Consider the following 144,179-nt stretch of genomic DNA (forward strand, 5'->3'; position numbering starts at 1 on the left):
TGTTTGCATTAGAGACTGTAGTGATTTATTCTAGTGATATTATAAAGGTGTAGTTTTGACTGGGTGTCTCACAACAGCGCACACAAATATATATATTTTTTGCTTTTGTTTTTGAACTCTCAAATTTAACTCGATTGGTATGAAATTGTACATACTGACATTACAGATTACAGAAAATCCAGTTTAATTTTTTATTTACTTCAGTGTGTCAAACTTCAGTTGTGTATTATGTATGTCCTCTGTGTCCACATACAGGTCTGAAATCAAGGAGGAAGATATGTGTGTACAATGAGTGTAGGCTATATGAGGAGAGAGAAGAGGAGAACCGGACCTGTAAAATGAGTGTGTCTGAGGAGAGAGAGGAGGAGGTGTCTGTTCACACTCAGAGAGCAGCATCTCCAGTATCCAGCTGTGTGTCCATGAGGAGTAACAACTCCATGCTTGATCCCCCAATGTTCAGTAATGGACCATCTTCAGGATTCAGCTGTGTGTCCATGAAGAGTAACAACTCCATGCTTGATCCCCCAATGTTCAGTAATGGCGGACTCTGTGCTTCTCACTCAGGGCTGTGTCTATGCTAATGGGTCAGCGACAGTCGTCACCGGCTGTTTGTTCTCACTCACTGCAGACACACATCAGTGTTCAAACACCTTATTAAAGTGATTTTTGCATAATAGGTCCCCTTTAAGGTATAAGAACATGTTAATGGGACTACTGAGGTCATGATAGCTTTTGTAAAGGTTTGTTTCAAAGTAGCTTCACAGTGATAAACAGGAAAATAATGATTCAGTAAACAGAGTTCAATTGACCCTTCACCAGGAGTTTGATTGACAAGCGATCTAACCAATCATAATGCCAAATCCGCCATTTTGTCTGACAAAGGAGTCAGGAGTTAGATGATTAACTCCATGCTTGATCCCCCAATGTTCAGTAATGGACCATCTTCAGGATTCAGCTGTGTGTCCATGAAGAGTAACAACTCCATGCATGATCCCCCAATGTTCAGTGTTGGACCTGCTGTAACCTCTGACCCTGTGTAAGTATCATGTAGTTGCTGAACTATTGCTGTGTTAATGCCACCTTGTATTTACCAGAATCTTGAGATGACAACACGTGACGTTATATTCGGATTTGTTCACGTCCTTTGACTAGGAATTATATGTTTTCATGGTCCCACTATCAACACCTAAATGAATCTACAGTGGTCAGGTGGTACAGCGTCCACGTGGTACATCTGGGAGCTTTCAGAAAACTTATTTAAAGTTAAAGGGATAGTTCACCCAAAAATGAAAATTGTCATCATTCTCACCCTCAAGTTATTCCAAACCTGTATGAGTTTTTTTCTTCTGCTGAAGATATTTGGAAGAAAGTTTATATCTGTAACAATTCGGGACTCAGAGTAAGATCCAAATGCAGCTTTATTAAAAGGTGAGCGTGGTCGTACAGGCAGGGTCAATCAGGAGCAAACAGGAACAGCGAAGGACAGGCAGAGTCGTAGTCAGGAAGCAGGCAAAGATCAGGACAGGCAGATATAACTCACAGGATGGTATACAAAGCACAGGTCAGGACAGTCAGCAATGGGTCAATAACGGGTAACAGGCAGGAACAATAAACAGACAGGATATAAATGCTCAACTGTAACAGGAGTTAGCAAGACCTCGCGGTGAGGTGGTGTGTGTATGAGTCCTTTATAGTCCAGGTCATGTGTGGCAGCTGGGTTTGGTGATTAGTGTGGAGTGATTGTGAAGTGAGTGCAGGTGATAAGCAATGGAGGATCATGGGAAATGTAGTCCGGGATGTGACAGGAACAGACGTGATCGTGACAATAACCAGGCTGCTTTGGGGCACCATTGACTTCCATAGTAGGAAAAAAAATACTATGGATGTCAGTGGTGCCCCAGAACTGTTCAGTTTCCCTTAATCTTCAAAATATCTTCCTTTGTGTTCATCAGAAGAAAGAAATGTATACAGGTTCGGAACAACTTGAGGGTGAGTAAATGATGACAGAATTTTCATTTTTGGGTGAACTGTCCGTTTAACATGGTGAATCACTTATGAAAGTAATGTGGGCACTAGTAAATGAGAAAAAAAAAAAGAATAAAAAGTCAAGAAATATTAGGGTCTGTAAAAATGTGAAAATGTTTGTAAATTAAATGTAGCCAAGTTTATTGGCAGTTTTAATCAGTAGTCAGTATTTGAAAAGATAGACATTGACTGAAAAGACTTCGAGTGACGTTCATAAAGATACTGTATGCAACAACAAAAATTATTAAATGCAAGTATTTAAGAATCTTCTCGATCATAATGACATTGAATGATCTCTCTGTAATTATAATCCAGAAATATTATTTCACTGTCAAGTGGGCTTGTTAGGAACAGATCGGCTCATACTGTTCCCAATAAACCCATTAAGCTAAAAACCCTTTGAACCTCAACCACAGATCTATTTTTACTTCACCTGCTTACATATTATACTATACCGTAAGGGAAAAGGACATCTTACAAGCTCTCAAGGAGTTAATATGCACAGCAGGGCTGGACTGGGGCTAAAATTTGGCCCTGGACAAACCCAGCCCATGCGGCCCACGAGTACCCCAGTGAATGTTTTTTGCTGAAGTTAGGGCCTTAAATTGGAGTAAATAAATGAATAAATAAAACTAGGACAGGGACAAATAATGATGATGATGATTACTGAATTTACTACAAATGCATTTAACAAATATAATATTGCATTTTTGTTACATAGAAATGCACTTTGGCAGTAAAGCACTGATTTTGATGCCATTAAGTTAATTTAATGCTATTAAATTCAGTCATCATTTTCTCACTATTGTTGTTTCAAACTTGTATGACTTTATCTCTTCTGTAAAACACAAAAGAAGATATTCTGAAGAAAGTTGACAACCAAACCATTTTGGTTCGGCTACCCTTGACTTCTGTTGTATAGACAAAAAACAGACTCCAATTATTTTCTTTTTTATGTTACAAAGAAAGAAAGTAATTCATGTTTGTAATGACATGAGTAAATTATGACATTTTGGGTTGAACTACTCCTTTAAAACAATAATATTTTTAAAGAGTCAACATCTAATTTATGTAAGACACAGATATCTATTTTTCATGACGCTCTCATTGAAATAACATTTTACTTCAATTAAAATTCATTAGAACTATTAAAAAGATCATAAAACATATTTAAATAAAAAATTTGCCCTAATGCCTAATTTGCCCTAATGAAATTTACCATGGTTTAACTGTATGGATATTTGGTTTCTAAAATAAATAATAAACTATAGATTGTTAACAAAAATATTATAAACGTAGAAAATATGAAAACAGCCTTTATGAAAGAAAGTGATTTATATTCTGCAGTATTTAATATAAGTAGGCCTAATAATAGCAGCATTTTCAATAAATACATTTCTGCCAAAACACCATATTTCTTCACTGTTAGTAGCTGCAAGGTAAATTACTATAATGGTGCTGGTGTTGGATTGACAAGCTGTAGTTGTGTGTAGGCTATTGGCGTTTTACAATTTACCTTGTCATGTCTTAACATGGTCGTGGCTGTTTTCAGCTAGATTCACCACCGAACCTGTAATGTTCCCATATCACACGACTGTATTAAACAATATTCGGAGACAAATCTGAATGGCTCAAGCTATTTGCGCTGTTTATCACTTCATAGGGCAGCAGAAACGAAGTGCATGTTCGTCAGCGGCAAGCGGGTATTTGCCTTTTGCAATTTCCCAATGCGCTCCAATTAAAAACAAAAAACAGTGTGGGAGGGGAGGTCTCTCACACTTTGGCCTGTCAATATCAGAAGACAAACCAATGAGCCACTGTCGTGATGGCCAGTCCATGGCAACAAATAAATAAATAACCTTGTATCGGCCCCAAAATGCATCGTCCCATCATTTTCTCACTCCAGATTACCAGTCCAGCCCTGATGTCCCCAGTGTGTGTGTGTGTGTGTGTGTGTGTGTGTGAAGTTTTAGCTCAAAATACCCTACAGAACATTTTTATAGCATGTTAAATCTGCCACTTTTTGGTGGTGAGCAAAAATGCGCCGTTTTTGTGTGTCCCTTTAAATGCAAATGAGCTGCTGTTCCCAACCCTCTTTCAAGAAGAGGGCGGCATACCGGCAACAACAAAACATCACATGCACTGAAGCAGTGTTAAGATTTATCTGTTCAGTCATCTGACTGTACTGTGCATAATAAATGTGCGTAATTGAATTACGCAGACGTGAGCATGGTGAGATAAAAATAACGGCATAGCTCTGGTCTCCTAGTGCCTTCACGTGCTATCAGAAATTTCATAATTCTCGCTTCTGAAGTCATGATTACAAGCTTGTTGCATTCAAGTGAGTTGAAATTTTTAACTAGGAAACTCATTTTTACGATAATTCTGATAGCACATGAGGGCAGCATCAGTGAAAACAGACGGAGACAATGGTAGGTCTATCAGCATTATTCGTACAGAGTGCCAACAAGCTCTTTCAGAAAGGCAGTTTGGAAGGACTCACAACATATGATATGTGATATTTACTTTGTCTGGATCTGAAGTTTGTGCAAGAAGTCTGGTACGAAATGATTGGCACAAACATATAAGACAAGACTAGTGATTTTCTTCAGAACATTTCCTTTGAAAATTAAATTTAACCACAACGTCCTCAGTGACTCAGATGACGGGAGTCTATAGAGACTCTTATGTGCATCCCTTAATGCCTTTTTGACACGGACGTTTTACAATTCCAGCTGCTACAGTGAGGATACAGAAATGGCGGACACTATGCTTCTCACTCAGGGCTGTGTCTATGCTAATGGGTCAGCGACAGTCGTCACCGGCTGTTTGTTCTCACTCACTGCAGACACACATCAGTGTTCAAACACCTTATTAAAGTGATTTTTGCATAATAGGTCCCCTTTAAGGTATAAGAACATGTTAATGGGACTACTGAGGTCATGATAGCTTTTGTAAAGGTTTGTTTCAAAGTAGCTTCACAGTGACAAACAGGAAAATAATGATTCAGTAAACAGAGTTCAATTGACCCTTCACCAGGAGTTTGATTGACAAGCGATCTAACCAATCATAATGCCAAATCCGCCATTTTGTCTGACAAAGGAGTCAGGAGTTAGATGATTAACCTCGGTGACCTTGAACTTGAAAAATTATGTGTTCTGATGTCTTTCCGCATTTGAAACAACATTCCTTCTCATGTTCATTCATGTTTATTTGATATTATAAATTAACTAGTATGAAGAGATGATCGGTTTACGAGCTACTTAAGCTGAGGTGCTACAACAATCTGTCACGACACAATAAAGAGCCACAAAACAGTTTTTATTCAAATTTCTTAAAAAAAAAATTACATAATTTGAAAGCTGGCACTTTGTTTAATATCATAAGTAACCTGCTCTGGCTTGTCTTTCAACGTGTTGTCAGTGTCCAGTTTGCTCCGCAATGTACTTTTCACTCTGTGTGTCATGACAGTGTCATGGCTTGTCGGACAAAGCAACAGTAGCTAAAGGCCGCCCCCTTAGTTACTGTTGCTTTGTCCAACAATCCATGGCACTGTCATGACACACCGAGTGAAAAGTACATCCCGGAGCAAAGAGGGTCAATTCTGGGGTCAAGAATTGCGAAGGGTCAATTCTGCTGTAAAGCAACTCTAAGAAAATAGAGTCATTATTCATTATTTATATAATCAGCAAACTAAATGAACTGTTAGTTTTACAGTAAAGACAGATAATTTGCATCCATCTGAAATATGTCTGTCTTTTTCCAGTATCATCAACAGGAACAGGAAGAGAGCAGCTTCTCCAGTATTTAACTGTGTGTCCATGAAGAGTAACAGATCCATGCCTGTGTTCAGTGATGGAGCAGTGACCTTTGACCCTGTGTGAGTATGATCATGTAACTAATAATATCAGCTTATGTGTGAAAGGGTATGGAAACGAACAACAATCCAATCAAGTGATCATAATCCATGTGTTAGGTGAGTGTGTGAGCGAGCAGGCAATGTTTCACTGCTAACCGAGGAACATTCAGGATGTTCGGGAAATTTTGCACGTGAAGATGCTGCAGGTTGTGGATCATTTATAACCTCTACTCACAGCAGTTGCAATAATTAAACTTTTGATGTCGGATTGTATGGTATGACAAATTAACGTTAGAGATGAGACTGTACAGAAATTGAAATCTACAGGTAATGCTAATACACAATAATTACAGGTAGTCAGGCAATGCTGATGTTTGTTTATAAGGAATAACAATAATAATAATTTGCAAGGTTTGATGTGATATGAGCCAAGTGATCGATTGGTAGTACTATTTATTGTAATGCTTTTTTCCCTCAGTTGGTCGGAACAAAAGTGGCATAAGATTTATTACTTACTTGTTCAGATGACATTTTCCAGTGAAAATTCTTATTTCGGTCATTCTTCCAAGATTGCAATCTGTGATTCTGAAAAAAACAGAATGCAATGCTAATTGATATAGCCTTTATCACCGTATACAATACTATGAAATAATAGATATAATACATTCTGCCTCATTCTGTGATATGAAGCAACATCAGACCACAAAATGAAGTTACTTCGAAAACTCAATTAAATGTTCTCTTTTGTTCGACAAAAGTTTTGTAGATGCTTCTCATTACAAATTTAGAAAGATGTTGCTTTTTCAAATCCACATTAAAAGTGACTCAAATTCACAGCGCTTGTGGAGATGGAGCAGCATCTGTGAACCGATCGATTCTCTCTGATCACACAGTGTGATTCACCATGAAACATGCTGCCCATGTACTTCTTTAATTAAAACTTTGTGATTCCATAATCGCACTAAGCCAAATCCCGATTTTGGTTTAATTTCATGCTGCCCTAGATTAACCTCACACACAAACAATCACACAAGAAATATTCACCCAATTACTATCCACAGGTGACATCTGTTGAGATAAACACCAGTTATTTGATATTCAGTACTGGTTATCATGACATCCCTAATCATGATGTGGATCTTGTGGAGGCATTTTGTCATATTAGATCCTATCTGTTCCTGGATTATTCCAGCTGCCCCATGCACCGTTTTCCTTGTCTTCATCATGGCGGTGTGTATGTTTGCAATCTCCGCTTGCTGTGTCGGACCACACAGCCAGCGGACTTTTAGCCAGTTCATTTGTTTCTTTTCTTTTCTACACAAGATTGTTAACCAACTAAAGCCTTCTTGGTCTTTTTGTGATGTCATTCCTCCCCGTCTTTTTAAAGAAGAATTTGATGTGGTTGCCCCTGTTCTTCTAGTTTTTATTAATAAATGTCTGGAATCAGGAATTGTACCTGATTGTTTAATGCATGCTATTGTTAGACCCATTTTAGTCCTAATCTGGATCCAACAATTTTATCTAATTTTAGGCCCATTTCTAATATTTCTTTTTTTATCTAAAATTTTGTAGAAAGTGGTTCTTTACCAGCAGCAGAGCTTTTTGAATGACAATAAGGGTTTTGATGTTTTCCAATCAGGTTTTAGAAAATTGATTTTTGCAATAAGTTGATTTCAGTAATAACTTAAAAATAGAAGGATAAATAGGAGGATGCCATTCGGGTTTTATTCAAGGCTCTATTTTGGCCTCTTTATTGTTTTCTCTGTATATGCTTCCTTTAGGCTCTATTTTTGAAAAGCAGGGTTTTTACTATCATTGCTATGCAGACAATTCTCAACTTTATTTGCCCCTGAAGCACAAAAATGGCTTAGACTCCCTCTGTGCCTGTCAAAGCCTGGACGTCGTTACATTTTTTTAAATCTAAATGAGAGTAAAACAGAGATCATCCTGTTTGGCTGTTCTGGAGTCCCAAACATTTCTCATTTAAATTCTGGTGTTTTATCTTCTTCAGTTAAATCATGTGTAAAAAAAAAATTTTATTTGATAGTGTACTTAAATTTGATAGGCAAATAAATGTATTTGTCAAATCAAGTTTTTACCAATTAAGAACACTGACTAAAGTGAAGACTTCCTTTCTTTTAAGCACTTTGAAACTGCGATTCATGCTTTTATTTCTTCTAGAATTGACTATTGTAACTCCCTTTATCTGGGAATAAACAATTCTTCATTATCTAGATTACAAATGGTCCAAAATGCAGCTGCAAGACTCGTAAATGGTATTCACAAACAGGAACATATTACTTCTGTTTTAATGTCTTTACATTGGCCAGTCTGCTTTAGAATCGATTTTTAAAGTGCCCTTTGTTTGTTTTTAAATGTTTAAATGGCCTCACTGCCTCTTACCTTTCTGACTTGGTGTGAACACCATCCAGTGACAAATCCTAGATCTTGTTAAATGAGTTTGTTAAATGTTCCAAAGTCAAAATTAAAATCCAGGGATGATTGAGCTTTTGCCATAGGCACACCTAAACTTTGGAGCAGTTGCACCAACATTACATATGTTTAAATCAAAGTTAAAAATGTATCTCTTCACTATAGCCTCTGACTTGTGATGTCCTTTGTTGTCTGTTATTGTTTGTTTTGTTTTTTATATATAGATTTTTGTTGTTGTTTGGTTCTGTTGTTTTAAAGTCTTTTTAGAACATTGTACAGCACATTGGTCATTTGTGGTTGTTTTTAATTGTGCTTTATAAATAAATTGAAATGAAATGAGATCTGTTACATGTCTATTTACACAGAAATTATTTAATCCACCTGGGTTAGATATATCAAGATCATGTTGACACAATCCTTTAATATGCTGGTCATTATCTACTACAAATGGGGGCAGTATTATTTTTTTGTATAAGGAAACAATATTGGAACTAAAAATAAGCTTGAGGAACTCAGGACATCATTTGGCTACAATAGATAGAAATCATGTTATTTCAAAGGAGTTTATTTAATAAATGCTTCTTTATAGATGTGGTATGATTTCAAATCAGATCATTTCATATTAGATATTAACATATTTCCTCTATTCTTTTCTATTTGTTTTTGTCTCTCTGTTCATCTTAATGTCTTGTCAGTAGTGGGAGAGCTGACCAGATCAGAGATGTGTCCTGTCAGACCAGCACATCCTCCTCCTGTCAGAAACACATCAGTCATCATGACACAGAAGCAGCACAGCAGCTCGATTCTCACCAACCAGTGCATGAAGATCTTCAGAGAGTCAAAGACCAGCACAAAACCAGCATGAAGAACAGATATGAGAGTGTATTTGAGGGAATCAAACTACAAGAGCATCAGACCCTCCTGAACAGGATTTACACACAGCTGTACATCATAGAAGGAGAGAGTGAAGGAGTGAATGAAGAACATGAAGTGCTACAGATGGAGAAAAGCTACAAGCCACTCCAAGACACTCCAATCAACTGCAATGACATCTTTGATCCTTCACCTGAAACAGGATATAAGGAGAAGAGAAGAGAGAAGAAAGACAACATCAAGACTGTTCTTACTAAAGGCATCGCTGGAATTGGAAAAACCGTCTCTGTTCAGAAGTTCATTCTGGACTGGGCCGAGGGAAAAGCCAATCAGGATGTAGATTTCATGTTTGTGCTTCCATTTAGAGAGCTGAACTTGATTAAAGATCATCAATACAGTCTTCACAGACTTCTGCTGGCCTTACATCCTGAACTTCAAGATCTGGACTCAAAGATGTATGATGAATGTACAGTTGTGTTCATCTTTGATGGTCTGGATGAAAGCAGAATTACACTGAACTTTTCAGAAGGTGAGAAAGTTTCTGATGTGACTGAGACTTCATCAGTGGGTGTGTTGATGTCAAACCTCATGAAAGGAGATCTGCTTCCCTCTGCTCTCATCTGGATCACCACCAGACCAGCAGCAGCCAATCAGATCCCCTCAAAATACATCAACCGTGTGACAGAAATTCAGGGATTCAATGACCCTCAGAAGGAGGAATATTTCAGGAAGAGAATCAGTGAAGAGCATCAAGCCAGCAGAATCATCTCACACATCAGAAGAGCAAGAAGCCTCCACATCATGTGCCACATACCCGTCTTCTGCTGGATCTCAGCCACTGTGCTTCAAAACATCCTGAAACAAGATCTGAGTGTAGATATCCCTCAAACTCTGACTGAAATGTACATACACTTCCTCCTCATTCAAATAAATATGAGGAACCAGAAGTATGAAGAGAGAGATCCAGAGAAACTCCTGCAGTCCAACAGAGACGTGATTGTGAAACTTGCCGAACTGGCTTTCAATCAGCTGATGAAGGGCAATGTGATGTTCTATGAGGAGGACCTGAGAGAGAGCGGCATAGAGGTCACTGACGCCTCAGTGTATTCTGGGATTTGCACTGAGATCTTTAGGGAAGAATCTGTGATTTATCACAGGAAGGTTTACAGCTTTGTACATCTGAGCTTTCAGGAGTTTTTTGCAGCACTTTATGTGTTTTTCTGCTATTTACACAAGAACAGTGGAGTTCTGAAAACGTTCCTGACAGGAAAGTCCAGGACTCAGTGTGGGAATGTTTCTCTGGATGTGTTTCTGAAGGAAGCAATGAATAAAGCCTTGAGGAGTAAAACTGGACATCTGGATCTTTTCCTTCGATTCCTTCATGGCATCTCACTGGAGTCCAATCAGAGAGTCTTACAGGATCTGCTGATTCACACAGAGAACAACCCAGAGACCATCAAGAAAATAATCCAAAACCTCAAACGAACAATGTCAGTCCTGAAAGATGGATGAATCTGTCACACTGCTTGATTGAGATGAAGGATAATTCTGTTGTTGAGGAAGTGCAGGTGTTTTTAAAATCTAAAGCAAAAAGTAAAAGTCTTTCACTTGCACAATGTTCAACATTAGCAAACATGATCCTGATGTCAGAGGAGGTGATGGATGAGTTTGACCTTAAAAAGTACAACATCAAATCAAAAGAGGGTCGAATGAGACTGTTACCTGCTCTGAGGAACTGCAGAAAAGCTCTGTGAGTGTGAAGATCTAGTAATATTACAATATGAACCTAATGTAAAAGATTTTTTTAAGAAAGTTTGATGAGTAATTTCTGGGTTTGTGTTCACAAGCATAATGTGCCGCAAACTTTTGCAGCTAAATGTTTTTTCAGAAAACACATGAATTTCCCATGTTTTCCACTTGTGATTGCATAGATTTCACATGGGAACTGTTCAAAAACCATGTTTCCAATGTGCAAAGTAAGTGATCCACATGTGTTTTTGCACATGTAAAATCCATGTGTTTTTTTTGCAAGTGCAAGCTACCATTACAACTAGTCCTAATTCTAAAGTAGTTCATGTTGATCTAGTCAGTAGGACTGGTTTATGTAAAAATCACTTCCATTACAAAAACATTATGTTAAAAAAAAAATGTAATGACACTCAGCTAATAAGACTGTCCATAATGAAGTTCTGTATACAAAAAAATTGACAGAATTTTTGACACATTATACCAGGGGTGTGCTATATAGACAAAAAATATATCTCAATATTTTCTGGGATTTTTGTCGACAACGATGATCAGATGATATTTTGCTGAATGAGTTATTGTGCTGGTACATTGGCTGATTTAGGACTGCCATGGACAGCAGAATCCTAAAGTTATTGTTATTCATATTTTGTGTGAGTTTAGTTGCAGCAGTGACAGAAATTACATTATCCAATAAGTTTAATTTGTTTTTTTACTTAATTACTGTATTTTTTTCTTACCTAATTAAATGTTAGCTTATGCATAATTTATTGTCAAATTATTACATCAATAAATATATTTGTCAATAATTGCATCAATAAATTCATGAATCAATAAATTAATTAATTTAGAATAATAGACTGTTCAGACTGTTCGTACTACTGCTGACCCAAAAAGAGCAGTTGGTATGAAACAGCTTCACAAACAGTCTGTTCAGCCACACAGTATCATTACTTCTGTTACAATTATTCAACTTTTTCCAGAAGTACTGGGATAAAAGTTTACAGTTCAGATGAAAACACTTATATCTAAGGTAGCAATCAAAAATAGAGTAAATCACATTTTGAAAATAACTTGAAGCTTCAAATAATGACTGTAGTGATTACATTGGTAATGCATTTGTCAATGAATTATTAATTCTAGAAATTTGTTCAGAAACACTGACTCATCCAGTAATGAAAGAATTTGTGAGTCACTGAATCATTCATTAAAACTGATTTAAAAAAAAAGAAAGAATCAATTCAAATGAAATATTTTTAAATAGACTGCAGCAATTAACATTTTGTCAGAGCTTCTAATAAATTGCATGTTATTTTGTGTAGTTGTCTATTCAGAATCGTGGGAGAATTGTGATCTCTATTTTAAACAACAACAATAACAAAAAATCATGATTCTCAATTTATCCAGAATTGTGCAGCTCTACTTTCTGTAAGTGCTTAACTGTATCATATGATATAAATATAGCCTACCTGTAAATTCCAAATGCTCATACAGGGGCATTTTTATTGTATTTAATAAAGTAAATCACACAGTGAGAGCTTGCACTCCAAATGTAGATTTGTAGTAGTCTAACCTAAACCAGAAAGGCTACAGTTTTATGTTCTCTCTAGTTGTGTTTTTGTTAGGTTTTAAAGTTTGTTTGTAAAATGAGGGACAATAATGTAATGAGGGATAATGTCAGATTGCACATGGTTAAAACAACAATTTCTATATTATTGTAGACTACATATATCGCACACCCCTACGTCACATAATATGGCTTTTAATTAAGTCACATCTTTATTTTATTTGCTTGACTTTCCTGCTGTAAAGACCAGAAAGTGAATCAATCATCTTTTCTGGTGAAGTTGGTTTGAAACCTTAGGGAGACACCAGCATGCATTTCAAGCAGAACTCTTCTTTTTTTTCCAGATTGGCAAACTGTAAACTCACTGAGCAGCACTGTGAAATTGTAGCTTCAGTTCTACAATCATCAAACTCCCCCCTGAGAGAGCTGGACCTGAGTAACAATGACCTGCAGGATTCAGGAGTGAAGCTACTTTGTGCTGGACTGAAGAGTCCAAACTGTCAACTCAACATACTGAGGTTTGGCTTTCACACGGATTCAGTCATGTTGATGTTTAAGTACAGTTCCCATTCTAGAATGTTTAAGGAGAAAAATGGCATTTGGAGCCATTTGGATTTTTTTGAGGTCTGGTTAAGTTAATAAAAAAAAGTCATATTTGCAAAAAAGAAAAAAAATATTTATATTTTTTTAAACCCTCTGTCTAAAAACACAGACTTAGTATCATGGCTCCTTTAAGGCGTCAAATGCCCACTGTTATAATTAGCTAATGTAATCGCATAGAAAACAAGTACCAATTCCCTCCGCTTTGCATGTAAGTGTTTTGAAAGCAAGTTCCATGTAAAACAGTTATTTACAGAAAAATCATTATGAAACTGTTTACTCACATTTTGCAGTACAGTAACCACATATGTTAGATATTTTATTATTCAGTTCATAAATTCATAAAAAGAATCACATTTGCCATGTCCACTGAGGAATGCAGAATATTTGTAGTAGTATGTCAGTTGTGCGATATGGGTCTCAGATGATTTCTGTTGGGTTGGTGAAATTGAGAGGGTGAAGGGGTTGGGGAACAAATAACAATGAGAAGATATTGAGCCTGACAAAACGAAGTGAGCATATTTAGGAACTTTTTTTTAAAATTTATACAGATTTCCATATTTTCTGAACTGAGAAGTATGACTTGTGAATTCACTCTGAGGGGAAAAAATAGGTGCGTTTTCAAATACATTTAAAATACATTTATTTTATGCATGGATATTGTAGCTTCCGACAGCATTGCACAAGCTAATTAAATGTTAGCTTATGCATAATTTATTGTCAAATTATTACATCAATAAATATATTTGTCAATAATTGCATCAATAAATTCATGAGTCAATAAATTAATTAATTTAGAATAATAGACTGTTCAGACTGTTCGTACTACTGCTGACCCAAAAAGAGCAGTTGGTATGAAACAGCTTCACAAACAGTCTGTTCAGCCACACAGTATCATTATTTCTGTTACAATAATTCAACTTTTTCCAGAAGTACTGGGATAAAAGTTTACAGTTCAGATGAAAACACTTATATCTAAGGTAGCAATCAAAATAGAGTAAATCACATTTTGAAAATAACTTGAAGCTTCAAATAATGACTGTAGTGATTACATTGGTAATGCATTTGTCAATGAATTATTAATTCTAGAAATTTGTTCAGAAACACTGACTCATCCAGTAATGAAAGAATTTGTGAGTCATTGAATCATTCATTAAAACTGATTTAAAAAAAAAAGAATCAATTCAAATGAAATATTTTTAAATAGACTGCAGCAATTAACATTTTGTCAGAGCTTCTAATAAATTGCATGTTATTTTGTGTAGTTGTCTATTCAGAATCGTGGGAGAATTGTGATCTCTATTTTAAACAACAACAACAATAACAAAAAATCATGATTCTCAATTTATCCAGAATTGTGCAGCTCTACTTTCTGTAAGTGCTTAACTGTATCATATGATATAAATATAGCCTACCTGTAAATTCCAAATGCTCATTCAGGGGCATTTTTATTGTATTTAATAAAGTAAATCACACAGTGAGAGCTTGCACTCCAAATGTAGATTTGTAGTAGTCTAACCTAAACCAGAAAGGCTACAGTTTTATGTTCTCTCTAGTTGTGTTTTTGTTAGGTTTTAAAGTTTGTTTGTAAAATGAGGGACAATAATGTAATGAGGGATAATGTCAGATTGCACATGGTTAAAACAACAATTTCTATATTATTGTAGACTACATATATCGCACACCCCTACGTCACATAATATGGCTTTTAATTAAGTCACATCTTTATTTTATTTGCTTGACTTTCCTGCTGTAAAGACCAGAAAGTGAATCAATCATCTTTTCTGGTGAAGTTGGTTTGAAACCTTAGGGAGACACCAGCATGCATTTCAAGAAGAACTCTTCTTTTTTTCAGATTGGCAAACTGTAAACTCACTGAGCAGCACTGTGAAATTGTAGCTTCAGTTCTACAATCATCAAACTACCTCCTGAGAGAGCTGGACCTGAGTAACAATGACCTGCAGGATTCAGGAGTGAAGCTACTTTGTGCTGGACTGAAGAGTCCAAACTGTCAACTCAACTTACTGAGGTTTGGCTTTCACATGGATTCATTCATGTTGATGTTTAAGTACAGTTCCCATTCTAGAATGTTTAAGAAGAAAAATGGCATTTGGAGCCATTTGGATTTTTTTGAGGTCTGGTTAAGTTAATAAAAAAAAGTCATATTTGCAAAAAAGAAAAAAATATTTATAGTTTTTTAAACCCTCTGTCTAAAAACACAGACTTAGTATCATGGCTCCTTTAAGGCGTCAAATGGCCACTGTTATAATTAGCTAATGTAATCGCATAGAAACAAGTACCAATTCCCTCCGCTTTGCATGTAAGTGTTTTGAAAGCAAGTTCCATGTAAAACAGTTATTTACAGAAAAATCATTATGAAACTGTTTACTCACATTTTGCAGTACAGTAACCACATATGTTAGATATTTTATTATTCAGTTCATAAATTCATAAAAAGAATCACATTTGCCATGTCCACTGAGGAATGCAGAATATTTGTAGTAGTATGTCAGTTGTGCGATATGGGTCTCAGATGATTTCTGTTGGGTTGGTGAAATTGAGAGGGTGAAGGGGTTGGGGAACAAATAACAATGAGAAGATATCGAGCCTGACAAAACGAAGTGAGCATATTTAGGAACTTTTTTTTAAAATTTATACAGATTTCCATATTTTCTGAACTGAGAAGTATGACTTGTGAATTCACTCTGAGGGGAAAAAATAGGTGCGTTTTCAAATACATTTAAAATACATTTATTTTATGCATGGATATTGTAGCTTCCGACAGCATTGCACTAAGCTAATTAAATGTTAGCTTATGCATAATTTATTGTCAAATTATTACATCAATAAATATATTTGTCAATAATTGCATCAATAAATTCATGAATCAATAAATTAATTAATTTAGAATAGACTGTTCAGACTGTTCGTACTACTGCTGACCCAAAAAGAGCAGTTGGTATGAAACAGCTTCACAAACAGTCTGTTCAGCCACACAGTATCATTATTTCTGTTACAATAATTCAACTTTTTCCAGAAGTACTGGGATAAAAGTTTACAGCTCAGATGAAAACACTTATATCTAAGGTAGCAATCAAAATAGAGTAAATCACATTTTGAAAATAACTTGAAGCTTCAAATAATGACTGTAGTGATTTCATTGGTAATGCATTTGTCAATGAATTATTAATTCTAGAAATTTGTTCAGAAATAGAATTTGTTTTTAAATTTATACAGATTTCCATATTTTCTGAACTGAGAAGTATGACTTGTGAATTCAGTCTGAGGGGAAAAAATAGGTGCGTTTTCAAATACATTTAAAATACATTTATTTTATGCATGGATATTGTAGCTTCCGACAGCATTGCACAAGCTAGACATCTAGCGGCTGTGTGTGGAACACCATTAGCACCTTTAGCATGGTATTAGTTGCCAGCTGTTTGTTAAATTTTCAATGAATTCTAACAATATATGGTTGTGAGAATGTGATATGCCTTAGTGTGATTATCAAATTGTAAAGGATACAATATATATTATGATAGATAAATATAAAATCTCTCTAACATCTTGTTTCAGAGTGAAGCTTGACACTGTATTCTTGTACATGCATTTTCAGTGTCCTGGAGGGGCTCGGATCAAAGTAAATGCTGCTCCACTAAAGTACATCTCTGCAAACAATTTGAGTTTGGCACCATTATAAAGTACAGAAGAATCAGTAAAAAAAAAATCTGTTGTCAACAACAGAGAAACTTTGAGTTCTCTCTCCTCAAAATAAAAGCTCTATGATTTTACATTTGAAATCAAAGAAACTACTATTAGCAGTAGTATAATTGATAAATGATAATAAGAATTTTTTCAATGCAATAGTATTAGTATTTAGTATTTACAACCCTACTATTTCCAAGTAGGGATGTAATGGTATGGTGACTGTCTCAGAAAGTTGAACGGTATATTTTATTAATCAATTAGTAGTATTATTGTCATGAACAGTTACAATGACAGTTGAATGACAACAGGATTTTTGGTTCAACAAATGTTTTATTATAACAATCTTGAAATAATTGTTTAATTTAGCTGGATTCTGTTTTATGATTTAATTCAAATATATGATCAAAAACATTGATAATCAAATGAATGCATAAAACTAATTAATGCTTTAAAATGTAAACAAATGAAAACAATGTATATCGTTTTATGTTTTGGAAAAGTGCTGCACAACAGAGGTTTACTATGATAAAACATCAACAAAAAATATATATTCCTTAAATAATGTTTAAATAGATTGTATTTTTATTATTATTACATTCTGTTGTACAATAGTGATATGTTTCTGTCATAATTTCAAGTTAAACCAAACTTTTATTTTGACAGGTTCTAGTGAAGACCTTCAGAAGAACTAGAGTTTCATAGTGTATTTGAGTTTTTTCTCAAATAAAATGATGAAATGCTCATTAACTCGGTGTTCTCCAAGGGATGGGCAGTGTTTATGATACATTTACTTCAAATACGTATTTCAAATATAAATTAGGATTTTGTCATTTGTCTTTGATAGGGTTGATGAAAATGGCTTCATTTTTTGTATCAAAATGTTCATGTTTTGTATCAGTGTTTTTTATTTTTGTAGTTCTAAAATACTGTAAAATACTTTGTAAGAAGTCTACATGATGACATCATAAAAATGTGGCCCTTTGATTGTTGTCTACTCAGTAGTTTGCACAGACTTGTTGAGATCAGAACAGAAAATTGATCCAAATGGAAGAAGGTGGTCAAAGTAAGAAACATGCAGGCTGCAAGCTTTCCATATTTTGCTTTTCAGCTTTTCCTTCTGTCAATTTAACAGGAACTGTTAAATTGCTATAATTTTTAACAGTTACTGTTAAGTTTTGGTGTTCGTTTTAGTAGTCTAGGCTAAATAATTCAGCCTGTGTTAAGTTTGTCAGTTGTGCACAAAAAAAAAAAAAAAAAAAAAAAAAAAAGTTTGTGTTGTACAACCAGGGCTTGACATTAACTTTTTTGCTCACCAGCCACTGTGGCTAGTCACTCAGCATTTTCACTGGCCACAATTTTGCTGTTGGGAGATTACATTTTATATGATTAAAGTTGACTTTGACATGCTAAAATTACTTGATTTTGAGTCATTTTACTTGATTAGCTAGATTTAAAACCCTTTCAAACATTCAAATGCAGATTGAGCACCAAAATCAAGTCCAGGCCTAAATGGTATATCGGCTGGTATGTGTGGGTGGGTAATATGACCATAATATGACAAATTTTATAATTGTATAAGTTATTTTTGTTAGGCTATATAAGAAGCAAATTAGAAAATTACAAATAGAGTAGTAAATTAAATAAAAACTCTTTTTTTTCATATACAGTAGGTTTATTTACCATGTATACATTTATTTAACTGTTTGATTAACATTAATGACAGACAGGTATTTAATTGGGCTGCTTAACGCATGTATGTAATTAGTGACACATATCCAGTTTTTACCAACCCTTTTACGTACACTTAAGCCATAACCGACTGTATTCACTCGAGATACACCACACGATATTTTGACATCTGTGTGCGCAAGGAGATCTGATCGTGCGCGAGACAGCTAGCACTTCTGGTGTGTATCATTCAACGTGATTCCGCCGATCCCACCTTCACTAACTTCAAGTTAATCGATGACGAATTGTGAGTTGATTGTAATTTTATGCTAGGATGTGCTTGGCTACCTTTGATTAGGCTGTAGGCTGAAATTATATTCAACCCGCCAAAGTGGCTAGTGGGAGTGGCTGTCTTACCCGCCACAGCTGGGTGGAATGGTGAGCCACTCTGAAACGGATACAACCTCTTGTGAAAGAGCATAGCAGAGCTGCACACGGCTGCGCATGTGTATTGTGAAGCCTGTTTCACACCACACTGCACGTTCGCATGCATGTTAATGAATAAAGGCCGGAACACACCAAGCCGACGCCGACGAACTAGTGGTGACGAAAGCAGACTGCGGGGTTGGTTCACTTTGGCAGCATCTGTGTCCAAAGTTGCCCTGACACACCAAACTGACGCTCCACACCTGACGGCCAAGTAGCACGTCATTCTGCGCCTGCGCAAAATGAAATGCCTGTCCGAACCAGCAGGTGGCAGTAGCTGAACGGCCAATCAGAATGATCAAATGGCCCGACGGACCGACGAGCTCCGACGCCGATTCGAAATGTTTCGAATCGGCCGAAAAAAAGCAGACGAGGACCAACTTCAGCCGACGGTGCGGAACACACTGAGAAAACAGTCGGCCGACGAAAAAAAAACTGCCCGACCGTCGACTTGGTGTGTTCCGGCCTTTAGTGCTTTTACACCAGACGCTGATCTTAGCAGCTCAAGCTTAATTAAAGCGCTAGTACAAGGTTAAAGGACAATTTAAAGGACATGTGAAACACTGGTAGTGTGACAGCACACAGTTTCACTTGCAACCTCAAATTGCGTTCTTCTGCTCTGCTCCTGTGTGATCTGGGCTTAAGAATGATTGTCAGAGATTTGGCCAACCGTTTGCCAGTTTAGGAGCGCTGTTGGTTATTACATTGTATATCTTTCATCACATTAAAGGATTAGTCCACTTTTAAATAAACTTTTCCTGATAATTTACTCACCCCCATGTCATCCAAGATGTTCATGTCTTTCTTCAGTCGAAAAGAAATTAAAGTTTTGATGAAAACATTCCAGGATTATTCTCCTTATAGTAGACTTCAATGGGCACCAAACAGTTGAAGGTCATAATTAGTTTCACTGCAGCTTCAAATCGTTCTACACAATCCCAGATGAGAAATAAGGGTCTTATCTAGTGAAAACCATTGCTCATTTTCTGAAAAAAAATTGTAAAATTATATAAGTTTTAACCTTAAATGCTCATCTTGAACTAGATCTCTTCTTCTTCTCCTCTATTAGAATTCCAGTAGTGTAGACACTGCTAAGCGTAATACTGCCCTCCACAGGCCAAAGTTTGAACTAATTGTTAAATACCATTGAACTAGCATATTGCTTATAAAAATTAGTTCAAACTTTGACCTGTGGAGGGCAGTAATACGCTGAACAGTGTCTACACTGCTGGTGGAATTTTAATAGAGGAGAAGAAGAAGAGAGCTAGTTCAAGATGAGCATTTAAGGTTAAAACTTTTCAATTTTTTTCAGAAAATGATAAGACCCTTATTTCTCATCTGGGATCGTTTTGAACAGTTTGAAGCTGCAGTGAAACTAATTTTGACCTTCAATTGTTTGGTGCCCATTGAAGTCTGAAGGAGAAAAATCCTGGAAAGTTTTCATCAAAAACTTTAATTTCTTTTATACTGAAGAAAGAAAGACATGGACATCTTGGATGACATGGGGGTGAGTAAATTATCAGGAAAAGTTTATATAAAAGTGGACTAATCCTTTAACACTTGCTGTTGTTGTAGATTATCTGGCTGTATGGTGACAGAAGAAGGTTGTGCTGCTCTGGCATCAGCTCTGAGTTCAAACCCTTCACACCTGAGAGAGCTGGATCTGAGCTAGAATCACCCAGGAGAGTCAGCACTGAAGCTGCTTTCTGAAGCACTCAACCATCTGGACAAACTCAAGTATGTTGAACAGTAACAATTGTCATGTCTGCTGTGTATACGAGAATGGTTGCATGTAATTGTTTTTGTGGTTTTCAAGTGACATTTCTTTGGTTCTCACAAAAAAAAAAAAAAAAAAAAAAAAAGAATAAACTACATAAAAAGCCCAACTTGCCTAAAATATATAAAAAATATGGCAAGTTGTTTATGTTATGCTTGGATACTGTCTATGAGTGCATTATGAGTGCTATTTGAAATGGAAAAAACATTGAATGTTGGACATTGAGTTTAAATAAGTTTTTGTCCCAGATGGAAGTTCAGCTTCTCAATGATGATTTGAAGAGATCTCAAATTGAAGGGAATTTATAACAAACAATAGTTTGTTACAAACAAAAAGCGAATGACATGGTTGACAGGGCTCTAATTTACAAAAAATAATAAAAATAAAAAATAAAAAACTTAGCTGGATGTGGAGAGAGGGACACAGTTTTTTAACAGTACTTTGCATATTGCCATTTATAAATACATAAGAGATAATCCACAACTAGGTGGCTTAGTATTATCCATGTTCATTAAAGGTGGGGTAAGGCATTTTTCAAAAACGCTGTTGGACATTGTTGATATTCGAAATCAACCCAAACACACCCACCCCTCTCTTCATTTCTCCACCTCTAAAACTCACCCTCCAATCCTAACCATCCTGCTCTCGAACCCCAGCCCGATTGCTGCTGGCAGGTGAGCCGAGCGCACTAACAATATTGCTAAACACCGCATTCTCTAGCGGGCGTCAGTGTTGAGTGGTTTACCTGCACAACTCTCACTATCTGGCCACTGTTACACACGCAGTGCGAGAGTGGATGTCTGTTTATCACAGCTAATGTGCAATTAAATAATGCTTCATGAAAAATAAAGCGCAGATGATGAACGAACGACAAGGAAGCACTTAAGCGCTAAAGAGTTTGTTGTTAGTTGACAACAGCACATCAGCTCCAGACAATCAATGACACTCAAACCAGTGTTACTGACGTGTGAAGCGGAATCAAAGCAGCCTCTGCGTCTGTTTTCAGGCCTTCCAGCGCTGGAAAGCTTTTCTAATACTACCACAGGTCCTAAAGCTCTTGCTCTGTCATAAACCTTCATTCCATTGATATTCTTTTGAGCTCTTTTATATTGTGTCTCATCTCTCTTTCTGTATCTCTCTTTCTGTTTTTTTTTTCTTTTCAAATCTCCCTCTTTCTCATTCTCTCTCCTCGACCGTCATACACCCCCTAATGCCGCTTGGTTACACGTTTGTTGTTGGTGTCAGCTCGACTAACTTCCAAACAGTGTTTTTGAAAAATGACTACAAGAAAAAAGATTTCTTGTATTTATTTACGGCATGTTTTGGATTGTGCAACAACTACACAAGTGTGACAATTTCTTAATTGAATGCTACACTTAAGTAGTCTGTCCCTGATTTTTTTTTTTTTTTTTTTTTTTTTTTTATCTTATCAAAGTCAAAATTATAGTATTGTGACAACACTATCATGATTACATTCCAGCATTGACAAGTTAAAGCTGTCAGTGGTGTTTGCATTTTAATTTTTGTTAGTTATTTTGGTTTTGAGTTGTTAGATCTAGCATTCTGCATTCTTTAAATCAGACTACAGAAAGATTACATTTATTCAATATTTAACAAATTTGCATGAGAGAGAGAGAGTGAGAGAGAGAGAGAGAGAGAGAGAGAGATTTTGTGTGTGTGAATTACTTACATCTGTGCACCATCTCACTACTAATAGTAAAGCTGTGAGTGTAATTTCTTCATAAATGGTGATGCTATTATGAAATTAAATTCCCACTGAAAGTATTGCGGTCATGGATCAAAAAATAATAAGCGTGAATCAAAAATTTAAAAACACATGAAAAAATATATTGCACAAATTAAAAAAAAAATACAAAATGATCAGAATAGCAAAGAATGTGGTCACAGATCAAAATATAATGAGCGTGAATCAAAAAATTAAAAGATAATTTAGAGAAATAACAAGCATGCTCATTTGCATTTAAAGGGCCCACACTGAAACAGCGCATTTTTGCTCAACCCCAAAAGGTGGCAATTTTAACATGCTATAAAAAATGATCTGTCAGGGTATTTTGTGCTTAAACTTCACATACACACTCTGGGGATATTGGAGACTTATTTTACCTCTTGTAAAAGGGGGCATAATAGGCCCCATTCAAACTTATGTTTATGTGTTAAATGTTGTTTTCCTTGCTTTTATTCCTCTGTACTTTGTGCTTTCTTACATTTTCTGCTCATGTTTTACTCTTTTGTATGCTTGTGCTGTTCTTTTCTGCGCATTTCCAAATGTTGCAGTTCAAGTTTCATGTAAATTAGGGCGGGCTTAAGCGTCACCATTGGTCTACTAGTTCTATATTGACAGCTCCTCTTCTAGCCAATCAATCGAAGAGAGAGAGATGACGTCACTTCAGTGCGACTCATGGCTACTGATGCTCACACTCACAGTAAAAGAAATGGACACAGCGATCCCATTGGAACTTAATTGAGACAAGTGAAGCCCATTTTTAGCGATTTTTAGCACTTCCGTTTCTGACGCGCAGACTCACACTAAGCTTGATGACGTCCGCAACCTGTCTGACAGATGTAAATCTTCTAGTAGCTGTGCGTGCAAACTGCCATCGTTAATCTTGCAGAGACGGCGAGCTTGAGCGGGGAGTTCTTTGGCGTGAGTGAGCAGGAGTAAGTATTCTGATTAATTAGTTTGTATAGTATTTTAAAATGTAAAGCCAGTACGCCATATTAAGTTAATGCATACTATTGCCTGCGAGCTTCTCCTCCTGTCTGTACGGTTATTTCTCTACTGTGCGGCAGAGAGTCGAGTGGTTATGACGCAATCGTTAGCTTATTTTTACAAAAACTGTTTCTACGGGGCCATAATGTAACATAGAAGGTAATGGAGCCCTTTATACATTGTCGTGTATCTTTAGAAATAAATAATGGACAAATGGAGTCTTTAAACGCCTCAGATGTAAAGTTATTCGCTGTCAAAGTGACGCCAAAATGAATGGGAGTCAATGGGATGCTAACGCAAGTGAAGTTCTGCTACAAGATGGCGGCACGCAGCTGACTTCAACTTCCGGTCGACTTCCTTGGGCACTGGTTTCTCAATGGGTGCTTCTCAATATCCCTCCTCGTTTCCTCGCTCCTCCGTCCTCCATCCTATGACCCGGAAAACAATCGAGCTCAGCCATCTTGAATGACATCTCAATTCTCTAATTGCACCGCGAGGATCGAGGAGTGAGGAGGCTTTCTGAGGAGTTATGAGCGAGGATACACAGGTGCATCTTTTGCGGAAGTCTTTCTCATCGAGTAATCTGACGCACACATAAATTCTCCTCCCCCTTCTTATCTGTCACAATAATTTAAATGTATGCTTTACTTTTACAGATTAAATGAACTTTATATCTCATATATTTCAACTAGGCATCTTGCTTTATTAATATTTATTATATTTTTTTAAATAACCAAACTTTAAAAACATGTGGGTAGATCCCTCGAGTGTAGCTGACAGCGCTTTGAAGTGACGCTAAAGGGAGCGAGGATTTAGATTCAGAAGACGCTGCGGCGGTCGACGTACGGAAGCCTGTAAGCTTTAAAGTTATTGTGAGATTCCAGGTACAAGCTTGCAAATATGTGACGGCTCGTGAAAGTAAACCGTTTGTTTTGCCTAATTTAAAAAAAATGATAACCTGAAGAAAGCCTGCAGTATTTTTATTGGCATATAAAAAATAATCTTAACATTGACAAAGCAAAACAGCCAAAGGCTACTCATTTTCATAAATATAAAAAGATATAAAATCATATGAAAACAAGGTCTATAATAATATGAAAGAATTTTTTTAACAGGTTATGACAATTGTTTGTGATGTTATGTTGTATTTATTGTGCATTAACCACTTATAATACGCTGGGACGGTCAGTTGAGCAACAAGATCGCAGCACATTTCAATTCTCAAATGATGCGTTCTCTGTCCTTGCGTCCTTCCGAGATCGTTCTTTCAAGGTCGCCTGGCACGACCGGAATCCACGAGAACGCAAGTCCATTCCCTGCGTTTTTGGAATTGAGAAACAGCCTCATACAGGGGAAGATCACAGCTGGCAATTTCTGATCTGGGGTAAAATCTCTGTGGCAGCCAGAACACCATCATATTGTATGCATGTCTGCTACTCGACCTGTCACCAGTAAATACTTACCTGGCAATATTTTATTGTTAAATTCACCATCCTAATGACATCCTGTCACAGTTTTTTGTCCTGTCTGACAATCCATCACTGTTATATTTGCCTACCACTGGACCTGGCATCGCGAGACAAAACTGCCACTATGCAACGGCCTCACAACGTCAAGCTTATGTGTGCCTGGCTCTGTACCTGTTATATTACAGTTAGATATATTTTTTTTATATGCTTGTTACCCCTTCAATTCCTGTCTTTTGCACAAGAGAACATAAAATGTGAAGCCTACCTTACTAATATATTTGCTCGTGAATTACAGTTAAAGTAAGATATCGCAATTGTTTCATAGATGCAAACTCCTCACCTTTAGGTGAGAATTCACCTTTTTGAGATCAAAATAGGTCACCTATGAGATTTTGTAAATCCGATGAGAAACTGTTCTGGGGGTTGGGAGGGTTCTGAGGGGACAGTCTTTGTACAGGATGCTGAATGAAATCATGAGAATCATGCCTTCTTAGTTGTCAAAAAAAAAAAACCTCCTTCCTCCTGGGAAGAGTACACGAAGGATGAGAGTCATCTTCGCTAGGTCAGCCTGCATGCCTTAACATAAGAATCTCATAGTGTTGTGATAACCTTCATTTAATTGTCATAAGTATCGATATGTAAAGCTTGGGACTGTTAATAAGCCTGACTATTTTGTTATTTCCACTGAATCGAACATACTTTTTATTATTTCAAATACAATTTGTATTACACTACTAACATTGCCATTTTGCCAACTAATACAACTTTAGTTGAACTCTACTATACTATATTGTCATAACGTAATCAAACAGTTTGCCTTTACACACACAAGATGTTCTGTGCAGTTCCATAATGACAGGGTTTGAAATGAAGTACTGTAAAATGCGTAAAATCAACTGTGGAGGGTAACAATGTCAAATCAATACACTAGGCAATTTTGGCAGGTTGTGTCTCAAAAATTATGTTCACTCAATTTGCTGGCGAAGTTTATGTATTGTGTGCAGCTTTAGCGCACGTACTCAACTCATAAGACATTATGAGCATTAAATATAGCTGAGTTGAGTAGCACCTGCGCATTTCTGGCTTTCTTCAACACAACTGTCACTAAACAACCAATAAAGGTGCACTGTTTTGTTTGCTTTGAAGGGAATAGCGCAGACCCAAGAAACGCAATTATGTGGGGTAACTAACCCCAGTGTACAAAGGAAAGAACCACATTGCGCATATATATATATATATATATATATATATATATATATATATATATATATATATATATATATATATATATAATTTTTTATAACATTTTAGACATTTATAAATAGATTTATAACATTAAATAGAACATTTTGTCTGAACCTCAAGTAAATTACATGTTATTACGTTTAGTTGTAAACAACGTTTTTGCAATATTTTAATGAAAAGATTATTAAACAAAGCCAAAGCAGAATAGCGTCGCTTTTCTCTGAGCAACACAGCAGTGTTTCGTTAATGCATTCCCGATTTGAATGAGACATTTGAATGAATGACTCACTTGTAACTTGCCGCCACCTACTGCCCTGTAACTTCATATTTATACAACTTGGGCCCTGGTGTGCAGAGTTTACCTTCAACCCTAATCAAACACACTTGACTACAGACAAGTTGGTGCTAAACTCTTTAGGACAGCAGCGCTCCAGAACTGATTTTGCCTATCCCTGATCTATAATTTTGTTTTTAAAAAAGTTTCATGTTGCTGTATTCAAAATTAAAGCTATATTTAAAACATTTATCTTATAGTATTATTCAATTATGTAGCTATCTAAATAAACACAATAAGTATGTAAATAAATCACTGCATATCAAATCCACCTGGTTTCTGTAACCATCTCCTCTGTAACTCTATCATTTTCATTAATCTGTTGTGAAATCTGGCGTAGTCAATGCAGAAATTATACATTCAGTCTTAGAATTAATTTACCAGGTTACCTATGATTTTTTAACAACAATTATCAATAAGTACATTAGCTACAGTAGCCTTAGCATATTAGCATCATGAGCCAAGTAATAATGTAATACCAAATACCATATATTATGAACATAAAGATTAACAATTAAACATTAACAAAAATTGAAAATAAAAGAGTGCAAATTGCAAATTAAAAGAGTGCAAATTAAAAAAGTATCTCATGTATCTCAAAAAGAGGAATTTAATTATTTGTATATGTCCATAGTTCGGATAACTTTACAGCTTGAAAGTCCTTTAAGTTTCAAATCAAACTGTTATCTTCCCCTGCATGAGTGTGAGCATTATGAGTCGCATTGAAGTGATGTCATTTCCCTCTCTTCAATTGATTGGCTGTCAATCTAGAACTAGTGGACCAATAGTGATGCTTAAGCCTGCCCTAATTTACATGAAACTCAAACTGCAACATTTGGAAAAGCAAGAGCAGAATGTGGGAAGAGGAGCAAAGAGAAAAACAGCACAAGCAGACAAAAGAGTAAAATATGAGCAGAAAATGTAAGAGAGCACAAAGTAGAGTAATAAAAGCAAGGAAAATAACATTTAAGAACACAAACATAAGTTTAAGATTTCTGCAATATTTTGTATGTATATCATTTTTAATTTGTTTAAGTTTTAATTCATGCTTGTTATTTTTTAAATGCACTTTAAATTTTTCGATTCACACTTATATTTTGATCCATATATTTTTTTATTTGTGCAGTATATGTTTACATTTTTACAGTAATAGCTGTTTCACAATGAACATGTTTTTTGTGGTGCACTGCTTCTTCATTATTTTTCTATGTAATCGTGCTAGTCGTTGTGCCACATCTAACTGCTTTTTCAGAATTATGTGCATGAGCTTCGACTCTGCAGTTAAATAATAATGTCTTGCATTCTTAAAAGTAAACTTTATATTAATCTGGACAATGTGTGACTGACAAACAAAACACATCAAATTATGTCTGGAACGCTGTAAAAAATGCCTGGAATTTACAGGATTAAAGAGTATTATTTACAATAAATGACTGTAGTCAAAACTGTACTGTGAAATCAATGCATTGTCTTACCAATGACTAAATCAACAGCAGAATGATGACTTATTGGTAAAAATGATTTTATTAATTATTAGGCTTAAATGAAAATATTCTCACATTGAGGGCGTGACTTGCGACAACACTCATGGAAAGAATGTGCTTAGGTGGAATTTGCGGCTGGGGCATGTCCCCACCACTTTTTTGAAACATTTTGCTGCACAGACAGCTTATAATGCAAATGAAACACCCAGTTGACGTTAATTTGTGTTAAATAAGCGATCTGGTGCTGGAATGTGTTGTTTTTTTTAAAATCATGCCGCTGTTTTCAGTGGTGGGACGTTCTCTTGTGGCTCGTGCTCAGTCTTCACACAGATGAGCGTGTTAATCTATCGCCAATGGTGTTGCGGCAACTCTATTCTTTGCAGTGAAATCATTAACAAAATGCAAACGTGTCCCTGCTCTTGAATCTTTATATACAATCATTAATGTACATATTTGGTCTTATTGAGAAAAAACTAAAAAAACTAATCAAGGGCAGATTAGAACCACTGATGATTAGAACTCGGAACGTCTGACTCGCATAGAAATAGTTCTGCCACTAGACCACATGGTAATATAAATGTTTGGCACAGGTCCGTGTATATATGCACTGGGCACCCACCGGAAGAAACATAAATCGGCGCCTATGTCCTCAGTGGCTCTGATGCTGGGAGTCTACGAAGACTCGTATGTTCACTGGCACATCCAACAACAGAAAGTTTGTAATGTTTTTTTGGTGGAGACATTGTAATCCTCAGGCTAGCGGATACAGTGAGTAAACAGAAATGGCGGACTCTGTGCTTCTCACTCAGGGTGTGTCTATGCTAACAGGGCAGATCATCACCAGTCATGGGTTGGGTTTCCCCACTCTTACGCAGGAGTAGGGGGAAATTAAAACAGTGCGTTCTGAGAGATTAAAAATGATAAATGGGATTATTAAGAAAGGAGTGGGTGGGTTTTTACCATTATAGGCTGGTTGTTTACACACACTGTGGACACATATCTGTGTTCAAACACCTTATAAAAGTGAATTTTGCATAATATGTCCTCTTTAAGATATGTCATAATAGAAAAAAATGTGAAATCAAATTGAATGATTTTAGACTATTTGCCTATAGGTTTTAATAAAAGTGAAGATAATACCATAGACAAACTTTTCAGTCCACTTTTATATGCATATTTTGTTAAAGTTACATTTGGCAGTATGGCTCTGTTCTAAATTCCCTGTCCTTTTCCTGATAAGCTTAGACTAAGACAGGGAACAGCAGCAACTTCTTTTCCATCAGAATCAGCTTTAACTTCTAGATCAATTTGAGCTACAGTAGTTCGTCTGTTGGATCGGACCACACGGGCCAGCCTTCGCTCCCCACGTGCATCATTGAGCCTTGCCATAACCCTGTCTCCGGTTCACCACTGTTCCTTCCTTGGACCACTTTTGATAGATACTGACCACTGCAGACCAGGAACACCCCACAAGATCTGCAGTTTTGGAGATGTTCTGACCCAGCCATTTTTTCTGCTTCTAACACATCAACTTTGAGGACAAAATGTTCACTTGCTGCCTAATATATCCCACCCACTAACAGGTGCTGTGATGAAGAGATAATCAGTGTTATTCACTTCACCTGTCAGTGCTTATAATGTTATGCCTGATCGGTGTATACTGTATACTAAAAAACAAAACAAAAAAAACAAAAACAGAAGACAGTTGGCACGGATACCGAAGATTGCACAGCCAGTAGAATATGAACAGTTTGTCTACAGTTCAAGTCAGGCTTTCAACATCAAGGGGAAAGGCAAAAGAATCATTCTTTGCCACAGTTACGTACTGGATATGTCATGTCCTGGAGAACCGACTGAAACCTGAGCTGACCTCAGAGACACTTTCATGCCCTTCACACTGGTACCAGCCAGAAATGAAACAATGGAAAGCGTCAGAAAATCTTATTAAAGCTAACACAGTAACAAAGCATTCAGACATGAACTCCAGCAAGTGTGAGAGAGCAGAGTTCACAGCATTCACCGCCGGTGACTCTTTTTCCAGATGTCATGTGTGGAAGAAGATGAATGAGCATCTTCAACAAATGTAACTCAGCTCATCTTGACAGAGTTAAGATGCAAGTCAGATGCAAAAGATCAATTTTAAAACAAAATTTTACTTGAAATTATTACTTTTTATATCATGAATTTAATATTAAACTTTACATGTAATTTCTCATGTAAGCCACATTTAGAAATGTGTGCTCCTGCCACAGACCCAGAGGCAGAAAATAGTACCATCATCAATAGTACCATCTTCTCCAAGAATGCTTTTTCCTTGAGTTTTGGAATAAAGGTCCCCTCCGGTTTCCCGATGAACAAATCTTCTTCCAAATCTGCAAGTTTGGAAAATTCGATATCCACCTTCAGTACATAAAACAGAAAAAAAATAAATATTAACAAATTATGAAATACAAGTTTGTGTAAAGTTCTGTGCAGCTTAGTGCATTTCCGAGGCTGGCATGTTGGCATGACAGAAATCAGGGATGTTCCTTGAAGATTTCACCAGTGGTTTGAGATTTTGTCTTTTTCAGTTACTGAAGCTTTGGTCAATTGCAGTCATTATTGATCCTGAATTCTCTGATGAGGGTCACATCCTCTTTATCAGGGTCAACCACTCACTTGACACGATTTCACTTGGAATTGGCAAAGAGGGATGCTGTGAACAATGATGGTGTTTCAAGACGCAGATCCACTGGCTCTGTTGAAGCTTCTGCCTGATGTTCTGTAGTATCATTTTTATAAATCCACAGTGTGATCAAACAAAACATGCTCCTGACATGATTAATGGGAAAATAAGTTGTACACATTTTGTATACATATCACAGAGCAAGTAATTGCATACTTCTAAATGAATAATGTCTTTATATGTCCTTCATTTTCACCAAATGGGACTTCACGAGGGGAACAGCAACACAATCTCCTTTGCTAGTGCCAGCTTTGCAGAAATGGTTATACTGTAACACAAACATTGACTAAAAAAAAAAAAAAAAAATCTACTTTGATTAATACTGTGGTACTCTGTGTTACTGGATGTTAATTATAACTTATGAGTGCAAAAATACAGTTTATACTCACAATCCATGTTTCTGGGTCACTTACAGCCACTTTAACAGGTAAATTTCAGTGTCTAAATAGACAGTGTCTTTGAGTCTTCCTTAAAATTGTAGGGACCAGGGATGTGCACAGACATTTTGGGAGACAGGGGCTCAAGTGGAAAAAAAGGCACTTCTCATAATTATGTAGCCTATATAAAAAATTATAAAATGGTTAATATATTAACACAATTCTGACTTCCTTACCAATTTATTTTAATTCCCTCACACTCACGCAATTGTTTCATACTCCACAGATTTCTACAAAATAATCAGTTCACACAGAGACCATGGTCTTCTCTGGTATTCACTAGGTTTATCACGAGAGAAGGCAACAGCAAAGGACACTATGCCACAGTATGCATGTATTCTACACTAATATTTTCAAGTAGCTATATTTAGAATAAATGACTGCACCAAGGAGAGGGACATAGTTTCACTAATAATTTATTCATTTTGCACAAATCAATAAATTGTTTTAATTATTTTTGTTTTATTGGAATACTTCTAGTTCTTTCATGTAGTGGACAATTTTAAGATTTTGGTCTATTTTTGCTTCCATGTCTTCTTTTACTCTACTGAAAAACTTCCTAAATACACATTTAGATGGTTTGTTTTAAGCCTACTACCGTCCATCTGTTTGCATCTGTAGATTTCTTCTAAATTAACCAAAACAAGCTAATCTGCATATTTAAACACATCAAGAGTGTTTTCCCCTGAAATGTTACAAGTAGGCCTGCATAATATATATTATAACAAATGCCTGCAGAGGGCGCCAAAAGCCTGGTGATTGTTGTTGTTACACAGCACGATCAAATCCTTGTTTTTGGCCAACCAGCATAATTAAAAATATAATATTAGTAAAATAATACAGTAATAATAATATTCATCCATTTCTTTGTGATAGAAATGCTACAGCCACTGTAATTTCTTCAACAAGAATATCTGGACATCAAACTTTACGTTTAAAACGTTTAAACTTTTATTGATGTATTCTTCTGTGTAAGCGTAGATTTAAGAATTATAGCATTATGTAATGCTGTATTATGATTTTTAAATGGTTTTAATAAATTGTGCATCCTTAGAAAACTGTCTAATAATGTGCTTCATGGATCCGCGTCCATGGAATGCATCACTTCCGGTATTGACAGACCTATATCTATACTATGGTTCAAAACGCAATGCATAGCACATTCAAATAATTGAAATTATAATATGACACCTATCAAATCAAGCAAATGCGTTGCTGGTGGTCAAATTATTAACGCGCCGTTAAACGAATATAATTTCACTCTTATAAGCAAAAATGTTTACGTTTGTGAACATACATAGGCTACCTGAAAGAAATGCATGGGATTTATCTAGGGTTTTTTTTATTTTTCGCTTCTCATTGCCAGACAGCAGTTGTATTTTCCCAGAAATAGTTGTCAAAAGTTGTCAGCCAACTGCAAACATGAGGTGGGGCGGGGCACGCGTACGTGCGAGAATGAGTAGCCTGTCGTGGAGGGAGGGCATCTGAACTCAACAAAGCCCACCTGATATACAGTATTTATTTATTTTATTCAGTAAATATATTTATTTGACAGGGAAGCTGTGCACAAACAGAAATATATATTCATTCTTAATAATAATAATAATAATAAAAAAGACACTCCAGAAAAAAGGGCACTTTCTCTCATGAAGAAAAAGGGCACGTACACGTGCCTGGTAGGGACCGTTTTCTTGATCAGTGTCAGCAGGCCGGTTGTGGTGACAGTCCAGGTGCATTTGTTGAATGACACTAAGAAAAAAAAAAAAACATTTTAAGTTGAAATGTTCACTTTGACAATTATGAATATGAAAAGTGAAAAACATTAATGGTTTACCGATAATGACTGAATACTTCTTTCTAATGGATCTTGGGTGATACTTGCAATATACTATTTGTGGATTTTGTCAAGCTCCCGCACTTCTGAATTCACATCATTCACAAAGAATTCTTGAAATACTGAAGTAAATATTTTGAATTCCCTAAGATTGGCTCCGATCCAAATCTGACCTCTGAATCATAATCATAAACTGTTCGTTTGTTGGCCAGAGGAGAACTGCTATGTAAAGAGCTGTATAAAAGGTATATAAAGGTGACTTGACTTGAAAATCTGCATCAAATCTCTTTCCTTCTATTCAGATTTTAAGTTATTAGCGGCTGAAATTTGCAACGCTTGCTAGCACCGTCTCTAGTTGCTGTGTGCATCATTAGGTAAAGATCGGGCCAAAGGCCCAGGAGGAGTTTGAAAAAGTTTTTTTTTGTGTCGAAAGGGGGTGTGTCTGTGTGTCTGTGCTGTGTATCGCAATGCACGATTGGGACCATCCTGCCGAGTTTGAGGTCGCTGCAATCTACGGCCTCTTGTGCCAATACACTTTTAGGGCAGAAAAATAAGGAAGAAGAAGAAAATCAGTAGAAACACAATATGATATAATAATAATAACTTGAAAGTAAACTTCATTGTGACAAACATTTATGTTGGCTTGTTGAAGCCTTGTCTGAAAGTTTAAAAGTTTTATTAGCTTTTAGTTAATATTGGTGACGAAAGAAAGAAAACATGGTGATATCATGTTTTATCATGTTGCTAGCATGATCCTAACATGTTTTACCACATCACTAACATGAATTAGCAAGTTGCTAACATGTTTTAGTATGTTGTCCTAGGATAGTTGTTAAATTTGATAGCAGGGGCGTCGGACTGGGGGGGTAAAGGGTACCGAGTACCCAGGGCCCGAGGCAGGGGGGGGGCCTTAGAAGTCAGTTTTCTATACATACATATACATGCACTAACATTTGTATAGCATTTATTTACAAATAAAAAAAAGTTGCTGTGCAAAACTAAACTTGTAGTTAGGCACTGGTTTGGTATAAAAAAAAGTCATTTTCATGCTGTGCAGGGCCCCACCACCCCTCTCGAATCAATGTAAATGGTACGACCCGCAGGTCAGGTGCTTCTGCGGACCTGCGGTGATTCGTGAATCAGTTAATGAGACAGGAGCTGGAGTTAGCCGTGATATGAACTAGGAAGACAGGGGAAGAGTCATGTCTTTCCTAAAGAAAGGAAAATCAGGGGCTCAAAAACGAAAAGAAAAGAAGATTAAAGAGAGAAAGGCAAATGAGGGCAAGCAGTTGCTCACTCAGGTTTTTGAAAAGAAAGGTGAGCTACAAATGCATCATCGAGCATTGACATTGTTTTAACATAAATATCTACTCCAGGTAGAATAGCATACATTTATGTTCGTACTCTATTTGAATAATATACCAATACTTTATAGTATCACACCCTACATAGCGAGCAAACAATATTTCTGAGTAAATAACGGAGTGAGAAGCAGACGGAGGCGGAGCCTGCGCAGCTTGTCTCCTTTTCTGCTGCAGTTCTCCCCAGAGTCAGAACTTTACATGAAAACACTGTATATTACCCTCCATTATCAAAATCTAACACACGCGAAAACACAGATCGTTAGCGCCTATTTTACCGCATTGTTATGCAAATTAGCTTGCGCACGCTCTTACATTAAGTACAGGATTGTTCTCAGTTTAATGCACATCTTAATGATTGAAAATGACTTATTTTAAAACGTAATTCAAAGACTGAATGTCTAGTTTGGCGGTTAGTGTACCCTGTGATTCTATAGTCTGCATTTATTTTAAACAGACAAATAATCAGCAATTAACTTGTACTTAGCCTACACTTTAAAAAGGGTATTGTGACAATAAAGGATATTTTAGCAAGTTAGTAGTACTTTTGACAATGAAACAAAAATATATTAATCAGAGTGTGGCTTATTTTGTTTACATTTTAAGTGTTTTTATGATAAAAATGCAATACCCCACCCATTGGTATCACTATGGTATTTGGTACAGGGGCCCAGCAAGATGGTTTGTACCCAGGGCCCAAAATTTGGTGCTACGCCCCTGTTTGATAGTGATAAACAGCTATGGTGTCTAAGAAGTACTGTTGGATCAAAAGTAAAGTCAGATCAGTTAGAAGAGATGCTGTCAGAACAGTCTGAAGATCTGACCTGAGTTTGGTGGTTGCAGCTTTAAATCCTTTGGAGGAGATACTGTTTACTGTTACTATTCTCAGAAGCTTTTAGTATATTTCAGTATGTTGGCTTTACCAACCGTGGCAAAACTCGGCACTAGGCAGTCACTGCTGTGATGCATGTGACTGTAAGCGAGCCACAAGTCTGTATAATGTACTGGTGCTGAAATATGGCTTATTCATGATGTTATACAGTTGCTAGGGTGCTCTAAATGGTTGCTAGGGTGTGGCTAGGAAGTTGCCAGGTTAAGACCTAAAGCCTGCTGACAGCTGGAGTCAAAAAAGCCCATCCACACATCTCTACAATGTGCTAATGTTGAGAAGTGGTTTAATCATTTCATTACACAGTTGTTAGGGTATTCTGTGTGGTTACTAGGCGGTTGCTAGGGTGTTCTGAGTGTTTGGTAGGGAGTTGCTAGGTGGTTGCTAAGGTGTTCTGAGTCATTGCTAGTCTGTTGCTAGGTGGTTTGCTAGTTTGTTTAAGGTGGTTGCTAGGGCATTACTAGGCAGTTGCTTAGGTGTTCCGGGTGGTTGCTAGAGTGTTGCTTTGCAGTTGCTAAGGTATTCTGGGTGGTTGTTAGGGAGTTGCTAGGGTGTCTTTAATGGTTGTTAGGGTGTGACTAGGCAGATGATTTGGTATTCTGGATGGCTGCTAAGGTATTGATAGGCGGTTGCTAAGGTGTTCTTGCTGGTTGCTAGGGCATTGCTAGGTGATTGTTAAGATGTTCTAAATGGTTGCTATGGCATTGCTAGGCGGTTTCTAGGTTGTTTTGGGTGGTTGCTAAGCAGTTGCTATGGAGTTCTTGGTGATTTCTACGCCGTTGCTAGGTGGTTGCCAAGGTTTTCCAGGTGGCTACTAGGGTGTTGCTTTGTGGTTGGGTGGTTGCTAGGGAAATACTAGGTGTTTGCTAGGGTATCCTGGGTGGTTGCTATGACGTTGCTATGTGTGTCAGGTAGTTGCTATGGATTTTCTATTACATCAGTACAATGCCCAAAATAGATATGATGTTCTGGTGCTGAAATATGACTTTTCATGTTCCTATACAGTTGCTAAGGTGATCTGTATGGTTGCTATGTCAACTGTCAGGTCTTAAAAAGAAAAATTTCTCTGTGTTTGTGAAATACAGACTTTAATAGACTCTCTCTCTCTCTCTGTGTGTGTGTGTGTGTGTGTGTGTGTGTGTGTGTGTGTGTGTGTGTGTGTGTGTGTGTGTGTGTGTGTGTGTGTGTGTGTGTGTGTGTGTGTTTTCTAGTGTGGATCATGGAGGAGAGTTCAGGATGACAGCAGGATTACAAAAATGTAAGTGGTCACTCTCACAGTTTGAGTGTTTGTTGTAAATGTTGTTGTTGTAAATGTTGTTGTTGTGTTCAGACGCCTGTGATCTCACACTGGATCCAAACACAGTGAACCCTTTCCTCGTTCTGTCTGAGGAGAACAGGAAGGTGACGTTTGTGGGACAGAATCAGTCGTATCCTGATCATCCAGAGAGATTTGATGTGTGGAATAATCCTCAGGTTCTGTGTGGAGAGACTCTGACTGGACGCTGTTACTGGGAGGCTGAATGGAGTGGAGATTATACTGGAATATCAGTGGCTTATAAAGGAATCAAGAGGAAAGGATACAGTGGTGACTGTGAGTTTGGACGTAATGAGAAGTCCTGGAGTCTGATCTGCTCTGATCACAGATTCACTGTCCGTCACAATAATAACTCCACTGTCATATCTTCTTCTCCAGTCAGTAAGAGAGCAGGAGTGTTTGTGGACGTGTCGGCCGGCACTCTGTCCTTCTACAGCGTCTCTGACACACACACACTCACACACTTACACACATTCACACACACATTCACTGATCAACCCCTCTGTGCTGGATTTACACTTTATAATACAAACTCTTCAGTGTCTCTGTGTCACATTAAACAACACTGACTGACACACACTGTAAATAAGAAGTTATTTTTACAGAGAAAATGCAGTACCATTTAACAATAATTTCTCATTTTCATCTGAAGTGTGAAATTACATAAAAATGCAAACATTTTTCTAGTTATTTAACTAATTATGTGTGTTACTGGGGGAAAAAAACAGACATAGATTTCCATGTGCAAAAAACGTAATGTTAATTTGAGATGTCCATAAAAATAATAATGATGTTAAAAAAAATCTGTACATTTTTGGGAAATGTATTTTTACAGAGAATATTCAGTAAAATTTAACAGTGATTTCACTTTTTTTCTCTTTATAAAACTGCTAAATTCCTCTACAAATAGAGCTGTTCAGAGCAATGAAAAACAGGCCTTCTTAAATGTTATGAAGGTTAACCTGGTATATATCCATAAATATATAATTAAATGATGATTGAGCTTTATTGAAGACATAACAAGCATCGCAGAAAAAAGAAACACAAGAACTGACTTCAGCCACAGTTGTACACCGTGTCCAATAATAACGCGACAAACTGACCGTTGGAAAGCACGTGGACTACCTCAGAAATAGAACGGGAAATCCGTTTATTGTCGGGAGTGTGTTGTGTCGCGTGACTCGCGTCTCACCGCGCCGCATCCAGTGTAGACAATTTCACAGATTATAATGGGTTTCCTTTGTCTTTTGACGCGTCGCGCCGCTCGCGTCCGGTGGGTTATTATCAATGATGTGAAATTAATAACATATCATTATATCGTCATAGAGATAACTGTAAAATGAACATTAAACAGTCACCTCTGCTGCCAGTATTTCACTGTTAATTCACATGGCATGTTTTTATTACAGTTTAAGCATGTTATTGTAGTTTATGGTCTATAAAACGCTTGTTCCTGTTTCAGTCTAAACATGTTTCTTCAGTTTATGCTCTTTGACTGTTATTTCCATTCATGTTAAACGCTTGTTTTTTTTAATGTCCAGTTTTGACTGCACTGCTTTATGAATATTCATCAAAAGAGAGTTTGGATTGAATCTACTACGGAAGAACTGTTAAACATGAAAGTAAACGAGTCTGTGACTAATAAAGTAAAAAAAAAAAAAAAACTGGGCAAACTATTAATCGCATCCAAAATAAAAGTGTAAATACACACACATAGCCTACATGTATATGTTTAAGAAATATGTTCATGTGTATACTGTGCTGTGCATATATTTATATTATACTGTGTATAATTTTTTTTATATAAATATAACAAATTTATCTTAAATATATTCATGTATGTGTGTGTATTTATATACACGCATATATATATATATATATATATATATATATATATATATATATATATATATATATATATATATATATATATATATCACTCCTGAACAAAATCTTAAGACCGGGGAAACATTTCAAGTATTCGCATTTTGCGCTATTGGATCATAACCAGGTTGTAAGTACTGCTTTAAAATGCTAAAAGAAGAAACAGGAACAAGAGACAAAAAATAGAGAGCATGCAATTTATTGAAAACTGCATATAAACTCAAACAGGCTGTTCAGCAGCTGATCAAAAGTTTAAGACCATAGCCTTAAAAAGTAAAAATCTGCACAAAAATAGGGCTTTTATGTCATTCTCCTTCAGACTTCACACTGTCTTGATCTCCTGATGGCAAAGGCAAAAAGGTCTTCTGTCTTTGAATGTGGCAGGATTGTTGAGCTGCACAAGCAAGGGCTCTTGCAATGCGCCATCACTGATGAGGTTGGACACAGTAAGATGGTCATTTTACATTTCTTATAAGATCCTGAGAGTTACGGGACAAAAAAGTAAAGTGGCAGACCCTAAAAGATTTTACCTGCACTGAGTTGAAGGATCCAACGGGCTGTCTGTGAAGACACAGGCCAATCCTCGCCCCAAATTAAGGCCCTTACTGATGCTGACTGCAGCCCAATAACCATAAGACAGCTTCTGCGAGAGAAGGGCTTAAAGAACAAAAAATGTCTTCAAAGGCCATGTCTCCTCTCATGCCACAAACTTGCCTGTTTTGGAATTTGCAAGGGAGCACCAAACATGGGACATTGAAAGGTGGAAGAAAGTTTTTTCTGACAAGAAAAATATATAACCTGGATGGTCCTGGTGGCTTCCAACACTACCGGCATGACAAGGAGTTCCCACTGGAGGTGTTTTCTATGCGGCACAGTGGAGGAGGCTCCATCATGATCTGGGGTGCTTTTTCCTTCAATGGAAAAATGGAGCTTCAGTTTGCGCTGGGCATCAAACGGTGGCTGGTTATGTGGACATGTTGCAGCGGGCATCCTTCTTGACTGATGGCCCTCGTCTGTGTGGTAATGACTGGGTCTTTCAACAGGACAACGCTGCCGTTCACAATGCCTGCCTGACGAAAGACTCCTCTTAGAGCTCTTTTGGACCATCCTGTGTGTTCCCCTGATCTAAATCCCATTGAGAATGTTTGGGAATGGATGGCAAGGGAAGTTTACAAAATGAACGTCAGTTCCAGACCATGGATGCCCTTCGTGAAGCCATCTTCCCCACATGGAGCAACGTTCCCACCAGCTTCCTGGAAACAGTCACATCAAGCATGCCCAAACAAATGTTTGAAGTGATCAACAAGAACAGTGGGGATACTCAATACTGAGTCCTTTTTTGACACTTTTAGTTCTGTTGTGGGGGTTTTTTGGGCTAAGGTCTTAAACTTTTGATCAGCTGATGAACAGCCTTTTGAGTTTAAATGCAGTTTTCAATAAATTGCCTACTCTCTATTTTTTGTCTCTTGTTCCTGTTTCTTCTTTTGGCATTTTAAAGCAGTACTTACAACCTGTTTATGATCCAAAAGCGCAAATTGCGAATACTTGTAATGTTTCCCCTGGTCTTAAGATTTTGTTCAGGAGTGTATATATATATATATATATATATACACACACAATATACACACACAAACACAGCACACACACACATATTATGTAAGCACAAATTTTTGGGATTTTGGATGATTGGATTAATCAGCCCAGCATTAAACCTGTAAAAAATCTGAACATGTATCAATTTTTTAGAAATGAATGCAGTATTCATGTTTGTTTCATAGGGTTTTAAAAAAACTTTTATACTATTTTTATACTCCACGTCTTATTTTTTTTTTTTTAAATATTACAATTATAATTTTAAATCAGAATAAAAGACTGCTTATTTTAAAAAAACTGTTTATTTTTGGAGATTTGGAGGAGCTCAACAAACTAAACATGAAACAATCTGAGCAGAAAAGACAAACTAAAAGAGAATCAAAATTGTGCCTCTTTCATTATTACATCAGGTTTGGAACGTGAATATATGAATCTTTACTTTCTTTCTGTTTTTTTTTTTTTTTTTTTTTTATGTCCTTTAAAACATTAAGGGACCATTAAAAGTATATTTTTAAATCAAAATGCATTGTAAAGGAGTATATATATTTTGATATAAGAATATAAAATGATCTTGACATCAGACAAATTTTGTGTTAGCTTACACATTATATATACTATCTTTTCTGTTTGTCGTTTCTCTCTTACGCTATAAACTATAACCAAAACAACAACTTGTTTCACACAACTCACATTCATTCCTGATCAAATGAATATTTTAAAGTTGTAGAGTAGCCTATTATTAAAGAGCTTTTATTTTTACAGCAGTTCAATGTGTCCCAGACAGAGCAAGAATGTCCCGGTCCGGTTCTTTCTTTCTGCATGTTCTTTACAGGATAATTGCTAAATTGCCTTTAGGTGACCTTGATACTGTGCTTTTTTTTTTTTTTTTTTTTTTTGTTTTTTTTTATTATTATTAGTATTATTGTTAATTAAAAGCTTTCATTTGCATCTAATCTAAATATGCATTCCACCACCACTGGGGATATTCAACATAGTCTGATATCTGTGGTCCCGTGTGCACACTGTGAGTGACGTCATCTCGTGCAGGGACGTGCACAGACATTTTGGGGGGCAGGGGCTCAAGTGGAAAAAAGGGCACTTCTCATAACTATTTATTTAAAAAATAATGAACCCTTAAATATATTAAGACAACTTTGACTTCCACTCACGCAATTGTTTTATACTCCACAGATTTCTACAAAATAATTAGTTCACACAGAGACCATGGTCTTCTTTAGTATTCACTAGGTTTATCACAAGAGAAGTCAACAGCAACTATATATATTTAGAATAAATGACTGCACCAAGGAGAGGGACATAGTTTCACTAATAATTTGTTTATTTTGCACAAATCAATAAATCGTTTTAATTTTTTTGGTGTTATTGGAATACTTCTTTCATGAAGTGGACAATTTTAAGATTGTGGTCAATTTTTGCTGCCATGTCTTTTACTCTAATGGAAAGAAAACTTATCCCTAACCCTACACATTTAGATGGAGTTTGTTTTAAGCCTACTACCCTCCGTCTGTTTGCATCTGTAGACTTCTTCTAAATTAACCAAAATAAGCTAATCTGCATATTTAAACACATCAAGATTTTTTTTTTCCCTGAACTGTTAATATATTATATATTATAACAAATTCCTGCAGAGGACGCCAAAAGCCTGCTGATTTTTGTTGTTAGACAGCACAGCACGATCAAATCCAACCACCATAATTAAAAATTTATTATTAGTTAAATAATAATATTCGGCCACTTCTTTGTGAAAGAAATGCTACAGCCAGTGTAATTTCTTCAACAAGAATATGTGGACATCAAACATGCAAAGACAGAGCGAGGGTTTAAACTTTTATTGACGTATTATCCTGTGTAAGCGTAGATTTAAGAATACCCACTGAGCAAATTACATCCAGAAGACGTCTTTTTGAGGTCTTGTCTCAGGTTGAAAAGACGTCCACTGAGGGGCCAGAATGAAAGTTTTCATGACGTCTTTTTTTGACGTCTTCTGGACATCCGATATAGACGAACACGCAGAATCACCAAAGGAGAAGAACCACAATTTTTAAGCCACCATCGTGGAGATGAGTGTTTGTTTTAGTTGTGCTCTTGACCCTTGCCTTATTAATATTAGAGTTTGTTTGGGCTGTTAACTGAGTCATAACAGCAAGACAAGTAAAGAGAAATGATCAGGTGTTGGTTATGGTCTCACATAACCATTGTTTGACCTGAATCACTCATTTAGAGCCCAATCTCTGAGTTAAATTTATGTTATTGATTATAGCAGAACTGCGATTCTACAGCAGAAGATCAGCTTTATCAATATAATATAAAGGATAAAAAAAAAAAATTCTCTTAGGCACACACAGACATCAAGAATCAGCCTGTGAATCTCAATGACGGTGACAAGCAACATATTCTGATAAACAGATCAACTCTGAACATTAGAAAACAAGCTACTAAAAAGTCGCATAAACAGAACAAAATAAAATATGAGAATAAAGGAAATTACTAAGACAATTAAGCTCATAATTTATTCATGCAGCAATGCATGATGGGAGCCATGGATGAATTTTGATTGGTGGCTCCCAGAATGCACTGCAACATGCTTTTTGATGGTCACCACTGTTGAGATTCACGGGCTGATTCTTGATGTCTGTGTGTGCCTAAAATGAATACTTTTTTTTTTGTTCAACACACCTTTTCTGAAATCATTTGAATCATATTGTAAAAGCTGATCTTGTGCTGTAGATTCACAGTTTTCCTGTAATCAATAATGTAAATCTAACTCAGAGATTGGGCTCTTCATGAGTTCAGTGATTCAGGTCAAATAATGGTTATGTGAGAATATAATCAACACCTGATCAGTTCTCTTTACTTGTCTGGCTGTTATGACTCAGTTAACAGCCCAAACAAACTCTAATATTAATAAGGCAAGGGTCAAGAGCACAACTAAAACAAACACTCATCTCCACGATGGTGGCTTAAAAATTGTGATTTTTCTCCTTTGGTGATTCTGCGTGTTCGTCTATATCGGATGTCCAGAAGACGTCAAAAAAAGACGTCATAAAAACTTTCATTCTGGCCCCTCAGTGGACGTCTTTTCAACCTGAGACAAGACCTCAAAAAAAGACGTCTTCTGGACGTAATTTGCTCAGTGGGTAGCATTATGTAGCTGATGCTGTATTATGATTTTTAAATAGTTTTAATAAACCATGCATCCTTAGAAAACTGTCTAATAATGTGGTTCATGGATGTGCGTCCATGGAATGCTCCTCTTCTGGTATCGACAGCCCAACCGAAATCTTTACCATGGTTCAAAACGCAATGCATAGCACAATAAAATAATTGAAATTATAATATGACATAAATTTCATTAGTATCAAATCAGGCAGATGTGTTGATTGTGGTAACAACTATTAATGCAGCGTTAAATGTATAAACCTTAAATAGCCAAAACTTGTGAACATAGGCTAGCCTACCTGAAAGAAATGCACGAGATGCATCCATCTAGGGCTTTTTTCTTTTCGCTTCTTATCGCCAGACAGCAGTTGCATTTTCGCGGGAATAGTTGTCACAAGTTTTCAGCCAGCAGCAAACTCGACGTGAGGTGGGGCGTGGCGCGCGCGCGGGCATGAATGGCGCGTCGCGGAGTGAGGTCATCTGAACTCGACTTGACAAAGCCGACCTGATATAGTATTTTTTTTTAATTCAGTAAATATATTTGTTTGACAGGGAAGTTGCGCAAACAGGAATATATATCCATTTATTTATTTATTAAAAAAAAAAAAAAAAAAAAAAAAAAAAAACACCCCAGAAAAAAGGGCACTTTCTCTCGAGGAAGAAAAAGGGCAGGGGCTCAAGCCCCTTTTTTGTCTATGTGTGCACGTGCCTGATCTCGTGTGTTGAGGAGGAGTCAGGCTGAGGCTGAACAGCAGCGAGAGGGGCGCATCTGGAGACCGCATGGGCCGGACAGAAGAGAGCAGCTGGATTCAACTGTGATCACTGCGTCAGTGTCAGTCAGCTGGGGATGTATGAGGAGAGCTTTTTCTGCCTCAGAATCTCCTTATAATTCCATAAAATCTTTTATTCAGTCATGCACCTCTAAAGATTGACTGATGTATGTTGACTCAGTTGTGTGGCTAATTAATGGTATTATTTAAACAGCAAAACAACTGTAAATCAGAACAATTCATGAAACCCCTTACAAACAAGTGTACTTTTATTAAAGGATTAGTCCACTTTTAAATAAACTTTTCCTAATAATTTACTCACCCCCATGTCATCCAAGATGTCCATGTCTTTAAAGTTTGAACTAATTTTTATATGCAATATGCTAGTATTTAACAATTAGTTCAAACTTTGACCTGTGGAGGGCAGTAATACACTTAGCAGAGTCTACACTGCCGGAATTCTACGAAGAAGAAGAAGAAGAGAGCTAGTTCAAGATCAGCATTTATGGTTAAAACTTATATAATGTCCAATTTTCTTCAGAAAATGAGCAAGGGTTTCACTAGATAAGACACTTATTTCTCATCTGGGATTGTATAGAACAATTTGAAGCTGCAGTGAAACTAATTTTGACCTTCTACTGTTTGGTGCCCATTCAAGTCCACTATATGGAAAAACATCCTGCAATGTTTTCATCAAACACCTTAATTTCTTTTCGACTGACGAAAGAAAGACATGACATCTTGGATGACATGGGGGTGAGTAAATTATCAGGAAAAGTTTGTTTAAAAGTGGACTAATCCTTTAAGTATACTTAAGTTATGTTCAAGAATTTTTAAGTATACTTTATGTATTAAGTATACTATTATCAGTGTACTAGTAGTAAACTTGTAAGTGTACATTCAGTACTGCTTGGGACTAAATTGGCCCACTTGTTAGTATATAAAGTATACATTTAAGTGTACTATAAGTGTAACAGTAGAACACTTTAAGTATACTTGTAAGTTTTCATTAATTCTCTTGAACCTTTTTGTAACTGACAAAAGTACAAAGAAAAGATTTAAATGTTTTCACTGACCAATATCATTGTATTTTAAATTAATTTTGCAACACACTCCAGAAAAGTTAGCACAGAAGCAAAATAAAAGTGAAAAGATTATATAATATCCAAGTTAAACTGCTGTTAAAGGGATAGTTGTTCCAAACTTGTATAAATTTCTTTGTTCTTTTGAGCACAAAGGAAGATAGTTTGAAGAATGTGTTAAACTGAACAGTTTTGGGGCATCATTGACTTCCATAGTAGTTTTTTTCCTTCTATGGAAGTCAATGGTGCCCCAAAGTGGCCTAGTTACAAACTTTCATCAAAATATCTTCCTTTGTGCTCATCATATACAAGTTATACAAGTTTGGAACAACAAGAGGGTGAGTAAATGATGACAGAATTTTAATTTTTGGGTGAACTATCCCTTTAAACAGGCCACAGTTAGCAGGTAAATTGGTAACAGGTGAGGGTATCGTGTTTGGGTGTAAAAGAGTTTCTCAGTCAAGAAAAGATGGTCATGGCTCAAGACTTTGTGCCAAATGTCATGAGAGAATTGTCAAACAATTCAAAAATCACATTTCTCAATCCAAGATTGCAAAGAATTGATGTCTTTCACCATTTACCATACATAATATTGTACAAAGATTCAGGGAATCTAGAGAAATCTCATTCTGTAGGGCAAGGCAGGACACCTCAGTGGAATGTGCGTGACCTTTGACCCCTCAGATGGCACTGCATGTAAAGCACATGAGATCTTGTTCTGACCGGACAACTTCTTCTGACCTGAAATACAGGTCCTGAGAACACAGTTCATCCTATCACGATTCAAGAGCTGGGGATGGAGGAGGGTAATTAGCTCCTGAGAAACATGATAGCTGCTGATAATACTGAGGAGCTTATATATGGATGCTCTGATAGGCGTCGTATTCCTACGTAAGTCACCTGGGAGTCAGCTGATGTGAGCTTGACTGATGTGACCTGCCAGAACTGACGCTAATGCTGGATTTTATTTTAAAGTAGTTTTGTAACTTCTGAACTTTATATTCAGTTTTGTAACTTCTGAATAAACCATTCACTAAAATCATCGACTTGTTTTGATCATGATGAAAGGATAGTGTGCCATTTTACGATGTTCATTAACCCTTAAATGCATGACTGTTTCGCCAATCATTCTTACATATTCGGGTCGTTATCGACCCGGATCTATATCTAACACGGATGGATCTCTACCTGTCGTTATAATATAAAACTCCTCTGATATTAGAGAAACAATTACAGAAGAATAAAATAAATCATATTTTGTTACCTTTTGGAGCTTGAAAGGGCTCCGTTTGTGCAGATGTTTTATGCCATCATCACTGTCCTCGTCAGAGCTCATTTCCCAGTAAATTCAGCAAATAATGGGCTAGTTTTATGTTTGAGGTCATGAATATGATCCCATTCGCGATCTCAAATGTATTCTCAAAACTATATAATTTTCAAAATCTTTAAAATCAATATTTTGATCGCTAACAGCTTCACCAGATCCATCCAGTAACAGTTAACAGTCATATTTGATTGCGTTCAGTACTTGTTTTGCAGTAAATTGCTGAGCCATTTCATGTTATTATTATTTCGTTTTCTGTCTGAATGAGTCGTCACTTCAGCATTGTGTATCAGACATTGCCACCTTGTGGAATAAATTTGAATTGCAAGTATTCCGTCATCTAAGATTAAATTATTGTTGTGAAGAAAAATATACATACACTCATACACACATCGGGTCGTTTGTGACGCTATTCAATTTTTACAAAAAAAGAATACAAAAATAGGCATTATTTTATAATTTTATGATTTTTTTCTTGTTATATTCTTTATAATGAATATAATGAACGAGGAGGAGAGTAGTGAATGACGTCCCGGGTCACTAAAGACCCGAGGTATGCATTTAAGGGTTAAGGTGGTAAGACATTCTCTTCTTCAATTATTCATTGTTCAGTTTGCTGAGAGCAGAATTCATCCCAGAAAAGAAAAGTGTAGCAGGATATGGGATATGGTTACAGGATATGATTCGCTGTAGCCTCTTGAAGGAAAGCACATGAAATACCAACTGAAAAACATTTTTCTCACACTTGCCATATATGAACAATTAATATTCAGTTATTATTTACTCACCGTCACATTGCTGTAAACACATGATGCATCAGGTGAGATCAGACACCCAGATATACACACTTACTGCTTATTTATGAAAATATGAAAGTGAGAACGATTCTATAAGTACAATTTTCCTAAGGCATGTCAGAATGTGAGCTTGTGTACAGAATGTCCAGAAAAAAGACATTTTCCTCATAGCTTCATTGTACCCTGTCTCTGTTCAGCTTGTGAAAAGGGGCTAGGACAAATTTCTAGGGTTTGGTTTTAGGGCTTTCACTAAAATATTATATAAATCAGGGCTCTTCAGTCCTGCTCCAGATACCCACTGTACTGGTAAATTTAGCACTCTGTAATTTACCTGTAATTTTTAAGTGATCCTAAACACCATCCCCCTAAACTCTTCAGAACATTGAGTCTCCAGGATCATGAAGTAATTTAAGTTACTAAAATCAGCATTGGACCAAATGCAGCAAAGGCTTCAGGGTGAAGTTGAGCTGAGGAGATTATCAGAGAAAATTATTTGAAGAAAAAGAAAACATTCAAACAAGTGAATGACTCTCAGCAGTAGTTTTGACACTTGATGGCCTCTGAGGGGCGACATTGTAGCATAATTTAAGTCTCTTCTGTTGCATTTCATCAGCATTTTCAGATTACACAAAAGAAAAATATGAAAAAGGTATTAAATGCATAGATGTTGTGATATAACCGAATGTGAGATGACCCAGGATTGAAAGATGCAATGTGTATTTTTCAGTGTTAATCAGAAGAATATTATCTTTAGCTATAAATACTCAATTATATTACATTTGATATTCTAGTGCAAGAAGTACATCCTTCTTTCTTTACGAAGCTAAAACGCTTCAAGCTGCAAAGCTTTAAAGTTCCCACACTCTTGGCAAACTTGGAAATATCAGAGTATTTTCAAATTATGATTTGCAGGACAATCATGGAAGTGAATAAAATCTTAAAAATTTGTGTATCGAATGACTTAAATTGATACTGGTCTGGGCTTCACTATCTCTGTGCTGTTGCGTGAGTCGCACAGCGTTGCCACACAGATTTTGATGGTCAGCAATAATAAAACATGCTAAGTAAATTGTTATTTCTGAGATAAACTAGTATAATGATAATAATATTTCTGAGCTAAATTTATGCCAAATTTATGGCCACACAGAAAGCCTCTATAGGTTCTGCCTTGATATGGTAGGCCTATGTGTCAAGTCATTCGTTAGTCTGGCTGTGTGATGAGAAAGAGATTAAATGTAGTTGCAATAATAAATTCGATTTCAATATTAAATCAAAAAACAAATGACCAAAAGATACACGGACCGAAAAGCCATAGACATTTCTAGAGTAAATAGTTTTTTTTCTTTCTTTCTTTCTTTCTTTCTTTCTTTCTTTCTTTCTTTCTTTCTTTCTTTCTTTCTTTCTTTCTTTCTTTCTTTCTTTCTTTAAAAAAAAAACTATTAAAAAATGGGCACTCATTGAAAATTAATGGGAAAGGCTATAATTCAGAGTAATTTTTTTATATGTCCAATGCAGATCAAATGAAGGGGTGAGCCTATACAACATTCTCAATGTGGCAAACACACGCACACACACACACATGCACACACACTTCAAAGTCAGATCAAAGTCCTATGGCAAGATGTGTTGATGCTTCCAAACAAAAATGTTGTTCAGTGTTTATTGTTACCCGTTTGTTACCATTTACACTTTTTTAGTTATTGTTAGGTTTATTGTTTATTCTTACCTGTTTGGTACTTTTTGAGTTATTGAAATTTGATGTTTTTTGTTGTTGTTGTTGTTGTTTGAAATAAATGGTTACCCACTTTGTCTTTCCCTTATTGCATGGTCAGATTTGTCCGTAAGCCTATTTTGGCATCTTTGTGTAGTCTCACCTAACACAAACAGTTTTTCAAAATTCTACAATTTTAACTTGTGATAAAGTCTAAAATTTAAGAGGTTAAGTTACAACATTGGTTTATAGATTTCAGCCTATGCTACAGCATGATATTACAGGTGCTGGTCATATAATTAGAATACATACAGACTGATATATTTCAAATGTTTATTTCTTTTAATTTTGATGATTATAACTGACAACTAAGGAAAATCCCAAATTCAGTATTGAAGGTTCAATATTGAAGACACCTGGTGCCACACTCTAATCAGCTAATTAACTTAAAACACCTGCAAAGGCCTTTTAAATGGTCTCTCAGTCTAGTTCTGTAGGCTACACAATCATGGGGAAGACTGCTGACTTGACAGTTGTCCAAAAGACGACCACTGACACCTTGCACAAGGAGGGCAAGAAACAAAAGGTCATTGCAAAAGAGGCTGGCTGTTCACAGAGCTCTGTGTCCAAGCACATTAAAGGGATACTCCACCGTTTTTTCATATTAAACTATGTTATTCCCTTAACTAAGACGAGTTGATACATACCTCTCTCGTCTCAGTGCGTGCACTAAATCCTTCTGTCTCGTGGCGAAACTTTGTTAGCACTTAGCTTAGCCCAGTTCATTCAATAGGGGCCAAGCAGAGAAGCTACCAAACACCTCCACATTTTCCCATTTAAATACAGTTAATCGAGTAGTGTAACTCGACCTAAACGTTGCGCTTTTCTAAGCGTGTAAAATGGATAACTATATTGTATGGCGGAATACCATAGCAAGTGCTCGGGAGCACTTTGACTTGGCGCAGTAATATCTTCACTCGGCCCGGCTCCCTCTCCTGTAAAAGTCACATTGGTTCTATTGACGGAAATGAGAGGGAGGAGGAGAGGGAGCGGGGGCCAGTGAGAGGACTTTTCACGAGTGAAGATATTACTGCGCCAAGTGCTATGGTATTCCGCCATACAATATAGTTATCCATTTTACTTTTACATTTTTCCATTTTACTTAGAAAAGTGCAACGTTTTGTTTTGTGTCACCGTCCTAGGTCGAGTTACACTACTCGAGTAACTGTATTTAAATAGGGAAAACGTGGAGGTGTTTGGTAGCTTCTCTGCTTGGCCCCTATTGAATGAACTGGGCTAAGCTAAGTGCTAACAAAGTTTCGCCGCGAGACAGAGGGATTTAGTGCATGCACTGACACGAGAGAGGTATGTATCAACTCGTCTTAGTTAAGGGAATAACATAGTTTAATATGAAAAATGGTGGAGTATCCCTTTAATAGAGAGATGAAGGGAACCTCTCCACCCTGGAGAGGATTGTGAAACAAAACCCATTCAAAAATGTGGGGGAGATTCACAAAGAGTGTACTGCAGCTGCAGTCAGTGCTTCAAGAACCACTACGCACAGATGTATGCAAGACATGGGTTTCAGCTGACGCATTCCTTGTGTCAAGCCACTCTTGAACAACAGACAGCGTCAGAAGTGTCTTGCCTGGGCTAAAGACAAAAAGGACTGGACTGCTGCTGAGTGGTCCAAAGTTATGTTCTCTGATGAAAGTAAATTTTGCATTTCCTTTGGAAATCAGGGTCCCAGAGTCTGGAGGAAGAGAGGAGAGGCACACAATCCATGTTGCTTGAGGTCCAGTGTAAAGTTTCTACAGTCAGTGATGGTTTGGGGTGCCATGTCATCTCCTGGTGTTGGTCCACTGTGTTTTCTGAGGTCCAAGGTCAACGCAGCCGTATACCAGGAAGTTTTAGAGCACTTCAGTCTTCCTGCTGCTGACCAACTTTATGGAGATGCAGATTTCATTTTCCAACAGGACTTGGCACCTGCACACAGTGCCAAAGCTACCAGTACTTGGTTAAAGGACCATAGTATCCCTGTTCTTAATTGGCCAGCAAACTCGCCTGACCTTAACCCCATAGAAAATCTATGGGGTAATGTGAAGAGGAAGATGCGATATGCCAGATCCAACAATGCAGAAGAGCTGAAGGCCACTATCAGAGCAACCTGGGCTCTCATAACACCTGAGTAGTGCCACAGACTGATCGACTCCATGCCACGCTGCATTGCTGCAGTAATTCAGGCAAAAGGAGCCCCAACTAAGTATTGAGTGCTGTACATGCTCATACTTTTCAGTTGGCCAAGATTTCTAAAAATCCTTTCTTTGTATTGGTCTTAAGTAATATTCTAATTTTCTGAGATACTGACTTTGGGATTTTCCTTAGTTGTCAGTTATAATCATCAAAATTTAAAAGAAATAAACATTTGAAATATATCAGTCCATGTGTAATGAATGAATATAATTTATATTCATTCATTACACACAAATATACAAGTTTCACTTTTTTGAATGGAATTAGTGAAATAAAACAACTTTTTGATGATATTCTAATTATATGACCAGCACCTGTATATCAACCACCTGTCCCTTCACTTCAGTGTCTGGTCTCATCATTGACAAGCTCTTCAGACTCCTTACCTGCATACTCACCTGAGTACCTACTTGCGATTCCTTAGATCCCGTCTTCTGTCATCTGTCTGCTGTCATTCGTTCTCTGTCTTCTGCCCTGCACCATAAAGCTCACAAGCCACCAAAGCCCGTTCTTCACTTGCACACAAAATATTACCCACCAGCTAATTCACACATCTCACTATCTGCTCTCAACAAGACTTACCTGTGCTGCAGTCCCATTCTGCTCCTCTCTCTGCTAAATAAAAGCTGTTGAAACGTACTTATGTGTCTGTCCTCTTCTGTGTGTGACAGAAGACCAGACCAAATATGCAGAATACCACGAATGCTAGTGGAGATCGCCCAGTGGATCCATTCACCGAACTCGTCCAAGCAGTCCGGCAGTCACTTCTTCCTGCTACCCCCACACCCACTCCTTCGACTGCTACTTGTACAAGTTTATTCTACAACGCTCTCTCTGTTTTGAAATGCAACCTCATCTCATCAACCTCATCAAAGTGATCTTTATGATTTCTCTCCTCTCTGGACATGCACTTCAGTGGGCACAATTGTTGTGGAAATCTGACACCCAAGTGACAAATTTGCTATCATCCTTCATCAGAAACTTTAAAGAAGTCTTCAGACAGTCTGCTTCAGTCCTTTCAATTAAATCCTTTCATGATCAGCTGTTAAACCTGCTTCAAGGTGATGATTCAGTCAGTTTATATGCGCTGCAGTTCCGCACTCTAGCAGCATCGAGTGGCTGGAATGAAACTCTCCCTTCTCACAACTTTCTGCCAGGGTTTGAACGCTGAGGTACATCAATATATGGTAATTTATGAAGATGTTATCGGATTGGAAAATTTTATTCAAAAGGCCATCCGAGTCTCTCAGCACCTCTCTGCCTGTTCGCGTCATCAACCCTCTCTGCATTCTCAACCCTCCTTACCATCTATTGCCCTTCCAGCACCAGATGCAAGTCAACTCTTTCGACCTGACTCCATTGGACTCCATTATCCAAAGGAGGATAATGAATCATCTGTGTCTGTGTTGTGAGTAAAAAGGTATCATCACCAAATTTCCCATCCGACCACCACGCCCAGTAGTGAGTACCATTCAACTTCCTCCTAAGATCGCTTCTCTCACCAGAACAACTGTTAGGGTTGTCAAAAAGGATGGAAGCTTGCAGCCGTGTATTTATTACCATGCCCTGAACTCCCAGACGGTGAAGTACAGTTATCTCCTTCCTCTGGTCCCAGCAGCGTTAGAATAGATGCGTGGGGCTCATATTTTCTCCAAGCTGGACCTGGGGAGTGCCTACAATCTCATTTGCATTCGCAAGGGAGATGAATGGAAGACTGGATTCGTGACACCATCAGGTTACTATGAATATCAGGTGATGCCCTATGACCTGTCCAATTCACCCTCCGTCTTCCAGGGGTACATGGATGAGATGTTCAGGGGGTTCCTCCAAATGCTGAGAGAACGCCACACCTATACCTCAAGCTGGAGAAGTGCGAGTTCCACACCACCTCTGTCCAGTTTCTGGGTTACGTCATTGACCAACGAGGCATCCAGATGGACCAGAGGAAGGATGAGACCATTCAGAACTGGCCCCAACCCATCACCATCAAGGATCTACAGCGATTCCTGGGGTAATAATTCCTCAGCTCTCCTCTTACCTCACTCCTCAAGAACCAGCCCAAGTCTCTCTCCTGGAACCCATCTGTCATCCATGCCTTCCAGAGCCTCAAAGAAGCTTTTGTATCTGCTCCGATCCTAGTCCATCCCAATCCTGACCACCCTTCCATTGAGGATGCCTCCACCACTGGAGTCGGAGCTGTACTCTCACAGCAGCAGAGTGATTCTCAACACTTCCTCCATGTGCCTTCTACTCCAAAAAGCTGTCCCTGGTGGAGCAGAATTACAACATTGGCAATTGAGAGCTCCTCTCCATCAAGCTCGCCCTCAAGGAGTAGAGACATTGGCTGGAGGGAGCAAACCATTGCTTCGAGGTCATTACTGACCATCGAAATCTGGAATATCTGCTAGATGGGCTCTCTTTTCTTCACAAGACTCGACTTTTTCGTCGCTTACCAACCTGGCCATAAGATCTGCAGGGTGGATCCCCTCTCTCGACTACACCATCCTGATCCTGAGTCCAGTTGATAACCTCTCTGCTAAATAAAACCTGTTGAAACATACTTGTCTGTCCTCTTCTGTGTGTGACCTATACATTATATATACTATCTTTTCTGTTTGTTGCTTCGCTCTTATGCTATAAACTATAACCAAAACCTTTTAACAGCCAACCAACCTGACAACTTGTTAACACAACATTCATACATGAATGGATATAATGTAAATATATTATTCATGTTTTAAAAGAAACCTAATATTTTAGAGCTCTTTATGTTCACAGCAGCTCAGTGTGTCCCAGACAGTTTCCTCACAGCAAGAAGGTTTCCGGTCTGAGAGCTGAAGATTTTTCTTTTTGCATGTTCTTTTCAGATCAATTGTACATTTTAAACTGCCTTTATGTGAGCGTGTACACATCTCTTTTTTTCTTTTTTTTAAGCTTTGTTTTGCACCTAATTGTGTTTTCTAAATATTTATTCCACCACCACAAGAGATATTCAACATGTATTATAGTCTGATATCTGTGCTCCTGCATGCATGCTGTGAGTGACGTCATCTCATCTGTTGAGGAGGAGTCGGTCTGAGGCTGAACAGCAGCAGAGCTGCGGCAGAGAGAGAGAGAGACAGAGAGAGAGGCCGCATGGGCTGGACAGAAGAGAGCAGCTGGATCCCTCCACATTATTGTTGACACTCCTTCACTGTTCCTGCGTCAGTGTCAGCCAGTTGGAGATGGATGAGGAGAGCTACGGTAGGACACGCACTTCAATATCTGCTTCATCATGCCTGAAGTGATAAAAATAGCATTGCATGTGCAAGGCTGTGAATTACATGGAGGGAATATTGTAGCCTACATGTTGCGTGTTTCTTGAATTGAAGTGCTGTGATGTTGATTCCACATGCGTTGTTTGCATATATGGGATACACAGACATCTTGGGAGGATTCGGATGTTATAAGTTTTGGGCATGCCTCAAACAGGTCCTTTACACTTACAGCACGCATGCAGCCATCAAATCATTCTGCATCAGCTCATTTTCCTTACCATAATAATGTGAAGCGTAATATTCAGTGTGAACAGCAGAACATAGAAAGACGTGCCTCAGTTTTATACTTTAGTAAAGTTTATCAAAGAAAGTCAGTTTCTGTACGTTAAAGTCTTGGTTTTCGTATCCAGATAATTGAATACAGTTGACTGATGAAATATGTTGACCCAGTTGTGCAGCTATTTGATTGGATTATGGGATTATTTAAACAGTAAAACAACTGTAAATCAGAACAATTCATGAAACAGCATTATTACATTATTTTTGCTTAAACTGTGTTTAATTAATAACAACATATAAAACACAATAGAACTTGTCCCAACTAGACAACTACTTCTGACCTGAAATATACCCCTGTCCTGAGAACACAATTCATCCCTTTTTGGACAAAGAAGTATGCTTTTAAATGACTTCTTATGAAAATATATATTTTAAAAGAATATATTGAAGTGCAAACTCATTCTATAATTTTTTCAGTCACTTAATTGCTTGTTATTAACAATTAAATTAAATATCTGTTAGAGGTTAAATTCGTATTAAATGCAATTAGTTGAAGTTAAAAGTGCTTTATTTGCCCACATCCTGGAGAGTCTTCCTGACTTGAGATCAGTGTTAAAGTATTAGTTCACTCTCAAATTAAATTTCCTGATAATTTACTCACCCCCATGTCATCCAAGATGTCCATGTCCTTCTTTCTTCAGTCGAAAAGAAATTAAGGATTTTGATGAAAACATTCCAGGATTATGTCCTACACTTTCCCTAGTCAATTTATGGAAGAAAAAAGAAAAAAAAACTGAAGTGGCGCTGCAATCGTTCCATAATTTGAATATAGGGAAGGTGTAGGACATACAGCGTAAGCTTTTTAAAGAATATAGAAGGCAGTCTGGTGGAAGCACTTGTGAGGCGATCATTTGTGTTTATAAAGCATATACATTTTTTTTTTTTTTTAGAAAATGACCAATCGTTTCGCTAGATAAGACCCTTATTCCTCGTCTGGTATCATTTAAAGCCCTTTGAAGCTGCACTGAAACTGTAAATTTTGACTTTCAACCATCCGGGGTCTATTGAAGTCCACTATAAGGCGAATAATCCTGGAATGTTTTCATCAAAAACCTTAATTTCTTTCTGACTGAAGAAAGAAGGACATGAACATTCTTGGATGACATGGGAGTACATTATCAGGAAAATTTTAATTTGAAAGTGAACTAATCCTTTAAGTACATATTTATATTTAATTTATTTTTTCGTATACTCCCGAATGAACTGACAAGCATTTATGATAAACTAAATATAGGCCTACTTTAATGTCATTTTTGTTGAAACTTGTCTGTCATGTATTTAAATATATACATTACATTTACACATTTGAAATGATGAAATTGCAAGTTTCACGGACAAGGCTTAAAGGGATAGTTCACCCAAAAATGAAAATTTGATGTTTATCTGCTTACCCCCAGTGCATCCAAGATGTAGATGACCTTTTTTCTTCAGTCGAACGCAAATTATGATTTTTAACTGCAACCGCTGCCGTCTGTCAGTCAAATAATAGCAGTTATTGGGAACTTGAACAATAAGAGTCAAAAAAATTTCCATAGACAAATCCAAATTAAAACCTGCGGCTCGTGACGGCACATTGATGTCCTAAGACACGAAACGATCCGGTTAGTGAGGTCAGATCACGCTCTGACAACGGAAGTGATGTCTCGCGCTCATTGAAGTATATGGGCGAGACATCACTTCCGTCATCACAACGCGTTTTTTGACCTCACTAACAGGAAGCTGAACGAAGTTGGACATAGTGGTGTATTAGAGGTAAAAATTATATAAATAATGTTCGGTTTCTCACACAAACCGATCGTTTCGTGTCTTAGGACATTAATGTGTCGTCACGAGCCGCAGGTTTTAATTTTGATTTGTCTAAGCAAGTTTTATTTACTGTTATAGTTGAAGTTCCCATCTACTGCTATTATTTGACTGACAGACGGCAGCGGTTGCAGTTAAAAATCATAATTTGCGTTCGACTGAAGAAAAAAAGTCACCTACATCTTGGATGCACTGGGGGTAAGCAGATAAACCTCAAATTTTCATTTTTGGGTGAACTATCCCTTTAAGCCTAGTTTCTGACTAAAATGCATTTGAGTTGTTTCAAGTGAAAACAACTTGCACTGACATATCCTAAAATATGTCAGTGTCATTGTTTTGTCTCAAGATGCACACCAGTAATGTTTGTTTCTAAGGCAAGTTTATAAAAGCTACTTAACCCCCGGTTTCACAGCCAAAGCTTAATCTATTCCTAGATTAAAATGCATTTTTGAGTTGTTTTAACTGAAAATAACTGGAGTGATGTCCAAAACCATAGTGGACATTATCAAGTACACTCATTCAGTCCTATAATGTACCACAATAGCAAGTGTACAATCGATGTATGCTCAACATCTAGAAAATACCCATAATGCACTGTGAGTCACGTACTGAATGAATTCCCACATCTGACCAGAAGATGGCGCCACAGCTGTATCATTCATCCATCCATTTTCCAATCCACTAGTCCAATGTGGCTACAGCGTAATATCATTCAGGTAAAAATTCCTTTTTAATTGATTATTAGGTTGGTACATGCTAGTTTCCATGAGAGATTTCAAGATATATCTTTTCATTACTAATGGAGCTTCCAGTTTTCGAAGTTTCAAATGGTTATTAAACAGCAATCACACCTTCTGGAGCACTCAGGGTCCGAATTCACCCACTCATTTTCATTCACTCCTTCAAGTGAACTATACTAGTGGAGTTATGTAGGGAATAGGGGCGATTTTGAACATAGCTTTGATTTCTCTTATAAAAAGGTAAAGTTTCAATCCTCAGTCTAGTTCATCTTAGATTGCATCATCTCAGCTCGTGTATCTGGATCAGTTTAGATCTTCACTTCCATTCTTTCAACTTCTGATAAGCTTTTGAATTTCCACCAGAACCTTAGAGTAAACTGAAAGAACTCACAAAATCTTGAATCTTTGTGGAGAAAAACATAAAACCATGCAATTTACTATCATTTACAGTAGTTTTGTAGCTTCTGAGCTTATATTTAGTTTTGTAACTTCAGAATAAACATTCACACAAATGAACGATAAAGACATTGACTTTTTGTGGAATATTTTGATCATGACAAAACTGAACAGCTTCAAAATGCTCTTCTTCAGGATAGTGTGTGCAGTTTTATGATGTTCACTGAGATGGACTTTCTCTTCTCAATTATTCATTGTTCAGTTTGCTGAGAGCAGAAGTCATCCCAGAATAGAAAAGTGTGGCAAGTGGCTGATACACAATATGATTCGCTGTAGCCTCTTAAAGGAAATCACTTGGTTAATTGCAGTCAGCTTGATTGATAGTGAACTGTGAGAATCTTGCTAGTGTGATGAAATGATAGGAAAACTCCCATAGACTTATGTTGAAGGAGACGAGTAAGAAAACCTTAAACAACCTCCCAGAATAATTGGCATCCACATATCAACATCCTGACACCCACACACATACTGCGACAACAACTTTTGCCTGCATGTTCAAATGAAGTTATGAGTCTGAAACTGACTGAGAGACTTATTCTGTTAATAAACAATTGTGTTCAGTTCCTTCAAAAGTATCATGTTACGAGCTGAAGTCAAATAGCTCACTTCATGCCAAATGTTGCATGTTGAGTTTTGAATTTGAGACATTTTTGTGTAACCTGCATGTGAAGAATACGTTTTTCTTTTAATGTTTATTTGCATCTATTCATTTAGGTTTTTTTTTTTTTTGTTTTGGCACACAGTTATTCAGAATTTGTGTAATTTCATAAATACACTGACCACCAAAACCTGGTGTGAACCACAAAACTAATGCTAATGCTAAAGTATATTTGTTGAAATGAACCAGTATAAGGTTTTTGGTGAAAAGTGAGTAAAAATCTAAATCTTATCCAGTATGTTTTTATCTGCTCTGTGTCTCATTGCACAATTGTTTACTCACTGACATTCAGCAGTTCTGTATGCTGTCAGATCAGTGTTGAAACTCAAGATCTCAGATCACACTGACTCTGGATCAGCTCTTCTCTTGAACGCACAGGCTCTAAGACCAGGAAACCCGGCCTGCAGGAAAATGTTTGAGCTTCAGATCCAGATGAAACATCTAAACCAGCATCAGTGAGAGTTTTTGAGCTGCTTCTGAACTGTGGTGGGCCGAAAGCGTGAAGCTCTGACCACTCTTCCTCCCACACGAACAGTTCAACATGACACCTGATAAACTCACAAACACATGCAGAACGAGTCTTTATTTATAGTTTAATCCTGAAACATGAAAGTGAAAGAAACATTTTCATAAAACAAATGAACATTATCCTCACACTTGCCATGAACAATTAATATTCAGTTATTATTTACTCACCGTCACGTTGCTGTAAAACACACGATGCATAAGTATAATTTTCCTAAGGCATGTCAAATTGTGAGCTTGTGTGCAGTTTTCTGCTGCTCTCTCTGTGTTCACAGATCTGCAGTGAGGAGGACAGGAGGCGTAGGAGGTGCTTTAGCGCTGCATATCACAATTCTGCCTTTGACAAAAAGACTCAAGCTGACTTTTCCTACCAGTTTTATGTGCCATAAAATCAGAATGCCTTTTAAATTCCAATACAGTTCCTGAATTTGAACTGAGGTAGAAAAAATGATGCAGAATTATGACTTAAATGTAAATTCAAGGAAGTAGAAAACTGAGACTCCTCTAAATGGATTTAACGGTTTAATTCCATTTTTCAGTATGAATAACTCAAACATGTTATCAAACAACATTGGCTATTTCTAGCACCATTATATTATGTTAGTAATCAATGCTTGAAATGCCAGAAAATAGAGATCAACTTTCATTTTATGCACCATGATGGAAGAACACTTAATTTACCACATATCAATATTTATTTTGATAAAGTCAACCTCAGTTACTAATTAGCAACATAAAACACTGCAGCTGCTTGTCAGTTTAATCATTTAAATATGTTTTTTGATTTATGTAAAGTGCCGTGAAATAATAAGTACACCCCATGATAATTGTGGACATTCTCAACCCTGGAGCTTTATATCAAGCTTTATATCTTTATATCAGTATTGAAGGGTGGAGGTGATAATTAAAAAATACTAAAAATGATAATAAAATTTGACTTTTAAATCTTTTATTCAACAACAATACCATAACAATGAAAAACAATACTGTGTTCAGTACCTGATATTGCTTCATTTGGCAGAAATGTCTTTTTGTAGGTGTTTTTTTTTAAGCATTTTTTTTTTCACGGCAGAGTAGCTAAACCTGAAATGATCTGTGACTGTAAGGATAGTATCTGTGGTAAAAATCACTGAAAGTCCCCATGCATGTCACCAAAAACATTGTTAGTTTGACAGAGGAAGATGAGAGAGCAGCTCTAAATGACTTGTATGACTTTTAATCAAAACAAACTTCCTTTACTGTTATTTTCACACATTATATTTCTCATTATATTTCTTTATTATACATTTATTTAATTGTATTTTATTGTTATTATGCATGGATCATCATATACTTAGGGACAAAAAAAAAAAAAAAAGCTTCATTGTATCATGTCTCTGTTCAGCTTGTGAAAATGGATTTGGACATATAATCTCTAGGGTTGGGTTAAGCATTTTCACTAAATATTATTTAAATCATGGCTCTTCAGTCCTGCTCCTGGTACTCACTGTACTGCTAAATTGAGTTCCTCCTCAAGCACAATGTAATTTACCTGTCATTTAAGGAAAGGCTTCAGGGTGAAGTTTATCTGAGGAGATTATCAAAGAAAATTATTTGAAGAAAAAGAAAACATTCAATCAAGTGAATGACTCTCAGCAGTAGTTTTGACACTTGATGGCCTCTGAGGGGCGACATTGTAGCATAATTTAAGTCTCTTCTGTTGCATTTCGTCAGCATTTTCAGATTACACAAAAGAAAAATAAGAAAAAGGCATAGATATTGTGATATAACCATGAATTTGAGCTGACCCAGGATAGAAAGATGCAATGTGTATCAGTGTTAATCAAATGTGTATTATCATTAACTCTAAATACTCAATTATATTACATTTGATATTCTAGTCCAAGAAGTACATCCTTCTTTCTTTAAAAAGCTAAAAGTAAATTTGCACAGATACACACATGTGCTGTACAGAATTTCATTCTTCAAAGTTCCCACACTCGTGGAAAACTTGGAAATATCAGAGTATTTTAAAATTGTGTTTTGAAGGCCAATCATGGAACTGAATAAAATCTTAAAAATGTATGGAAAAGCCATAGAAATGTCTAGAGTAGTTGCAGTAATTATTATTATTATTATTATTATTATTTTATTTTCTAGTTATGCTGAGCTGGAAAATGTTTTTCAAATTTACATTGGTTCATACCCTTATTGGGAAGTTCTTCATTTAATCGAACTGTAAAAAAAAACAAAAAAAAACAAATGTTGTATTTCATGAATATTGAAATGTGTGGAAAATCAAACATTTGTCTAAGATTTTTACACATATGTATTCCTTGCTTTAAGCCACCAAAAAAGGAGAAAGAAAAATAACAATAAATGATCAGATTTGTGTGACAGAGAGATGGAGAATAAGAGATTAACCTGCAGTGTATGCCACTAATAAGGAAAAACAGCTAAATACTATTGTCATATATATATATATATATATATATATATATATATATATATATATATATATATATATATATATATATATATATATATATATATATATATATATATATATATATATATATATGAAAAATAATAATAAAGAAGATTGTTGTCATGCAAATTCATTGGCTATATATGAGAATCTTGTCTGACCTCTGTAAAGCTCTTTTAGTCTTTCAGAAGTTGCCACATATGAGCGTCAGGCAGATTTTCGAGTGTTTAGAGCAGCAGAATAAATGTCAGCTCAGAGGGAGGTGAACGGTCAGATGTGAGCAGAGCTGCTGAGTTGACAGACAGTCTGCTGTCCTGTGACGCTTTTGACGTGCAGCTGCAGCATTTCAATTCCCTGACTTTGCAGCTCACGCATGAGACTTTTGTCCCTCAGCATCTCTCTTTTTTTTTTCTCTCTGTACTCGTGATTTTCACTCTCTTGTTGACTGTGATTGACAGAAATGCACAGTAATGGCCGAGGCATGTAACGTGTTAGTTATGCGACTGCTGGGTGATTCGCAGTAATGACAGGCACAGTTGACTACAGTCGTTAAAGAGAATGACATTAAAGGACAACAGTGTCTCTCTATCAGTGATCAGCTGTTACAGAGTTCACATTTCAGTGTTTGTTCACATTGCTTTAAAATGAAAGAGGAAGAATAGTTCAAATGTCTTATTTTCACAACTTTTATATTGTGTTCTTATTATAACAATATAAGACCACAATGCCAACCTCAGACATGATATTGGCTGAACTGACAACAAAATGTGCACATTTTAATGTTTTAACAGAAAGAAATTGAACATATGCATGTTAAAGGATTAGTTCACTTTCAAATAAATTTTCCTGATAATTTACTAACCCTCATGTCATCCAAGATGTTCATATGTTTCTTTCTTCAGTCGAAAAGAAATGAAGGTTTTTGATGAAAACATTCCAGGATTATTCTCCTTATAGTGGACTTCAGTGGCCTCCAGACGGTTGAAGGTCAAAATTACAGTTTCAGTGCAGCTACAAAGGGCTTTTTCCACACTTCCATATTCTTCAAAAAGATAACACTGTATGTCCTATGCCTTCCCTATTCGGAATGAACGCAGTGCCAGTTAAATTTTTTCAGTAAGTAGAATAGGGAAGGCGTAGGACAACACTGTATGTTTTGCTTTTGTAAGCTTTTTGAAGAATATGGAAGTGCAGAACCACATGCAAGGCGAGCATTTGTGTTTATAAAGCCTATACATTTAAAAAAAAAAATTGAAAATGACCAATTGTTTCGCTAGATAAGACCCTTATTCCTCATCTGGTATCATTTAAAGCCCTTTGAAGCTGCACTGAAACTGTCATTTTGACCTTCAACCGTTTGGAGTCCATTGAAGTCCACTATAAGGAGATAATCCTGGAAAGTATTCCTCAAAAACCTTCATTTCTTTTCGACTGAAGAAAGAAAGACATGAACATCTTGGATGACATGGGGGTGAGTAAAATATCAGGAAAATTGAATTTGAAAGTGGACTAATCTTTTAAATAAAGGTGCTATTTCTACCAGATCTGCCCTTTTATTTCCACCTGATCGGACCTACTTTGGCGTAGGTAGGTTTTATTTTAATAAAATAAATTGAACTAATTAAACATAAATTGTATTGAAAATATATAAATTCTGTTAAATGAAAATCAACATTATATTTATTTCCATCATATGATGTATTTCTAGGATATTCATACTGAATAATACTGTGGGACGGGCCTCATTTTTTTGCTGAGAAATAATTGGATGGCAAAATGTGGGCGGTGCCAACCAGAATGGAGCCAGAACAGAATGCAAGTTTGCTAAAGCAAATGCCTATTTTGCTATTGGTTATGATTATCCAATGGCCCATGACCTAGGAAAGTCATTTCAGAGGAGAAACAAGTTATAACATTTTGATAAAAACATTATGACAAACAATTAAAGACAATCTTGCCTTTGTTTATTTGGGATAATGTACAAGACTGGAACGTGGGTCAAGACCGTATATAATAATAAATTCTGAGTTCATGTTGCTTTGAAAAAAGTATGTCTTTTAGAATAACAGACATGGTTTTGTGTATAAGATGTGTGCAGACTTCTGTGTGTGTGAGAGAAAGGCAGATTAGGAGAGTAGAGAAGTGGAGCGAGACATTATTAGCAGAGAGGGGAAGAGAAGCGTTGCAGTTCATGTGGCAAGTTGAGAAAGAGGAAACACAAATTAAATTGTGAGGTACTGAGAGTGTCACAGAGAAGAAAGCATGAGGACGAGTCCCATGGATCACAGAGCAAATGCTATGAGATACTGAGACATGACAGGCAGGCTGGTTTTGGCGTGCGTTGCTTGACCCGGGCACTGAAGGGAGAAAAGCAGAAAAGAAAGACCAGAAAAACATTCAATCTGAGGTCATGGGGAGTGTTAGTGAATTGTGTGTGTCCAGTTTTCAAGCTTTCTTGTGTCCAACAATACCAAGGAGTTCTCCAGGTAAGAGCTGATCTTTCATGGTGTTGTAATCATAACTAATATGTTTTCTATTGATTCTGTGGTTAAGGCAACCATAATTACTACTGTTCAACATTCTACTGTTACTTAAAGCAACCAGACTTATCATTTTTTGACTGGCGGGTGATAAAGAATGCACTAAAAGAAGGACACGAGTTCAAAATATTATACAGACTTGGAGTTAGGATCTTTTAACTTGAGCCAATAAGCAGCATTCGGCTTTGCATGTTCAATCACTAGTTTATATCAATCTGAGAGGGTAAGAATGGTCTTCCTGTGGAGAGCAATAGTAGTTCATGCACTATAATCAACATGTGATGGAAAAGCAAACTGAAGGATGAATTATAGAGGGAGTTTCTTTCTGACTAATGAACCTGAAGCTTATATGGTCAGCTTAAAAGATCTTTAGTCTCAGGCAGTTAATGCCATTAAGGACTATATACGCAGATGTAATCCCTCAAACCCAACGGTCAAGAGATTTTATGCGCTTTTTCACCACAGTTGGTCTTAAAACCTCTCAAGAACTCATGAAAGTGGTGTTGGTTTAGGTCTTCTTACTTGGTATCCTAGTCTGGATCTTAATTTACAGGAATAATTCACAGAAAAATGAACACAAAGGGAGATATTTTGAACAATACCTGCTTTAAGTCCAATGTGTTCCTCGGAGAAAACTATCGACTGACTTTAGAAGTCCTGAAAGTCATAAGAGGACTGCTGTTATGATGTGATTTTTTTATGCTGCTTTTGCTTTCCTTTTTAAAGCTCGAAAGAAGAAGTCCACATTCCAAGAAGTGTGCTTAATTGTATTGAATGTGCACTTGTAGTGTACTTCAAATCTTAAAAGTATATTTAAAAAAAAAACTGTACATGCAGATGATATAATATTAATGAAATAAAAGCCTAGAAAATCGCAACTTTTCATTTTCCGTCGGCCTTAGTACACGATGTAACTACAGAAGAGTAAAGTTTTAAATAGGAAAAATATTGAAACTCTTTGGTCATTTTTGAGCGAGATGCTAACGGTCTAATCAGATTCAATGAACTATGCTAAGCTATGCTAAAAGTGGTACCGCCAGAACCGGAGATCGGCTGAATGGATTAGAAAACGGTAAAACTCAACTGTTTTACTCTAGGGGAGTTGGAAAATGAGCCTATTTTCAAAAAAAGTGGAGTGTTCCTTTAAATAGCACTTTAAAGTTTAGCTAATTGCATTTAATATAAATTTGAACTATTATGCATTTTCATTTAATTACATAAAAATGCGATTAAATGTCTAAAAATTTTATGTTCAGTTTGCACTTAAGTATATTATTTTTATAAGTACTTTTTTTTTTTTTTTTTTTTCAAAATTATGCTTAAGGGCACTTTTTAACAATGAAAAGCAATTAGTACATTATTCAAAATTTCATGACTCCAGGCTTTGAGGGGTCTAGTCTGGGTCTTGTATTGGTCTAGGTCTTTTGGAGGTTCTGGTCTTGGCCAGTGTTAAAGGGATAGTTCACCCAAAAATGAAAATTTGATGTTTATCTGCTTACCCCCAGGTAATCCAAGATGTAGGTGACTTTTTTTCTTCAGTCGAATGCAAATTATGATTTTTAACTGCAACCGCTGCCGTCTGTCAGTCAAATAATAGCAGTGATTGGGAACTTGAACAATAAGAGTCGAAAAAACTTCAATAGACAAATCAAAATTAAACCCTGCGGCTCGTGACGACACATTGATGTCCTAAGACACGAAACGATCGGTTTGTGTGAGAAACCGAACAGTATTTATATCATTTTTTACCTCTAATACACCACTATGTCCAACTTCGTTCAGCTTCCGGTTAGTGAGGTCAGATCGCGCTCTGACAACGGAAGTGATGTCTCGCGCTCATTGAAGTATATGGGCGAGACATCACTTCCGTCATCACAACGTGTTTTTTGACCTCATTAACAGGAAGCTGAACGAAGTTGGACATAGTGGTGTATTAGAGGTAAAAATTATATAAATAATGTTCGGTTTCTCACACAAACCGATCGTTTCGTGTCTTAGGACATTAATGTGTCGTCACGAGCCGCAGGGTTTCATTTTGTTTTTTCTAAGCAAGTTTTATTTACTGTTATAGTTGAAGTTCCCATCTACTGCTATTATTTGACTGACAGACCGCAGCGGTTGCAGTTAAAAATCATCATTTGCGTTCGACTGAAGAAAAAAAGTCACCTACATCTTGGATGCACTGGGGGTAAGCAGATAAACATCAAATTTTCCTTTTTGGGTGAACTATCCCTTTAATGCTAGTGAACAGACTCACCACAAGCTTCAAAATTAATAAGCAGTGCTTTTTTCCCCTATTCCCCTTATGTAGACTCCACAAGTCAGTGTGATTTAACTTCTTTTTTTTTTAAACTGCTAGATAGCTCACTTCCCGTTTTCTTCAAATAGGCAAGTGTGTACTTAATATGAAGACTTGAAGATTGAACTAGTTATTCCACACATAATGTAATCGAATGTAATTCTCGGGTGGGTAACTTCAGGATTGCGCTGTACTTTACAAGGAATGTACTGTAGCCATTTTCACATAGGGACTCACAGTGGTAACTGTTCCTTAAAACATGCAAATGTATTGCATTTAAGATGTATTTGGCCATCTAGGGGTCACTTTCAGTTAGCACATCCGCCAGACTGTCAGATCAAGGAAGTGTTCTAGGATTTTGCCACCAAGTTGTGTAAGCATGTTCAGGCAAAGGGACAGGAATTTCTGAACCTGAATATTCCGGTTTGTAGATTGAGCTGGTGTGATGTAAATGTGCAGATGACCACAGGGAATTTGTTCCTGTTGTGTTGGGAAATGGAGCTTTGTTCAGAAATGATGGTGTTAGAGTTCATTTGAGTTCATGTTGCGGAACTCTGCGCCTCCCGCACCCAGCTTAAAGAAAAAGACAGCATGAGTTTGAACTAATGCATGAATGCCGTCGCATGACTCATTGACGCTAAATTGTTGATGTGACTGTTTGAAATAAAGTGCTCCTTCCATATTATGGTCAAACCAAACATACTAATCAATTTAAAGGTTTTATCTTTAACTTTTAATGGTATGGCAAATGGCAAGGCCATAATTTCACCTCTCGTTCAGTCCAGTGGTACTCTGAGAATGTTTCTCCACAAAAAACATGACAATCTCCAGCTAATTAGCACAATTTTAATGGAAATCTGAAAGAAAAAAACAAAACAACAACACAATAATGTTGCTTTAATTGCTCTTGATGATGATTAGGAGACTGAATTAAAGATGCAGTAAGTGAATTCTGAGAAATACTGTTAAAAAATGGATTGACTGAGCACCAAAACACACTTGTAGCCTGTTGTAGCCACACTGAATAGCATGTTTGTAAATTTGAGGGCAAGAGCTGTCAAGATAGGGATATGATCCTTTTGGGCAGGAACGTGTTTGTTTTAGAGATTTCAAATATCAACAGCGTTTCTCAGAAATTGCTTACTGCACCTTTAAATCCCTGTGTAAGTCAGTTCAGAGCAGGTGCTTTGAAATTATAGCTGCCGTCCACTGTGTGACATGGAAATTGTTGCCTACGTCTTGACTTTTCATTTGGCTTCAGCTGGAGGCGGCGATGGGGAACAGATCAAGACAAGGGTTCATTACTCTGACCGCTGGAAAATCACAGCGGGTAATGCAAGAGGTGGACGTTCTCACTGCCAGTTAACACATTAGAGGCTCAGCATGTTTGTGATGATCTCAGACTCGAGGTTGGGTTAGAAGAGTTTTTTGCATTTTGCAGTTTAAGAACAAGTCCAAACAATAGGCACAAACGTGGTCAGTAAAACATACAGTAGTCAAATTATAGGCAAACAGTCCAACAGACAATGATAATAAACATAAATCCAATAAACAGAAGATCATAACATGATACCATGGGGAAAAACTCAGTGAGGCAGGTGAACGGGCAATACTTCGCAATGAGCATATGGAAGTGTAACAGATAGGGAAAGTATTATGTTCATTTCATATGTAGAATTACACAAAAATGTTCAAATATATCTGATATGCCTGTCTGTATGTGTGCATCTTCCCCTTTAATTTTCTGACTGCAGCACCGATCTTAATTTCCTATCTTCGCACCTCCTCTTCACTTTCTGCATTGTCTGCATGGGAGAGGAGGGTTTATATTAAGCTCTGTTTAATCTAATTTCATCTTCAAAATATTTTTTATACTTAGTTTCTTTGTATAAATAATATTTGCAACTTTATTTTCCATGTCTATTGCATTATTTTCATGTTTTCATTTTAACTGAGGTTATGATTAGTTTGTCTCATTGATGAACTTGATGAAATTAGCATACTAATTGCAGTACACTTTACATTTACCTTAACAACAAACAAAAAAGGGCAAATTCACACATTTTTTTCTCTTATTAGATTAAATGAAGAGTTGACCCGTCAGCACAAATATATGTTCTCCTATAATTTGGTTAGTTGGTTTTGTCTTGAGTCTGCTTATTTAAAGTTTCTTTCTTTGGATTATTGGCTCAGATAATTCAATTATGTCCTACAAATGCACATTATAAAATGAATTACCATTAAAGCAAAAAAAAAAAAAAAAAAAAAAAACAATAACACAAAGGAGATATTTGTCATTATTTCCTTTACAAACTTGTTAATTCTTAAAAATTAAGGTTCCGAAAGATGGTTATCGCAGCAAATGCTGATGAACTTGATGAAATTAGCATACTAATTGCAGTACACTTTACAGAAACAAAAAAGGGCAAATTCACACATTGTAAAAGACTGTTTTTTAGATTAAATGAAGAGTTGACCCGTCAGCAGAAATATATGTGAAAAAAATATATATTTTCAATATTTTCAACACTCTTTCTGACCCTCTTTCTGAATTGATCAGTTTTTAAGGTGTGGCTTCTTTAAGGCTTGTCAGTAAACGGCTAATTGGCTAATGTCATTGCATTGCACGCTAGAGCATCTCCTCGTTAGAGCATCTCTTGAGATCAGAGGAGTGATGTTAGGTTTACTCGCACAACGATTACTAGCTGGCCTCCGTTACACTCATCCCCCTAAACCTCACTCTCATCCGGGTCACGGCACCAATTTAAGCCCTCTACCCAGGTCCTACTTTGTCATTTGACAAAGCATTATGAAATCATTTACTTATGTTTTGTGATGCAGCTGCTGTCAGATTCAATACAGTCGCTATTAAAATAAACCATCCACTTGTTTCCGATCCTGGGATTCTTCTGACGCAAACAAGCTGTTTAAACTTTAAACAAAGCAAACTTTCTTTCACTCTTCCATTTGTCCTGTTTTTGGCATACTCAAGTGCATGGAGTACATCAGAAACTAAACGCGCATCTTTATGTATCCAGTGTAGACAGTGTCAGTGATTATAATGGATTCTGTTTGCTTTTGACACGATGGGCACATCCGGTGACTGAACGACAGTGGGCGAGGCCTATAGTGCGATGATGTATTCGTCAATGATGTAATGTCACAGATCCTGCAATATCAAAACAAGCTTTGTTTATAGTGAGGATGACATTTTAAGCTATGAAACTTGCAGGATGTTTTAATGGTACAAAGGCCTCTTATATGTCCAAAGATCAAGGCAAATTAAATTTTTTATATCACAACCCCTTTAAACTTACAAACATGAAGTACTGCATCTGTAGAAGGAATGCAGTGATGTCAATATTCGGGAGAGGGCTCCATCTGGTGGTTGGATAAGTGAGTCTCTGACTCTTGGCCTTGCAATAGGGGGAGAGAATATCATAAAATATATTATAAAATATAAAAAAAAAAACTGATAAATATATATACCCTTGTGAAAATAAATACACTTTAACATAACAGAATAAGAAGTATACAGAAATACAAGTCTCTCTCACAGGAACAAGTCTACAGAAATAATATGTTTTTACCTACTTATGTAGGATTTAAGTACATATTTATATGTGATTTCATGATTACTTTTATAATGAATGTATTGACAAGCATTTATGGTAAACTTGGGTATAGTTTTATGTAATTTCTATTGAAACTTGCATGTCATGTACTTAAATATATTTGTAATTACACGTTGGCAATGAAGTTGCAATTTAACTATCAAATAACACACTACAGTTAAAACTATAATCATGTGCTTTAGTACACTCTAAAAAATGCTGGGTTGTTTCAACCCAATTTTGGGTCAAATATGGACAAACCCAACTGTTGGGTTAAAAAATTAATTTAGAGATTTAACCCAATGGTTGGGTTTGTCCATATTTGACCCAAAATTGGGTTGAAACAACCCAGCATTTTTTAGAGTGTATGTTAGTCAACACGCCAAATGACAAAGTATTATTAAAACACAAATATTTAAAATGTACTTTAAAGTAAAACTTTTAATTTGACATCATTACAAGGTGCGCTTGTTAAAATTGTACTTAAGTGTGTTAAGAAACATAGCCATGAAATTGACTTGATTCTGATTGGTTGAGCCGCGTTCTAAGCCATTGTTAATTACTCTTCAAACATACTCCTGTAAACACATTACATCAGTATTAAATAAATATTTTTATGGTCTAATCATTTTATAAAATCAATAAGCCCAATGAAACAATGGTTTACTGTGAATTTATTATAACTCTGCTCCATATCGTGTTTAGGAACAGAAATTAGCTGTTGTGAATTCACTGTAAACTACAGCTTCACTGGGCTTATTGCTTTTGTACACTACAAGTGCACATTCAATACAATTAAGCTCACTTCTTTTTCACTATGATTAATACATATATATAGGCACTCTTCTAGTAATCTATCTTGAAGTCATGAGCCTGTTCCCTTTAGAATTTACAGAGTCCAATGATATACAGCACTTGAAGATCAGCCGAATTGGCCATCTGCCCCACTGAACACCTTTGGGATGAACTGTGCAGTGAGCCAGACCCCATCAACAACAATTAACATCAGAGCCTCTTGTGTCTTGCTGAGCATTTTATTTCAAAAGTATGTGGAGAAAAATAGCATTGCCCTCTCCCTTTGCTGCAATAATAGCTTGCACTCTTCTGGGAAGGGTCTAAATCCATCTGTATATGTACAAACAAAAACAACAATTAAAAAAAAAAATAAATAAAAAAATAGGAAAGAATGTGTCCTGGATCGAACTTTATCCGATCAGGTTAGAAATACAGGAAACTCTTGGCAGTAAACGTGTTTGTGTGGGGCTCTATGTCCTAATAGTGGGATATTGTGGCTTTGTGCTCTGAGGCATTTGCCAGGAAATGCCCACTGCTTTAATCTTTCCAGCAAGGTCAGAAACTGAGCAGAACCAGCTGGAGAGCCAAATCCAGGACTTAGTGGATTACTCAGGCTCTAATGACCACAGCATAACCCTGATTCCAATTGATTCCCTATAGGCCTTGAACATGAGATTTGAAATTGACTTTATGCTAGTGAAATATGACTGTTATTGTCTTTGACAACTGTTCTCCTGTAATTTGGTTAGTTGGTTTTGTCTTGAGTCTGCTTATTTAAAGTTTCTTTCTTTGGATTATTGGCTCAGATAATTCAATTATGTCCTACAAATGCATATTATAAAATGAATTACCATAAAAGCAAAACAAAACAAAACAAAAAGAAACAGTAACACACAGGAGATATTTGGTCATTATTTCCTTTTCAAACTTGTTAATTCTTAAAAATGAAGGTTCCGAAAGATGAATTTTAGAATTTTTTAAGTTTTTTAAAATAACCATTTTTTTCTTAGTGTGAAGAACATTTTAATAATCTAAAGAATCCTTTTCCACTATGAAGAACCTTTTGTGGAATGAAGAAGTTCCAAAGTTCCTTCATGGAACCATCGATGCCAATAAAGAGCCTTTATTTTTAAGAGTGTTGGTACACAAAAAGATGTTTTTATTTTTCAAGGTTATCTTGTTGCTCTTTTCCCCGTAAACACAAGTTCATAATGACCACTTCTGTCAAGCTGCAAAAAGGATATAATAACACATTTAGAAAAATATTATCCATGAATAGCAGCTTTAATTTTATTGTTCCTCACACAAAGCTATCATATGCTTTCAGAGGATTTGGAATATAGCGCAGTCATAAAGACTACGTTTATGATGCTTTTGTGTCTTTTTACCTGTGTTTCTTGTGCCTTGTAAAAGTCCATTTGAGGCAGGATTGGAATAGCATCTGTGACCATGTGCTGTGCAGTAGTTTCTCAGAAGGAGCCAGCAGGGGTCACTCTCTGTGCATTTCTCTTCAAGTAGATTTTAAACTGTGATCATAGGGCCTTTGTGAGCTTTAATGTTAAATGGTGTTCAGTGAAGTTCTGAAAGTCACTGCTTGCTTTCTTAAGGCAAGACACTACTGGCAAAACATTGTTTTTTGTTTTTTTCATGCACTCATCAGTTTTAAGATTTTGGGCTATTTTGACATAATAAATATTTTCTGTTGGCTGTTGGAAAAAAAAAAAAAAAAACATCCAAAATACACAGACAAGTGTTTATCTTGTTACACTTTATCTGAATCTGTAGAGTATGGAAGCCTATTTCCGCCACTAAATAAAAAAAAAAGAATAATTGCAACTTTTTATCTCAGAATTCTGACTTTTTATCTCACAATTGCGAGTTTATATCTCACAATTCTGACTTCTCACAATTTCAAGTTATAAAGTCAGAATTTTGAGATATATGCAATGGAGGCCAGCTAGTAGTTGCTGTGTGAGTAAACCTGAGTCCTCTGATCTCAAGAGATGCTCTAGCGACTGATGCTAGGGGTTGCAGCCTTTAGCCTCCTTGTTAGAGCGTCCGACTCCCACACTGGAGATCCAGGTTCGAGGCCCACGCAGAGCAGGTGATTAGAACATGGGTAGAGGGGTTATATTGGTGCCGTGACCCGGATGGGAGTGAGGTTTAGGGGGGTGAATGTAACGGAGGACAGCTAGTAGTTGCTGTGCGAGTAAACCTCACTTCTCTAATCTCAAGAGATGCTCTAGCGGCTGACGCTATAGATTGCAGCCTTTAGCCTCCTCGTTAGAGCATCCGAATCCCACGCCGGAGATCCAGGTTCGAGGCCCACGCAGAGTGGGTGAGTAGGACCTGGGTAAAGGGGTTACGTTGGTGCCGTGACCCGGATGGTAGTGAGGTTTAGGGGGGTGAATGTAATGGAGGCCAGCTAGTAGTTGCTGTGCGAGTAAACCTCACTCCTTTGATCTCAAGAGATGATCTAACAAGGAGGCTAAAGGTTGCAACTTCTAGCGTCAGTCGCTAGAGCATCTCTTTTCTAATATAGCTCTGTGGAGAATCTGTGTTGGGTCGATTTAAATGCTATTCAAGCTACAAGCCATTCATGACACATCGGGTTAACCCTCATCTGTTTATCTGTGTGGTTTTTAATGTTGAGTTGCAAGGCACTTGCGGTAGATAGATGCTAGATTTGGTCTGTGTGAGGGCGTTCATGACATAGCTGGTCCTCGTTCCCACAGCCACATTCCAGTGTTCCCGGCACTGCCTTGAGAAACAATACAAGGAAAAACAACATTCCACAAATAGCTATGCTTGTACTAGTGCCGCTATGATAACAAGGCAACAATCACATTCACAAGGCAGGTTGAGAGCATGCATTTGTTCGAGAAGAGGAATCCTGCAGCCTTCAATACAGGCAGACCCTTTAGTGGTGTGTGCTAAGGCAAGATTTTAACAACCTCAAGTATTAATTTGATGCATATAACTCATCCTGCACAGTTTGAATGATATCTCAAATCATGTGGCTTGTTGTGGAATTTAAAGTTGGCATGAAACGGAAGTTGTGCTTGTCTTTTTTTCCATATTGTGACGTATAAACAAGGGAGCTTCTTGAACAGGAACAGGAACATTTTCATAGTTCCCATAACTATTGGCAGAAGTACTCACTTTTTGACGTGTTAGCAGGAACTGGGAATGATTTTAGTTATAGGAATTCCTTTTGGGGGACTAAACTAGCACCTACATTGGAGTAGGGTTTTACAAAACACAATAGGAACTACCAGTGACGTAAGTGTTTGTTGATTGGCCCAACACATGCCATATGAATCACCAGCACCTGGCATTTTAAAAAAGCCATGTAAACACATAGTTTACATTTAATCACTCCACGGACTAACACACAGAAAGCAAATGTTAGTGACACATAAACAAACAAAATCTAATGTTAATGGCAGTGTTTGTGGTAATGCATTTTAAGTATGTAATCAGATTACTTTTTTTCCAAATAACTAGTAAAGTAATACATTCAGTTACTTTTTTCAAATAGGTAATGTAAGTTACTTTGTTTTTCTGTGTATTCTCCTGTCCCCATGTTGAGAGAAATTGTGAGCAAGTGCAAGTGTTGTGTGTGCTGTGTGAACATGATGGTTTTTATGAATGTGAGCAAATTTTTTACAAAAACAGATTCAGTATTCCTCAAAATGAATAAAAACAGTGAAATGCATATTCAGAATATTATGCTAACCTGCAATAATTAAAAATGTTAAATTATACAAATATACTTTATGCACTTAATCTCACTTTATTAACCAATGTCTTTGCTGCTGACCTTCGATGGTCCATTTCAACCATACTAATAAACAAAAATGACTTTAGATAAACATCACATTTGTTTTTTATTTCTGAAGTAAATGTTGAACCTTCTTCTACAGCTGAAAGGTTTGTTTGAGCTGCGCCCTCTACTGTACAAACATGTATTTTTATTTCCTTCAGCCTGAAGCTTATTCATTTTACTTTTGGTGTGAAAGGGCCTTCATGTTTTACAAAAAATAGAATAACTTTTTTGTTATGAAAAAAGAAACAAGCAAGCCCAACCTAGATGAGAATGATTATCGCAAAAGTAAGTAAATAAGTAACACAATCAGTTCCTTTTTTACGGAGTAAAGCAAAAAGTAATGCCTTACTTTTAAAGTAACTTTCCCAAACACTGGTTGTCAACAATCAGATTTCATCTCTTGGCCCTCATTTTTGCTCTTTCAATCGCATAAATTAACAGTTATATCATACAAAAAAAAGCAGTCAATAGCATCACTGTTGGCCAGCTCACGTCACTTCAGAGTTCCTATACTGGTGGTGTGAATGCAACCAGGAAAATGGCACAAGGGGAACATTTAGTTCTTATAGTTCCTGTAACTGCCCAGTGCAAAAGCCCCTTTGAATGTGGATTTATCGGATGGAGCACTTAAACAGAACATCCTACAAACCACCTAGTATTGTGGTGGCAAGATTTGCCAAGATCAAGCACAGCTTACATTTTCTTCAGAAAATGTAGGTAGCTCTGGAATTTTACACAGTAAGTCTTATTTACTGTACAGTACATGCATTTTACACAACAAATCATGTCACTTTGACATTTACATAATATTTACATAAACATCAGATTTCCAGCCCACACATCCGGCATCGAATTTGCATGTTGCATGGATTGCATAATTCTTTACTGTATCATAGTCTGAAAGTTCCCTGATTGTAAGACTGACCTGCCGTCCAAAAACAAGGATTTCTTGTCTCGATATAATTGACGTATGTAGGTCAGCTGGCGCACTCACGAGGCATTCTTCATATGCAGCTCAACAGAGGACACATTGTTAGACTAGGACACAGTGGTGAAATCTGTTAAACTACGCAAGAATGTTCTCTAGCTCTTGTGAAAACGTGTACATAAATGTGCACTGTACTTCAAATTCAAAAAGTGTTTTTTTTTTTTTTTTTTTGTACTTGCAGAAAATATAATATATAATGTTAATGAAAGAAAATTTCACTTAATTGTACTTACAAATTCAGGATTTATATTTTTGAGGTGCTTTGAAGAAGTGTATTTCGATGTGGTGACTAACTAAAGCACATGCTAAGAACTTGATTGTAATTTACTGATTTTTATTATAATTAACTGTAGTGTGTTTTTTGATATTACATTTAGCAAGTTAACATATTTGAGGGAGTGTAAATGGAAAACTTTTTATTTGTTTTGGCCATTCATTTAAATGACAACAGCATTTTGGGGGCCTGAAAACAAAATTTGAAAACAGGTTTCAAAGTGCATGTTTTTGAAAATGATACCGCATCTTTGTGTAAACTACAAAAACGTGAACGGATCTGCTCATGCGCGAGGTTAAAGCGCAGAAGCAGACCATCTATGGATTCCACCGCATTTTTATCTTTATGCACACAATATAATCTTCTATTTTGTAATCTTTTTATTTTTAATATCTGGCATGTTTGTGTGCTGTGTGCCTGTGTGTATGTAATAAGCAGAGTGTATGCACATTGTGCACCCACATTAAGGTGCATATTACTATATAAATAACAAAACAAATATTGTTCCACTGACTTTAGACCAGGTTTCAATTGGTCAATGGCACAGACTATTTCGGTTGCCTCAAAAAAGTAACACGCCAACAATGCGCCTGAACACACCTCGTTTTCAGACCAGCACGCCTATGGGAGAACAAATGGGCACGAATGCATTTGCTATTTAAACAATGTGGTGCAGGATGTGAAAATGATAACTGAGTCAAGCTGAAACAAGCAAAAACCACTTGCGTTGCGCCTGCCGTTGCAATGCAGCACATGTATGATAGGGCTCTATGTCTTTCTTTACAATATGACATCGCCAACTACTGGCCTGGCATGAATAATACAGCGTTTTTAGTCATTCTCTTGGAACTGTGTGAATAGGGATCATTTTGACAACATTGTCATCTGCGAAAAACTTGTCAATTACTTGATTAGAATTTACTGATTTTGATTATAATTATCTGTAGTGTGTTATTCAATATTACGTTTGAAGCTAATATATTTTATATGTACTAAATTACAACTTCATTACATACAAGTTTATAGTATTTTAGTTTATCATAAATTCTTGTCAAAACATTTGGCAGTTTAACCATATTTCAAGGACTACAGACATAATCATGAAATTCATATAAAGATTGAGTCTCATTTAAAGGTGCTAAAGAGGATCTTTTTGTCGACTGAGAAACCAAAGACTGTTAGTGAGTTTTTGAATTGAGTGCATGCGTAAGAACAACCCCCCTCCTTCACAGCTCATTTCAAAGGAACGCCTCCCAAAACTCGTGCACAAGTATTGGAACACGAGTGTTTACCACCGGCATTCGCTGTGTCGTGTTAGTGGATTCATTATGTCGTTCTCACCGCAGGTAACTCATAATCTGCAGTTCTTACTCCTGTCTCCTGACAAAAACATTGCATGCGGCGCCTGTGGAGTGTGGAAAGTTACTGGAGCGCGCAGCCGCGCTCGTCTCTCACAAGGAACATCATGGCAGTGATTGACAAGCCAGAGGGCCAATCGTTTACATGATGAACGCGTAAACGATTGGCTGATGTTTTTAAGGCCCTACCTCGTGCACAGATGATGTATATTAATATTATTACTTTCAGTGCACCTAATAAATAGTCTTTTATCCGTTAGTAAAGACAGTTTCAAGTAATATTGCAAAAATGTATAAAACAAAACATCCTCTTTAGCACCTTTAAGTGGGTCAAAGAAGGACTCTAAAGTTCAGCTAATTGCATTTAATATAAATTTAAACTATAATACAATTTTTATTTAATTGCAAATAACATGCAATTATGTGTCTGAAAACATTACATTTAGTTCACACTTAAATGTATTTGTCACAGCAGGTAGGGCAAAATCAAGGAAAATCATGAAGATCTAATCACAGCACTTTTATTTTTAAACAAAAACAAAAGATAATCCACAACAAAGAAGATCACAGGAAAAACATGTGGCAGCATAAACAACACAAGACAAAGAACTGAACAAAATGAGGGCTAATGCGACCTTCACTTGCTCTCGGAAATGTGATCTCAGAATTTGATTCCCACTTCTAAAGTTGTGATCGTTGCATTCAAGTTTTGAAATGGAAAGGTGTTCATTTTACCTAGTAAACTCATATTTACAATAATGAAGGCAGCATTGATATACATGGAAAAACACTAGAAACAAGGTAATTAACTAAACACAGGTGTGACACGTGAGGGAAATCAAAAGCCATGATAACTAATGAACACAGACAAAAGAAACTGATCTAGATCAGTTGCTAACCAACTCAAACAATGAATGACAACAGAGACACTTAACCAACTCAAAAGCTGCATCCCAAATGACGCACTATACATATGCACTCATCCATGTAGTGCGGGAATTGTATTGTATTGAATTTATACTTGAAAATGTCATAGAATAGTGCATAAGTATGCAAATTGGGACACACATTATGTCCTAGAAACACAGAAAAAGCATATATTTTTTACTCTTTTTTTTAAACTATGCTTCCAAAATGTATTATTTTTTCACAATGAAGGGAGTACTTACCAAAATCCTTTTTTCAGAGTTTCTGTTCCTGAAAGCACTTAGGGATATAGAGTTCCCATTCATCACGCTGCTTTGTCTTTGTTTATTTTGAAAAGAAATACTTCTCTCATCTCAATGAGTGTCTGTCGACAAAGAAGACTTTAGATTTTATCTCTATTGGCTCATACCAATATGATGATTTAGTATATGTACTCATCAAATTGACTAGAAGTATCTAGCTAAATTATAATAAACAAACAAGAAATAAAAAAAACACAAGTTTCCATTTATATGTTATGTAATGTGTGGCAACCAAGATAACAACAGGTGTGGTGTATTGCCTCACAACATTGTTTGGTGTTTGTGACTGAAATCCTGGATAATTAAAGTAAACATTTTCATTATTGAACCTTCTAGTATCAACACCCTTCATTTATTAGCATGAATCATAATGATACCTTTGTGGTAATTAGCTTATATAAGTAGATATGTGCAATTGAAAGGCCGTAGTACTGTCCCAAGTCTGTTACACTATGAGAGCACACTACCCTTGTACACTTGTTTTAAAGGCTGGTCAGGTGTTGTCTCTCTTATGTTGCTATCGTTCCAGGGCCACACACACACACACACACACACACACACACACACACATGTTCAGGGCTGTTCTCAGTCTCTGTTCGTCATTCGCTCTCCCTGCCCCCACCGACACACACACTCACAGCCAGCGCAGGGTGTGGATGGTGAAACTCAATACTGCGGCTTTGTCTCAAACCCTAGTGAGCTGCCTACTTAGATAGCATATAAGGGCACTCCCAATGTGAACATACTGTCCATTTTAAATCCCCTCGAAGAATGTTTACGTGCTGATTACAGCAAGAACTTGTTAGTTGCTGAAGTCAGTATAAGACTGTCTGTCATGAAGAGTTTATGAGACGCACATGAGTGGCTATTAAAGGAATGAAATGGAATTTGCAATAGTTTTTTCTTCCCTATTGTGACATATCTATGAGTGAAACGGCTTTTGGAATGAGAACAAATGTGGGGTGGGACTTGATTTTGTCCATTGGGATTTGATTGATGGATCTCATGTGAGTGACATGTTGCCCCGCCCTCATGCCAGTAAACGCATCATCAGAGAAGAGATGAAAGAGGGAGGAAAATATGATCTAAAAACTGCTGGGTTAAATATGGACAAAACCAGGGATTGGGTTGTTTTCACCCAGCCATTTTTTCCAACCAATTTTGGATTTATTTTTTTAGCCAGCAATATATTAATATAGTTAAAGGCATGTTTTTGCTCACCCCCAAATAGGGGCAAATTTGTGGGGTATTTTAAGCTGAAACTTGACCAGACCAGAGACTTATATTACATCATGTGAAAGAGGGCATAATAGGTGCCCCTTTAACCCAACCTGCTGGGTTTGTCCATATTTTACCCAGCTTGGGTTTTTTTAACCCAGCATTTTTTAGAGTGTAGTGTTTTTTAAAGCAAACTTTGATTGGAAATTATGGGAGTAATTATGGGAAAAATAATTAGACATGTTAAATTTATAAGTTTCACCACAATATGAGGTCAGTGTAATGTGTTTTAACGTTTTAATTATTTTAATTATTATTAATTTTAAATAAAATAAAGTTCTTTTGCTGCCCTCTTGGAAGTTTTTGCGGCTCCCATAGGGACACGGAAATTTTGTGAATTATTCAAGCATTATAGTTTTGTTTCTGGTACTTCTCTTAGATCACACAAACTTTAAGGTGTAGAAGTGAGCCCAATATGTCACATTTTGCTGTTTAAAAGTTACCCAAATGTGTCAGTATTTCAGATGTGTCAATAAAACTGGTTGCTCAGATTTGAGATCCAGTTATTGGTAAACTGGGCCGTGTTTGGCAGCGAGTTTTATCATTCACTCGGCCGCCAACAGTAGGCACTGAGAGAGTGAGTGGGTGAGCGGGGATTTGAGACGCAGCCCGTGTCGGAAGCGGGCTAGAATCACTCGGCGACGCGTTTGTCCTCACAGTCTCGGGTGCGCGCTCGGGATTGGCCCGTCACGGTTAAGACACTCCCCTGATCACGGACGAACACCCTTCCTCAACCGCAATCCTTCCGGTCTAGAGTATTATGTAAAATACCTGTCTCTGTTCTCAAAAGTTGACGCTAAAGTTGAGTCGCAGTTGTAAAGCGAGCCATTTTAACTTTCTGTTGATTTGTTTACGGTATTGAGTGACTAAAGAGCGCGCGATGGTGCTGAAATCTGAAGACGGAGTCGGTGAGTGACGATCGGCAGCTGTTACTTTGACTAAACTTATTCTTCATAAACAACATGCGCATGTGTGAAATCTGAGATTCATTAAAATCTCTATTGACATTCACTTTTCAGCGTTTGACTCCTTTAGAAGTTGGTCTTAATGTGTTTTTCCTGTTGTATAACGTCTAATTTCCACTATTTATTTAGTGAAACAAACTAGCTTTAAATAAATATATAAATATTATTACAGTCTACAGTTCTCGTATGCTGTCAAAATGTGGCAAACACATAACTTTAATGAACGTGTCCTTGAATGAACTCCAAAAATGTACCTTTTTACAATAAGGATAAATAATAAACTGTTTGTAGGCTGAGTGTGGTAATGCTGCTGCATACGGGTCTTCATGAACTATCCATCATCTCTTCTTTGTGTATGCAGTTATGTTTTGAATTATTCATTGTGAATGAAAGGCCTCATTGGTTTTGACGAGAGATGAATATTGTTCCATGATCCTCTTATGTGCAAATATACGAGTAAATAAAGCTTTGTTGCTGAAGAAATTTGTTTTTGCATGGGTGTTAAACCCAATAGTGCCTTCAAAAAGCAGTGCTCTCAAGTCATTTGTGGTTCATGTTATGATATGCAGTTTGAGTTGAGCGTGTCTATTCAAATCTTCAATGCTTATTGTTTTTTGTCTGACAACTGGTTTGTCCTCACTTTTTGTCCTGCATTAGTCCTAAAGATTGACTGTTTAATTCATCTGTCTCTGACTCAAACAGGCTGCGACTTGTCTGAAGTAACTGTTGAATCTTGAGCAAGAATCCACACAGATTGTGGGCAGACTTCCACATACCATGAACAGTTTCTGAAGTTTCCTGAATGTTTAGCAGTATAGTATTGTAACATGCTGTAGTCATGTGTGTTTGTAACACTTGTTGTCTGTTATTGAGGAATGTGGCTCAGCTGTCTGGGTTCGGTGAGGGGGTTGGGATGTTTTCTGTGGGAAACTGCTGAATGCTGCTGATATCTCAATGTTAATCTCACATAGACAGACTGTCGAATATCGACTTTGCTTATTTATTTTGGCCAAGAGAAACCCACAAAAGAATATGGAAGCTTGTTTCCACCATGGAATAAAAAATTAAAGGGGTAATACTAAGACTTTTTATCTCACAATTCTTCCTTTTTTCTCAGAATTGCGTGATAAAGTTGCAAAATTGCAAGTTTGCAAGTTCAGAATTGCGTGATATAAAGTCACCATTTCAAGTTATAATGTCAGAATTGCAAAATAAAATATGTGCAATTGCGAGAAAAAAGAAGTGTGAGGGGAAAAAAAAGTCAGAATTGCTTGCATTTCTTGTTTACTTGCAAGTAAGTGCCTCAAACCACACTGTATAAACTATATACTGAATATATTTTAAAGATCAAATGTGAACAGCATTACAAACTCACCTCAGCGCTGACTGTACTTTATCCTACTTATTACATATCTACTTTCTAAATAATACCCAGATGTACATGAAATACTGTTTGGTGATTATATTAATCTGTTTGAAATACAATGGTTAGGTTAACAGACATTCAAACATTTTTCAAATACCAAAATTTGATTAAAGGGTTAGTTCACCCAAAAATGAAAATTCTGTCATTTATTTCTCACCCTCATGTCGTTCATCTTCGGAACACAAATTAAGATATTTTTGTTGAAATCCGATGGCTCAGTGAGGCCTGTATTGCCAGCAATGACATTTCCTCTCAAGATCCATTAATGTACAAAAAACATACTTAAATCAGTTCATGTGAGTACAGTGGTTCAATATTAATATTATAAAGTGATGAGAATATTTTTTGTGCACCAATAATAATAATAATAATAATAATAAAAAAAAAAAATGACTTCGATAGTGATGGCTAATTTTTAAAACACTGCTTCAGGAAGCTTTGGAGCGTTATGAATCTTTGGTGTCGAATCAGCATTTCGGTGCACCAAAGTCACGTGATTTCAGCAGTTTGGCGGTTTGACACAAGAACCGAATCATGATTCGACTTAAATGATTCATAACGCTCCGAAGCTTCATGAAGCAATGTTTTGAAATCGGCCATTACTAAATAATCGTTATTATAATAAGTCGTTATTTTTTTTTTTTTTTTTTGGGGCACCAAAAATATTCTCGTTGCTTTATAATACTAATATTGATTTAAATATGTTTTTAGTACCTTCATGGATCTTGAGAGAGGAAATGTCATTGCTCCCTATGGAGGCCTCACTGGGCCATCGGATTTCAACTAAAATATCTTAATTTGTGTTCCGAAGATCAACGAAGGTCTTACGGGTGTGGAACGACATGAGGGACAGTAATTAATGACATTATTTTCATTTTTGGGTGAACTAACCTTTTTAATGTGAATTCTTCATGTTTGATTACTTCTAATTACAACTGGGCTGGGTGTTGAAAGGTATGTCTGGTTAGAACTGTTTCCCATAGTAAGGGTGTGGACTGTCTAACTAACTCGTCTTCTGAGAAAGTGACCTGACAGGAAATGTCACCTTACATTGAACCCTGGCAGGAAGAAGCATTGGTCTCACTGCCCAATAAAACTATGCAGTGCAGCTAAGGATCCTGGGAAATGCAGTGCAGTTTAATGTCATTAGCGTGTGACCTATTTGTTGTGTTGAGCTGCTGTGTGAAATAGGATGTTATTGATTTTTTTTTTTCTTCTCTTTCTCTCATCTCTGCTCAGTTTCCTGTCTGTGTGCTGTTGATTATCTATGTGACCGCTGTGGTCATGTGACTTCCTGTCTTGCATGGTTCAGGCACTGTGTTTACCAGGTGAAGTGTATGTGGGATGTTGACCGTGTTCCTGTGTTCTCATCATCGATAGAGGACAGAGAGGTTTTTACTAGTACATTTAGTTGATGTAAGCTGTTACATGCTGTTGACTGTCACAGAAAATAATTTCAACCCTCAGTTTATATAATCAAGTAAAAATTGTTTACTGTAAGCAGTTACAGTAGAAGTCTGTGGGCAAGACGTTGCATCAGAATAAAAGATTCTCTTAAACATTGTGCAAAGTCCACCACAATTAGATGTTAATCCACTTGTAGAAAAGTAGTAAATGGATGATTTTATGAGCTGAAGTTTGACAGCATCTCACATCATGTTTCGGAAAGTTGGTTACATGGATTGTGTTGGGGTTAAACAGGTCCCATTGGTTTTCATGCAGTTTGCCACAAATCAACACTTTGAAAAACCACAAAGAGTCTGGTAAAAAAAAAAAAAAAAACAGAAAACCTTTAAAAATATGAAATGCATGAGAACACATGTGGAATGCGTGAAATTTAAGACTCAAAGTTTACTTGAAACTGAAGACTTGTCTTCTGAATAATCCATGGAGAATTCACTTATTCACTCTTCAACTATTTGAGTTTCACAGTGAAAGGATTTTTTTTTTTTTTGCTGCATCTCAGTTACTAGACTCTTGCACAACTGAAAAGAAGTGTGAGAAACCCATTTACCTTTACAGGGGTTTGAAAACCAGACATAACAAAATTAGTTTATTTTTCTTTAAGTACTAAAGGCAATAAATAACAAATGTTAAATACATTTATACTTGTATTTATTTTCACCTTAGTGTGCAAATAGTCACTACAATTAGTCATGACAAAAAAAAGCTCTGACCAGCTACAAAAGAGGTTTTCTGTTTTTACATGAATCTATTTTTCATTATTGTTTTTTTTTTTTATTAACTCTGAGCATTTATGCACAAAACATGACTAAACCACACCTGTCTACAGTGTCAACAGTCTGAGAATACGGACTGTGGGTCAAATTTAACTGTCAAATAATGGTTAGGCCTATTGTTTATAATATTTTATTTACACCTTTTATGCTTTTCATATTTAAGTCACCTATGATTGTGATTATGAAAACTCCCTCTTTGATATCCCATTTGGTCAATCTTCGACTAATAGTCGACTAATCGCACGTTTATGATATTAATTTAATTACTTAAATATAAAATAAATATATAGATTAGCACTCAAGCGCACACAAGCTAAGTATGTTTAAAATGAAAAGCCATATTTAAGGTTGACAAATGATAGGTGAAGATTTGAATTTCCTGCCCGACATACTGTATTTACCACAAGGGCCCACTGTATCTGTCCCTCATGGGCTGTGTGACTTCACCACTTCCTGTGGAGTTATTTTTATTCCGCAACTAATTAAAAGTTAGTCAACTAAGCCTCTTCTCATCAACATTTAGTCGACTATTTGGGGGCAGCCTTAAACAAAATGCCTCTTCATGAATGAAATATGAGTAACGCTAACATTTCCCACAGTAATTGTCATCAGGTAACTGTATATATGGTGTGAACCTCTGCCTCAATCAGGACTTATAGTCATATGTGGTGTTTACTCATCAGATTCCTCCTGCACGCTTTCTTTGCTTGCATAAGCGGCAGGATGTTTACTCTGCAGAGCTTCAGGATGTTTGCTCAGCACATGGCCCTCTGCTCGGGCCTCCCCCTCACAGATCACACATCAGATCTGCAGCAAAATCCTCCGGTGCCTCATGATCGTTTAGCTAGGCTGATGATAAAAATAAATCGGCCTGCATTCCACACCCAGGCCTTGAAACAATCTCTTATTGTTGCTCATGTTATCTTTGGCTGATGCCTGCTGCCTTGATTCCCTGGCTTTCACTCGCTCTCGTGAGTCGTGTGATATTGAAAGAATGTGTGTGACACAGAAATGTGTCACCTCCTCAGAGTTGCTCTGATTTAAGACCCTCTCAGGACACACTGAGGCTGGCCGATTCCAGGAAAAAGCATTTCTCAGACCTTGATCATTATGTTAAGTTTATTGGTTTACATCCACAATGTGAATAAATACATAAAAACTACATAATAATACAGAAATATATGGGGACTTTGAAACCATGACCTTGACATTGCTAGAACCATGCTCTACTTTTTGAGCAACGCCAACGTTATATTTCCGTTATACCGCTATGTGTTACTGAAGTGATGACACCGTGACTCATTGTCCTGAGTGAGACTGATGACGTTTCCTCCACTGCTCTTCTTAGTCATATGAACACAGCACTTCATACACCAATATAATGTGGCTCTAAGGTAATGTGGATTTGAAGAATATTCCAGAGTTACGATTGAGACCTGAAGGGATTGTTCACCCCAAAATAAGTCACTCATTCTCATGTAATTCCAAACCTGTTTGAATTTCCTTCTTCTGGGGAACACACAGGAAGGTATTTTGAGGAATGTTGGTAACCAAACATTTTTGGTGACCATTGACTACCATTGTCTCAAATTATCTTCTTTTATGTTCCACAGAGGAAAGACTATCAAACAGGTGAGTAAATGATCACAAAATTTTCATTTTGGGGTAAATTGTCCCTTTAATAGCAAGTACAGTAATAGCTGGTTGGTTAGTTTGTATGTCAGTGTGATGGTCTCTTCCTGAGGTTTTACAAAATAATATGAAATGTGCATTGTGGATCAGATTTAATGCTGAAAAGTCTAGCTACATTTGCGATTGTAAAGAAAACAAAAACTTGTTATCATTGTCCTATTGGTTGGTACTGATGCAACTTGGGCCAAGTAATGAGATCCCTCTTGTGGACAGTGTTCTGCTTGATCTATGTAAATGTGCAGAGAATGACCACTAGATGGGGCATCCTTGTTCATGATGGCATTAAGTCTGTGAGGGAAGGGAGGAGAGAGAGACAGAGTGTGGGATGGAAAGGACCGTCTGCACATGGACTTCAGCAGTATGTGAAATGTGTCTTCCTGTTTCTCGGTCTTGCTGTAGCAAATGTCTGTCTCTGTCATACTTGACTGCCACTTCTTACCTGGATGAGTTGTCTGGTTTGAGTTTATCTTTGGTTCTGCTGGATAATGAAGGAGAGAGTTTTGATGAGTGAACAGAAGTGGACTGATATCAGCACGATATATCACTAAAGATTGTGGAATCAGGTCAGTTTGCTTTAATACTGAAATGGCTACTTGGCAGGGTGTTAACTTTTGTGATGTTTCCATGTTAGTGTAGAATGAATGCAAGTGCCTATAATATGAACTGTCTTACATATTGAGTGGTTTGATTGCAAACAGAAAGATCATTTGTGGACTCGATAAAACTCTGCAGTGTTGAGCGTTCACAGAACATGTGAGGTTAGTGGCACATGGCTTCTGGCTTCACGCAGTCATTTATTCCTTTTCTGCTGCATCTAGCAGTCACTGACTGACCATCAGCTTAATTTTTTTTCCATCAGCAAGAGATTTTGCATGTCTAGGAGGAGTTAAAGGTGCCAGTTTTAATTTTACTGTTAAGTGTGTAAGGACAGAAAAATTGAGCCTAAATGATTCTGTGATATGCTGTCAAGCTGTATTTGATTCCAGGTACTGCAGGAATGTTTATTATTGCAGGTAAGTTTTTTTTCAGGGTATTTCTGAAACAATATCCAGTTATATTCAGTAGCCAAACTTGGGCAGAAAAGCCCCATGAAGAAAGGCATTGTCTCATTTATCTAGAGCATAGTTGCATTGATCTATGGAGTTCAGTCATCTATTATCTGCCCACTGCCATATCTGTGTTCATTCGCCAAGCAGTCCCACGCGGCCCTTGAAAATGCTGTCTTTTTCAGCAGGTCAGACCTGGTGAAGAAGTGTCAGACCTAGTCCAGTACTTTGAACAATGGCATAATACATCCAGTGAATGCAGCTTCTCAGTATTAGGTCAACCTTCCAGAGGTGAGGTATGTGCAATGTGTTACGTTTTGGAAGTAAAACCAAAGAGCTGGAAACAAGAGTAAAAAAATATTTGGCAAGTTCTAAATCCTGAGATGTTACCTTCTTGCCATAGTAAACAGCTGCCCCTGGTACTTACAGTGTGTGAGAGCCGTGAGGAAACGGCGTGAGGCCGGTGGCGCGGGTGTTAATGAGCTTCACCTGGGAGGCGCACCGGCCTTGAGTCCCTCACGGAGGAGCTCCGGGAGCATAAAAGGAGGAGCGACTACAGTGAAGGACTCAAGGCCGGTGCGCCTCCCAGGTGAAGCTCATTAACACCCGCGCCACCAGCCTCGCGCCGTTCCCTCACGGCTCTCGCCCGCCCTGGTCGCCACACAGTGGTACTCGCGTTGATCATGCAAACGTTTCACGGTTTTGAAGTCTAATAATAATGGAAGTCTAATAATTTATGGTCTCCACAAAGAGCGAGTCATGAGCCACTATTTGAACAATCCACTTATCCAGGAAGTAAGTAGCCATTTACCACATTGCATCCATTCATACACTTGTAGGATTGTGGGGATGCTCGGCCATATGGTCCACCTGGGATGAATGTCCAGTCCACGACAGGGCTAACATTTTTGGATTGTGGGGAAACTCACGACAACCCAGGGAGAACATGCAAACTCCATGTTCAGCTGGGGCCTTCTACTTTCTTTCCCTCAGCCCTAGTCACCATGGCACACCTAAGTTTGATCCAGGGGGATTGTCTGTAACATGCCCATAGTGGCATTTTATAGTGACATTGTAGGACACATTCCTTCCTCCAGTCCCTGAGATAAATGTCTGTCAGCATCTACTTTCATTATCCAGCAGCACTGTCTGCAGTTCTCTGTTGCCTTAGCAATGTAATTTTGTTACCGTTACTGCTGGTTATTCCTACAATTATAAATACAATTGAAATCAGAGCACAGGTTCTCTTGGAGATGTTGCCTGTCTATTGCGATTTCTTTGTTGCTCCGTTACATATTAAGGGCCAGATTTACTAAACAGGGTAAATTAGCGTGAAAGCGCAATTCCAAAAAATGGGACTAGAAAGTTCTATGTGTGATGATCTGACGACGCATGAATTCAAGAACAAAGACGCAGCTGGATCATTTCCATAATGACCAATGCAATCCAAAAAGAGCAGCGCAAATTAGCATCTGGTTTAAGACGTATGCTTTTTTTGGGTGGTAAATAATGGCGCAGATACAATTAAATTAACTAGCACAAACCTTAGTAAATCACCTTGCATGGTTAATTTTAATACTCTCCTCCCATAAATTCTGAAAAAAAAACTTTACAAATGCATACAATAAATAATAAAAACCTATTCAGTGCTAATTTTTCTGAGCGTGTCTTTAGTAAATCCTGACAGTAGTTTTTAACGCCAAAAGAGGGTTTGTGCTCGCACAGGCAGTTAGTAAATCTGGCCCTAAAGCTCTTGAGCTATTGATAGAAGTGATGGTGTGGGCATGTTTTTTGCCCCCTGGCTCCCATAGGCGCATTAAACTGGGTTCAAGATCCTTGAGTATTAATTTCCTGACTTTGCGAGGAGAGTTCCCCAGAGGTTCTGGATGGAAAATAAGTATGTGCTAATCCTGACAAGATGGAAATTGGGCTAGGTCTTTAAGGGTTTGTTTATTTCAAGAGGCTCTCTGTAATTGTGGTTTTTCTTTGCTGGGTTACGGTGCCTCTGCCATTAGGAAGGCCTTCACCTCTTACATTCAATCAGAACGACTATAGAGCTGCTTTTTTGACTGATCATAGCAAAACACACTTTACTCTTTATGGCTTAAATAAGAACCACAGAAACAGGTCAGTAAAAACTCCTGCTACTGTCAGGGGAGAGATGTGAGCATGCACACTAAATATGTCAGCAACAAAACAAAAAACAAAAAAAAAAAAACAAGATTTTGATAAATGAGGTCAATGAATAAGCAGAAGAGCATGTTCTGGATTATACCCTGATCAAACCAGCTGAGCCGTGTTTTACAAATCCTGAACATGGGTGTATGAGACCAAGTCGAGAGATGCCAGTTTCAGCTCTTTGAATCTGCAGTTCTGCAGTCACGATACCATTTTTTCAGAACCAATCCAGCCCCGATACCAGAAATGAGTATTGGCCGGTACCGATCCCTATGCGATACAGCACAGTTTTTTTCACTTTTTTAATTAATAAATCAATGTAGAATTTCTGTACTTGTGTGTGTGTGTGGAAGTGATAATCACTCTAGCACAAATAGTTTTACTATTTACTGCACCATGTTATTATTCTACTTATTTACCTATAGCAGGGATGGACAACTCCGGTCCTGGATGGCCAGTGTCCTGCAGAGTTTATCTCCATCCCTGATTAAAAACTCACTTGCCTATAACTTTCTACTAATCCTAAAGACCTTGATTAGCTGGTTCAGGTGAGTTTGATTAGGGTTGGAGCTAAACTCTGCTGGACACTGGCCCTCCAGGACCGGAGTTGTCCATCCCTGACCTATAGCGTCATTCCTTCAGTGATCATCAATCAGAAGTCTTGTTGCACATTCCCAGAAAACCGCTTACTTCCATGTTGCAAAGTAAGGTGCACAGGGACAGAAAGAAGGGTTTTGTTTGTGTCTCTTGTCTCTCATGCTGTATGTGTGGGTTCATGTGTGTGGGATGTGGTAGCATTAGCATGTGTGGGTGATTGTGATTAGCAGTCCACTGACTGACTGTTGTACAGAAATTACACCATTACACCGCAGCAGATAGTTCTTAATTCATGTCAATAAATTTGTATTTACTTAATGCTTTTTATAATACATATTGTTTAAAGACATGCATTAATGTCTTAATAGGCGGCATGGTGGCTCAGTGGGTAGCACTGTCGCCTCACGGCAAAAAGTTCGGGGTTCGAGCCTTGGCTTACATCGGTGAACACAGTCCAAAGACATGTACTTTAGTTAGGATTGGCCATAGGTGTCAATGCCTGTGTGTGTATGTGAGACTCCCAAGCCATGGGGAGGTTTGGGGAAAGACCTGGCAACCTACCCCAGAAAACACATTGCCAAGAATATTCAGTCTCTTGCATATGTCGAGAATACGCCATACCATTGAATCACCAAGAGTCGGATACGACTGAAATGGTAATCTTATATTAATGTCTTATGCCAGGTTCAGACTACACAATATCAGCCTAATTTTGGCATAATCCATTTGACATAGGGTGTTGTGTTGATTCGAAATCGACAATGGGCGTCGGGACGAAGGAATCTATAATTTTATCTTGTACAGTGTGGCATAGTTGATGACAACCAAGGGGCGCATCCGTGAAGCTTCATGACATCATGACAGAAAGACTAGCATGTTTAATTTTTTTTTTTTTTAGACCTCCATGATGGTTCTGTCACATCTTTGACATTGATCAATAGGAGAACATAAGCTCTTCCATACACAGCTTCCAAACATGGTGAAATGAAAGAGAGACAATGGTATTGGTGCTGCTAGGTGAAATTATGCAATGGAGGAAATGTTTGTGGAGCTAGGGCAGCAATGCTTCTGCATGTATGATGGTATGACCATGACAAAGCGAAACAAGATAAATGCTGGCGACTGAGCAGAGACGCTTCAGCAACCCGGCGAGTGCTGGAATTAGCATTATGCTATCATTCATTATATTCTCCTTCGCCGATTCAGTAGCCATTGTTTATTTATGTTCATGTTTCCAGAAGTCATTCGTTAGTTCCACCTTCTCGATGACATCACGCACGTCATTAATAGGGCTGGGTATTGACACAAATTTCAAAATTCGATTCAATTTTGATTCAATATTAATTATTTTGGATATGGGAACAGTACATGGCATATTTTCAAGGGAAAAAAATCTCTCAAGTCTCAACTAATGCTGTAAACTATACATGGGAATCAGTTCTGCATTATAATATTGAAGGTTAAAATTAACTGATTTGTATTCAAACACTTAAATTAGTGGAAGTTAAGGAAGTTTTTATAGTAATTAAGTTAACATACTAACTTTACAATTATGTAATTATATTTCTACTCCAATTAATTTTTTGAAACATTATTTAAATGGTGGCAGTTATAAAAACTTGACGGATTTATTCAAGCATACATTAAATATTGAAGAACATTAAAATATAATAAATATGTAATATTTTGCATATATTTAGCAAAATGCTCCTTTCTAGAGTTCAGTTTTATAGCTGACTAATGAGTTATGATCACTGAATATGGTTTTCTTGAGGTTTTCTTTGTGACGTTAGGTGACATTGCTTTCAAGCTGTTTTATTTAGGTCTTTTGTGGTTGAAACACTGATTGAGCTATTCTATTAGACAGGATTCGGATTTTGCTAAGTTTTACTGTATCTTTCAACATACCTTTGGGTGTTCATTCATGTTTATTTCGCGCTGCAACTGGTATTTGCGGAGGGGATGATCAGTTCATTCGTGCCTCGCTTTGCCACCTCTCTTGAACTGAGGCGCTAAAGCGATCTGTCACTCCATATTAAACGGCGCCGAAACGGTTATTTTTTTAATTTGATAGAATTTGAAATCTGAGACTTTGTTTCATGGCAAAAGTAACAAAGCACAACGTTTTTTTAGATTTATTGGATGGGAGGAGTGCTACAATGTTCTATTCATTCTTCAACTGAAAACAGACTAGACTAATCGATTCTTGGGATTTAAGAATCAATATCGGTTTGTAAAAATGAGAATCTATTTTTACAAAATCTATTTTTATTTTTTTTTAAACACAGCCCTAGTCATTAAAAACGGCAAGCATTGATTTGTTGGGAAGAGCAACGTGTAGTCTGACATGTTTCTTTTCCATGACACAACAAGAATTTAGGAGTCAAAACCATATAATCTGATGCATGGACTATCGTGACAGACAGAAATATTGTGTTGTCTGAGTCTGGCATTACAGCCCACAGTGAGAAAGTCAGAGGCAACTGTGGCAAGGAAAAAACTCCAGTAGATGTTTAGGCAGTGTCGGGAAAGAACCTGTGTGGGGAGGGAGCCCATCCTACTCTGGCATTGCAGTGAATTCATGTTCTTCATGTGGGTTTCTCGAGAAAGGCAAACACTGAGCTCTCTCTTCACCTCGTTTCATTTCTCATTGCTGGAGAAAGCAGAACTTTGATGTCTCTGTGTTTGTCACTTGCATGATTTTGAGGGGTTTTCCTTCAGCTGTGTCAGTACAGTAGAGCTGCAACATGTGCGGTTCACCATATCTTTCCCTCAGACTCTAAGAACTTACAAGGGTTTTTACATTGTTAAATAAAGAGTTTCTTTTCAAATCAACCTTTAGAGATCTAAATTCATTTTGAGCAGTATGTGTCTCATGTTTTTCTACATAATTGGTGATAGTGTTTTAGGGTCATAAACTTTCCTTTTGAGGTTGAAAAAATAAAAAAAATTCCAATGTGGTTTTTAGTGTAAAACTTTTATCACATGGAAATACTTGGTTCCCAAAATCTGTATGTTTTGTCTCTTTCAGTAGTTGAATTAATACAGAAAATCTAGTTGAATTAATGTAGTAATCTAGTCTAAAGCATTCTACACATTTGTAGCTTCTAGTTTCCCTCTGAAATCTGCTTGTGTTATATAATGTAAAGTGTATAATGCGATCTCAACCATGACCATGATTGAGAGCCACCGTTTTAGGTAAATATATGTAAATATCTGTTATGATTTACTGACCTCCACATCTTGGTTCATGCTGTCATTCATCCAGGAGGGTTTAGCTCCTGAATGCTCAATAGGTGGTGATAATGTGGGCGGCCATGTGTCACCTCATGGTTGTGACTTAATAAACTATACATCTTAGTTTTATTAAATAATCCTAGTGGTCTGGGGACTTAATTAAACTGAGTTTTGAATGTTACAGTAGAAAAATATTCAATTTCACTGTATGAACCATTTAATTTCAAGAGTATTTCAGAAGGATTATCTGTTGTGTGGTGATGAGTGGTTGTTCTCGGCACCCTCACAGATGGGGTATGAATCTGTGATGGGTTGCCATGGCTATTGGAGGATGCTGTGAGTGAGATTTAACAGTCACATGGTGAATGAAAGTTTGTGCGGTGATTGAGGCGCTTGGCTAGAGAGCAGCAAAGCCCATTTCTGTGATGCTGAAGGCTAGTTTGTCGGTCTACTGCGACTCAAAAGGGTTTTGATTGAGTTGTGCATTGTCTTTTGGATCATTTTGAGCCTCTTGAGGACATCTGCAAGTATTTACGAATCTTTTTATTTCCTTGTGCCATTGTGCTTGGTGTCTTTTGCACGTTTGGAGCAGTTTTACTCTTGATCTTTTACAATATTATAGTGCAGGAAACCAGGCCTGGTAGGAAACCAGGCCTGGTTGTTTCTTTTCAGAAATCTGTTGATGTATGTATGCTTGTAAAGTGACTGCTGGGTAATATTGTGTCCTATCGATTCTGTTCACAATCCTTTTGTTCACTAATCTTTAGTCATTTCACCTCTGTCAACTTGTAATATTTTATCACTACAAAATTGTCAGAGCATATATAATATATATATATATATATATATATATATATATATAATTTCTTCTTTGGTTCAGAGTAAGCCTAGGTCACTGGCTGGAGAAAATACAAAGAAAAAAACATATTTTTCCTTCTCATTTTCAGTGCCTGACGACCTCACGCCTGAGGAGCAAAAAGAACTGGAAAACATCCGCCGGCGAAAGCAGGAGCTGCTGGACGACATTCAGGTAATGAAGAACTGCCATGAATTTTTAATGCAACTCAATATTCATAAGTCAGTCACACTTTATATTATATTACAATATCACACTTGAATTTGAGTGGCTTATTCATTATTGTTTATAATAATCTACAGTTAGTATATAACAATTTGAACATTTATTTTAAAAAGTCAGTATTTTAATCTGTGCATTTAATCACTTTATGTGAAGCACTTTATAAAAATATAAAACAACAAAGCAGTATTTGTGGTATAAAGTAAAAACTGGCCACTAATTCACTAAGTATGAACACAGTTAGTCCGAAAAGGAAATGACTCAAGCTGACAGGAACAGGGCGGAATTGTTTAAAAGGACACTCATACATGAGCCAAACACTGATCACTTTCAGCTCTACTACTAGAACACTGTCAAATGGATTTAATCAGTCATGGTGCTGACCTCTAGTATACTATATACTTACTTAAAATTCCTTTAGTTTTCCATGGGAATGTATACTTTCCTAGCACACTTCGTTTACATTGTTAACAATGTAACTGCCCATTCCAAACACAATTTCTACATGTTAAGGTCTTCTGAAAGAAGAAGTTCTGTTCTTGAGGCAGTTTTCCTTTGGGAGGACGAACATCTGAGGAATGTGGATTTGCTTTGGTTTTGGGAAAACAGCCTTTTGTTTGCTGGTGAATTACAAACGGGAAAAAAAACCAAAAAACAAACAACCTTGAGCTTGACAAACACTTGAGAGTGAACTTAACCACCATACAGCTGGTGATGAAAGTCAAATGAATATGAGGAGGGAAAACTCTTAATCGTGTGACCTCAGGACCAGCCCGGCTCCAGACCGTCACTAAACTCTTGGCAGAAGAGACAAGCCTGTGTCCTAACCCCATTAATCTCTCCAGAGACATGGTAAAATAATCCAATTTTCTTGTCTCTAGTCTTTACTTTGGAGCCGTTCTCCAACTGCTCTCTTTTAATGTCATGTATATCAAAGAGAGCAGTCTAGAGCAAACGATTCATCCGCTGGAATTAGATTTGAGCCGTTAATGTCAGGCCTCGGTGAGGTAGGACAGGACACATGCAGAGAGTGCCACGATACTCTCTATCTTGTAGTAGACCTTGGATCTGTCTCATAACTAAAAAAGAGAGAGAGAGAGAGATTATCCAACTGTTAATAAAACATTCACTACTAGTCTTAAGAGATATAACCAGTTTAGATGGAAAGGATCTCAAGCTGACTAGTTGGAAGACGTCACTGTAGCTTTACTCATTAATAGACATGGTACTTCCTTGAATAGAAATTCCAGCACAGCGTTACAACAACCATAATGAAATGCCTCTTCACAAAAGATAATGCTTTACAATGAACTCTGTTAGAGACCTACATGGCAGTGTATCTGTTCAATAAAATAACCTTACTCAACTGAGTAATAAAAACACAATTTCTGTGTCGCTTTTACAACATTTCAAATCTCTTAGTTCTCGTCATTTGTGTTAAGTCAAGTTAATGTTGATTCTTGTTTTATTACAAGCTCTGTCGTGTTCTCTTTTTGCCAGCATACTTTCTTCTGTTTGGCGTTTGTTTAAAACTAGAGGTTTGAGTTTTAGCTGCTCCATTTCAACCTTTCTAACCATCTTTTGCCACTCCCACACCAAACACTCATCAAAGTAGCTAGAGCAACTTTTCTCTATTTAAGGATATGATGAGACACTCATGGGAGAGAGACGCATCTATGCAATTTCCCGCGAAAACCACATTTTGGAAGAAAGATTGATGATGTGACTTATTTAAATTTTGTTCATGATGTGACTTATTTAAATTGAGTTCATTTTGAACAAAAAAAAGTATATATAGTGTGTATATATAGCTTACATTTAGACAATAACGGAGAAGCCTGCCTTTATTGGCTAGTTTTGTTGTTTAATGCAGTATTTCACTTTCATCGAAGACAGAAAATTACCTGCTGCTGAAAAATTCCATTTTAGGCCAGAATGTTTCTTGTTTGGGTCACTATTTCACACATAACACAAAGCTAAACATGTGAGTCTTTGTTTTTGTTTCATTTCTCATCTGTTTCCACCACTATGGTGTGGTGTTATTACCTCGGAAGTCTCATTTGATTTAAACCATTTCATGTCTCATCACAGCGTCTGAAGGATGAGATAGCTGAAGTGACCAGTGAGATTGAAAACCTGGGTTCCACTGAGGAGAGGTGAGTCCCCTCACAGACTACACATACACAATTAATTTCCACTGATGTCACTTTATGAGTCATGTGTGAGGTCAAATCTGCCTAGCACCTCAGCATCTAGCTGCACAATCTACTTGAACCTCAACTCATCAAACATTTTATTGGAATCTATTAAACTATTCAAGTAAATTCAAGTGACAGTAGGGAATTTCCAGAGAACTGGCTGAGGTAACACTGTTGCAGAGATTGTAGAGATTCTAAAATGATTCTGGTATTTAAACAAAATGGAACTCATTCAAAATCCGAACCAAATTGCGATTCCCAGTACCATTTGGGTTCAACAAGACCTGTTCAATGTAGTAGCTGTTTTACTTTTGGATCCATCAGCCAGAGATTATGAAGGATTCAATATATGAAATAACCTTAGGAGATCTTTTGTAAAACAATACAAAAAGTATAAACATCAGGAGTTCAGTCTATTAGCTACTAATCATCATAATTTTCCCTGCAGGAAAAACATGCAGAGGAACAAACAAGTGGCAATGGGTCGCAAGAAATTCAACATGGACCCCAAAAAGGTGATTAAGCAGTCTCTTAAAGCATATTCACTGAATGAATTCTATGTGTATCATTTGTCTTAGAAGCTAAACACATTGAATATGTGTCTTTGCAGGGGATCCAGTTCCTCATTGAAAATGACCTTCTGAAGAACACCAGTGAAGACATCGCACGGTTCCTCTACAAGGGTGAAGGTCTTAACAAGACTGCAATAGGAGACTACCTAGGAGAGAGGTGTGTGTGTGTGTGTGTGTGTGTGTGTGTGTGTGTGTGTGGTTATTGCTGGGCCAGATAAAGGGCCGTTCACACTGACATAGGTGCTCCAGGCTGACCGCATGTTCTACAAATAGTGCCGTCAGCACATGATTTGGTAGCACCACTTGTGGCGATGGCGTCACAGGCCTTTAAAATAGAAATTGAATGGACAGAAACCAGTAGTAATAGTGATATTATTATTGCATCGCAGCAATAAGTGCAATTACAGATAATATTGCAAATTACATTTTAGGTTTTAGGGAAATCTAAGTGCTTTGTCACTACTGTATCTGCAGTCTAACCACCTTTGTTTCTTTAAGGCATGGTCACATTAGTGAAATTTCAGTGAATATCATAGGCAAAAAGGTCCATCATCCACTGTCAATAATGGGAAGTTTATGGGAAGTTATGGGAAGTTCTACATTGCATGGATTCCTATTGAAATGACTGGATTCAGAAGAATCCAGAAGTGTCCAGAAGTGTCTGTCCAAAAGTTTGGTCTGTTGCTTTGGTGTTGCATATTTGCATTATTTAAATACTATCTAATTAAAATGTGAAATAATAAAATATCTGAAATCACCAAAATGCATATCACAAAATAATTCGACTTCAGATGATTGAAGCAGTATTAGATTCCTTAATCCACCATCAGTAGAAACATTAGCTTAACCTAATATGTCAACTGGTCTTTCTTCTAAATTCCTGGAAACCAGTGACATCTTCCCACTGTGATTTGCTGAGAGACAGGAAAATGGATTGTTTTGTAAATCCCATCTGCATCTGTCTTTGATTATCCTTTTATCCTGACTCTAAGCTCATTAGACTCTTCATATTTAAGGAATGTTGACTCAAACAGGACTGAAATTCAGACATTCGTAGAGTCATGTTATTCTAGTTGACTGGGCAACACCTAGTTGCATCTACGCAAGAATTCCTTTTTTTCCCCCCTCTCGGTCATCCTGGATTTCATTGCCTCCGCCTACTTGCTTTCTGTTCTTCCTCGGTCTGGGTGTGGCTGCTGAAACAGTCAGGAAATAGAGAGCAGTGCTGTCGACAACAGCAGATCAGATTGTATCTCTGAGCACTTCAGCTCCTCTGTTAGGGAGGGGGTCTGCAGTGCTTTGTCCCATGAGTGGACTGTCACCAGATCACCGGGAAAGGGTGTAGAGAGGACGAGATCGCCCTCATCCCCATGACGGATATCACATTCTCCACTTGCAGAGGATGAATGTCATTATTTCGAAAAATGATGCAGTAATGAATGATCTCATATCCACTTTGTCTTGAGTAAGTCTTGGACAAGAGGCCACACCAGTGATTTATATATATATATCCACACACAAGTGACAAATTAGCTCATCCTCAATGCTGTAAAAGAGCAGTAATTATTCAAAAATGTCTTCTTTTTTGTTATACAATGTCATACAATGACATGAATGTGGTTACAAATGACAGAATATTTAATTGTGGGTGAACCATTCACATATATACATTGATGAACACATACAAAGAACACATCAGTATATGGGTTTGGAACGACTTGAGTCTGAGTAACTGATGACAGCATTTTTTTAAATGAACCCTTTAAACTTCAGTTACTCTGATAAAGGCCCTTTCAAAACATTATCGATAAAGATAAAGTTCTAAAAATCATCCACACCACAACTGTGATGATACTGGCTCAGAAAACTATATCATTGGAATCACTTTTTCAGTTTGATTTTTTTTTTTTTTTTCTCCCCAGCTTATAAACGATAAAAACATTGACAGCCAATCAGAATACTATTTAAAGCATTTAAAGTGACAGACAACAAAACTGCAGTGCTCTCTTATAATAAACAGGGCTGGGTTTCCCGAAACCTTCTTAACTCTACGTCGTTCTTAAATTATACCTTAAGCTGTACCTTAACGTTAATACGTGTTTCCCGAAACGTTCTTAGTTAAGTATACCTTCTGTAAGTCATACTTTCGTAAGGTTGGTCTGGACCAGTCTTAGCTATACCTTATCACTGTTTATAGTCAATACGAATATAATTCTGAAGCTGTAATACACCCAGTGTTCGATTAGGATTATGGCAAAGAATAAAATGCAAAAAAATTCACTGCTAAATTCAAATGTGCTTTAGCGCTGATCCAGAGACAGACGCGCGCTCTGCGCTTGTCATGTAACTTAACAAAACTATTCAGTGTTTTTAACCTCATCGCGCTTTATTTTAGGTTTCAGACATTTAAATACACATTTGAATTAAGTAGGCTACTGCATAAAAAAAAGACATTTATAGTTTGTTAAATTCAAATTACACTGATGTCTACGGAAGCTGCAACAATAACCCTTTTTTCATATTTGATATGTTTTATTAATATCAGATACACATTGTTTATGAAACAATAAAGTTTACTCCATTCTTCTCCCAGTTCACCGGCCACATACTTTTATGTATTTCGGGGAAGATTTCGTATAGGCTATCCGACAGCTCTAACTGCCGTGCAAACTCATCGCGTGACAAAACACATTCACTTCCACATATTTTACAATCGTAAATTCATGATATAGTTAACAAGTTTGTGAATATTAAAAAAAAAAAAAAAAAAAAAAAAAAACGATATAAACGAGATACCTACATGTCTGTCAGCTGCATGACGCGTCTCCAAGGAATTAAAACTTTATTCTAAATAAAACTCACGCTGATGGGAGCTCCGCGCCCCCAGAATATAGATAAATTACAATATAGATTTAGTTTGCAATTTAGATTACTTTTATAACATACCATGAGTCCTGATAAATGCAATTTCTACTTCTGAAGTGCTTATTTTTATAAAGAACACTGATTTCTCACATAACGCAGTGAAGCAGCGACTGTATAGATTGAATTATCGATTCTCGAGCCATCGATATCAACCAATTCAGCACCGCCACCATGGACAGCACCTGGTAACGTGGCACTTAAGAAGATATACCTTAAGCAACCTCCTAAGGGATAGTTCGGGGAACACGCCTAGAAACGGTACATCTTCAGTTAAGGTCTACCTTTAGAGTCTTCGTAGCGCGCTAAGAGACAACGTTATCGGGAAACCCAGCCCAGAACTTTATCGTCCGTTAGTGTGAATGCTATTGTTATCTTTTATTGTTATCGTTCTTGGTGTGAAAGGCCCTTAAAGGTGCAGTAAGTGATTCCTGAGAATCATTTGTCGTTTTGAATATTTATGTTTAAAATCAACCCAAACAAACACACCCCATGTCTGCTGCATGATGCTTACCACTTCTATTTTCACATTGTTCAACAGGGATGACTTCAATATCCAGGTCCTTCATGCTTTTGTGGAGCTGCATGAGTTCACAGATTTGAACCTGGTTCAGGCTCTCAGGTAAAAGATGTAGTTTTTAATAATTATAATAAGTATGGAAATGTTATATTTGAGACTTACAAAATATCTACTACATTTGCCATAGTGTTCAGTATACAACCAACACAAACTGCATTTGGGTACATTATCCCACAATGCAGTTTGCTCAACTTGACCTTTCATTTCCAGTGTAATGTGTGATATCAGCTGTGATTTGAAATATACTACTTGACTTATTGTTTGGCCAGACCACAAAGTTTGCAACATACAGTAATGACAACAGTATAGCATACTGCTGTTTGAAATATTTAAAGTGTTTTTAAATATACCAGTATACCGTATATGACTAATGATGGTACAAAACATTGGCATTTCATTGTATCATAACATAACATAACCAATGTCATTTACCAGAAGATTTTAATGTAATTTAATCTTATTGGTTGGTGTTCAGGTTCCTTGATTCAGATGCACACACTCATACGCACCTCTCTGTGAATGTCCTGGTGTAGTGCGTATGTTAAATATCATTATGATGTTCTTCTCCACACAGGCAGTTTCTCTGGAGTTTCAGACTTCCTGGTGAGGCACAAAAGATTGACAGAATGATGGAGGCGTTTGCCCAGCGCTACTGCCAATGCAACCCGGGAGTCTTTCAGTCCACAGGTGTGTCTACTTTACATTGTAGTCTGTGTTCAGTGTTTAGTGTTCAAATGTGCTTTTATAACATTTTCAAGAAACATGAACCGTGTTTTACCAATACTGCTTTCCCTAGTAATGCTCACGAATTGAGAGCTTGAAATATCAAATTGGGCAGACACTTAAACAATGCATTTAACATAAAATAAATGTAATTTACCAGTAGCCTATATTTACGACACAGTTAAATGAAAATGTTACACACACATGCATTTAGACCTAATGATTGTCTTGCTAATATACACACCCTTTAAGTTCTCTCTTTGGCCTTTGATTCTCTTACTTCATGGATGTTCTTATCATGATCCACAGTCCTCATTAGCATTCATCCGCATTATGAGCATGAACTATTTCAATAGCCAGTGCACCTTTTTTTAAAATGAGTGTTTGAAAATGCTATGATCAGATGCTGGATGTCAGTGTGGATGGTTGTAACAAACAGCATTTTTTTGCAGACACATGCTACATTTTGTCCTTCGCCATCATCATGTTGAACACCAGCCTTCACAACCCAAATGTCAAGGACAAGCCCACAGTAGAGCGTTTTATCTCCATGAACAGAGGCATTAATGAGGGAGGAGATCTGCCAGAGGACTTGCTCAGGGTCTGTCTCCTCTCACTTATGTCTGTAGATGGATTATATTGTTGTGTTTGTATTATTGATGTAGCACTGTATGTTATCTTTGTCCCTTATCCCGGACGAGCCCCCAGTTTATGACCTAGACCCAGGTTCCTCATTCCCAGTCCTGGAGAGACACTTTCCAGCAGGGTTTAGTTTCAAGTCTAATTAAATGCAACAGGATCAACTAAACACCGTTTTTGGAATTACTTAAAACACAAACAAACACGCCCCTCCCTTCATTGCTCCATCCCCCAAAAAATGAAGCAAAAAAAGAGAAAAAAAAGAGATGACGAATGAATGACAAAGAAGAACAAAAAATTGATGTACAGTACACAAGTATATACAAACAATGACACTTAAAACTGCCCTCTTACTATAGCTAACATTTTAACAACTGCATGTCTTGGTTCTGTGAAAAATAGCAAGATGATTAAATTATTAAAATGCAGAGTAATAAATGAGAAGAACGAGCAGAACAGAATAGCAGGAAACGGGGAAAAAAACATGTTCAGAAAAGAGCTTTAATTACTATGTTTACAGGAATATGTAATGTAGGTGGAGTGCGTGTGTTCATTCATCTTTTGAAATTCATGGTCTTTTGCTTTGACTCATTCAGAACCTATATGACAGCATCAAGAATGAACCCTTCAAAATCCCTGAGGATGACGGCAATGACTTGACGCACACTTTCTTCAACCCGGACAGAGAGGGCTGGCTGCTCAAACTGGGTGAGTGGGACTACATGAGTAAACGGCTGACTTGAGACTCATGTCTCACTTTTGTGATGATCGCACTGCTCTACACCTACATTTGAATAAGAAATGTCCTGTCCAAACACATGCTCTGAGAGTGAGATTCAAGGCTTACACACATGCAGACTCACTTCTATAAGCTCATCCGATGATCCTCACAACACTTCCACATACAGTAGCACATCTTTAACTCTGTTTTCTTGATGGATCACTATCTCCTCTCACATCATAATTACACTTTATGATCACAATAAATCAGCTGCATGACTTTGAACACATAATTTTAATCAGGTTAGATGTTGGGAATCAACATCCCAAGCTGTCACTGTCATGAGAGGTCTAAGAGAAACTGCACATAAGATGGACACTCTCTCTCTATATAATGTATTATAAATCTTTTCATAACATTATTCGAAATAGTTTCCCTTTGTAATCTGCAATATTTTCATAAACAGTTTTCAGGAATTTCTGTATAATGCATTATAATACTTAATATTCATGGTTAAACCATTAGTGAGAATAATGCATTATAACATCTTGAATTATAATTAATTATATTCATTAAAGGTATATCCATGAATACTGTAAAATGCTGATGTTTCTATGTTTATGCGACAAGTTGCTACATTGCTTAGCAGCTCTAAACTTCCTACAGTTATTTGAATTATTCGGATTCACACATGTAATGATTTATTGAAGATAAACTGACTTTTACCACAAGTAAAGTCTTATTGCTTTGATAATTTTTCTTAAAATATTCATGAGAATAAAGGCCCATTCACACCAAGAATGATAACTATAAAGATATATTTCTAAAAATCGTTCTAAATATAAAAGAATAGCAAATTATACACCAAAGCTATAACGATAACAATATAGAGAAACGATCACTTTCAGAATGATTTTTTTCCAGCTTGAATGATAAAACACAGACAGCCAATCAGAATCCATTCTAATTTAAGGGCTCGCGCATTAAAAATGGCAGATGTTATTGCAGAGAAGTTAATCGCAGAGGTCCAGAAAAATCCATCGTTTGACAAGTCAAACCCCCTTTTCAAGTATAGGTTAAAGAAAATGGATGTATGGAAAACAATCGGTCATACCCTCGGAATAAATGGTGAGAAGTATTAATGTTGAGATCATTATGCCAGTCTAGCAAACAGTGTAACATAAAATTACCTCAGGTATCCAGCGCTAGTTTTGACAACATTGCCTTGCTTTCTTTGAAGTTGCGGTGAAAAAGACCATGCGCTGTTTTTATTCCACTATATTGACTTCGTCAGCTAAATTCACTGTTAGATTAGATCGATTACACTAGCTATCCACTCAAAACATAGCATGCTGAGGACATCTGCTGGTTAAAATGTGTAAATGCAACAAGAACAGCAAAACATTTTGTACACTTTGAAACCGCAGTGCTTTGGCTTAGAATAAACAGACCGTTATCATTCGCTGGTGTGGAAGCAAATTATCAGTATAGGTATCTTTTTTGTTATCATTCTTGTTGTTAACGGGCCTTAAGGTGTCTTATTAATGTAATATAATGAATAAAGATGGCCTTAGAGCATTATAGAGGCTTCAAAGGATGTTACCAAACCCATGTCATGTCAGCTAATGATTTATGGAAGGAATTTCCATTTGGGATACTATAGAGTGGCAATTAACAAAAAGAAGTTCAAATTCAGCTAAATGTTTAGTGTTCCTTCCATCTTATAATTATGTTTGAAAATAAACATAATTGACACAAATATCACTCTCTACATCAGTAATGATTGGAGTGGAATGGATTTGCAATATAAGTATCATAACAAAGTAAGTTCTTTATTGTTGTACTACATGCTTATCAGTATAGACCAGGCCTAAAAGGGTCTGAAAAAGAGACATTTTCCTTTTCTGCATAAATGGACATAAAGTGTGTTAAATGATTGTGAATTGAATGTCTGCCGATTCTAGTGTACACTTGTACTTTCATCCCCTGTTTTATTTTTGGAGCGGTCCTCTGTAATTCACAGTACTTTCTTTGATCAGAGAGGCAGCGTGTGGGGAGTATGATTTCCTATTTAATTTAATTATTTTTGTTTCCTTTTCTTCCTCGTTTGTTTGTTTGTTTGTTCCCATGATTTTGGCTGTTGTCTTTCCCTCAGGAGGTATGTACACCTGCTCTTCCCAAACAATCGCTCATCTCTCCGCTCTCAGGTGCTTTTGGTGATCAGCCTTGCTTCCTGTCCCCTGTTTCTGTTATTAGCCACTGTAGGTTCATTATTTTTCCATGGGGTTCGTCTTTCCATGAGTTTACTCTAGTTTTTACATGTTCCTTCATTTGTTTGTCTGATGGCTCGTTTTATCCATCGAATCAGCGATTCGTCCACGTGCCGCCCTGTCTCTGTATGGTGGCGGGTGCTTGGTTTTTGATTTTGTGACCACTGTATTGAAGAGCACCTCTCTCTGTTTGATGTGGTGTTCGAAATGTTCTCTCTCTCTGTGTCATTTCCACTTTGGGAGCTGCAGTATTTTCTGCTTCCTCTCAGTCTGAACGGAGCCCTACAAACACCAATGAAAACAGCAACAGAAGAAGATTAAATGTATAAGATTAAAGGATAGTTCACCCAAAAATTAAAAATCTGTCATTGTTTCCTCACCCTTGCATCGTTCCAAACTCATATAACTTTTCCTGTGGAACAGCATCTGTCCTTATTTAGATTCACTGTGAGTAGGGGTGGGCGATATTTTGGACTGTAAAACGTTTATGACCATGCAGTCATGCAAATTTTATCATTTTGCATGCATTTTTAAGCCTTTCCCATTTAAACACTCAAGCTATTTTAAACCATTCAGGCACAATAAGCCATGAAAGAGAACTCAATTTGGTACTTGTGCGTTGTCAGTTTGTTTGCTTCTTATCGTTCTTGAACAGCAGATACACACAAGCTTATGTCAAAAAATTCCCGCCAGATTGAGTATCCTTGTAAATGCAGTCAGTTATTTCTCGAATAAACTTAAGCATATATTGTGTCATTGTGCATTGTGTACTGTGCATTCGGTCTTAAAGTGACAGCAGCCTAATAAACCTGCTGCCATCTATGTAAATCAAACATAGTTCTTAAAGGGGTAGTTCACCCAAAAATGACAATGATCCCATGATTTACTCGCCTTCAAGCCATCCTAGGTGTATATGACTATCTTCTTTCAGATGAACACAATGTTACGTAAAAAAAAAATTCCTGGCTCTTCCAAGGCTCGTTCCATTAAACGTAATATTAGCGAATTGGTGTTGAGAATTATGAAGTTTCAATAATATCTAAAATTTTGATGTCACAATCTTATTTCAGGCAAAATAACTAAATATCTTGATTTATATCGTAATAGTGAAATAAAATTCTTAAATATCATATTATAGGTTTTTGCTCAAATCGCCCACCCACGTTTGTATGGAAAAGAGCAGCTTGGACTTTCTCAAAAAAAATTTTCTTTTTTTTTTCCCAATGAAAGAAGGAACTAAGGAACAGAATTATGACAGAATTTAAATTTCTCTGTGAACTCTTCCTTTAAAAATTATATTCAGTCATTTTACTGCTAATGGTTGAATGTCTGGAGTGAACATTCAAGTGGTGTTTGATCTGTCAGAAAGATGAGTCAGAAAACTGCATCTGGACCAAAGACTGCTATTCTTCATGCTGTACGAAAAATGATTGGTGTGTGTGTGTGTGTGTGTGTGATGCTGGACTGTAGCGCTGAGGAAATTGTTTGTGTGTGTGTGTGTGTGTGTGTGTCTGGTCAGATCGGACTCACCACTAGGATGCTGGGTGAGGGTGGGTTTCATTTGATGTATCAAATATCACTAAGGCTGATACCAAAATAAAACCATATCTAAAGTGTTCCATTTACTTGAGAATTAGCATATACATCAGCATACATATAAAACATTATCACACTCTAGATTAGGGTCCAATTCTCACTATTAACTATGACTTTTGCCTCAATAAACTCCTAATTACTGCTTATTAATAGTTAGGTGGGGTAGGATTAGGGATGTAAACTAAGGTCATGCAGAATAAGGCATTAATATGTGCTTTATAAGAACTAATAAACATCCAATATCCTAGTAATATGCATGTTAATAAGCAACTAGTTAATAGTGAGAAAAGTGTTGTTTCCAAAAATTCTAACAAAGAAAAGAAGAAAATTCTAAAGACGTGGAATTGCTGTAGCTTCCTGTTGTCATGTCAGAGATGTGACCAAGAAGGCCCATCCATCACCCAGCCCCGTATCAGTGTCAGTCTGCCCAGCACGGCCTCCTCACTTCCCTCTCCACAAATCTCCTCCCTCTGAGAGACATTTCTGGACGGGGCTTCTGCTCTGCGACCGCACCTGGAGTGATCATTAATCACGGCCGATGACTCAGCCAATCAGCTTGCTCAGAAACTCTCACCTGCTGTAGTGCTCTGATCCGTGTTTGTTTTGTTTGTCGCTCATGCCAGTACTCGAATACAATGACAGTCTGTTGTGCAGGAGGATCAGGATCCTGTTCAGCAGAAAAGCTTTAGGGTGGTTGACATGCCCTGCTTGTGTGCAGTGCTGTATCATCTAAAACTAATTTAAATAACATTAGGCCTGTTACGATCATGAATTTTGCCCTGATGATTTTTTTTATATTTTACTTTGGAACTGTTAAATATGCCCATATGATTTTCTTTACTGCTCCTTTTTTAATATAATATACTATAATAAACAGTCAAATGTTTGGAATAATTAAGATTTTTAAAAATGTTTTTTAAGGAAATCTCTAATTTTCACCAAGGCTGCATTTATTTGATATAAGTATATTAATATAATATTATTACAATTTGAAATAAGTATTTTCTAAAATGAATTTATTTTAAAATGGAATTTGTTACTGTGGTGGCAAAGCTAAATTTTCAGCAGCCAGTCACATGATCCTTCAGAATAATATTTTTTTTTAGTATTTTCATTTAAATTTAAATTATTTGAATTGCAAAATGTGACTGAAAATTAAACTGCACAGTTATCTCAAGTAATTGCAATTCTATGAAATAACCGCAATCCTACAACTAATCAATAATCGCGACAGGCCTAAACAGCGTTTTGCTAATTATTTCATAGTAATTATGCATGCAGATTTTATAAGTTCATATTCGTTGAGAGACTTCATAGGATATTTGTACAGCACTTTTGCAAATTAATTCATAAAAATACACTGCAAAATCAGCTACAATTTGGGAATGCTGAATAAATGGAAAAATATATTTTCCCTTGTGTATATATAATTTTTATTATTAATATTGATTAATATATTATTAAAAAATGTCATGTTATGCATCAACTACCATGACACACAGTTGCACTATACTGTCTATTCATTTTAAAGGCATCTCCTTTGCCACTGTGATCAGGTTTCCCTGCAGAGGAAACAAGGGTGGCAGAGGTCATCCTCGGATCACTGAGCGCCATGTTTAACTTGCAGTCCCTATAGAGAGGGCCATGGGAAAATGAGTGAAGAATGTGAGCTTAACATGACATCAGAGTCTGTCAGCAGATTACTAACACAGTCTGTTATTTAATCAGGTGGTTAACATCATTAGAGAGCGCTGAAGTGATAAGTTTGCATCACACTGGTTCCCCCTCGTCCCTCATCTAACATCATAGCTAGATACGGATAGAATAGTGCTCTGTTTAAACACAATGTACATTGAGCTGGTCTTTTAGGAAGTAAAGAGATCTTTTCAATCAGGTTAAGAGGAATGACAACTATCGGGTGATGTCTGATGGTTGTGGAGGTTCATTGATGGAGTGGTTTGAGCATGGTGTGCTGCTGGTAAGGAATGCTGTGCTTGGGCCTTATTGGACACATGGAGTGGCTGTAGAAGAGCTCTCATTGTCTGTTCATCTGTCTGTCTGTCTGCTCTTCTGCCGCTCAAATCTTCAGCTGCACGGATCTGTGGCATCTGGCGTCTCGTTGCACGGAAGGCTAATGCTCATCTTTTGTTCCTCAGGGGGACGCGTCAAAACCTGGAAAAGACGGTGGTTCATCCTCACAGATAACTGCCTTTACTACTTTGAGTACACTACTGTAAGTACTGAAAATGTTACAGTAGGTGCTGTGGATTTATTACTTTAGTTATTTAGTGAAGTGTATATATAATATGGAATCTTGTTTCCACCACTGAATAAAAATAAAAAGATAATTGTGAGTTAACATCTCATAATTGTGACTTTTTTTCTCAGAATTGTAAGATATAAACTCGGAATTTTGAGTTATAAAGTCAGAATTGTTTTTCTCACAATTTTGACTTTATAACACGCAATTGTGACTTTTTATCTCACAATTCTGAGTTTTTTCAAGACCCGCCCCCTTAGTTTTAATGTTGCTTTGTCCAACAAGCCATGGTGCGGTCACGTGAAAAATCACGGAGCAAAAAGGACAATGACAACACATCGACAGACAAGACAGAGCAGGTTACTTATGATATTAAACAAAGTCCCAGCTTTCCAACTATAATTTTTTAAGAAATTTGAACAATAAAAAATATTTTGTTGCTCTTTAATGTGTCGTGACAGATTGCTGTAGCTCCTCAGCTCAAGCGGCTCATGAACCGATCATCTCCTTCTACTAGTTAATTTATAACATCAAATAAACACGAATGAACATGAGAAGGAATGTTGTTTCAAACGCGGAAAGATGTCAGTACACACCATTTTTCAAGTTCAAGTCCACCGAGGTTAATCTTTTAACTCCTGACTGCTTTGTCGGACAAAATGGCGGATTCGGCGTTATGATTGGTTAGATTGATTGTCAATCAAACTCCCGGCGAAGGGTCAATTGCAAGATATAAAGTCTTGTGAAGTCAATTGAGAGTTATAATGTCAGAATTGCGAAATGTAAACTAAAAATTTCTTGTAATTCTGACCTTTTTCTCACAATTGCTAGTTTATATCTCCCAATTCTGACTTATTTTCTCAGAATTGCAAGAAATAAACTCGCAATTGTGAGAAAAATATTGTCTATTTCTTGTAATTTCTTGCAAAAATCCAATTGAGGAAACTTTTCCCAGAATTGTGATTTACATCACACAATTCTGACTTTATATCTTACAATTCTGACTGTATAACTGGCAATTGAGACTTTATATCTTGCAATTCTGAGAAAAGTAGTCAGAATTGTGAGATATAAACTCGCAGTTGTGAAAAACTCACAGTAAAAAGTTTGAATTACCTTTTTCTTATTATTTATTTAGTGGCAGGAACAAGTTTTTCTTTTTTTTTTTTTAAGAAATTATGATAAACTGTAACTAATGTGTCTTTTTTTCATGTAGGATAAAGAACCAAGAGGCATCATCCCTCTGGAAAACCTCAGCATTCGTGAAGTGGAGGACAAGAAGCCGGTAAAACATGTTTTTCAGCAGTTTAAACTTTTCCTGATTATCTAGGGACACTTTAACTTTCCTCTGATCTGGTGTGTGGAGGAGTTGATTTGCAGAATCTGTCCCTATGTTTGCACAATGATCTTTTACCATGATAGAATTCAACACTTGGGCTGCATCCCAATAACATATCCATACTATAATGTGCAAGGAGTAGTGCGTCCCAAATCATAGTAGTGCCAAAGGTGTTCGATGCAGAGACGCGTTGTAAAAAGTTCACAGTGACTTATTTCACACTTCAAACTTCAAACAGTGACTTGCACACTTGAATGCGTAGAGTAAGTATGGTGATGCAGCCTCAGAATTCACTGTCAAACACACTGTCTCCTCCTAGTGGTCAGACCTGTGATCGTCTGCATGTGTTTGCTTCTCAGAACTGCTTTGAGCTCTTCATCCCTGACAATAAGGACCAGGTGATCAAGGCATGTAAGACAGAGGCGGACGGACGGGTCGTCGAAGGAAACCACACCTTCTACCGCATCTCTGCTCCCACCGCCGAGGAGAAAGATGAATGGATGAACAGCATTAAGTGAGTGTTGATTAAAGGGAAATTTTGGTTTAAATTTATGGTCATTTTCTTTAGCCTGTAGTATATAGGTTGAGTTTAATCCAGAATAATTGTTAAATATCCCAGTTTTATTACATAGCTCACTGGAGTCTCTTTATTGTTTCTGATTGGTCAATTGCAACATTGTGGAGTCAAATATTTTCCTCGTATATTAGGGGCTTTCGCACCAGGTAGTTCTATAGTTCCCCTAGGGCCGTTTTCCTGGTTGCATTCGCACTGCCAGTACAAACTATTCAGTGACACATACTGCGCGTGTTGTTGTGACTTTTATTTTGACAGCACAGCAAACCTTTATTTTGACAGCTGAGATCGCCAGAGCCTGAGCACACAACACTTACAATCTCTGTCTTCATCGGTTTACGATTTGTTTAACACGGGGGTCTCCAATCCTGCTCCTGGAGGGCAACTGTCCTGAAGAGTTTAGCTCCAACTTGCCGTAACACATCTGCCTGGAGTTTTCTTGCCTATCGTAAGACCTTGATTAGCTGGTTCAGGTGTGTTTAATTAGGGTTGGAGCTAAACTCTGCAGGACAGTGGCCCTCCAGGAGCAGGATTGGAGACCCCTGGATTAACAGCTTGTCTAATATGTTATTAGAACTGTTGCTGAGAAAGAAGACAGTATATGAAAAACAGTATATTAGCGTTTGTAGTGTGGTTTATTTCCAATGTCACTAGCTCAGTAGAAATAAGGTTGTGTTTGATTTTCTACTTACACTGCCCTCCAAAAGTTTCACAAAGTGTGATTTTTTAAAAGGTTTTTAAAAGATTTTTGGGTTAGCACACCTTAATAGCTTCAACAATTGATTGCCAATTAAGTTAAATAAGAATTCAATGAACCAATCAAAACCCAGTTTAGGTCAGATATCTGCTAATGGTGGATATTTTGATGAATCAAAATTTTAAGTTTTTTCTATGTATAAACTGTTATTTAATAAAATATGTCTTCGTAGTTTGTGTTGTCCCTTATCAGTGCAAAATTATCACAAATTAAAAAGGATTCATGCCAATATTGTCCAAAACCCCACTTTTCTAGGGCTAGGTTTCCAAACTTTTGGAGGGCAGTGTAACTCAAGAGGTCCATCTATCATTGTTTTCCACGTTCATAGAGTTATTTTGTGGAGTAAATATATAGGCTATAAACTGTGTGTGTAATCTGGGTGCCGGTGTTTTGCGTATGTTCGGCCAATCAACATACACTTATGTCACTGATAGTTCCTATAGTGCTGGTTTACACCCTGCTCTGAAGTAGGAGCTAATTTAGTTCCCCTAAAAGGAGTTTCTAGAAGTAAAATTGTTCCTTGTTCCTGCAGTGCTATCATGGCAAAATCCGGGTACTTTCGCCAATAGTTCTGGGAACTATGAAAAGGTTCCTCTGGTGCGAAAGCCCCTAATGACACAAAACTGTATTACTGATTATTGTACTATCCAAGCAATTTCCTATATATCTGTGCTAGTTTCATGTCTCTCATTTTATATCACACTCTTTATTCTGATATTAGAAAATTTTAAATAAAGTTGTGAAATTTAAGTTTTTGTAACAATGACATTATTCCTGTTACATTATAATATACTGTACTTTACTTCAACTATACATCATGCTTTATTTCAGTAGTGCTTTATACAATTCAGCTCAGTTTGAGCTTTGTTCTCATCCAATAGTGTCAGTGCAGTCAAATCAATAACATAATTGAATATTAAGTGCCTTTTATACTCCAGCCAAGTAAGCTTTAGCTTTAAAGTGCCCCTAGAATGCTATTTTAAAGGCTTCTAATTTTGTTTTGGCAGTCTCCAATAGATTTACAATAGGTCCAAGAACACTTCAATTTTATCATAATATACACTGCGCATCACCTCATTTCTTAAAGAGCCTGAAACAGTTCGTACAGATTCAGTCTCTCTAAACCCCTCCTTTCCGAAAGAGCCTCCTCTGCTCTGATTGGCTGTTGTGATTGCATGAAAAGTGGATTTGCTCTCACAGCTCAGAAAACAGCATCTTCTCGACATGAACCAAACTCCTCCAGGAGGACTCATCTACAACTACAGTGTTTGAGGGTCAAAGTAGATGTTGATCAGCCAATGAAGACCATAAGCTGGCATTATGCTTATTTGTTACAAACCTACGTAGGTTCAGCAGGAAGCAAGACTGGAATTACTGACAACTCGTTTCAGCAGTTCAGAATCTGTTCTTTCTTGTAGGACACAATATTATTTGTCGTGTGTTTTGATCTTTAAAACATTGTAGGCCTTTTATATCAACAAACAGCTGTATTACAGACAGTATGAAAGGGGACAAAGCATAATGGGGCAGTTTTTAATAATATTCTTCTTTGTTTTTATCTCCAGAGCGGCCATCAGTAGAGATCCTTTCTACGAGATGCTGGCGGCAAGGAAGAAGAAGGTCTCCTCCGTGAAGAGACACTAGAGCTGCTCAGGACGTGGTGTTACAGATTCAGGGCTACTGGAACCGCTTCCCCTCGTGGAGGCAACCGAGCTGTGAAGAGTCGAAAACAACCTCCGACTTCAGAAAGAAATCTTCACCAGGATCAGCGAGGTCAAACCTTTGCGCCTCTTTTTAAATGTCTTCTTGCTAAAGTGTGTGTGTGTTAAAAGGAAGTCGGTGGGCTTTTTTAACTCGCTACTGCTTCCTTGAAACCCCCAAAGAGAAAATTTTTCCTCATGCTCAACCAAAATATTCTCTTTGTCTCTCTCTCTCTCTTTCGTCTTTCTATCCCTCTCGCCTCTCTTGCACACGCGCGCACTTGCATTATCTGAAATCAGCAGGTCTGACAGAAAGTTCCTACATGCTTCGGAAAAGGAAGATTTCCTTTGTGCTTTGAAATGTACAGGCAATACGTGTATTTTTACATTTTTTATCGTGCACAAGCGGCTTGGTCCTCAGAGGTTTATTTGTGTATTTAATTGTAAAAACATTTTCAAAGAAACTTCTATTATTTGCAGCAGATAAAGGAAAGGGTGGGAAATCACCCTAGATACGTTGGCCCCTGACGGTAAACGGCTCCATGGGCATTTGTGTGTTTTCTAGGCAGACGCCAGCGTTTCTTGAAACGCGACATACGTATATAGAGAAGCTGCTGCAGTAGTTAATTTTGGTAGGTGTTCTGCACACATAAGCAGAATTATGAGATATAGTCATTACAAGGATATCAAGCATTGGTACTACCTCTCAGACAGGCAGGGCGGTAATTAACAGATGGTAATGTTTTTATTTTCTGTGAGGTCTTTTAACCCAGAGCGTTTGGACCTCCAAATAAATGAGTAAATGTGCCTAAAAACAGTAACGACTGAAGTCCTCCGGATGCTCCAGTGCCTGCTCGCTTTTCTCCAGTCACCCCTTCTTTCTTGGGTTTCCATCGGTCTAGCAGTTATTCTTCACGCTAAATATTCAATCTAAGCAGTATTGGTTTAATTTATCAAAGATGTACATACTTTAGTGTATAGAGAATATTGGTTTCCATTTTATAAATGTGTGTACTGTATGTAGCAGTATTGTACTAGTTGAGTGCCATTTTCTTCTTTTTTTTTTTTTTTTAAATTTTGATTTTCTGGAGGTCGATACCATTGTAGTGGTAGCCAGATCATGCTGAAATAAAGATATTATAGCAGATGTGTTTGTGTTTTCATTTTTGTCTTTCTTTTTTGATTCAGTCACAAAAACAGCCATTCGTATCTCAAGAGTTTATCTTTCCTCAAAAGATTGCTGTTGCTTACTAAAAAGAAAACAAAGCAAAAATCAGAAAATAGGAACACAATGCATATGCAGTATCTGGAAAATAACAACAGGTGGCGCCATCATGACATCTTTACTACTTTTCCTGCTAATGTTTCAGAAGGTAAGATGTAATAGGATTTTCAGTGAGTTTCGGTTACACTTTATTTTAATGTGTCCTTGTTATAGTATAATGTACTTACTACAAGGTTAGGAATATGGTTTGGTTTAGGGTTTCATAACATTATGCATAATGTACTGTTATTACTACAGTAAGTACATGTGCACTATAATACAGTGTTAACACATTTTGATTTTCTTTCCTAATATGAAAATTAGCTGCTTTGTCATGCATCAACTCGTAAATAAACCCTATAAATCCATGTGGTGTTATTTAATAATTTATTAAACTGAAGCAATTTGTTAAGTGTTATACTATATGAGTATTTATACTATTAGTGACTATTAGTATACTATTACTTAGTGATCATAAATGTTGTTAACTTTGGATTATGAAGTATTTTTATGATAAACAATTTAATTAATAATAGTGGAATAAATACAATAATGCACTTGAATTGGAAGTCTTTTGGGACAAGTACCAGGATTTAAAATACAAATGGTTTCAAAAATGTACCCACAAGATGTAAACATTAGATAATAGATGATTATGATAATATAACTATTGGGTGACTTATTGGGTAAAATCACAAGGTCTAGGCAAAGTTTGATTAAATCTTTCAACTTTTCACGATGACAATGTAACTACCAGAAAAGGTTGTGTGAAGAACCTTTGCAGAAACTCCATCCGCATGCCTGACACATATTTAGAAACTGATATGCCTGGATTAGTAATCGCACTACTTGAAGGATGCATTACTCGACTTTATATCTCAAATGAAACGCATTTTGTTCAGATAATATTAAGCACTTATCATTTCTGCTTTTGAACCATCTAAATATCTTGCCCATAGGCTTCCATTGTAATTGGATTACGGTAAACGCTTTGTTTGTAGTAAATGAGTGAATAATTTTCATTTTTAATGCATGTCACAGATGGCGTTCACACACAGAGCCCAGAGAATACAATCACACAGCTGCACAAGGAATAGCCTACAGTGACTGCTGGACTGGTTAGTGATATATAATAACCAGTGGCCAGTTGAAAAAAAACAGACCCAAAAAGGTCTGTTTTTTAAAGGTACACTACGTAACTTTAAAAAAAAAAAAAATTATATATATATATATATATAAGCGGAAAAAAGTTGTTTTGTCAATGCGTGACGTGTGAATGAATATGACTCTTTACAACAGATAATGCTTTACAATGAAGAGCAGTTTATCTGTTCAGTAAAATACACTCGCCTGTTAAGTAATAAAAACACAATTTCCGCGTCACTTGTACAACATTTCAAATCCCTCAGTTCTTATTGTTAGCATTTTCGTTTTTTGTAATTAATAAAGGTTCCCAGTAGTGGGCCCTCATGCAACGACGTACATCCGAGTGTATAAGTTGGAAGGAAGGACATAAAAATGGACTGAAAGGGTTCACCCAAAAATGAAAATTCAGTCATTAATTACTCACACTCATGTCGTTCCACACTCGACCTCATAAAAATTTGGTAAGGCCTCTATTGGCAGCAATATAATTAACAGTTTCAGTGCCCAGAAAGCTACTAAAGGCATATTTAAAACAATTCATTTGACTACAGTGGTTTAACCTTAAAGGCAGGAACACACCAAGCCGACGGCGACAAACTAGTGGCGATGAAAGCAGACTGCGGGGTTGGCTCACGCCGCCATAGAGTCTGGGTCCAAAGTTGACCTGACACACCAAACCGATGCTTGAGAGCTGACGGCCAAGTAGCATGTCTGTTCTGCGCCTGCGCAAGATGAAATGCCTTTCCGTATCAGCAGGTGGCAGTAGCTGAACATCCAATCAGAATGATCAGATGGCCCGACGGACCGACGAGCTCCGGCGACGATTCAACATTTCGAATCGGCCGAAAAAAGGTGACGAGGACCAACTTCAGCCGACGGTGCGGGACACACTGAGAAAACTTAGTCGGCTGACGAACAAAAACTGCCCGACGACCGACCGTCGGCTTGGTGTGTTCCTGCCTTTAAATTATAAAGTGACGAGAATACTTTTTGTGTGCCAAAAATAACAAAATAGCAACTTTATTCGACAATATCTAGTGATGGGCGATTTCAAAACGATGCTTCATGAAGCTTCGAAGCTTTACGAATCTTTTGTTTCGAATCAGTGGTTCAGAGTGGCAAAATCACGTGATTTCAGTAAACGAGGCTTCGTTATGTCATAAGTGTTTTGAAACTTCAATAGTTCACATGACTTTGGCAGTTTGATACGCGCTCTGAACCACTGATTCGAAACAAAAGATTCGTAAAGCTTCGAAGCTTCATGAAGCAGTGTTTTGAAATCACCCATCACTAGATATTGTTGAATAAAGTCGACGTTTTGTTATTTTTGGTGCAGACAAAGTATTCTCATCACTTCATAACATCAAGTCAAGTCACCTTTATTTATATAGCGCTTTTTACAATGCAGATTTTATCAAAGCAGCTTTACAGTGATAACTGGTACATAATTTTTGCTCTTCAAGAATAGTGTCAATATAGGCAGATCAAAGCACTGTATATCAAATGTCAAGAATACTGTTGAATATCAAATGTCAAGTTAAGGTTGAGGTTGAACCACTGTAGTCAGATGAACTGTTAAATATTTTTTGTACCTTTCTGGGCATTGAAAAAGGTAGTGTTATTGCTGGCAATGCAGGCCTCACTGAGCCATCAGATCTTATCAAAAATATCTTAATTTGTGTTCTGAAGATGAACGAAGGTCTTAAGGATGTAGAATGACATGAGGGTGAGTAATTAATGACTGAACTAACCCTTTAAACACAGCCAAAGTACAAGGAGCAACCTTTTTCTATTTACTGATATGAGACACGCACGGGTGAGTGATGTATGTCTGTCATTTCTCGCGAAAACCATTCTGACAGGTCTAAAATATAAATACTTATAATAGATTTACCATTGTGAATCAGAGTAAGAGTAAAACTTTTGGAAAACGGATTGATGGTGTATTGAAATGTTGTTAATTTAAAAAAAATAAAATGTGTATATATATATATAATTATGATCTAATAATTACAGCACTCACATTGTTTGGGAAGAGCAGCTGCTACAAATTTCCCTCTTCTCTTATTTCCTGGGCACATCAGTCTCAAAACAGTTGCGACACAATTTACAGAAAACTGTGTCATATATTTAAGAACTTCTATGGACCTCTTATCATGACTCCCAACGTTTTAGTCAGCCAGCTTAAATATTTCCTCATGACACACTCTTATTGTAAATACACTCTGTCAGCTCTCCTGAGAACACACTCTCAAAGAACAGAGGGGCGTTTGATCTGCTTTGTTGAAATCTGACAATTGTCGAGAAACAGGAGGAATACAGAACAAGAGAGAGAGAGAGAGAGAGAGCACAGCATGCCAAATGAAACCAAAAGGAATGGTCTTTTTGTTTTGGCAATTTTACACTTGGTTGGGGAAGGGTGAACACGTGAGAACACAGTGTGTCTTCATCCAAGGGCCTTTCAACACACTGGACAATTGAACAATAGATGTGCTGGAACACTCAGTTATTTTTCTGATGTTGTGTAACTGTATCTGCCATTCAGTATTTGACATCTCATACCTTGTTGCGAGGAAGCATCTGTTCATGGAAATATGCACAAGATCTAAATAAGAACTCATAAATGACCCGCTTTCACAAAGTTCAGCTGCAGATATAACCTCTTTCAATCAATGTATTTACAAATGCCCACCTCTTTCAAACTGAAATGTATAGGAAATGTGTAGAAGGATTCAATCTGAAGAACAAAAATAATATGAAAATAGGTTTGTATAACATGTGAGGAAAATTTTATCCTGTGCAAAACTCCCAGCACAATATAGCATAGCATCAGCTGCTTTCTGTAAATTATTTTAAAAGATTAAAAGGGATGTTTCAGCCAAGAAGGCAAGATAGGCTGTGCATTCTTTTAAAAATGCAAAAGATAAATAAATAAATAAATAAACTAATGCAAAATATGCATAGTTATAGTTCAAATAATGTGTAAAATAATTACTCATTTTAGAGGAAGGCAGTTGCTGAATTCAGAGCCACATACACTTATACTATATCTTTCTATGGCAGAAATAGTAATAATATTACGAAGTCTGCGAAGAATAGTAAGTGTAGTACGTGGTTCTGAATTCAGCAAGTGTCTCTTTTGCTTCCCTTGAGATCATTTGCTGATTTCAGAACTGCATACTAGTCTTTGAGGGAAGAAAATCACATGGTAAAAGTAGTCTGCTAGTATGAGGTTAAGTGTCTCTTTTTCTTCCCTTCAGAGTATTATTTTTATCTCACTAAGCTACTGAATTGTGGTGTGAAACTGAGGCACAGGTAAAGAGTCACATGGGAGGTTGCAGTGCCTTCATTGTGCTGTGATTGGCTGATCACTCTGTCAATGGTATAATGGCCATCTATGATGTTTGTAACATGTTCGCAACATAAACTGACAGGCCAAGCTAGTAAAAATAGACAACTGACCCTCTCTGACATAATCACTTATGGTCACTTCCACATTTAAATGACTTGAAACATTATTTGCATTAATTATATGTATTAATAACCTCTTAAGAAATAAATTAAAGTTGCCATCATTAATATACTTGCAGACAGTGTTTACTGAGGATTTGATGACTTATCCCATATACTGAAATGTAGCCTAATATATGACGTGTTATATCTAGAGTATAATATATAATTTCACCCTGCATCTAGAGTGACATTGCCATATATGCAGGTATGTTTATATTTTATAACATACTAAAAAACCCATCATAAAATTTGTATATGTAACTAAGTTAATAATATCTATATACTGAATTTTTTATATGATATGTTTTATATGATAATTTTATGAAAACAAAACATAAAATAATCTCTATGCAAATGTATGATTTTTAACATACATCTTTATATAGGCCTACATCTACAGTATCTCACAGTAAATATTTTATTATATCTTTTCATGTGACAACACTGAAGAAATGACACATGCTACAATGTAAAGAAGTGAGTGTACAGCTTGCATAACAGTGTAAATTTGCTGTCCCCTCAAAATAACTCAACACATAGCCATTAATGTCTAAACCGCTGGCCACAAAAGTGAGTACACCCCTAAGTGAAAATGTCCAAATTGGGCCTAATTAGCCATTTTCTCTCCCGGGTGTCATGTGACTCGTTAGTGTTACAAGATCTCACGTGTGAATGGGGAGCAGGTGTGTTAACCCTTAAATGCATACCTCGGGTCTTTAGTGGCCCGAGTCATTCACTACTCTCCTCCTCATTAATTTTTTAAAGTTAGACATCAACCTTCTTGGTATTCCTCAATCAATTCATTATAAAGAATAGAACAAGAAAAAAAATTATAAAAGAATGCCTATTTTTGTATTCATTTTTTTAAAAAATTGTATAGGGTCGCTAACGACCCGAGGTGTGTATGAGTGTATTATATATTTTTTCTTCACAACAATAATTGAATCATAGATGACGGAATAAGTGCAAATCACCTTCATTCCACAAGATGGCAATGTCTGATACACAATGCTGAAGTGACGACTCATTCAGACAGAAAACGAAATAAGAAAAACATGAAATGGCTCAGCAATCTACTGCAGAACAAGTACTGAACGCAATCAAATATGACTAACTGTTACTGGATGAATCTGGTGACGCTGTTAGCTATCGAAATATTGATTTTGAAGATGTTGAAAATTATATAGTTTTGAGAATACGTTTGAGATTCGCGAATGGGCTCATATTCGTGACCTCAAACATAAAACTGGCCCATTATTTGCTGAATTTACTGGGAAATGAGCTCTGACGAGGACAGTGATGATGGCATAAAACATCTGCTCAAACGGAGCCCTTTCAAGCTCCAAAAGGTAACAAAATACGATTTATTTTATTCTTCTGTAATTGTTACTCTAATATCAGAGGAGTTTTATATTATCGCGACAGGTAGAGATCCTTCCGTGATCTATAGATCTGGGAATATGTAAGAATGATTGGCGAAACAGTCATGCATTTAAGGGTTAAATTTGGTGTTATCGCTCTCACTCTCTCATACTGGTCACTGGAAGTTCAACATGGCACCTCATGGCAAAGAACTCTCTGATGATCTGAAAAAAAGAATTGTTGCATATAATAAAATATTAACAAAAATGTGAGGGGTGTACTCACTTCTGTCAAATACTGTATAATATCAAAAAATATTGACAGGCTTATACATAAGTATAAGCTAACATGTTTGCCTTCAGAAAGTATGCATTAATGCTAACAAATGAGACTTTACTGTAAAGTTACAGTAATAGTGATGTTTCATTTAACAAACAGCACTAATGGAGGGTGGTGTAAAACAAGTACATGCGGTATATCCTGCTCACTTAAAAATGCATCATCAGTGCGCAAACTCAGTGTCATGGTTTCCTTACTGGATGGGAAACTGAGCGGCAGCCAACATACTGGAAATGCCGGGCAGTCAATGCCCGCTTAGCAGCAGCAGCTGCTGTGAGACTAGCGTGATTTTCGTGTCTCATGCTGGAGTGAGGACAGATCTCTGAACTTGCGGGATTCCTCATCCCCTCTCCTAAACAGATCCATGTGTGAATTCACAGGTTGCCAATTAACTACAGCCTGTTTCCCAGAAGAGAGCAGCTCCTCCCGGTCTCGCGCTCACACACTCCTGCCTGATTCAGCAACAGCCGATCATACCGGTCATACCACACACATGCGCGCACACACACTCAGAGAGAGACTGCTGAAGAGATATTATTGTAGGCTGAACTCACAAGAGCGGCTGTGTTTCATTCTACACTGGATGCATTGTGGGAATAACAATAAAGATGCAGCCACAGCTTCTTGGAAACTCAGCACACAAAACGTCTAGCCAAAACTGTTCAGCAGGCCTACTGGATACAAGTGAAAATAAAACAAATGTCACATCACTTGAAAAACATCTAATAGAATAGGCTTTAATAAAGTATTTGAAGTGTATACATTTCTTGTGTGTGTTTCACCAAAATATCTTTTTTAATGGCATCAACAGAGATCAAAATCTTCCTGAGATTAAATCTTCTTTCCTTATTGCAGCCCCAGGGTTACTTTAAATGCACATGTACTTTATGTTTATGATGAGAAATGACTAAATGGCAAAAATTACTGCTCTGTTTTGACCTACATTCACTAACCTATAAAACTACATGATCGAAAGTTAATGGAGGACCATTAAAAGCCAATAAATCTTAAATATAACATATCATTATGTGACCTTGTACATCTGAGCCAAATGTTTAATGACTTTGGAAATTCAATAAAAAAATAATTAATAATTAATAATTAAATAATTTACTTTTGATTATTTTATGCTCTTTGTATAGTTGTAGATAGTTAAAAATTGTTCAGGTTGCATAATGCAAAACTTTAAAATTGAAATATACAACTTCTGTCATGACCATGTAATTTAAATCCTGTAAACATGGTGAAAAAAAATATGTAAACAAATGTTTGTGGAGAGATACAGGGATAATGTTTAATGTATCTTTGACAGATAACGTTACTTTATCACAGATAAAGTTAGTAAGCAGTTGTATCACAGACTTGAAGCTTGAAACATTTTCCAAATCAAATTCCGCTATATTATTGTGTAAATTTTGGGACAATTAACCTACCGGTGCTTACTTAACTATCTCTACATTAAGCTAGGAGGTTTTGTTAATATTGTAATAAATAAATAGTGTTCACCTTTAAGGTGTAATTCGACTAAAATGCTCCTAATGTTTTTTCTCTAACTCCAACAGAGGTCGAGAGGCCAAACAGATTGTTTTGATTTGATACCGTTGGAACAGATTGTTCTGTCTTTCTCAAGAACCCTTGTGACTGAGAGACTTGGCATGCTTCCAGAGGAGTTTCCTGTAGGCCGGAACCCTCTTTCATCTAAAGGGAACAACAAGGAAGTGGCCTGAGATAACAGGCCTCAGCCTGTTTCAGCTCTCTGGTATTTGAGCTCAAAAGATGTTCAGAAGAATAAAAGAGTTCCACTGCACTAAAGGTGCACATGCAGCCAGGCAGTGAACTGGGTAACTGTCAGATTCCTTCTTGTTGAACACTGCTGTACTGTTCCCACTGGCTGAGTAGAGAAGCATGGAGGAAGTGCAGACAGCAGCCAGAAACCATGGAATGAGAAGAAGTTCCGAGTCCAGCAGGAAACAGTCACACCTCTGAGAAGCAGCAGAGAGTTTCAGACCACCAGGGTGTAGGGTCTGCACTAAACCCACCCTGTGCCATACAAATAGTGCTCCTTAACAATCTGATTGTTTAGCATTAGCATGTTGCTAAGCTAAATTTCGGCTGCATGATTGTTTATCGTCGCAAAATGTAATTCATAGTATTGTGTACATATAAAGTTCTATAAATACATACAGTATATCCAATTTCATACAGTATACTCGACTAAAGTGATATAAACCCAGCTAACAGGGAATGTTCTCATAATTTTGGCTAACATTCTGGTGTTATCTTGAGAGCAAAGCCACCGAACCTCTCAAGATCCAGAAAGGTACTAAAAACATATTTAAAACAGTTCATGTGACTATAGTGGTTCAACTTTAATATTATTAAGTGACGCAAATAATTTTTGCGCGCCAAAAAAACAAAATACCGACTTTTTAACAATATCTAGTGATGGGAGATTTCAAAACACAGCTTCAAAGATTTATGAATCGAATGTTTGAAATGCCAAAGTCACGTGATTTAAGCAGTTTATTCATTTGATAGGAGATCCGAATCTCTAATTATTTGAAACGAAAGATTCGTAAAGCTCAGAAGCAGTGTTTTGAAATCGGCCATCAGATATTGTTGAAAAGTCATTATTTTGTTATTTTTGGCACACAAAAAGTATTCTCGTCGCATTATAATATTAAGGTTGAACCACTGAACTCACATGAACTGTTTTAAATATGTTTTTAGTAGCTTTATGGATCTTGAGAGGTTCGGTGGCTTTGCTCTCAATAGAAGCCTCACTGAGCCATCAAAGGATCTTAATCTGTGTTCTGAAGATGAACAAATGTCTTACGGGTGTGGATCGACATGAGGGTGAGTAATACATTACATTATTTTAATTTTTGGGTGAACTAACCCTTTAAAGCTACATGACATTTCTCACCAGTGAGGTAATAACTGTGTGGTTCTTGAGGTAGATAAATGTATAGTTTCGTTATTAGTAGAGACTCTGCTGCCGTGAGAGATACAGACTCAGATAGGCTAATTCACATATGCTGCTTATTCTCTCTCTCTCTCTCTTAACTGCGTTAATAACTGTATCAACTGTATTATTCTGCTATCAAGGCTCAAGCCTTCATTACAAATGACATTTTGGAATCGGCAACAGAGGCTTGGGATGAGATGCATAAGAAATTAGTCCCACATGCAAGAGTTTTAAGGACAAAACCTGTCATGGGTACGTTTACATGACAATGGTGTACTAAAAACTCAGAAGATTTTCCATTGCGTTTCTCGTATACAGACGACAACGTCGAGATCAATCCTCAATCACATGGATCTGTGAAAACCACTAAAATGCCATATTCTGCTGTCAGGCCAGTAGACGGCGATGGCGCCTATAGACTGAATACGTAACATGCATTTCACAAATTCACGTTTTTGTAATTTACATGGATATGATAACAGTATTATTTTCAAAAACTTGCACTTTGAATCCCGTTTTCAAGTTTGCATTTTCAGATCCCTAAAATGCAGTTGTTGTGTAAACTGCTCCTAATTAGAAATGCTGCTAAATTTTCAGTAGCATGACAGCTCTTCATTCACACAGCTCTTCTGTTTTGAAATCAGCATAACTTTTTCATTTTACAGTTTTACACTCTAATAGCTACTGCATTTTCATATGGAATGTCATATGGATGTTTCCTCAAAGATGTTAAATTAACATGTAGAAGATGCATTTTTTAACAGATTCCTTCCAGATGAAGTGCTCTTTAATTAAAATTTGGATTGCTTAATCACATGTGCTGTCTGGGAGAATTAGATAAATCCGTCCTAAATCACACTTGAAGTGGGATTCCAGAATTATGGCCTTCACTTTCACATCTGTTAAGTCTACCTAGGTCTACAACCCTGATCCTGGAGGCCCACTGTCCTGCAAAGTTCATTTCCAACTTGCTTCAGCTTGATGTTTTTCAAGTGATCCTACAGATCTCGATTAGCTGTTTCAGGTGTTTGATTGGAGTTGGTGCTAAACTCTGCAGGACAGTGGGCCTCCAGGAGGAGGGTTGAAGTTCTAGGCACTCATCCGTAGGGGGTTGCCATTTCATGAAAAATGCACAAGCACCCCCTTTGCAGCCACTATTTTCCTTCAATGAGCCCGTTAGTGGAAATTTTTAGACTGTGAGAGCAAAGGGTGCCAGTTGGGATAGAGCCTGTAGGCTGGAAAATGTTAATTAATTAGTTTGTTCACTAAGTTCATGCAGTTCATGTAAGCAAACAGGATGTATTTTTTCTGCACAGCAAACTTCTCTCACAGAAAATTTGCATTATTATTCCCACAAGATAAACTTATAAACTGGTATTATTATTATTATAGGGACATTTTGTCATCATAATGTGGGTTTAGCAGGACTACACACACACAAACACACACACACTGGTATTTATATCATTATGGGGACATTCCATTTGTGTAATTGTTTTTATACTGTACAAACTGTGTATTCTGTCCCCCTACACAAACCTACCCATCACAGAAAACTTTCTGCTAAAAAAAAAAAAAATGTCCCCAGAAAGTCAAAATTTACTGATATTACTATACTTGTGGGTCCCCATAACATAGGGATTACCAGGACCACACAATACTGTTGATCATAAATTATTAATGTTATAATGCTGATATTTTCCTTTTCATTTCTTTAAATAATTTGTTAAACAAATATTTTTTTCCTAAAACAAATTTAAACGGTTTTCTGTTTCCAAAAGGAAATGAGGATAATGAAGTTCCCAACATTTCAGGTTACTTCCTTGTAGTAAAGACAAGCATTATCATGTTTAAATAATACACGCTGGTTCACAAATCATGTGGAAACATCAAACAATTACAGAAGCTCCGGTGTAGGTGTGTTTTCTTTTCCATCCCATTATGCCAACGAGCTTCTGCCACAATGTATTTTTTTAAAATACAACAATATGACTGAAAGCATTGTGGTATCAACAGACAGCACATGGCTTCAATGAATAAGGCTAGTTTCTTTTAATATGAAGCTCAGAGCCTCAGCACCAGACTGAAGAGTACCCTCAGTAAAGGTTTTCCCCTGAAATGAATCATGATGATACACAGATGGCATACAGGAAACGTCATTGAGATCTTATCAGGCAGAAGTGAAAATGCTTATCAAGTTCCCTTGTAAAATATTTTACTAACCTCGATTGTAAGGCCAAATAAGTAATAATGTGATAAATCGAACAGTGTTGCCAATGTGCACCATGCTTAAGGAAGCAATGATTGCTGGGAATTTTTATATGCCTGCATGGGAACAATTCAACACTTTTAAAACAAGGAAGTAAGTGGCTTTATTTCATCCAACGTACAACATATTCCAGGCTGTTAATGCTGTAATATAATTATATAGCTGATAAAACATGAATCCTACCATACTGCCAGAAATTTCAGTTAAATAGTGTAGTTTTTTTCTGCACACAGTGAATAAAAAAAAAAAAAGTTATTTAAAAAAAAAAAATAAAGGTACACAATTGAAATAACGAGTAAATACACCATCATTCCTTCTTCCAAAATGTGTTTTTGTCTATCCCTGTTTCACTATGGTAAGTAAATTATAAGCATTTATATTTTAGACCTGTCGGGATGGTTTTAGTGGGAAATTGCATACATACGTCACTCTCCTATGTGTGTCTTGTCATATCATATAATAGAGAAAAGTTGCTCCGACTGCGTTGATGTATGTATGGTGTGGGAGTGGCATAGGTTAGTTGTCACGACGAGCGAGAAAGGTTAACATGGAGCCGTTAAATCTCAAGCCTCCATGGAATCACCTGTTTTAAACAAATGTTGAACAGAAGACAGTCTGCTGGCAAAAAGAGAATGTGACAGAGTTTGTAATAAAACAAGAATCAACATTGGCTTGGTTTTATGCAGATGACCAGGACTGATGGATGTGAAATGTTGTAAAAGCGGAGATGGTGTTTTTAGTACTTAAAGGGATAGTTCACCCAAAAATTATCCCATAATTTACTCACCATCAAGCCATCCTATGTGAATATGAATCTTCTTTCAGACGAATACAATCAGAGATTATATATATATATATATATATATATATATATATATATATATATATATATATATATATATATATATATATATATTTATATATATATTTTTTATATATTTTTATATATATATTTTTTTATATATATATATTTTTACTGGCTCTTCCAAGCTTTATAATGGTAGTGAATGGCGCTTAAGATTTTTAAGTCTCAAAAAACGCATCCATCCATCATAAAAGTAATCCATACAACTCAGTTGGTTAATAAAGGCCGCAAAGCAATGGGTTTTTGTAAGAAAAATATCCATATTTAAAACTTTATTAGCTTTAATAATTGGCTTCTGGCAGACTGCCTACGCAAATCGACAAATCAACAAAAAAGTAACTTCTGACATGATGTATGAAGTAGGATGTAGGAGTAGTGTAAGCTTAGAAGCCTCTTGCGCTTCAAACAGATAAGGCTGTGCAACAAACTCAAGCTCTTCTTCTCTTAAATCAAAATCCGCAAACATTTCTCTTTAAAAATTCTCATTTTAGACTACTAATTTGTGACCGGTGTTTTGTTTTGCTCTCTCCTCTGTGCTTCTGTGTTTGTCAATACACCATATGTTGTGACAGAAGTTACTCTTTTGGCATAAGTTGATTTGCCTAGGCCATCTGCTAGTTATATTAGTTTATGAAGATTCAAATATGGATTTTTTTTTTTTTTTTTTTTATAAAGGCCTTATTTTATTTTTATAAAGGCCTTCACTTCAGAAGGCCTTTATTAACCCCCTCGAGCCTTGTGGAGTTTGGATGAGTTTTTTTAGAGCTTCAAAAATCCTGAGCCCCCTTCACTACAGTTTATAAAGTTTGGAAGAGCAAGGATATTTTTTAATATAACTCCAATTGTGTTCACCTGAAAGAAGATACACCTAGGATGGCTTGAGGGTGAGTAAATCATGGGATAATTTTCATTTTTGGGTGATCTAACTCTTTAACAGGTGAGTGAGGTATTTTATTGAACAGATAAATTCCCATATGTAGTTCTCTAACAGAGTTGATTTTAAAATGTTATCTATTGTGAAGGGTCATATACATCCATACAGTCCAACCAAAACAATAATTGCTTTTCCACCATTGGGCCTTAGAATCTTAGAATGGTAAGGAACGGTTCCAGTTGTGTTTCCACTGAAGCCTGGTACGGCACGGCGCGATTACAAACTATTTTTGGCACGGTTGATGGTACGTTTCCACTCAGGATTGGTCATTTGCCTGTTGCCTTGGAACCAGTTTCTTCGTAGCTGGCTAAGCGCTCTATTTGAGCAAAGACACAAATTAATAATAAAATTCCGACACGGAATGGAATGGTTATGCAATGAGAACCGTTCAGCCAGTGGAAAAGTGGCTAATGTTCTTCTGCAAAATACATGGAATTTTTTTTATTATTTTTTTTTTTTAACCAATCAAAAGTTACATAATGTACCTTTAAGAAAAAGGCATCACTTTAAAACTCAATGATTTAAAAACTAAAAATGTTTTAATGATACATAAGTTCAGTGGCACTAGTTCTTTTTCTTTTGTTATTTGGAAGTAATCAAATTTATGTGTTGGTATGATTGGTATACCATCCCATATACCAACTAAAAACTTTCATATTTGAAATGGAAAGCATATAAGAAGCATTTAAATCAAAACAACAAACAACTGGAAATAGCTAATAGCTACTTATAAATACATAAAACATAAAATGAATAAAGTGTCTGAGCTTTACCAGAGCGTATAAGTGTGTTATATGTGGAAAGACTTCCTTATGACTTTTCGTGTTTATATATGCACTTTGTATGTCCTGGAATATGGCGAGAACTTCCCAAAATGTGATCTAAATACAGTGTACTCAAAGATGGGAAGAGGAGTGTACAGCTGCAAGTATTCCAGAAGGAAGAGAAACCCATGAGACGCAACTGCAGCATCATTGATTTACAGTAAGGATTCTGTTGAATTATTGTTTATAGGAGTGCAGATCTGATAAAATACATTTTTGATAAGACTGATAAGACTATATATATACAGAAATGAATCTCAGATTGCACAGCATGTGTAATACCACCACCCTTTACTTGTGAAATTTCAGAAAAGGAAAGCTGGAAGCAGAACAGAAAATACTGAGAGATTTCCAGAGAGAGGACAATTCTGCCTTCATACGAAATTCCTAGAAATTACCAAATCATTTCACACTAATGTGAATTGTATTACGGTAAAATCCTCTTATTCATTCTGGCCCCCCCCAAAAAAAAAAAAAAAAGTTCTGGTCCAACCTTTTATTCAACTCTTATCTTCCCTGACCCACACATCTCCTTTATTCTGCAATAGACTGAGTACTTTTACAAGATTAACTTTATAAGTGACAGCTCATGTTCACTCCTCTTAAAGGTAACTATGTTGTTTACATATAATAAAAAACCCTTCCTGGATCTTATACCATTTATCAACATTACATGTTTGCTTTGAGCAAATGCTATCTGGGAAGTGCACTGACTTATTATTAAAATTCTATTCCTGTTGTCAATAGAGGATGCAGCCAAGTATAACAATTTGTTGATGTACAGTACAGACAGTTTGATATCATTTGTGTGTATCTGGGTTAGCAGGAAAACTGACACCAGGAAGACTTCTTGATGGTTGAAGATGATCCTGATACTGTTTTTCTGTTGTATTCTCTTTAAGAAGTGAGACATCATTTTTTTAAATTCCTTTCTATGCAAAACTCTCTATTTGACAACGGTCTGGAAAGTCCAGGGCCGTTTTCCTTCTGTGGATGAATGGAAAACTGACCAGCAGATACACTCTCACAACACAACTCTATTTTGTCCAGTTTCGAATGAGACCCACGATGTGTCTTTCTGTTCCCTTTTCTCGGCCAGACTACCCATATTTTCATGGTAATTTTAGCAGACGTTTCTGCCTGAGGAGATTCAGTATTTTCAGTAAATGGGCTTCACCGCTCACATGCCATTCCACGCCGTTTCTCTTGACTATTATCTGTGTGAAACCGGATTAGCCAAGGTGACTTTTTTTGTTTTGTTTTTTTGATAATGCATACTTGTATGCTAATCTTTTAATAGGCCATTGGCATGTTTGGGAAGTGTTCAAATAAATATTCATGGAAAAGACAATGTTTTTTTCTTTTTCTTTTTTTCTCCAGAAACTGGCCAACTGAATTCTCTCTCTCTTTTTAATGCCATTGAAGTAATTACCCATTATATATTTTATTGTATTTTTTTTATTGTATTTCATAGCCTTTTAGATACATACAATGTGCAATTAATGTATCAAAAATACATGAATATTTATACTTTTTTCTATGAATGAATATTTATGAATATATATATATATATATATATATATATATATATATATATATATATATATATATATACAATAGGCTTAATAAGGTGCACATCTGTACAAGTCTACTCAATCTAGATGTAGCTATATTTAATGCTTTTAGTTTTATTCTGCTTCTTTATTTTTTTAATGTATGAATACACCAGTCTCCTGGAAATCTTACTCTGCTTAGTATGCCAGCATCGTTTAAAATACACGTTTTGCACAACTTTCATTATAATTATTAACGTTTCTAGTAAAAAAATAAATAAAAAAGTGTGCTTTCTACAACCTTGCTGTTGTTAATTTTACTATTATATATTTAGTTACAAAGCATCTTCTAATAGCAAATATAAGCCGATAACATTAGCGTCCTCTTGTGGATAGATATGCTTACTATCATGGCTGACGCATCTATCTTGTGTCAGAGCTCACGATTCGTATTTTATTCGGTTTAATCATGTTGTTGGCCACAAATATGTTAAACACCATAAGTTTGGTATACTCTATGTCACCTAAACACTATCATGAATGCACACATGGCGAATTTGTGCCTTAAGTCTCGCGTAAACTCGTACTATAGCACTGTTACTAGGAAACGGTATCTGTTCATCAACAATGGGGAGGTGTTGTGGTAGGGAATACGTTTACAGTAAGGCGGTAGATCTGGAAGAGCAGAGAGGGGGAGGGGAAGAGCATTTCTACCAGGAATAGTATTACTGACAACCTACCCTTACTGGAAGAACCCTGGTAGGCGGAGCTAAACTAGAACATGACGAGAGGCCACTACAAATAACAGAGAACTTCAGTACGGCGCTGCGAAGAAACACTAACTTCTCTTAACAAGGCAGGAGTTAACGCAGTCAGCCAGAGGAGAGAGACTTAACACTTTGGATATTACACAAAAAGTTATCATCTACCAAAAGAGACTCAAAAGGTAAGAGAGGCTTTCAGAATATATTCTTGCTAAACTAATCAGAGTGCTCTGACTTTATACTTAAGGCATCTTTATGATTATTAAGCCTTTATTTGCTTAACTTAACAATTCTTACTCCTTAATAGTTACATAATATACAATATACTTATGTATAGCCAATATAAGGAGTAAGAATTAACCTATCAATGTTCAATTTTGCCAACAAATAATAATTATAGAAAATTCAAAAAAGATTTATACTTGAATAAGTTGGGTATCTTTCCTACATGTACTTCAATCTGCAATAATAGAACAGTATCAAATGTTTTGGCTTTAAACCCCTACACTTTTAAAAATGCAGTCTTATTGAATGTGTTTCCTGTGGTACTCATCTTAAGTCTTTCTCTCTTGTTACCAGCTTTGAGAGGCTCACCGTAACCATTCCCGTCAGCTCAAGGTTTGTGTGTAGCGCCATGGTAACCCACAGCAAGTTTGACAACGCAATGAGCAGCAGCCTGTTCGACGCAAGCATGCGGCTGCCGTCTCACCGTTACAAAACTTTCAGCTCCAAGCTTCAGTACCAGATGGTGCAACATGCAATCAGGATGCTCCAGGAGAGCGGCTTCTACTGGGGCTCCATCAGCGGCAAAGAGGCCAACCACCTGTTGAACTCGGAGCCTAGCGGGACCTTTCTGGTCAGAGACAGTTCGGACAACCGACACTTCTTCACGCTCAGCGTGAAGACCGAGTCGGGCACCAAGAACCTGCGAATGCAGTGCGACAACAAGTCGTTTTTCCTACAAACGGACTCCAAGAGCATGCAGTCGGTGCCACGCTTCGACTGCGTGCTGAAGCTCGTCCATCACTACATGCCCTCGGCCAGAAGCGCTCTGTCTATTGGAAACTCTCGGAGCGCCTACTACATCTACACCGGGGGCGAGAAAATCCCCCTGGAGCTGTTGAGGCCCCTACCTTGCACAATGTCCTCCCTGCAGCATCTATGCAGGAAGACTGTGAATGGACATATAGATGTTTCTGGGAAAAAAGAGCAGTTGCCACAACAGCTCAAAGACTTCCTACAAGAGTACGATGCTCCCATTTAAACAACAGAGATGCACTGATCTGTGGTCTGAGCTATGTTGAATGAAGAAACGGGAGGCGATGAGGGAGCTTGAAGCTAGTCCGATGAGCCTCAAAGGTCATGGGCCTTGGAAGCTCGATGGGCCAAGATGTATTGAACTGTTCATGAGTACATGGAGTTGGCGAGTACTGTCATGAGTACTATCACTGATGCATTCTCACATGACTGATCACGAAGCCTCGTTCTTGCCAGTGAATGCACATTTGTACTGTTCCTTTGCCTACCAGTGCCAGTATCTGCGGGCACCAATCACTGCCTCGAATCTGCGAGTTCCGCCAAGCAGGGAGACAGCAAGCCATTTAACCGAAACCAGCCGCCACCGCCTTCTTCCAAGTAAATATTTGTGCCTTTCAAGGGAAAAAGGAAGAAGTGAGTAACAGCAAAGCACTGAGGCACAGCGGACATGCTGTTGTTGAGAAATGACTTCTGGGTGGGAACAAAAGAGTCAAAGCAGCTCAGATAAAACACATAAAAATGGACATTCTGCTTGTACTTGAAAGTGCTTGAACAAAATTTCTGTGTGTTTGTAGTGTTTGTGTTAGGAGCAGTTGAAATGAGACTGCTGTTTGTTATTGAATGTATTAACATGTGTGAGTGGTCTTGTGTCTAAAAGATCACCCATGTTTCACCTTGTCATACAAGACAATGTTTACATATATGAAGATGAATTCAGATCGGTTATCTTTTGTAAAGACATCTCAACCATGTTATGATGTAACGTATTTATATTTATATATGAAAAAAACAACAACAACAACAACATTTCAATAATTTATTAAAGAGCACTATTTTTGTAAAAATGAACTCCATGTCTTGGGTTTTTCATTTTTCCTCAGTCTGAAAGTGTTTGAAATACTTCACATTGCAGATGAATCAGAGCTGCCGGCGCCTATGATTCAGATTCTCTCCTGGAAGGGTTAAAGTTGATTCAGAGATATTCACTTTGGTGAGCGGGAATGATCCTCCCCTCGCTCTCTCCGACAAGGCTGTTCCAGTAAGACTTTGACTGATATGAGGAAGCTCGGGATTACAGTCAATGTTTTACACACAGTATTTAAAAGAACAACCTTGGATAACTAAAGTGAATGACTTAGCTATAACATGCCAGGAGAGATAAGTGGTTATATTGCAATTAAATGGTACGATTTTATGGTTACACTTTATTTTAAGGTGTGTTTGTTACACTGTACATTTAAGTGCTGAGTAACTACATGTACTTACTATAGGGTTAGGATTAGGGATAGAAACATATGTTACAGTAACTACATGTAACACGTAACATTTTATTTTCCGTTACACTTCATTTCAATAGGCCAATTTTTACATACGTCTGACTATAAGTAACTATCTCCAACTTACTTTACTAGCCCTTACCTAAAAGTCTACTAGTTACCTTATTTTCTTTTTGTATAAAAAATGTAATCCATATTTTAAGCCCAAAAGGTTACAAAACACTGAATAGTTAATAGCTTAAACACTCATTCCTTTATTATTACTATTTTTAACATTTTATAGCAAATAATAAGTCATCCACTATTAAATAACACAAACGGAAATTATATAGTGACTAAAACTTGGATATAAATCTATTTTTTAGTCTAGCTTATGGATCTCAAAAGATTTTTCTCAACAAACTTGATGTGGTACATCTTTTTAAACATTTGAATGCTGAATGAATACAAATTAATTCAAGTAAAATTATTGTATTGTAAAGAACTTGAATACTCAGAAACCATTTATATTTGTCTAGAAAACTCATTTCAAGCATTTAAGCAGAACTCTATATATTTAAAACTCCATTAATCATTAAATTCAGTCAAGCATCCACACCTTTGACTAGTGTGTGTGTGTGTGTGTGTGTGTGTGTGTGTGTGTGTGTGTGTGTGTGGTAACAGCTGATCTCTCTTTTTTTTTTTTAAACGATTCTATCTTTACTCGGTATAGAGTCTGTGATAAAAGGGAAGAGGTGTGACTGTTTTGAACTCTTTTGAACTAAGTCTGCTGGGAAACCAGTCAGGTTTGTAAAGTCACGCTGTGTTGTGGCGAACAGGACTGGAACGCATGTGCTGTACTTTCACAGCTGGGGAGTGTGTTTGAGGATTCGTCTGAGAATGTGTGATAGAGAGTGATTGTATTTATGTGAGTAAGAGAATGCACATGTGACGATCAATACACTAACAGAATAAATAAATTTGTATTAGTTCAGACCTTGATGAAGTTACTTTTTAAGCTGCCATTCAGTGCACACTTTTTTCATTGAAAACCACACTACGGTGATCCATGCATGTTCAAACCTAAACTTGTGTTTTGGTTTCAAGCAGAAAGCCAAATTATCCCCTTCCAGAACTATTACAGAGTTTTGCAATAAAACACAAACCAAATGCTTTGAAGTCACGCCCATGGATTTATCGCACAAAATGTCAAATTTTAAATCTTGAGTATTGGTCGAGAGGGGGAAAAAATGTTTTCGCCACAGAGAAATAAGGTGCTTCTGACAAACAGACGTTTCGTACTTACAACCCTTTGCCTTTTTCTTCTTCCTGCTATACTGACGTTTACAGTAAAGCGAGAAAAAACATGCCTGTCTCACAACACATGTGAGCTATGAGACTTGTACCCAGGAAACAGTTTCATACCAGCCACCCAAAGGCGTGCAAACAGCTGCTGCACGCATGTGCAGAACAAACTCATCTCTCTGCGTTTACCAGAATTCAGTGATAGTCAGCTGTTTGGGTGCGAAGTCTCTCAGCTGTAAATATGCGATATGTGTTGGGGAAAGTTACTTTTAAAAGTAATGTGTTACAGTATTGCGTTACTGATTTCATTCGTTTTTATAGAATGTAATGCACTGTAACTTTGTGTTACTTTTTCTCATCTGGGCTTCTTTGTTTTTTACTAACAAAAATAAAAGTTCTATGTAAAGGTCCCTGAAGGAAATGCAAAGTCAGCCAATAAATGGGAAAACAAAGTAACTTGCATTACTTGAAAAAGTAACTCAGATATTTTGTTGAACATTTAAAAGTAATGCATTACTTGAAAAAAGTAATCTGATTACATAACTGATGTTACATGTAATGCGTTACCCCCAACACTGTCAATATGTGCCTTCAACAACTTCAACCCCCATTAATAATAAAATAAAAAAATATATACCATGAAAGACAAGAATGTACTTAAACTACAAAATTCGGTTACACTTTATTTTAAGGTGACGTTGTTACATTGTAAGTACTCAAATAGGTACTAAGTAATAATAATTAAATACATGTACTTACTATAGAGTTACAATTAGGGTTAAGGTTTGGTTTACGGTTAGTTAATTATGCATAATAACACACAATTACTATAGTAAGTACATGTAGTAACATATAACTATGTCACCTTAAAATAAAGTGTTGCCTAAAATAAAAAAATCTGCTTTTGTACTAGTCAAGTCACATAGGAATCATAATTTACCTCACAGTGACCTTTGGTTTTAAATTTGAAACTCAAATTTGTATTTGAACTAACTGTTCTTATATACACAACTGATGTCAAGGTGTTGTAGGTGGTTTCCAGGGCACATCTACATTTCTAAGCAGCGTTGCCAACTATTTTCACTGGAAAGTAGCTAAAGCCTGCTCAGAAAGTCTGCATTTACGTTACACGAAAGTGACCCAATTGTGATTTTTTTTCCTCCCATATGGCCCAGATCGAATATGACCCATGAATGTGTAAGCAGGAAAAAAAGCATATGGATTCCGATATTCTCAGATAATTTCCAGGAAATAAATCTGATATGAATCAAATATGTGCATTTGCGTCTGCCATGTAAGTGGACAGGTCGGATATTCCCCTGTCAATGCCAGTCGTACGTCATTGAAAATGTGACAGTAGCGAATTCCCATACATGACTATTTTCAATGCCCTGGCTGAAACAATAGCTCTCCTTTTTTCCCTTTGCTGACCCTTTTGCTGACCTTTAAAAAGATCCTGCGGAAAGCAAAAGCTTGTATTTTCATTTCGTCTGTGTTTATTGCAAATCACACCATTTTTACTTCCTTTTCGACCTTAGCTTTTCCAGGTCAGTACCTCTACCTTGGGTTGTTTCGCCAGGTGTACAGTGTAAATGCAGATATTGGCTATGGATAACTTTTAAAAGAAAGAACATGTAAGCTAGTCATCAAAAAATAAATAAATAAATAATTCAGATATAGTCAACAAATCAAAGTTAGGCATCATAACCTGCAGTGTAAATACGGCTTAAATGTCGCATGTTGACGTAATGCACCAACTGTCGGCCCTTTACATCTGTTTTCTCTTCTAATCTGTGCTCATTTAATGTATTTTAACTTAATATATAGCTGAATGTCCTATAAAGCTGTTCTCATTTACAGGTTTTCTGTTAGACAAAGGAACGAGTGTCATATATAGACTGACTACATGTTAAAGGAATACTCCACTTTTTTTTGAACATAGGCTCATTTTCCAACTCCCCTAGAGTTAAACAGTTGAGTTTTACCTTTTTCGAATCCATTCAGCCGATCTCTGGGTCTAGAGGTAGCACTTTTAGCATAGCTTAGCATAGTTCATTGAATCTGATTAGACCTTTAGCATGTCGCTCAAAAATGACCAAAGAGTTTCAATATTTTTCCTATTTAAAACTTGACTCTTCTGTAGTTACATTGTGTACTAAGACCAACGGAAAATGAAAAGCTGCAATTTTCTAGGTCAACTTTTCATTTTCCGTCGGTCTTAGTACACAATGTAACTACAGAAGAGTCAAGTTTTAAATAGGAAAAATATTGAAACTCTTTGGACATGCTAACGGTCTAATCAGATTCAATGAACTATGCTAAGCTATGCTAAAAGTGCTACCTCTAGACCCAGAGATCAGCTGAATGGATTTGAAATCGGTAAAACTCAACTGTTTAACCCTAGGGGAGTTGGAAAATGAGCCAATTGTTAAAAAAAGTGAAGTATTCCTTTAACAAGCAGTCCAAAAAGTCACAACTTTTTTTTCTAGTAGCTTTTTGGTAAAAAGTCACTAAGGGGGTGTGAAAAGTCACTGATCTAGCAACATAGTTGCTAAATTGGCAACACTGTTACTAAGATATTTAAGGAAAAACCTCACCCTCAGGTCTCTATGATTTAATCGTCTCAAGATATGGTTCAGTTCCCTCTTTCATTGGAAGTCTATATAATTTTTCCCATTTTATTGTCCGCTTATACAACAACACACTTCTCTCTAAAGGCGCAAAATGAGTTTAGAACAGAAGTTTAACACTGAGAGGTATGCTAGAGGTGTGTTCAAATCTTTAAACCAATAGCAAGCACTACCAACAGTTGTTTTTATTTTTGATTGCTGTGTTAAAAAAAAACAAAACACAAAAGATCCTTTCATAAGGTCTGATGGGGTTAACGTCATTTTTCAGCTCTAAGCCAGCTGCCAGAGCTTTCCAGTGTACTCCATAATCAAATGTGAAATTCTCTAGTAGCCGATTGAGTGATCATGTGATTCCATAGAACTTCTTTGTAGTTACGCAACACCGTGAGCTTGTAAGCAGCGAGCTGTCGTAAACACTCCACGACTTCTTTAGCTTTTTAATTTTCTCTTTCACAAGTGGTGTGCCACCCTGCTTTTGTCTTTCCTGAGCTCAACATGTGCTGCCTCTACAGGGTTCATTTCTTAAGAAATAAGGAAGTTATAGATTTAAAGAGAAACCATTCAAGGAAGTATATTATATGTAAGCAAAACTAAAATATTTAAGTGGAAGTATGACACCACAATGATTCATCGACAACAGTGCGATCAAATATTAAGGAATTTACCAAAAACTACCAAAAAGAAACAGCAAAAATGCAGCTCTTTTTATATTCACAAGTCATTTTTGGTTATCAACTTCCAACCCAACTTTACAACTGATGTCATAACTTCTCAGAAGACTTATCTCACATGTCTATGAAAATAAAGCGGTGCCTTTATGGACACTCAATGCTTACAACATGCAATGCTGTAGTAAAATGAGAAGACGTCGATCACGATCAGAGGGACGTCCCCATTGTCATTTTTCTCATTTGCAACTGTGTGGCTGCGCTTTTCCCGTATGACGAAAGGGAAATGATGTAATCTCTGTGCAGGGAAGAGGCTTTGAGAGGGTTGTCGTCAACATTTCGAAAGCCTTGTGCTCTGTGTGTAAATTTAGTGGCTGGTCACTGCCAAAAGTCTACAGTTTAAAACATACTGTTCCAAACAGACTCATAATCCAAGAAATCTTGGATTTCAGAGTGCTTGTTTGGCGTGACTTATCAATGGATAAGTAGAGTGAGTCAGACAGGGCACATCTCACTCCAACCCATACAAGTGCTGTATGTAAACACACCTACACATACATAATCACACTAATTGTGCTGTTATGTCTTGACTATGACTACTTTAACCATGTGAGGACATGTTACAGAATTACATAATACCCTGAACTCTCATTGACGCAATGACATTTCCAGACTTTCTTTTTAACGCGTTCACAGGGCAACATACTATTTAATGTTTTCATTCAAATAAAGTCACAGAATAATAAAACTAGAGGTGCACAAATTCTTGAGCATTATTTATGGCGTTTTGTAGAATAAATAGTGTAAGTAGTGTTTACAATAAAAAAAAGAAAAAGTGCACTTTAAATTCCTGAATGATGCACTTAAGGAAAAAAAGAAGTGTGGAATGTTGGACACTTCATGCACTCAGTTGTTGCTGGATGACAAAATGACTACTTTGTGCATAGTATATCCAGCTAAGAGGAAACGTTCCCATAACTTTAGCGTTCTGTCAAGGTTCTCTGAAACTTATGAACAAATGTTCTTCCAGTAAAGTTAACAGAACGTTTGTTCCTGAAGAAATAGGATAACCTTTCACAGGTGAGAATGCGTTGGTTTGCATTAACTCCATATTACATCATTTTAACCTGTATATCCTGTGTATAACTATGGTTGCAGATGCTTTTGAGCGTTGACACACTGGCTTTGACTGCTAGGTATCTATTTCAAATAAGTTCCAATATGAATGTTACGTATCTATTTATGGTTTGAAAGGTCATGCATGACGTAAGCAGCAAGAATCATCCCATTGTTTACTAGAGGATTTTACATACAGGATACACACACAAACTGACCTTTTCTAACTGAAAGAACTGAAAAATGAACTGAAAATGAACTGAAAAATGAACTGAAAGAAATACTTATATATAGCAATGACCATTTGTTTTGGACAGCACTCTGCCCTCTTTTGCCACATATGTCACGACACGTGAGAGGTCGTGAATTCAACAGTCTCGTAAACGCATTTCGCAGAACTGGACCTAGGCGATCGTTTGTAGATTAAAAGTATATAATTTTTTTTACATTTTTTTTCTGAAAATGACTGATTGTTTCACTAGAAAATACTTATATGTTGGCATGGGGTTCTCACTATATTAAGCGATCTAAATGTATTTTTATAAATATATATCATCTGTGGAAGACGTAGGACCATAAAAAGTTTGTTCAATCATTCCGTTCTGTCCAAGCGGTTGGGAATTATTGGGAACTATTTTTATGTTTTCAAAGTTACAAGCAAACCACAACATCCAGACCTTTGGTGCATGGATTCATAAGGACACCACCAGCAGATGTTTCAACCATTGTTTCTGAGTCTTGCTAGGAACAATGAGTAAAACATCATGTTTCCTCCTCCAATGAAAATACCCTCAGCGTCATTAGCACGGAAGATAGTTTTGTGTTGTTCCTTCACTTGATTTTCTGACAATGCTTACAATGTATTTTTGCTTAAAACTTTCTGGTTATAAAGACAATAATGTTGTTTATTTGTGCTCAAAGCTGTCACATTAGAAATGTCCAGCATATCCATTTGCTGCATCTAATTGAGTTGTTTACGTTCATTATTGTAGTACTGATACTCACTGTACTGTAAAGTTTTCTCACTGGAGAATGACACATGAATTAATCCAATATTCTTTGATCATCTTACTTCTGGTCTGTGCGCATTCATGTGGGTTTTTTTCGAGGAGGTATAGCTTGGGAGAGCAATTTGCAGGGAGGGTGGGATGTACCCTTTCGATGCTAGCAGGCTAAAGTTAGCATTTTCCCAGAACACCTACTACACCTTCAATTTTTCTTTGGCTGAAAAAAGAAATTCATATACATATTGGATGGCCTTGGGGTGATTAAATAATCAGGAAATGTTAATTATTCCGTGGACTAATCTTCTTATTAAGATATTAAGATATTGTAATATTTTTGTGTGGCGAGGGGGGCGTGGTTTAGCGGGGTCTGCAACAGGAGGGAGTGTCTGGGGATGTGCGGTGATTGAACGGGTTGAATGTAAATCACGAACACCTGTTGCAGACCCCGCTAAACCACGCCCCCCTCGCCACATTTTGGTTTGTTTGTTTTCAGTGTGTAAAGCATTGCTCATTTCTTTGGTGTTCTGGATGGTGGCTAGGGCTAAGTTAATGTTTTACCACGTTGCTATGTGGCTGCTAGGGTGTTCAAGATGGTTGCCAAAGTGATGCTATAAGGTTGCTAAGGTATTCTGTTAGGGAATATCACTCAATTCTACTCACTGTGAGAGAAGTTCACACACATACATATCACACGTCCAGAAAGCAGTGTCTCAGAAAGCACGCAAATTCTGAATGTCTTTCGTGTCTTCTAATTCACACCAAATTATATCAAAATGGACATTTTGGTAAGTATCCTTGTAAACACAGTTGGTGTTGTCTTAAATTAACAAAAACAGCTGAGAAATAAAACATTTGTGTAACAGTATATTGGATCCGTGAGTCTCTTAAAGTGACAGCAGCCTAATATTCCTGCTGTGCTGCTGCTGCTGTTATATTGTTAATCAACCAACAAAAGACAAAAAAATTGCTTACTACTTTTGACTTAATAACTTTTGTAACTTTAATAAAGATTAATATGTATTTCCATTATACCGTGAAGAATATGCAGTGTTAATTTGCATTTGTTTATTTTATTTCTGTACCTGAAAACCACTGTTAAACCTAGCCAAAAAGCACTAAGTCTTTGTTCTGTTGTATTTATGTTGGCCTGCTGAATGTTATATGGATCCAGTCCATGTTCATTACATATCAGCATTGGAATTGGCCAATAATTGATTGATAAAATTGGTATTTGTGTCGGCTCAAAAAATGCGACACATCCCTACAAAAACAATGATGTACTAAGAATTTTTTATTGTTTTTCGTGTACAGATAACAGCGTTGTCAAAATGATCCCTACACTAAAAATGCTGTATTATTCATGTCAGGCCAGTAGATGGCGATGTCACTTTGTAAAGAAACACTACGCAGACTGAACATGTAATACGCATGTGCATGGCATCACCGTTTTCACAAATTCACATTTTTGTAGGTTACATGGAGAAGATAACGTTAACGGTTAAAGTTTGAAAAACTTGCACTTTGAAACCCATTTCAAAAATGTGCATTTTAATGCCCCCCAAACGCCATTTTTCATATAAATGAATGACCAAAACGCATAAAAAATGTTCCATTTTTAGTTGAAACAACAGCTCCTACAGTTGTGCTGAAGCAGGATGGATATAAACGTTGCAGGACAGTAGATCCAAAGGAGCAAGGTTGAAGACCGTTTACTTATACAGTCACATTTCTAAAGATGGCTTGGGTCGCTCCTCCAGTCCGTGAGAATTTCCTGGCCATGTATTGTCTGCAGGCAAAATCGTAAGAATCACAATCCTCAGCAAACCACACTATTTGGGACAAGCTACATGCCAAATATGTTCTTTCACTAACCTCATAAACATGAGCAATTATGTATGAGTATTGAATTCCTTAGGAGGGAAACTAATCTTTCTCAAAGAGGACTTCTGTGAAACTGGTTAAAATGCTCTCATACAGGATGTTACTAATCTTGATTACTAACTATCTTAAATGGCATTAGAGCCCTGTTCATATCTGTCAGCATTGCTCAATAATAAAGCTAAAACGAGCATTGCAACATCCTGCTTACAACAGCATGTTAAAATAGCAGTGCAACAGAGTTCATGGAAACAGTAAAAAGCAGATGACATCATTCGCAAACTGCACTGGGTATTATTAACTTAAATAAGGAACCATTTTCATAACTTGTAAAACAGTGGAAGAACTATTTATACTTCAGAACAGGTAGATAAGCATGTTACATTTCTCAAGGTTGCGTGTGCTTCAAGTTTCCATAGAACTTTGGATGCAGTTTTGGTTTGAGATTTTATGGGCTTGAAACGGCAAATGTTCCTACTTTGTGTCAAAAACATTTGGACGGTGTTTTCCCTCAAAAGGCCCTGCAGTGTGTTCCCTGTTCAGAAGAAATTCAGGGGGAATGAGGGTAAAATTACAAAACAGACCAGTCAGAAGGCCTGAGGTGCTTTAGTTCTTCTTTGGAGTTCTGATCTGAAACAGATAAAACGCTCGCAGGAATCCCCGACACTCCAGTGGAATTGCGACAATAGATTCCTTTCTCATCTGAGAGAATATTTCAAGTTGTAATGCCAGAAACAATAATAATAGCTTTGGGCAGACAACCACATCAGCTGGTTTGGTTGGAAGGTGTTTCACAGAAATACAGAATTAGCAGTGAGGACATTCAGTACATTATTAGAAGCAAGTCATGTGTTGCCATTACGTAATGTGTAGACCACACCTCACTGCTGAACTGAGCATTTACAAGGCGTTTGAGTTCTAATCATGAAAACACATTTTGTGAAAACACTCCATCATTAATGAATAACTACACAGGAACAAATTAGTAGAGCATTATTAACACTCTATTAACTAACAAGAAACTCCGATCAACGAATTATTAAGTATCAGTGCTCAGTTGAATGAGGTAGTTCACTATTAGCTAATCAATAACTACTATTTTTTTCAACCTGCATATAGTAGTTCTTGGTAGTTCTCTGGGAAGTATGAAAAAACTGTAGTTACTGATTAGCTAATAATGAACTACCTCATTCAACTGAGCACTGATACTTACTAATCTGTTAATCAGAGTTTCTTGTTAGTTAATAGTAGTTACTAGAATGTTAATAGTGTGTTACTCATTTGTTTCTGTGTAGTTATTCATTAATGAAAGAACTATTCTAAAATGTTACCCATTTTGTTAATAAAATAGTCATTTTACATTGTTAAATGCAATTACTACATGTACTACGTTTAGCCTATCTTTCTATGGCAGAAATAGTACGAGTAGTATGGGGTTCTGAATTCAGCTAAAGACACTGTTATGGTCAGCTTTACATTCTGTTCTGTGGACGGTGCATTTGCTTATCTGCTTCTGTTTGATTCTTGTGATTCCTTTCTGTTCCCTATAGGTTACTAATTATGCCCTAGATTGTTGTCATGGTTACTGATTACTTGGTGCACCTGTTTCTTGTTTAGTTTGTTATCGCCTATGTATATAAGCCCTCACTTCAGTTCTACTCACTGTCCAGATATTGTCTTTATGTTTGTGAAGCTCTTATGGTGATTTTTGCCTCATGTTTGGATTATCTTCTTTGTTTAAAAAAGTAAAACGGCTGTTATTATATTCCTTGCCCATACCTTGACAGTTATTATTAGCGCTGTTTGGAATATCTTTTAATCAGCTGGTGTTTTAGTGGATGTTTGAGGTCTGTTCTCCTCAAGTTCACACAGGTGCATAACCACAGGTGTAGAGATTAATCAAATTTTTCAACATAATTCACTAACTTACACAAGCACAAATGTCTCAAGGCTACACCTTGATGGTCCACTCTAGAGATTCTACTAACTATAAGTAACTTTGTGTCTACATGTCAACCAACTCTCTTTAGAGTATGAGACATACAAATGGAATTCACATGGATCCAAGAAAACAATTAAAATTGCTGTGTCATTCATGCCAGGCCAGTAGTTGGCTATGTCACTTTGTGAAGAAGCATGACTTGCATATAGACTAAACATGTAAAACACATGCGCATGATGTCACTGTTTTCACAAACTCACATTTTTGTAGTTCACATGGAGACGATTACGGTATTGTTTTCAAAAACTTGCACTTTGAAATCTGTATTCAAAAGTTTGCATTTTTGGGTCCCCAAAACACTGTTGTTCTGTAAAAGACTGTTGTTGTTGTGTTTTTTTTT

The 144,179-nt window shown here is 36.9% G+C and overlaps 2 protein-coding genes and 1 pseudogene across 4 annotated transcripts; all 3 read left to right on the top strand.

The window, feature by feature from the left end:
* Positions 1 to 595: 595 nt before the first annotated feature.
* On the top strand, positions 596 to 38,246 carry LOC137017980 (NACHT, LRR and PYD domains-containing protein 3-like; annotated as a pseudogene).
* A 16,123-nt stretch (positions 38,247 to 54,369) lies between these two features.
* cyth1a (cytohesin 1a) lies at positions 54,370 to 114,080 on the top strand. 3 transcript variants are annotated; one of them, XM_067382800.1, is made up of 13 exons: positions 54,370 to 54,403; positions 93,938 to 94,020; positions 96,160 to 96,224; positions 96,715 to 96,781; positions 96,877 to 96,995; positions 100,302 to 100,382; positions 100,915 to 101,027; positions 101,516 to 101,664; positions 102,299 to 102,411; positions 108,444 to 108,522; positions 109,766 to 109,834; positions 110,248 to 110,402; positions 112,785 to 114,080. In XM_067382800.1, exons 1-13 carry the CDS (start codon positions 54,385 to 54,387, stop codon positions 112,861 to 112,863), a joined length of 1,191 nt encoding a protein of 396 aa, XP_067238901.1. In that variant the 5' UTR covers positions 54,370 to 54,384; the 3' UTR covers positions 112,864 to 114,080. The 3 variants fall into 3 exon arrangements, with proteins under 3 accessions (XP_067238901.1, XP_067238899.1, XP_067238900.1); XM_067382798.1 differs by lacking the exon at positions 54,370 to 54,403 and adding an exon at positions 63,608 to 63,891 and having other exon boundaries at positions 102,299 to 102,410; positions 108,446 to 108,522; XM_067382799.1 differs by lacking the exon at positions 54,370 to 54,403 and adding an exon at positions 80,290 to 80,517.
* A 16,672-nt stretch (positions 114,081 to 130,752) lies between these two features.
* Positions 130,753 to 132,826, top strand: socs3a (suppressor of cytokine signaling 3a). The gene is made up of 2 exons (XM_067382801.1): positions 130,753 to 130,902; positions 131,300 to 132,826. The coding sequence occupies exon 2, from the start codon at positions 131,355 to 131,357 to the stop codon at positions 131,982 to 131,984; it is 630 nt and encodes a 209-aa protein (XP_067238902.1). The 5' UTR covers positions 130,753 to 130,902; positions 131,300 to 131,354; the 3' UTR covers positions 131,985 to 132,826.
* The last annotated feature ends 11,353 nt before the right edge of the window (positions 132,827 to 144,179 follow it).

Source organism: Chanodichthys erythropterus, chromosome 3 (assembly GCF_024489055.1).
Source record: "Chanodichthys erythropterus isolate Z2021 chromosome 3, ASM2448905v1, whole genome shotgun sequence".
NCBI lineage: Eukaryota > Metazoa > Chordata > Actinopteri > Cypriniformes > Xenocyprididae > Chanodichthys > Chanodichthys erythropterus.

Coding starts and splice junctions, on each gene's coding strand:
- socs3a (XM_067382801.1), top strand. CDS start 131,355: ATGGTAACCCACAGCAAGTTTGACAACGCAATGAGCAGCAGCCTGTTC.
- cyth1a (XM_067382798.1), top strand. CDS start 63,816: ATGGGGAGTGTTAGTGAATTGTGTGTGTCCAGTTTTCAAGCTTTCTTG. Junction 102,411..108,445: donor GGGCTGGCTGCTCAAACTGG/GTGAGTGGGACT, acceptor TTTGTTCCTCAG/GGGGACGCGTCAAAACCTGG. Junction 110,403..112,784: donor GAATGGATGAACAGCATTAA/GTGAGTGTTGAT, acceptor TTTTATCTCCAG/AGCGGCCATCAGTAGAGATC.